Consider the following 144179-nt stretch of genomic DNA (forward strand, 5'->3'; position numbering starts at 1 on the left):
AGTATCGACATTATAATACTGATAAATCCCATACGTCAAACAAGCCTTTGAATTAGGTAAATTTTAATCACATAAATTAGGTTAGGATAGAATTGCGACTTTTGATTTCTGCGAGCGAGCGAAGCGAGCGAGCAAGACGTTTCGGAGCAGAAGCGACTCGGATAGGTTAGGTTAAGAAGGTTATGTTAGGATTTTTTTTATAACAGCCCAGATAATAAAGATAAGATAGATTAGTAATAGAAAAAAGCAATTTTAATCAACCATAATCAAAATAAACACTATTTAGTATGGCGTTTGAATATTCTATTAAATAATATTATTGCACTTAATAATATGGAAAACAATACGTATTGCATTCGTATCATTATGGCATCTAATTTTCGGGAAAATAAGAATATATCAAATATTTTTTTTAGTAAACGAAACATTCGGGCAAATGAAATTATGGCATATAACTTTCGGGCAAACAATAGATAACCATTTTCGATCAAATTTTTGCTCACAAGTTTATGAACTCGACTGTACTAAAATAAAAGTAGTCACGTGACTGACTGACTAACAGACGTCACACAGCCTAACCCAATGGTGTTAGAGACTCCATATTAGATAGACCAATTTTTCATCAAGACCATAGAGGAGATTTTACTAGATTCCCACGGGATAGAACCCAGCCGTTTAAACCATAACTTTCTTTAGGCGCTTTTCACTTGTTTAATGGAATTTCGGATCGGATAGTCTCGGAAATCGATTCTAACGCGATGGTAAGTCCCGTATAATAGGATGTTACCAATGACAGAATATTTAATACCATACCATTATCAAAAAAAAAATAGATAAAATATTTCTAAATACATTAGGATATTTCGCATTTACAGGTGAAGAAACTGAAAGTTGTACGAATGCACTGACATCTATTGAGATCTAGAGGAATCTTTTGTTTATGATCATCAAACGTACGAGCTTCAGTCGCGCCATCGACATCGCGACATCGTCGAGTGCCATCTACTAATACTTCAGCAAAGCGACATCCTAACCACAACACTTCAATCCCGAAACGCGAATACGTACTAGATACTACCAATAGATGGCGCTGTTTTAAAAATGTGAAGATAATGAGTTGAGCAGAGAATTCTATTGTTTCTTTGTCGAAGTTTGTTAATCAACTGATCAATATAAGCAATACTGAACACCGTAATCTGTAATTGAAACAAAACATGTAGAAAAAAATTGGCACCGCTTTATTGGATTCAGATTTATGATTATAGCAGACGGATGCCAAAGGTCGTAACCCAGCAACAACCGTTAATGAAAAGGCATCGATCAAACAGATCAAGATCGCATCCGGGCGCTCGCGCAGAGTTATTCCCAGCGCGCGGCGGAGAGGCGGAGGCGGGGAGTCGCGCCCGCGCTCAGTGTGTCGGCGCGCGCCCGCCGCCATGGGCAACCAACATTCTGCCTCACACCCCGCTTTCAAGCCCCGAAAAAACGTCCACTGGAAGTCCGCAGGTACTCCAACACGACCCCCCCGGCGGCCGGGCTCCGCCGCCGCGCCACCACGCGCACTCAGCAGCCCCTACCCACATTTCTATTTTTATAAACTCTGCGCGCTGCGATTCCTAAAGCGTGGCACAACAAAACAAATCGTAATCGCACCGTCCGGGTTCATGTAACGATTATCACGCGTCTAATTTTGTTGGGAGTTTTATGCCAAACGGGCATGCGCTGATGCGCTGACTGCTCGCCGTGATCTATAGAGAGTTAATCGAGTTTGCGTTGTGGTTTCAGGACGGCCGGCGGCGCCGGGCAAGCCGGATATCATCCCGATACTGTCGGACGATGAGCCGAACGCGATCACGCTGCGCTGGGCGCCGGCGCCGCACGACGGCGGCGCGCCGCTGCAGGGCTACCAAGTGGAGTGCAACCGGCTGGGCTCGCCCGAGTGGGTGCGCACGGCGCCACCCGTCGTACTACGCCCCGAGCTCGTCCTCAGCGGGCTCGACCCGCCGCACCGCTACCAATTCCGCGTCGCCTCTGTCAACGCCGTCGGTCGCTCCGACTACAGCGAACTCTCCGACGTGCTCAACGTCGGCTCTGACCGCGTCCACAACGAACCGCCCTTATTCTACCAACACCTGAGCGACGTAACGACGCTCGAAAACGATAAAACCGAATTCCGCGTCAGCTTCGCAGGCGTACCTGCGCCGACCATATCTTGGTTTAAGGATGACTATGAAATATTTAGCAGCAGGAGAACGGCAATCACGACTAATGAGTCCTCGAGCGTGCTCATCTTCCATCAGACTCTGCCGAGCGACGAGGGCGAGATTAAGTGCACGGCGACAAACCGCGCGGGGCACGCGGTCAGCCGGGCGCGGCTGGCGCTAGAGGCGGCGCCGAAACTGCGCTACCCCCGCCAGTACGAGGATGGATTACTTTACGAAATAAACGAAACTGTATTTCTGAAAACTTCAATAGTCGGCAAGCCGACACCGACCGTGGAGTGGCGTCACGACGGCCAGCCGATCGCGACCGACGATCGGGTGGAGATCACGAACACGCCCAAGTTTTCGATGCTGAAGATACATACCGCGCGGCGGAGCGACCGCGGCGAGTACCAAGTGCACGCGAGTAATAGTATCGGCGAGGACACGGCCGCCTTTCTGGTGACCATCACGGCGCCGCCCGACCCGCCGCGCCGCGTGGCGGTGACACGCCAGGTCGACAAGTCCGTCACGCTCGACTGGGAGCCGCCGGAGGACGACGGCGGCTGCCGAATCGGCAACTACGTCGTTGAATACTACCGCGGCGGTTGGAATGTGTGGCTGAAAGCGACGACGAGCCGCAAAACTAGTGTCACTCTCTTCGACTTGATCGAAGGAAGCGAGTACCGGTTCCGTGTGAAAGCGGAGAGTCCGTACGGCATGAGCGCGCCGAGCGTGGAATCAGCGCCGGTGCGGATCCCAGGTCGGTCTGTGGACATGGAGTTCCTCGCTGTGGAGTCGAGGATCATCAACGAGGCTCTGACGCGGGAGGACGGCGAGCCGGCGTCAGTGTCGCCCGCGCCGCGCCGCAAACGCGCCCAGCCCGCGGCGCCATCACCAGTCCCCAAGCGACGAGCAATGACACCCGAAAAAGACCCCACCGGCAGCAACGAATTTATGCTCGTACTGTACCCCGACAAGAAAGAAAACGACAAAGCAGGTGAGCATAGTTGCAGCTTAATTTCAATAGTTATATATGAAAGCGTTGGCTTTGTGTATACCCTGTTGTACTTGTGAGGACAATGGGAGCATATAACGGGCCACTTGATACGCCCCACGGGTGCACTTACCTTGTTATTTGCTGCCTCCTTCACTGGCGCCCTTAGCTCTCTAGAAAACAGGGTACAGACTCGCACTTCTCCAATATTGAACAAGGTTTATTAACTTGACGTATTATGGAGCAAAGCAATATCCTGCTGAGCGTCGATTTAATATGTCAGGCTAGTTCAGTTTCAAGTTTCATACATCATATTTCGCTCCACTTTGCCAATATTATTGAAAACTAGTGTAAAATGTAAGTTGCCATATTTGTATCGTTAGAACCTAACGCTTTAAGCTGTGTCTATTTTCTCGTTTACTGTCACTTGCTGAACATAATAAATCTCGATTTAGTGTTAAACTTAGTTTAGTAGTGATAAAATGGATAAAACTCAGTTTAACAACGAATGGCTGCTTACTGGAAAAAAACATTTCGATTTAGTTGTCAAACAATGTGTAGGTAAGCTTGGCTGTTCCGGCCTGTCCATACATTTTGACACTAATAAACAAACTTTACCCTAAATCGATTTATATTTTCCAAAGCGGCCATTAAATTTTTTCCTAAGTACTTTTATAATGGAATAAGTTAATCGAACGAAGGGAAACTTAACCAACTAAGTTTATCCCATTGAATACTTTTTTACCTCTACTAGCATTACAAATGAGAAAGTTTCTAAAGACGTCTGTTATTCAATCATGCTATAGCATCTTAACCGATTTAGCTCAAATTTGGTATGGAGATAGTTTAAGTCCCGGGGAAGAACAGAGGATAAATTTTTATCCCGAAAAATTGCACAGATAAACGAATTATTCGCAAAAGTTCGTTTTTATAATTCGTAACTTTCGTAAAGTGTTGCAATAAATAAATACTGAAATAGCGGTCAACACCTAGTAAAATAAAATAATTAAGTAAGGTAATTAATAAACACATCTCAAGTTTATTTAACTTCAGTCAGTCAATGCGAAATCTAATAAGCTTCAGCGAATTAACAATGTCAAATACACTTACCGCTCTATGTATTCTTTTCTTAGTAACATTTATATTATTATTAAAGCTTTATATATCCATACAGTACAATAAGTTTATATATAAATTTTTAAGTGATAAGTAGTTTACTGCGATGGCCCCTATTGGGTAAAAGCCTCCATCTTATTCCACTTTTGTTTGTTATGAGCAGTGCTCATCCAGTTATTTCCAGCTGTTTTTACAATTTCATCAACCCATCTTTTCTTTTGCCGTCCTCTTTGTCTTTTTCCAGCAGGACCAAGCCACTCCGTTGTTTGTAATGTCCATCTATTCTAGTATCTAGCTACATGACCTGCCCACTTCCACTTCAGTTTCAAGGCATGTTGCAATGCGTCTGTTAATTTTGTTTTCCTGCGCATACGTATTTTATCAATTCTTTTCAGTTTCAGGATACTTCTTTCCATAGCATGTTGGCATGAGAGTATTTTGTTTTTTTAATCTTGTTTGTGAATGTCCAAGTCTGGCTAGCATATGTTAAGCAGGGCAAAATACATGAATTCATTATTATCTTCTTTAGACTCAGACTATAGTTTCCTTTTAAGACTTCTTTCTGTGCCCAATACTTTTTCCAAGTCGTATTAATCCTTTCTGTCTACCTACTTCATTTTCGTTTCTGTTGATGTCAAATTGTATTAATTTTCCAAGGTATATATATTCTTAGTCTTTCCGTCTATGTTAATTGTACTCTGGATACTATTGATCATTATTTTAGTTTTGTCAGTATTCATTTTTAATCCTACTTTTTGGCTTTCATCAGTGAGGTTTTGAAGCATTTCTTCTAATTCTGTGGCTGTTTCACTAAAAAGAGCAAATACTATACTGTAGTTTTTTTATTTCTTTAAGTATGAAGGCTTATTACTCTTAGTAGCTCGTCTGCCATTACCGCCGCATATACAAAAAAAACCACCAAACGATAGGGAATAAAAATTAAAGAGCTGCCTTTTCTCGCTCGTTAGGATCAGAACTATCGAAGAATAATGAAATCTACACCTGTTCAAAAAACTTCACTTAGCCAATTGTACAATGTACTGCATCGAGACTGAAACAAAAATTGTGACATAAAAACTGCTACAAAACTTTATAACGTTTAAAGCGTCAGTATAACTCCGATGCTACAAATAAGTTTTATAGCAGTTAGCTAACTGAATAAGGTGCAGTGCGGGCTATAAATACGCAAAGTTAACTCTAGCTCTCTTATATATATTGTAGTCGCTCATAAACCACGTTATTGCTTCGGCGAATTTTACGAAATTTGAGTTGCAGTATAAGTTTACTGCTGTCGGGTCGCTATTAAATGCACGTAGTTTCAGGCAGGTTTTCTAAATTTACTTAGAAGACAAAATATTAAGATGATTTTGCTGGATAAAAAATGATAGTAGGTCGGTTACATTATTAGACAATATCAGACATGTATTTTGTCGTATGATTGTATTTTTGTTTTGTCAATAAAACAAAAAATTATAAAAACGAATCGCGTCAAAGTACGAGAGTGGGGTCCCGCGACGCGCGCTTTGCTGAAAAAATTTGTTGGTTTTTATAATATGGAGAAAACCCGGGTTCCGGTTTTTCTCCATGAAGAAAAAACCGGTTTTAGACTCTTCGGTTCTGGTTGTACTAAGACTCTTAAATATCGATATCTCTGGGAAAACGCCTGACTGTTGTGAAACAGGCCTAAATTCGAGCACCGCTTTTAACTGTCATTTCGATGAAATGCTTGAACATGACCGAAGTTTTGTACAAAACAGTGAAGTTCCTTTTCTGTTTTTATCTACTCGTTATTGTACCTAGCAGTCAGTAGAAGCGAAAGCTCAGAATGATCTAAACGCGATTCTAATGCCAATGTAATAAGAGGATAATGTCGATCATTTTAAGCACTAACCACACCGCTTCTGTTGCTTTCTGTACTCTAACATAAACCATGATGTTTATGCAAAAAACACCTACAACATTAGTGATATAATTTCGCCAGCGGCGTGTAAGTAGTGTTTATGCAAATATGCTTCTTGTTTAATGTCCGTAGTAGCCATGCAAAGCGAATTAGTTAAGGCTACCCAGCTAAATGAAACCTCAAGTGTAGCTGCTATAGTTAACATTGAACGCACTCAAGTAGCTTCTTGAGTATCAGCATTTTCTGTCTAGACACGTCACTGAAACGGCCCTTGAAATTCATTCAAACGTGCCAAAAAAACGGCTTACTACATATCAAGTCACAATTTATTGCAACTGTTTTCGGTACTCAATCATAATGAAAAAGTATTAATCAAACAATCAGGCAGCGAGCCAAAAAAGAAACAGAGCCACATTATGCTTAGTAGGGCCTATATTTACAAGAACCCTTTGGAGCGCTAACACACCCCTTTAAGTTTTCATACTTGCTAAAAACGTCAACCAGCATTGCGATCATCATTCAACCATGATCTTTATTATATCAATGGAATAAATGCTAAGCAAGTACCTAATCTGAAGGAGCCCTGTGTTCAACAGTGGACGTGAATGGTGATGATGATGAAGTACCTAATCATACTTTTGTATATTTCAGAAAAGAGGAAATCTTTCCAACTGGATTTGGAGGACGCACTGTCGCCACCGCCGCTGTCCTTGTCGGCTCCTGAGCTGAGTGCGCGAACCATCCTGCCCTTCAGAGCCCTCCGCAACGCCGTCAGCTCGACAGAACTCCTACACGAGCGGGCTATGGCACGCTTCTACAAGGCAGTCGCCATGAAGGAAGAACAAAACAAGGCCCAGCCCAAACAAAATCACATTCCGTACGACACAAGCGAACCTATCGAAGAAACTACACGCAAACCCCCAGAGATATTCATAAAAACAGACTCCGTAGAAAACAAAGAGTATAAATTCAACTCGCGCCAAGCTTCCAACGACTCCGATGCGTCGACCAATAAATGGAACGCGTCGTTCGATGAAGACTACACGGCCAGTACTGTCTCCTCCGAAGAAGAGTTCTCCGACGAAGTTAGCCTCGATGACGACAGAAGGAACCAATTCTTCGAGGAGGAAGACACGTACAACCCACGGGACAAATTGGCGCGCCCGTCACCGTCCAAGGAATACCTAGAAGAAGAAGAGGAGGAAGAATCGGAAAGAGAAGTGTTAAAACCACTTCCTCCCGTTGATCCAAATTTTGTTCCCAAACCTATACTAAAGCGTAGAGAACCTGAACCAAACCCGAAACCCATAGGAAGGTGGCTTAAACCAGAAGAAAAACATAAGTTTGGGCCACAAACCAGAACCGAAGAAAAACATATCTTCGGCCCACAAGTTAAAACTGAGGAGAAGCACACGTTTGGTCCACAAGTAAAGGTAGATGAAAAACGTATTTTTGGACCACACCCGACTGAACAAGTAGTAAAACCTGAAACCGAAGAAATAGCTAAACCTGTTGAAAAGCCTTTAACCCCGGAACCTAAACCCGAAAAAAAAACAAAACTTGATGAGAAAAACAAAAAAATTAAAGAAAAAATAAACACTGAAACAAAGCCAGACCTCTTCGAAAAGCCAAAACAAGAGGAGAAGATGACTATATTTAAGAAAATTACAAAGATGCCTGTTCAAAAACCTTCCTTTTCTTTCCCAAAAATTTTGCAAAAGAAAGAGCCTGAAAAACCAAAAGATGAAAACCAGCCAAACGAAAAACCCAAAGCACCTAAAGTTGAAAAGGTTAAAGATAAAATAACAGAAGAAGGTAGAACAGTCATTGAATACTACGATAATATAGTTAGAGAACATAAAAGCAATAAAAAACCTGCTATCCAACTTTACCTCAATACAGACGACCTTAAACATGTAGCCGAAGAGCAACAAGAAAAGAGTGAACAAGAAGCTGAGCAAAAGAAACCTGTGAAAAAGAATAAAACTGCGGCAAACAAAAACACTGCAAATAAACAGACAGACAAAAGCAAAACTGGTAACTCTATCTCTAAACAGACTAAACCAAAGCAAGCAAATCTCATTAAACAAAAACCAATAAAGAGAGAAAAAGCAACCCCCAAAACGCAAGAGAAAGAAAGAGATACTGCAGAGAAATACACGCAGCAGATAGTTCTAAAAACTACTGAACGCGCTACTATAGTAATACCTATAGATTACCAGGAATTGGAAGAAAAAGCGAAGGAGAACGTAAGATCCGCGATTCATTACATGGTCGACGTTTGCCTACTAATGCTCGCTTTCTGGGTGTATTTCTTTAAGGACGAGAGATTGGCCATCCCCTTCCTCATACTGATTATCTACAGGCAGCTGCAGGAAACGATCTTGTGCAATATTCCCGAGTGGGTCAGAACTCATACTCCCAGCTGGCTCAAGAAGAAAGCTTCTTGACCGTTTCCAAAAGACATTTCGGTGCGACAATCTGATTGTATTGTGAATACTGTGTGTTGTGTGATGTTGTGATTTACTTATTTAAATGTAATATATAAACTAATTAAAAGTTAAATTACCTATTCTTAAAAAAAAATGTGAAAACTATCAAAAACCAGCTGGCGATGCGTGTCAGACGTCTGCTATTGTAAAATTTTAACATAATTTTTCGAATCAATTTTCAAAATTTACAATGTTAAAACAAACTCAAATCCCCTCTGCTATTTCTAAATATATACGTTCAATATCGCAGTTCAGGATACCGAGAAACGACTGCACTATAGATGGGCCACCGCGCAAAGTTATCGACCCGAAGGCGTGCACCAAGCGGGACACAGGGCTCGTGCTGGGAGTGTACTTCAACGAGCACGTGGAAGGCCAGCAAGCCATCCTCACCGCCTCTGCAGAGAAGTACAACAAGGACAACGGAGGCAAGTTATGGAAGCTGTTACAGCTGTCCCCGATACCAAAGCTTGGCGAGGCTAGAGTATTCTTTGATGTAGACCCCAAATATGGCTACATAGCGGTCGCCGGTCTCGGCACTGAATGCTTAGCATATAACAAAATCGAGGTGCTTGATGAAAGCAAGGAGGCCATACGCATCGCCGCAGGAGTGGGAGCCAAGGCGCTTCACCAGCTGAGTCCTTCTAAAATAGAAGTGGAGTCATTCGGGAACGCCGAAGCTGCAGCCGAGGGAGCCGAGCTAGCCGTCTGGCAGTTTACCGAGTACAGGAGCCCAGCCCACTACATAGTCAAACCTATTCCTAAACTAAGCCTTTACGATGACTGCGACCAACAGGGCTGGCACATAGGCCGAGTCAAAGCGGAATCTCAAAACTTGGCTAGATTCTTGCAAGAAATGCCAGCAAATTTCCTCAATCCCACGTCATTTGCTAAATTGGCCGTTGATCTACTGTGCGAGTTGGATATAAACGTGGAAGTGAAGACGCAAGGTTGGGCGGGAGCGCACGAGATGGGCGGTTTTGTAGCGATAGGACGGTCATCGATACAACCTCCGTTGTACGTCGAAATCGGTTACCACGGCGGACCGCCGTGCGCACGCCCGATAGTCCTAATCGGAAAAGGAATAACCTTTGACAGCGGCAGCTTAGATATAAAATCACCAGAGGATCTCCGATACATGAAAGGAGACATGGCAGGAGCAGCATGCGTGGTCGCCATAACCCGAGCAGCTGCTATCTTGAAACTGCCAATCAACATCAGGGGAATACTCCCTCTTTGCGAAATGATGCCAAACTGTAGAAGTCCGAAGTTCGGTGACGTAACATGCAATGCGAATGGCAAATCGGTCGTTATACGTCTGCCATCACGAGAGGGGCGGCTGTTGATCGCGGACAGTTTGGTATACGCGAGAAATTACTGGCCGAAATTCATAGTCGATATCGGCACAATGTCGCAAGAACTGGAGCACAGTATAGGTCGCGCGGCTTGCGGCTGCTATACTAATTCGGAAGAGCTATTCTGCTTCCTGGAGTCAGCTAGCGGCTCGACTGGCGACAGGATTTGGCGTATGCCGCTGTGGAAGTTCTATGAGAACAGCGTGAAGAATTGCGAGGTTGCCGACGTGGCGAATGTAGCACGTCATAAGTACGGCGACTCACCTAACTGCGCCGCCTTCCTTCGCCAGTTTGTCTGCGATAGCCAGTGGATCCACCTCGATACCTACAACGTGGCTTATACCAAAGGCCGGGATTTCCAGTACCTCCAGCGCGGCATGACCGGCCGCCCCACTCGCACCATCATTGAACTAATTCATCAGCTGCTGGCTAACTCGAAATTCCCCTAACTTAAGAACTAATTTTAAACGTCCCCAAATTTGTGCGTAAGGAAACATTGAAATGTTTTTTTTCTTGTTAATAAAACATAATCATGAAGTTTAGTTTTATTGATACTAAAGTAAAAATGCATATGCAATTAATATCATTAAAAACGTATTTAATTTAGATAAGTACATTTCTGTTGTTTTGCAAGAACATGTTCAATCATGACCCTCTAAAACATTTCACATGGTTGAACTCCATTTTAACGTTGCTATGCACGTAAGCGGGTCGGCACTGTCTGTTCAGCAGCACTAGTTGATCAACAAAGCCTTACCCAAAGCTATTTCACACTTCTTCGGCTTATCCGAGAACCTTTTCCCACGAACAATCATCCACATACTTTATATCCGATTTTACCGCTCAACTGTGCCGCTTTATCGGCCCGCTTCTGCACAGCAACCTTAACTACTACGGGTATATCATTAAAAAAAATCAACACTGTGGGTTGACTCGATGGTAAAGATGTTCCCGAACGCATTCCGTGAATTCTCTAACAGCCTCCGAGCAATTCAGTGAATGGCCTTCCTGGCAATAGTAACAGCACTCCACTGCATCTCTTAAGTCTTCGCAAGCAATGACAGGTCTAGGGTAATCTTGTAAGACAACATCTAACATTGAATTGACAGAATTGATACATTTAGTCAACTCTTGGTAGTGTTCTTTGAACATTACACTAATCTCGCTGACCATAGCGTCGCCATTATTTTCACTACTCGCCCTCTTAAGTACTTTCTCAGAAACAAGAATCTTCCCTTCTTCATAGTTACACATACTCCGAATTTTGAGGGTGTTAAAAAAATTACAAAAAATACCCGATGGCGTGTGTGTCATGTTTGGTAAAATCTCTGTGGTCGCAAATGAAAAGACTATGTCGCTCATTAGATATGTATATTTGCATCTCATAAAGGAACATGATTTACTTAGACCTAGTATGGCACTTAAAATAATTAATATATTTATATTATAAACAATTTAAGAGCTGGAATACATTTAATGACAAGATTAATAACTAGTAAAATTAATTTATAATAATTAGGTAACTTTCTAATAAATGCAGAAAGAATATTATATAAGGTTTGACCAGAACAACATGGCAAACGTTCATACAAAAATAAAATATTATTTTTATAAATATGGCAACTTCATAAAACTTATCAGGTGTAATTCTTTTGTTCACAGTTAGTAATATTATTCACTACAATTATATAACTACTTTACTGTGGCCTTGTATCTACCCGTTGCCCTTTGCATTTGACGCAGACCTGAGGCCTTATTGCCTAACGTTTCTGACCCTCGCGATCGCAATCAAATGACAGTTGCAAACGTCCAAAACGTTAGGTAAAGGAGCGGCCATACCGCTGCTTAAGAAACGGTGACGGTACGGAATCGCAGTGACGCATCGTATGCGCACCGTTTTTTTTTTTGCATTCTTTCCACACCGCTGCTTAAAATACGCAAACGGTGCGGAATCACAGTGACGTGCCGTAAACGTCACGAGTTTTGTTCGGTAAAGTCCTGGCGTTTACGGCACGTCACTGCGATTCCGTATTTTGAGCAGCGGTGTGGAGAGCATGCCAAAAAAACGATGAAAGAAAGAAAGAAAATAATTTATTTATAACAGCAATGACACATTAAGGTTAGGAAAAATAACAATAACAAGTATTGCCGCTATAAAAAGGTCCCGGCTCAGCATATCGGTGCGCATACGATGCGTCATTGCGATTCCGTACCGTCACCGTTTTCTAAGCAGCGGTGTGGCCGCTCCATAACACGGCCTCTGGCTTGCACCAATCATTGTATACAAAAGAACAGGCCCGATATCGTAGTCAGGTGTTCTTAAAGTTCGTTTTTAACGTTTGTTATACCTTGGTCATCTAGGACGTCCGAATCCTCGGTGTCGCTGATGTAGCCTGCCTGGCCGGTGTAGTGGGTCGGGTGGACCAAGAGGGGTGCCGCGGAATACGCCTTTATATTACGATTCGGGAAATAAGACTTCCATGTTGCACTGCCAAATAAAAAGCTTATAATTAGTTTCCCCAATATAAAAATGTGAATTTAAAAAACATACTTTTTAATGGTTAACTAAAAAAAAACGTTTTTTTTTTAATTGACAAAAGAAAAATACACAAGTCGTTGAAGTAAAACTACGGATTTTTTTTATTGTATGAGTGATACTCCAGCGACAAATTTTTCCGAGTAGTACAGTACCCGGCTATAAATATTGCACATCGGTCTTCGGAAAAAGAAATTGGCTGTTCACAAGGATTTCCGAACACTGGCCAACGTCTATCAATCATCGTATTATTAAGTGACGTTTTATATCAAATAAATAGTGCACCTTTATGGACTTAATTAGTTTACGTCAAATTAACTACATGTAAACTTCGGATATCTATAGAGAGCTGTTGCAACTACTAAAAAAAGGATAGTTCGTTCTTTTTCCTAAAGATGCCATCGTACAATTTAAAGTTTTGGGGGGTTTCAACAACTTTTTATCATATATTTTCATCAAAATGCGTCCGTACTCTATTGCACCTGTACAACGACTGACAAACGTCACATAAGTAGCGTGTGACAACGCTCTACGAAGCCGAACTTAGCCGAGTCTCTTTCCAAAGACCGACGTGCAATCTTTATGGCCGGGTACTGTATAACCTTTTCTGAATAGTACCTATATTTTTTGTAGCGTGAATTATCCCCTAATATTATTATTTAATAAAACTTACTTCGGGTGTTGGTCGAACATGATCGGCAGGTATTCGTCAACTGGTAGCATCTTGGTCAGTGGCTCAGCATCTAGAAGCTTCTGCGCGCCTCTCTCACTCAGTAGATACCCCAGGGTCCAGTACGAATAGAGCGGCTTGGTCGTATGCTTGGTTGCATATTTTTCCTCGCCGTCCTGAAGGATCTTGCGTCCAATATACCTGTAAGTTTTAAATTAAGGTTCCTGTGGGGTACCCCTCATCTGGCATAATCTTGTTTGCCGGAGGTTCACTTAGCATAACAACTTATCGCATAAACTTTTTTCGCAGAATAATTACTTCGCATAAAATTTACTTGACATAAAAGTCATTTCGCATAATGAAAACATCGCACTATTTTCTCAAGAAAAGCCCGATCAGGCACGAATTGCCAACAGAAAAGTAAGTAAGGTTAAAACTGCGACCCAGAACTTACACTCTTATTCACACCACGCAAGGTGTTAGGCCAGACAAGTTATGCGATATTTTCATTCGGAAGTAGATGTGTTCTGAATTTCCAATAGGGAATATTATTGAACATTTCTCCCGTCAGAGTGCAGCGCTAGCACAAAACCATAAACAGTTTTTTGAGTATCTTAAATGCCATAATGTCGTATTATTTCAATTATTTTTTTGGAAAAATAGCTCTATCGTAACTATCGATGTAAAATATTATATTATTTTGATACTAATAAATATAGGTATATCATGATTTCTATAGGTACTTTATACTCTTTGGTCATGATAGTTCTCTTTAAACTGACGTTGTCATGGGTTTGCGCTAGTGTCGCCCCCTGCGCAGAGCTTTGCCTAATGTGCCCTATTAGTACAATTTCAACTCACACAAGGTCCCAATCGAGCTGTTTAATTTCTTGAAACAATTCCAGGAATCGATGGCGAAAATACGGCACAAAGTGTATGTCGTCTTCTAAGACTAGCGTTATCGCGTGGTGTTCCTTCACAATCTAGAAAAAACGACAGAAGTAGAGCGATAGATTTTGTTATGAAAACTTAAAAAAACACAGAAGGCAAAGGGAACTGGTCCATGAAGCCATGCATAAAATAAATAAATTACCTTCTCCCAGATATAATAATGGCTTAGAAAACATCCAACCTCACCCGCCTTCATTGGCCTAAAATAAAGCATAAGCCTTATTTTAATATACAGGTACGGTCAAGGAGTTTAATTCATTGGCCACCATGGAACCATTTCACAGTAAACGTCACACGTGACATCGCATTAATTAACAAGGAAAATCGTAATGACTTTTCCTTTGAAAGGGTTCCATGGTGGCTCATGAACCGTACAGTCAACAGCACCAATATCTGACACAACAGCGTTATATCTGATATTCTATTTCCGGGGCCGGTAGGACGCGGTAGATATTTTTGCACACTCCGCTACTGTATCAGATACAAAAACTGTGTCAAATATTTAGTTAGAGACTGAAAACCAGCTACCTTTTTGGAACGCTTAATCTTATCTGTCTGTATATTGTAATTATTATTATTATATTAATACAGGTGACTGTACCTACTAGTATCGTACCACAAGTTTAAGGGATAAAGTCAAATTCTAAATTACACATTGTTCATGCATTGTTATATCTTCGAATCATATATTTACAGCTTTTATCGCACACTTAAAACTTAAACAGGTCTACAAGTTAAATTGACATTCCGGGATTTGGCAATAAATCCCAGCGGGAATTTCCAAAGATTACATCGTTAATTTAATGAACGTCGCATTAAAAAGCACAATAAACTCCGACGCTTAATATCGCAATTTTATTTTTAAAAAAAAAGCTTGTGTGTTATATATGTACTTATATGGCTGAGACGTCCAGCTATCTACATACCAAATTTCATCCACCATCCAGCCTATTAAGCGTGATAGAATAACAAACACACTCACGCACGCACAAACTTTTGTTTTTATAATATTGGTAGTAATTACCTGTTGTGATACGGATCCCTATAGTTAGGCATTAAGGTGGCCGAGTATTCCCTCAGATCATTTAGATCCAAATTCCTGAAAAAAATACCAAATCATGTACATATATCCTCCTGGGTTCTGACATTTTTTAACAAACTTAGCGTTTAAGACCTAGACGTGGTTGCCCTGCTTTGTTATTTGGGATCATCATCATCCCAGCCTATATACGTCCCACTGCTGGGCACAGGCCTCCTCTCAGAACAAGAGGGCTTGGGCCATAGTTCCCACGCGGGCACAGTGCGGATTGGGAACTTCACACGCACCATTGAATTGCTTCGCAGGTTTGTGCAGGTTTCCTCACGATGTTTTCCTTCACCGCAAAGCTCGTGGTAAATTTCAAATGTAATTCCGCACATGAATTTCGAAAAACTCAGAGGTGCGAGCCGGGGACCCTCTGTTTGAGAGGCGATAGGTCAAACCACTAGGCCACCACGGCTTTTTGGGATATTATTTCAAAATTCTTAGAATTCTTTATTCAATGAACAATTTGTACTTTATAAAGTACATTCGGCCGTTATTCTTAGTTTTAATTAGTCCTTTATAAAGTACGCGAGGACTTAGGAGGTTAAAACATAAAATAAAATGCGAGTGAACAGTTGAATCTTCCAAAATAATGGTTTTTTTTTTATCAAATAGCTGGTTAACGAGCATGCGGGTCACCTGATGGTAAGCGATCACCGCCACCCATGGACACCTACAGCATTATTAGGACTGCGGGTGCGTTGCCGGCCTAAAGGGAAGGGGGATAGAGAAGGGAAAAGGGGGAGGGGAGTAAAAGGGGGAGGGGAGTTGGGCCTCCGGATCTCCCCCTCACCGTACGAAACACAGTAGCAAAACTACTATTTCACGCCGGTATTCTGTGGGAGTGTGGTACTAACCCGGTAGAGCCGGCCCATTCGTACTGCAGCCAGCAAGTGATTATTAGACCCCACTATCGGAGGTGCAAATTGGCAGCTGTCAAGTCTTAGGGATGGGTAAAAAAAATATTTTAAAATACTAACAAAATGACGATATTTTTTATTTACCATAATGAGATAACGAACTTTTTAAATATATTAAGTACTATATTTTTAATAAAAAAAAATAGTGATAATATTACGAGACATATTTCTAAAAATGAATAGAGCTAAGATATATTGGGCTTAATTAAAGTTTTTTTATGTACAATTTTTTTTTTAAGTAGCCTGTTTAGTGTCACACTGCTGGGCAAAAGCCTCCCCTCTTGACCTCCACAACTCTCGTTCTGACGCAAAATGTTAATACGTTATTAATTTTCTAATTATTCCTGTTTTACAAAATAAACACGTTTAATTAAAGTCTTAGGGGATGTTTCACCATCCATTGATTAGCGTTAACCGACGGTTAAATTTGATGCCGTCTCCGTCTATTCGAACAAAACAAATAGAGACGGCATCACACCTAACCGCCAGTTAACACTAATCAATGGATGGTGAAACAGCCCCTTAGACTGTCATTATTGTAAAGAAAAATTATTGACATTTAGTTAGTATTATAAAGTATTTCGTACCCATCCCTAAGACTTGACAGCTACCAAATTGCACCTCCGATAGCGGGCCTAGTAATTATAGTAAGGCTCTACCACATGTATTATACTACTGTACCACGTGGTATTATAGTATTCATAATAAGAACTGGTTATGGCTACGTTCTACAAGAGGAGAACACATCCTCAAACGGTATGCCGTGGTGGCCTAGTGGTTTGACCTATCGCCTCTCAAGCAGAGGGTCGTAGGTTCAAACCCCGGCTCGCACCACTGAGTTTTTCAAAATTCATGTGCGGAATAACATTTGAAATTTACCACGAGCTTTGCGGTGAAGGAAAAACATCGTGAGAAAACCTGCACAAAACTGCGAAGCAATTCAATGGTGCGTGTGAAGTTCCCAATCCGCACTGGGCCCGCGTGGGAACTACGGCCCAAGCCTGTTCTGAGAGGAGGCCTGTGCCCAGCAGTGGGACGTATATAGGCTGGGATGATGATGATGATGATGACATCCTCAAACATCTCTAGTGGAATAACCATAAACATTTAACACACCTGCCATCCACAGCTTTGACCAGGGTAGCATCTATACCTAGTTCATCAAAGCTCAACTCCATAAGCTCTCGCCTCTGCTTCCGTCTCTCCAAGTTAATCATAAATATCTCGTCGCAATTGAACTTCCATTTATCAGGGTATTCCACGTACTGTTCCAGTGAGGGCAGTAAAGGTAACGGGTGGTGCCGACTTATGGCCTCCAGTTTAACGTTGAGGACCTGTTCGTAGTCGTTCTGGGGATCGTCGCCTTCTTCTAATGGCACTGGCACGAAACCGTAAAAATCGTCGTTGCAAATGTTAAGAGTTATGCCTGAAAATAAACAAGTGGAATACAGTGTATTTACTATGGTGGATAGGTAAATGAAGTGTTTCTATTGGTTCATGAAAAACAGATTCCTAGCACATCTCTGGTGGAAACGCAGCCTTAAAGGGGTGTTTAATTTTATCTTATATCTTTAAACGACCAATTTTTAATTCCCCCCCTGTAACTTCTAAAATAAGAGAATGATAAAACTAAAAAAAATATATGATGTACATTACCATGCAAACATTCAGTGAAAATTGGTTTGAACGAGATCTAGTAAGTAGTTTTTTTTTAATACGTCATAAATCGTAAAGTACCTAAAGGAAACTTTTATATTATGTTACTTGCTGCTACGGAACCCTTCATGGGCGAGTCCGACTTGCACTTGGCCGCTTTTTGTATATTTATTTATATGTGGGATCCGGAGATCCCACATATAAATAAATATCGGAGCGGAGCGGCTGGAGCTATATCGGAATATAGCTCCAACCATTACGACGAAGTTTGCTATGTCGGAGTTTTCGGGGGCGAAATCGATCTAGTTTGGTCCCATCTCTAGAAAAGCGCGTGTTTTCGAATTATAATGTTTTTAGTATTATCAGCGGCCCCGTTAGGTATTCGTTTGGGATATTGCTGTCTTTATCGCTCGCAGCCGTCCCCCCCATGCCTTCCGCAACGACGTCGGTAATTTATATCGAGATAGCTGTAGGCTTTTTCAATATTTGGACGGTTGAATTTTGGGTTTCGTTGTCCTCATATTATACGAAAAATACAGCACAGAAATCAATGATATTTTACAATCAAGATATTCATTATATTTTCTATGCCTGTGTTTTTTTCGATTTTTGTAAAAATGCTTCATTAGTCTGTAATTCTCGTGCAAAGTTAACATCTTTTTTTGTCGACTTTTGAGCTCCTGTAATTCTAATTTTACACATTTATATGACAATCTGAAAAACCACAGGCATAGATAATTACGTCTAGTCCATACTTACAAAATTTCATCTATTTCTGTTGCCTAGTTTTCAAATGAGACCGGGACTACGTTTGTATGGAGAATGGAAAGAAGAGACTTCTCTTAATACTGTGTCATATTTGACTTGTGATACAACCACAGGGTCAAAATTCTTTTCACTGTCTTGTTTTGTCCCCGAAAAATTGTGACAGAGTGTGGACGGAGTAAAGTTTTTTTGTATGGGACATAGCGGCATTTTTAATTTTTCAACAGTTAATTAGTTACACCGAAAAAGAAAAACAATGGACCACTTTTTTTATTCGTTAGTTAGAAGACATAAATAATTTCGTGACAGAGTGGTCAAAAACAATGCAACGTAGATAATTTTGACCCCACATATACAATAATTAGAACAGCCAACTTACCATTGCTCTTGGCGTTAACTGCAAAAGTTATGATGTCATCCTCAGGACCGTCGTAGCCCCTGGTTTTGGCGGGGTCGTAGGTCAACAGATCGGACTCTGGACGTCTTAAGGACACTAACACAGCTGTGTGGACCATCGGCACGTCGAAGCAACCGACCTCCTTTCTTTTCAGAATAGGTTTGTAGTTATCCGTCCTCTTGTAATAGTAGTTCTCGGTCATTCCACACCTGGGATTTTAATTAAAAGTAGAGCCCATCAAAATTGAGGAGGTAGGGATCTATACTCTCCGCGGTAGCGAGTTAGTATAGCAGTCCCTCTTTTGCATGCGAATGAAAGAGACAAAGTGAGTGGGACGACCGGGCTCGACACGCATGCCGTCGCTTGGAATATTTATTATGATCTAATCATATTCCTTGTGAGTTTTGCTTGCCGGTTTATTTGACATATTAAATGAACTATATGAAATGCATGAAATATGCCATTTAAAAACAATAATAATAATAATAGATGCTTAATCACTTAATGCTTGTTTTGTTATTATTATTATTGTATAGGCTGCTATTCTATTGGTATAAAATCTTTTTGAATAACAACATAAAATTTGGACTAACATCATACATACTCGTAATATGTTTAGCATAGCAATAAAAATAAAATGTATAACTTTAGAAAAACATAAAGTTTAAATAATAAGTCCCTATTAATTAAATAACTAGCAATAAAATAAGCACTGAAATGAAGAGAACACTGTGGTGGATTAATGTATGGGCAAGAAACTTAACCAAAAGTATCACATTTTTTTCTCAAATTATCATTTGGCAAGAAATGATAGCCAAAAAACTTATTGCTATTTTACAGTTATCATATTTTTTTCGTCAAATTATTTTTTTTTGATTAATTATTAGGTCATATTTCATTTTCTCATGTGTCATCCAGTCAAATATGTCGTTTGAGATAATGTACTCTTCCCAAAATATTGCATGGCATAAGATTTTATTCTAAGTGAAAGTAAGTAAAAAAAGTAAAAGTAGTAAGTGAAAGTAATTGTTTTAGTTCACTGATATGGACCTCCGCAAAGTAACGCCTGATGCAATAAATAACCTAATTGAAATTTCACTGTGATAGTGAAATCCATTTATACATGTTTATGCACACCAAAACGAGGTGCGGACTTTACATTGAATTTTCTACCAATCCAGGAAATTTAGACTGGAATATCAAACTTCATACACTTTATTACCTCTAACTTTTGCAGGTGGTAGGACCTTGTACAAGGTACGCCCGGATTGCTACCACCATCTTGCTCGCTAATCCTGCCATGAAGCAGCAGTGCTTGCACTGGTGTGTTTCGGCGTGGAGAGTAAGACAGCCGGTGAAATTACTGGCACTTGAGGTATCCCATCTTAGGCCTTTAGGTTGGCAATGCATCCCCTTGCATGCATACCCTTGGTGTTGCAGATATTTATGGGCGGTGGTGATCTCTTACCATCAGGAGACCCACTTGCTCATTTGCCATCCAATCGAATAATAAAAAAAAAAAACTGCAGACTGGTTGTCTATTAAATAAAATAAATCGCATTTTTGCCAAGTCGTAATGCATCATATTATATTTAAATTTTATACATGTACAGTACAGTCACCTGCATTAATATCTGCCACAGCGGAGCATGCAAAAATATCTGACACATCCTCCGGCCCTCGAAATATTTATTCACCCTATGTTGTGTCATATCAGTGCTGGTGGCTGTACCAAATTTTAAGCCCATACGAACACAGACCATAGACAACATAACATAATTATTTCTATTTACGAAGTTTGCAAGTTAAACAAAAGCTTGGAAAAATAAGCACCACATTTGGACACGGTAGAGCATGCTTCATGCGCATAATAAGTTTTAGGTTCCAACCAAAAGTTAGAATAGAGGCCGTCCGAGATGAGCATCGGAGATACAACTGTGACATTCTTCCTCACAAGCTGTTTGAGCGTCTGTTTGTTCGTAAGGAACACATCGGCGTCCAACATCTGGAATTAGAAAAAAAAAAAGTTTAAAACTTTTAAGATTTATTTGGGTAGTTTCATCATATTCTATTTAGTCCGTTAGTAAATATTGTTTTTTTTTTCAATCAAACAAAAAATGGCAAAGATGAAGCTCATCTAAGTTCAGGAGCGGGGGACCATGACCTCACACCATTCTAAACAGTGTCACACGGCATGATATCACGCAGAACAAAACTTGCAGACATACTCACCCATATTGACCATCTAAAATGAGGCTTAACGGGCAATGCCAAAAGAAATTTTAAAATGATTGTATAATGTGTTATTTTAGAAATATAATTAACTTACAAAGAAAAAATCTGCCCATTTCTTCCTAGCAAAAGTCAACGCCTCTTCCCGCAATTTTATCACGTGTTTAAAATGCTTAGGGCTCCAGTGGGTCACATTGTTTTCATCGCTGTGGTAGGGCTCACTGTTTTTAAGAGCTGTGAGGTAAATATCATTGTATTGCTTCTTGTATCTCTCTGACCAGTTTTCTAATATTTCTATGCTGTTGTCTTGATTGAAATCGCTGTATATCCTGAAAAAGTTTTTATCATAATTAAAATAGACTAGTATCCAACGACAATCGAATTAAGGCCTGTTTCGCCTTCTATTGATTAATTTTATTTGACGGATAAATGTGATGCTGTCTCTGTCTATTTCAACAAAACAAACAAAGACGGCATCACATTTATCCATCAAATAAATTAAATCAATGGATGGTGAACCAGGGGTTAATCTGTTAGTTAGATGATTAGAAAATATTGGACACATTTTTTCTTTTGACAATTAAACAAAAAATTAAGATGCAGCCAGGTAAAGTTCCACAAGACATCTAATGCGTAGCATCTTTCTAGGTCTGTAGTACTATCGTATTCATCGCATCATCCTAGCCTAGCCTATTAAACGTCCCACTGCTGGGCACAGGCCTCCTCTTAGAATGAAAGGACTTGGGCCGTAGTTCCCACGCGGGCCCAATGCGGATTGGGAACTTCACACACCATTGAATTGAATTACGCGCTCATAGTTACTAGTATTATTATTACGTGGCCCCATTTAAAAGGTTGACCCAATTCAGATAGAAAAGATAAAAACGTTAGCGATTAATTTATGGAAACTTACCAAATATACAGTCTGTCTTTTGGATAATCTAATTGCACGAGACTGCTTAGAAAATAAGGTAAGGTGTGTGCCTTATTGCGAACAAGTACTGATATTCCTACTGTAGGCCATTTGTACGTATCGGAAGCATCACTGCAAAACGTGGCGGAAAACTCAGAAAATAATTTAAGTAAAAAGAAAAATATTAACAGTCGCATTTTCTAACGGTAATACAAAACATTTACAATGAAAACATTTATAATTTGTATTCGCGATGTTACTATTCAATTATTTCCCGGCAGGCCGGCACAGCAAGTAAGTCGAAATCAGCTGTCATCTGTCAGACGCTGACAGATCCAAATCGATGCACAGATAGCACTTGGAAAGCACAAAGGCTTACAGCGTTGTTACCAAACGCTCAAACAAGTTTATTTTCTTTTTTCTAGTAAATAGAGACAGAAGATACTGTGCCCATACAGCAAAATAGGTTTAGAAAAAACTTTCGCAAAAAGTCATTTTACACTTAAAATAGGCTTTGCTACTTCTAGTTCTATACTGTTAGTTCCCCGAGCCTTCTGTAGAATGATGATAGCATACAACGGGGAGCAGCCAGCGACTTACAGCAGGTAACAAAACGGTATACGAATTCTCATTTCAATACTTTATTTACTGGGCACTGTCGAGTAAATTTATTGTATTCAGTAAATTTGTTATCCACCTAACCTACTGGACACTGGCAAAATTGGCCTCCAATGGAGAGCTATACTTTAAAAAAAATCACCTGACAAGAAAAAAAATCTATTGGATTCACTAGCAAATTTCTCGCTAAGACCATTCATAATAATCCAGTGTAGGCATAAACATAGTATCCAAGCAGTTTTTAATAAAAACTTTAATTGACAATTAACGTCACAATATGTTTTATAATATAAGCTTGGGGAACAAGCAAGAAACAGGATGCCTGGGGTAGTTTGCCCAAAATAAGAATGTAGTTCCACTAAATAAATATTGAATCATTTGGCACAACCTTTATTTTTAAATTACAACCATTTCAACGACTACATCTAATACAATAGACAACAATAACACGAAGTGATATACAAATAGGTCTGCAGATAATTTACATACCTTCATTCTAACTTTTTATTCTATCTTACAAAACTACGCAATCAAACCTAATCAACATACCCATTATAATAACATGAATGACACATTCTTTAGTGCTCCTTATTTATAATTCACACCTAACAACTACCCGATTTACCAGAGTAGAGACATTCACTAATTTATCTATTACAAAAGGAATAAAATCTTTGGCTTACTTGAGTATTTTTTTTTATAATACAGTTTTACATCCCTTTTGCTTTAAAGCCTGCCAGTTACATTAACATTTATTTTTTTATGACAGCTAAAACAACCGAGAATTCGTTTGGAATTGGAATGCTATAGCATAGCAGTTTGAATATTTTTAAAATTCACTTTTAAAAATCGAACAGACAAATCCACTTGAAAAAATAAGATGTTCTTACAAAATATTTAAATCTCGCACACAACACCGATTTGTACATAGCTTAGAACTGAAATGTAGCCAATAAAACTACTCTTCGACGTGAACAAGAGTAGTATTATCTATATAAATCGTGTCGGTCTTCCTTATTTCCGATGGGGGTAAACAGAAAGGGGGAGGATGCGACCAGAACCCGTTTTCGGTGCACACTATGGATGATTCCCCTACGATCTCGTTGCCTTCGTCGCATGAGTATATGACGAGGTCGCCGACTGGGTACTTGCCGTGTTTCGCCGATGGTTCAGTTAATAGGCGACCGTGCTCGGGTATTATTGGGTCCGGGCAGTATATAGCTGAAAAAAAAGTTAGAATCAAAAGTTTATTGGGATATTGTAGACTCATCAATCGGTGCGATGTTTCTGTGAAGTCGGTCGAGGCTTAAAAATAAGTTAAATAGTAACAGACGTGACATGTCATAGTGAAATTGATTGTTAAAAGGTTCCACCCTGGGTCATGATTAAATTTGTTCGACTGTCGACTGTACAGTACGACAAAGATCTTTGAACATGGCAAAAAAAGACACTAACACGGCTATCTTGCAAAACTTCACTTTCGAATATCGGCTGTTTGTATCTTTGTTCATCATTTTTGTTTTTAATTAAAGCATAATAATGTAAAATTAACAATAAAAATGTTTTAACCTAATATACAAAATTATCGGGCCAAAATGTTTGTGACCAAACCCCTTCGAAACGGCTTGACCGATTTTTATCTTTTTTTTTTGTGTATATTCGGTAGGTCTGCGAATAGGATGTAAACTATTTTTCATACTTCCACGCGGGCGGAGTCGCGGGCAACAGCTAGTAATCTATAAATTAAAGCGCCCTCGTGCAGACGTCAACCACATTACATTCATTAAGATCTTAGAATGTTTAGAAAAGGAAACAAATAAATTACGTCAATATATTAAAAGCCTTTAAAAAGAACGTAATGCATAAAACCGATTAGAAATAGGTTCCGTAGTTTTTGACAACTCATAAAAAATGTTGCCATATTCAGAACTTTGAAAAAAAAAGTCAAATAGGTACTTTTACTTGTTATCTGAACGGTAGCAGACTTTCTTACTGTAGACTAACACATCCTTGTAAAAGCGATTCTTACGCACACCGAAATTCCAAACTAGCTTTACTACTCTGATAATTTCAAGCCGGACAAGACAGAACACAGTGGCTCTCACTCACGCGTGCACAGCGGCGCGTCCCCGCTCCACGCGCCGTCCTGCTCGCACTCGAGCCCCGGCGCGCCAACGAGCCTATATCCCCACGCGCATTGGAACACCGCGCGGCCGCCGTATGAAGAGTTGTACTCCACCACGCTTAGATGCGGGCCCAGGGTTGTCAGCATAGGGCAGAATGTTTCCACGCACGTGGGAGGCAGGGAGGACCAGTTGCCTGGACAAAATAGTTATTTGTGTCACAAGGGAGCAAAATGATGTATTACGGCGAGGACGGTATATTGTATCCAGAATGTAGCGAAGGATTCTACGATAGAATTCTGAGCGTAGCGAGGGATTCAAGTGTTAACGCCCAAGATGAAAATAATTTTGCTCCCGACTGGCTCATACAACTTTTCACACCAACCATTAATAACTTGGAAAAAAAAACAATTCTAAATATAATTAAAGAGCAACCAGCATAGAAAATGGCGTGGCTTTATTATCAACTTACAAAAAATTCAAGAAATTGCAAAAAACAGTCAAAAATGATTTCTACTCCCTTGAGAATAGATTGCATGCTCCGATATTTTTGATCACCTTGGCTGTTCCGAAATATATTAAGCGGAAAAAAATCTGGCCCTCAAATGAATGCAGAAATAGGCTATTTTGTATGTAGAGTGGGCCAAATTTTGTGCCGCTCAATATATTTGATGGCGACTGTAGGTACTTGTTTTACAAAATGCGTATTTTCTACTGGCAAAGAAGAACCGTGTACAATGATCAGTTGTCTGTTTACCGTCCGCACAGCAGGTCAGAACAGCAGAGCCGTTCAGGTGGTACCCGGGCTGGCAGCTGAAGTGCACCGAGTGGCCGAGCCGGGTGCCCTGCGCGAACTGGCGGACCTTGGACGAGGTTATCTTCAGAGGGGGGCAGTTCACGCCTGAAAACAAAGAAGTATAATCTTTTTAAAATACGCCTTTTAGCCTGAAATTAAGTTATTTTTTTTTTGTTTTTTTAATCCGTCCCTGCCCCAGAGCCAGATGAAATATGCATGCACTCCCCTGAGAATTCCGCCATTTTTAATATACTAGCCTATACCGCGTAATTAGTAATTTGCGTATACCGCTGACTACACTCTTGGCAGCGCCAGCCTCCACGCCGCAGCAGCATGTGCCCGACGTGCGCGCGCCGCGCTCCTGCACGCCATGCAGTATCACACTCATTTACCGACCTCGAGCTTCATGACAAGAAAATTAGTACGGGCAATGACTCATTTACCGACCACGGGTTTCATGAGAAGCACATTAAGGTCGAGAGTTTTATTTGGGGGGTTGCAACCAAGGTAGCCTGCATGTTTCGACACTGTTTACGAGCAAGTGTGATGAAAAATATGTTAACCTAATATACGGTCTAAAGCAAGCAAACTCACTAACAACTTTAATGTGCATAGTGTTCGTGTGGCCAGCAGGCGACGCGCAAATGTACTGGTCGCTGTGGCGCGCCGACATCTTGGTTAGAGTGAGACGGTAGTGCGAGTCGCGCTCGCCGTCCTCCTCTGACCAGCCTGAAACCAATCACAAGGCTAGATCTGAGGCTGTATTCTGACGCGTAGCATGGGTTGGCGCCCGTGGCGGATTACTACAGGACCCCCCCCCCACGTGAGCGCGCGCGCGGCCATCACGCCATTGTCTTGTTAGTTGACAGATGCGCAAACGTATCCCCTCCACTAGCCACCCAGAGTTCTTTTTACGTGCGTTGACTTGTAGCACGTCACCCCCTTGGTGCTGATACCCGGGGCGGACCACCCCACTCCGCCCCCCTATTACGCCGCCAATGCTCTCGTCTTATGCCGTGTGACGGAAAGAAGTGGTGAAATGAAAACAATTGTGATTCCACTCCACATGTGTTAGACCAGGCTTACTCAAACTGGGGTACGCGAACCCCTAGGGGTTCGCTATTCGACGGTAGGGGGTTCGCCACAAGGTTTACGTGACTCCAAAAACCACCTGGCTGCAAGACTAGCAAGATGATTAAGATTGGTTTTAGGAGTCTTTTTGTATTTTTCATTTTTAGTTTCTCCATCAGTCAAGTTTATTACTTTCTTTGGGGGGGTTCGCTATCGTCTAGAAACTTTAACTGGGGTACGTGGAGCCATAAGTTTGAGAAACCCTGTGTTAGACAATAAGGCTGAAATGTAATGTAACGTTTACGCAAGCAGTTTTGGGTTTGGCAAATGGCAGTCAGCAATAACCAACAAAAAGTTCTTCAAAGTTAAATATGTCAAAAACGGCTAAACCGATTTGATGACACATGTCTATGAACCATCGCTAGAAAACCTGATTTCAAATAAAGAAACCGCATTCAAATCGGTCCACCCGTTTTAGAGCTACGATGCCACAGACAGACACACAGCGGTCAAACTTATAACACCCCTCTTTTTGCGTCGGGGGTTAAAAAGCTTGTAACAACAAGTCTTTCATTAGTCTGAACTCTGTTAAGTATAACTCAAGTCGGGCCCCATTCGAAATCATAATCAGCTCAAAAATTCCTAATACCTAATGGCCTAATGAGTCTCGACAGGGACCGGAAGACCCAGCGTTGGCAGGCAGATTTTTGCTTGGGGGGTTAAAAAACGTGTATTAAAAATAACTTGTTTCCTACCAGCATTATGCTGTCCCAGGGCCTGGGTCCAGCTCCACTCAGGGTCCCCGAGGGCCCGCCGGGACACGCAGTCCAGCCGCAGGGTGCTCTCAGGGTACACGAAGAGTTCGCCAGACGGAGACACCACAGCTGATCCGCTCACCACCGTGTACAGAATAGTGGGGGGCGCGTCACCTAAAGAAATAGATTGTACAAAAGCCCACGCTGCGTTGCAACTAGCGGTGAGCGAGGGTGTGTGTTTTTCAAGAACCAATAGAAACGCTTCATTTACCTGTCCACGCACAGCACATGGCGAGGTAAATGAATCGTTTCTATTGGTCATGAAAAACACGGGTCTCCTTCGTAATCCATAATATCGTATGTCCTAAACTCAAATGCCATAACACTGTTGCCATAATGATCATTTGCCATAATGATCTTATGTCCTAATAATCATAAGCCATAATATCACATGTCCTAATACTCTAAATCCCTAATATGTTTTGTACTAATATAGTAAGAGAGAGAGAGACATTTATTTACACATATTCGATACACAGATAAACACTTTAGAAAGAAACCCCACACAGAAACGAACCGCAGCCACAGAATATATAATAGTACTAACGTACAGAATGGCCACGCTCCGCCCCGCATCGATTCCACCCCACCCCTCCCCCTCAAGCGCAGATTGCAGGAAAACCGCAGGAAAGCAGTCGGGTGCGCAACGCGATGTATGTCGGCCGCACGGGACTAAGTTCGGGAGCAATAATTTCGCGAAATGGTACCTACTTTCTTTTATAAGTAAAAAATGATTTCTGAGATTATCGCGGTTAATACATAAAATAACTACATACCGAATAATTCGTTTAAGTTTGTAGTCGTATATCTATTGTAATTGAAAATAATAATGCTTACCTAAATACACAGACACATTTTAAAATAAAAAGGGTAAGATTAACGATAACATTAATTTGCACATATCTAAAGCCATACCTACTTATAGTACTAGGGTTTTGCGATAGTCAGCCCTGTGTATCTTACGCACACATTGACGCGTGTACAGACGTCGACGTGCTTATGTAGATTCATGAACGCGTATTTTGTACGTCGTGGCCGCCGTGTGCATTTAGTTAATTACCTAAACGTTTAAAATATAGCCTGTCAATAAACCCTCCTTACCTGTGAAATTAGTAATGACAGTGGTGGGCACGCATTCGGGCAGCTTCGGCACCCACTCCCCGTTCTCGCACCGAAGCACTCCGTCTCCCTTCATCTTGTAGAGACCGAAGTTCCGGCAACGTGCCACGATCGTAGCGCCGTGGGAGAAGTGCGTCTCTTTCTAGAAACAAGTATATTTAGACCACGTACGCACTATGCGAGTAACCGCGCGGTTTTGGCGTTATTTTCCAAACTGTATTTTATAAATCTTACACCCAACATAAATTTTATAAAAAAAACCGGCCAAGTGCGTGTCGGACTCGCGCACCCAGGGTTCCGTACAAACCTGTAGGTAGTAACTTTAAAATTATTTTTTTTATATGATGTAACTAAAAATTGACGGTTTTCGCAATTTTTCCTTGTAGCTGTGTTATAAGACGTTGCTTCGTACCAAATTTCAATATTCTGATTTCACGGGAAGTACCCTGTAGTATTTGATTCCCTTGCGAAATTCGAAAATTTGCGGCATAAACGGCTGTATCTTTAGAACTTTGATTTTTTCACAGCTCCAAGAGACAGTAGACCTGAGTATTCGATATAAATTTCAGCTTGATGCCTCCACGCGTTCCTGAGAAAAAGGGTCTTGACAGACGGACGGACGGACCAACAACAAAGTGATCCTATAAGGGTTCCGTTTTTTCCTATCGAGGTACGGAACCCTAAAAAAAGGATACTTACTTCCACGGATGCATTTCTAAAAGAGATAGCCAATAGCGGATGGTTGTTGCGATACACACACTCTCGGAGGATCGGTTGAAATCTGCCATCTGTAAGAAACAAGAAAATACGATGCAATGCTACTACAATAGTTGCTAAGGCAAACAACATAGTATTGAACACAGCTGTATTAAAAATCTATTTATTTAATTTTTAAATTTAACCTTGGATTAACGGGAGGATCCGGACCTACAGAGGGGTCGCTGGTGCCCCTTAGCTGGGGTCGCAGTAACTATAAATACTCTCAAATTGAGCATGATTATTCAAGGTTAATTTGTATTATCAACGTAAAATAATACCAATAACTGTAAGTGGATGCAAAGCGAGGGGTTGCCAAATATTTTCTAACTGAGGGGGGTTGCGTCATGAAAAAGCTTGACGAACACAGTCTACGGTAATAGCATTTCTTTTGAAGCGGAACCAAGCAACCAATCACATTCTCGTATTATGCGGCAAGATGTGAAATGCGGCTAATGTAATGCGGTTCTTGCAGATATCGCACCTGGTGTACTAGAGCAGAGTGGCCCCACCCAGTTGCCATCGATGCACTTAATTTTGCATATCAATCTCTCATTCAGTGGACCAATCAGACCTGGAAATTTAACCTAAAACAGTATTTAAACATATAAATCGCTGAAACTGTCAGTTTTAACAAAAACACTCTTTATTAAATGATATGGCTTATCCATACTATCATATTATAAATGCGAAAGTGTGTGTGTTTGTATGTTTGTCCGTCTTTCACGTCGAACGAAACGGAGCGATGGATCGACGTGATTTTTGTCATAGACATAGTTTATGGGCCAGAGAGTGACATAGGCTACTTTTTATCCCCGAAAAATGCATGTTTCCCAAGGGAACAGCGCGCTATAACCGAATTCCACGCGGGCAAAGCCGCGGGCAATAGCTAGGTATATTAGGACTTACTTAGAAAGGACTTACCTCAGATATTTTGGAGAAGTCTGATCTGAATCTTGTTACATCTAGCTTCTCATCCTCACTCTTAACATCCGGTAGTGAGCATTTGAAATCATCTAAAACATCATGTAACATTGGAAACAAAAAATATCTACTTTTACTTGACTCTGTTCCAATGGCAAACGAAAAAACGAACATAAGAAGTACCTATTTTGTCTGATGCACTTGTTTATCATTTGCTCTTAGTACAAACTTTCAAAGTATGCTCTGTTAGTGGTCACTCAAGACAGTATAACTTGTTGTATCATGTTTTAGAATGACATTGAGAGACACATGCGAAAGGTTGTCCGTAGTAAGTTTTTTTGCCTGCTGTTGGAAGAGGTATACATAGTCTAAAGTAAGACTACTAAAATAAAGAAGGGTGAACTGTACTGTATACTATTTGTTTACAGTTTATTTCTTTTTACTAAAACTACAACGAGACAGACATTTATATTGAAAGGAATGAGTCCATGTTATAGATAGATTGGCTGAAACAAGTTTTTGGTAAAAAAAAAATTTTTAATGCAAACTTTTTTGCTCTCTGTACTTTTTGTCGACTTTACTTGTACTGCCGCCCAAACTACATTTGCATACCAAATTTCAAGTCGATGCCATTAACGGTTGAAGAGTTCTGTCCTGTGGAGACGATCCTGGCCAGACTACCAAGATGTCACTACCAGATTATAGTATTGTCACGCAATTTACATAAGTATGCCCAATTTTAAGTCAATCCGACTCCTGGAAGTTGGTCGAATTGTACTTGCAAGATTTGACTACAGACAGACAATGGGACATGTGAATGAAACTAAATAAAAGCTTGTAATTTTTTGTGATGGTATGCAATGTAACTAAGCTTTCAAATCCAAACTAAACAACAGAACTTTATAGTCAAAAGTATGTTCCTTTTTCACTTTTTAAGAGCGCAAATTACCTCCCACACTGAAATTCGTTAAGCTTCATCTGCCGTTGAGCAACTAAGCGACATCGAATCTATTTATTGCCCCTGGCCCTTTTATTCATTTGAAACGTGCATAAACGCATCATCGTCCTTGCTTCAATTTAAAATTGCACTGTAGCGCGCCAGCAAAACATATACATGTAAGGAATGTTGGGTATTGATTTGGTCGTGTTTACCTTCAGAGAACTCAATCTGATCCTCGCAAAACACCTTACTGCAATATAGTAACACCACTAACATGGACCCTAGCATTTTGGTGTCTTATTTATCACAATTAGAAGTTATATCGACTTCATTTTGTCAGATAAAATGATAACAAGTGTAATGAGATGATTAAATTCAAGAAGGAAGGAAGGAATTTAGACTTCGAGTGACAGTGACAGGGCGTTTGACAATTGCACCGTGACAGCACATGATTTTGAATCGTTTTAACAGTGGCTCCAACAGTTTTTAACACAATAACGCAAGAAAATTATCGATAGATGTCGCATTCGCGTCGCAAGTGAACTCAAGCAACCACGAAGGCACAATACACCTGAAGATACCTATGTTTTGAAACCAAATTGTACAGTTAGCAACAATGATATGAATACAGCCAAAGTGCAAAAATTAATGCCGAGGCCATAAAGTCCTATATACATATTTCTATTAGCACTTCAAATGTATGTATATTTTTGTTGCTGGCAGTACTTAATTTATTCGGCTTGCATTTGCATAACTGCAAATAGTTTACTCAAATGTTTTCTAAATAGGTATTTAAATATTCCGGCATATGACATGTTCAGATAAAAGCCTAAAAGAAAAATCTAGGAATGATATTGGGCTTAGTTAAAGGGTCAATGGGGCAATCAACTTTCTCTTGTCACTCATTGCTATAGTTACGGTCTCCTGGGTCACTCTTTAAACCGTATGTTTATAGGATTAAATTTGCCAAACATACATTTTTGTGGTAGTTTTAAGCCCCATCCATAATTGATCACCGTAATAAGCATATTAGTAGGTATAGGTATGTGACAAAATTTCTTCTTAATGTAGGTACTTACCTACTTATTTGTCCCCTCGCTCACGGGACGGAATAACAACAAGAAATAGTTAATCCACCCTAAAATTAACTTATTCGTAAATGCCTAAAGGATTCAGTTAACCACAGTCAACCTACTACTTTGTGTGAAAATCACGTTTGCGTGGGCCACCCAAGACTCGTTTCGTTGCTACTTAAGTTAACGCCTAGATTCAGGGCAGGGATCCGAGACTACAACCCCAGGGCTTATACAAGGGAAGACTAGGACGACACCGTGAGAATTGCGGAGTTGTCTTATCTTGTACTTAGTTCATTGTGGCGTTCTATGGGAAAATGATAGGATAATAGGAGGATCTAAGAAAGAAAACTAAACATTTTAAAGGCAGCGATTTTTATTATCAAATAAAGGCACTAAATTGGAATCAAAGATGCACATCCATAGTTAGGTACAGATAACAAGTCTTACATTTACTAATCTATCTATGGCATAGTAGCAGCCGGAGATCGTTTAACACCTCGGTGACTTAATTAAAAGAACACAACCAATACCAACTGGTTCGAGAAATAAATAGTATTTGCTCTTATAGATTTCGCTTAACCACTTTTAATGAGAATGAAATGAAATTTTATGAAAACAGACAAATAAAAGTAAAGACAGATAGTGGCGGCACGCCAGGAGGGCAACTACGAAATTCGTAAATCGAAGTTCGTATCGTACCGTCTCTCTCAATCTCGTATTATAATATTAGCGCCTTGGGATGGCAAGAATGCAAAAATTCGAATTCAAAATTCAAATCATTTATTCAGTAAATAGGCTGCAATGGGCACTTTTACGTCATTTTTTAAACTACCAGCGCTTTCGGAAAAAATGCAAGATACGAAGTTCGAATTTTACACTTCGTAATATAGGGCAATAAATGAGCGTCCGCGACATCAACTTTGCGAGGCCCATTAAATTTTTCAGTCAGGAAGCAAAACGTCATCTAAGGGTCTATGCACACCGCGTTTTTTGAACGCGTTATCGACGCGCGCTGTATCGATACAAAGGTGAGGTGGCTGCTCTATGGAAAGAAAAACGCGCTATCAACGCGCGTTTCTAAAATGCGCATCGGCGGCGTGTTTAAAAAACACGGCGTGCGGTGTGCTCAATGTGACCGGAGCTTTCAGGGTCGGTCTTTTGTGGCAACAAATGTCTCGAACGCTGATTACCAAAAAAATAGGTACTATGTAAACGGTTTGCTCCCGATCGGTGCCGTTAGAGGCACTTCCGATTGGCCTAACAATAATGAGGACTTCTCTGATAAGCTAGTTGACGCTAGTACTATGAACGGACCTCACCTTCTTTGACACTTGCGTCACATTTGTGATAATTTGATAAAATAACTAAATAAGCCAATCACGAGCAAGACTACTGTAGCGGCAAACGGACCTCTCGATACGAACGCCATCTAGTAATCGTTTTTTATTTTTATTTGTTAATATAATAGTTGAATAAACTTTATGGTAAAACATATCAAAAGATGTTAAGCTTGACAACAACAGCGACAATAATAATAAAATATATGATCTGTTCGCAGATTTTTACGTTCAATCAGAAAATAAAATATGTTATACTAATCAGTCTTACATTAGGCACCGCATTTTCACAAACAGAATTATTCTTAATTTAAATATTTAGTAAAAAAATGCGTATTCAACCACAGAAAAAGTACAATGTTCATTGTTCATAAACCATAGAAATAAATACCTATATATTTTAACACTTGTCCAAAGCACGCATAAGATAATATGTTATCAAATGTAAAGCTAAATTTTTATTACATATTCCTTTTTTCTCTTTTGTTGGCTCAAATTGCAACACATAGAACAATCTAATAAGTTTAGATTTTTTTTTTCTTTTATTCGCGTACCGAGTGTTACGAGATTTATGTTTTTTTTTTTGCATTAAATCGGATGCTCCTACAACCAGCCAGCCTACAAGAATAAAAGCAAACGAGCATAATTCATATGTGATGTGGTAGCGAACGCGCAAACAAAACTTCTCATACATCCTAACGCCTTATTCAGAAAAAAAGTATAAAAATGCCTACTAACGTAAAAAAAACGTTCGTAAATGTAATCAGATAAAATACGTCAAAAAGCTGCTTATATACCTTTAAAATAACATTCAGCTTAGATCTACTTATATATCCACACAAAAACATAGAAAAAGTCATCCTTAGCTGCTATTTCATAAGAAACATTCACTGGTTACTATAAATTACTTTCACACTGGAACAACGACAGAACTGAAAATAAGAGGAATACACACCAGCCCCCCGTACCACAAAAGTGCCTGTACCACAAAAAAAAAAGTAAGAGAAACTGAACAATTTTGTCGAATGGGGGCTAAAAGCATAGTAAAAGAGGACAAGTAGGTTCACTCCGAACAAAAGTACATCGCGCGGCTTAAATGCACCCGCCGCACGCAAACTGATAATTTAAGGAGGATTAAGTTTTCTTTAGTCAAGGCTGCGCTGGCTGCCGTCGGTGCCGTACGTTTCTATTTCAGATCGCTCGTCTTGCGCTTGCATCGCGAGATGATCACCTTTTACGTTCGCGTACTCGTACTTACGTATTTTTTGTATTAGGTATAGTTGTAAAAAGCCTCCTAAAGGGTCGGAGTGGACTTACTTCTCCTCTTTTACTATGCTAAAAGACCCAAGACCATCAAATCCCAAAGTAAGATAAGCTAAGTTTGTGTTATGGGTACTAGGCAACAGATTAACCCGTCGCGCGACCAACGACTTTTTTGGTTAATTTTGGTCTAGTACCCTATGTTAAAGGGTGATCGAAACTAGTAACAAAAATTGACAAATAACGAGTACTTAGATATGCGCCACTGTGGCACGCAAGGCGTCAGACGGGTTAACATTCTTAAATAGTTAAATTATAAAACACCCAAGACTCGAAAAGAAACATTCTAATTTTCCATACATCATATCTAGCCCCGACTGGGGGTCGATCCCAGGACCTTAGCTTCATAGTGGTCTGCCTACTTGTTATAGTTAATGTTGTAACGAATATTCTCCTTTTTGCTTCGCATTCCCAAATAACTGTACGAATATTTCACGAATGTAGGTACTTGACATTGAAAAGCGAGAATTATTTATAAATTAAACATACTAAATTAATAGTGTCATGACTTCGTGACTATTTCAGTCTGGCCAGAAACTGATTTAAATTGGAAGTAGGTGAAATTTTACAAAAAACTAAAATATATTTAAGTTACTTATATATGTTTAAGGATGATTTCGATAGGTCTTGAGTCTTGATTACTGGTCTTTAATTACGAGCATCTCCACGGCTACTACGAAACCCGAAACTCGAAGTTCGTGTCGTGCGGTCCCTCGTGACACTTATACTATTTAATACGAGAGCGAGAGGGACGGTACGACACGAACTTCGAACTTCTTTTAGTCTATACTACGGCCATTACAAACGTGCGAACTGAGTGATAATAGTACATTGTGTCTTAAGGGCGGTAAATAAGGAATTACGAACAAGAGTCTATTAGAAGCCCGAAGTTGAAGACTGAGGGCTTTAATGAGTCGATGTTCGTAATTCTAGTACCGCCCGTGCGACATACAATGTTTTTCATCACTAAATATTTTTTTATATTTCTAAAAGAAAAAAAATAGAATTGTTCCAAATATTGGCGATACCTTATGCTGCGCTCTTGGCAGCGCCGCCCTCCCCCTCCTACAGCATGCGACGCAGCGTGCGTGTGCATGTGGTCCTGCAGCAGCGCGCGCAGCACCATCAGTACGGGCACTGACTCATTTAACGACCTTGGGCTTCATGACAAGTAAATTTATACGAGCAATGACTAATTTACTGACCACGGGTTTCATGACAAGCACATTAAGGTCGAGGGTTTTATTTGGGGGGTTGCAACCAAGGTAGCCTGCATGTTACGACACTGTTTACGAGCAAGTGTGATGAAAATAATTTTAAAGGTACCTCTCACACGCTCTCACAGGCCTTATGGGTGGGACTGGCCTAGTGTTGCGTGTAGTGTGACACTAGGGCAGTCCCCTGAGGTCTGTGAGTGCGAGCGAGAGGTACCTTTAAAATTATCTATGACTCAGTTCGCACGTTTGTAATGGCCGAAGTACAGTTTTTTTTCCACTTTTATAAAAAAAAGCATAATAGTGAGAAATAGAACATACGTTACGTCACTAGTATCAAGTACGGTACCGGGGACCATCACCTCATCTGCAAGGATAACTAAAAAATAATGTGCGCATGACTGTTAAAACTAGAGATGCTGATAAATAATAATTGTTCGTTGAAAGTAGCCTCATTACGTGTGTTTGCTAAGTATTAAAACTAATGGAAGAAGTGACATTGAAAGTAATCCATGAGAATACGTCAGCACCTGTTGAAACAGTTCGTCAGATCAAATAGTTTAAACAGAGCGGACGACAGTGACATAGTCGTCTCGTACAGTCAACAGCACTAATATCTGACACAACAAAGATTGCATTGTATAAATATCTGATACGACTCCATTTCTAGGGCCGGTTGGAAGTGTCAGATATTTTTGCACGCTCCGCTGTGGCAGATATTAACGCATACACTGCCACCGACGCACGTGTGCGTTCAAAATGTATGAATAATTACGACTGGGCGAAGTTCCGAAAACGCATATTATTATGTGCGTCAATGGCAGTGAATGCGTTAATGCAGGTGAGGTCCAGACGTCAGAAGTCACAAGTATAATATTAGTTACCTTGTACAGACGGCTCATTAATTGGTAGAAACTAACCGGTAACAAATTTTTTGGTCAAATCGTTTTTTTTTTAGAACTACATATGTAATTACATGAATGAATGAATTTAAGACGCTCTTGTTTACCACAAGATAAATCTTACTACACCCTACCTATATGCAAATTATCAAAATAAAAAAAAATTTAGCCAGTACGCCCAAAGTACGCTGAGCTGACGCACCGTAAACGCAAATATATCTCACGCGTCTCGTATTTAAAGCAACCGTCCACACAGTTGTGCTCTTAAAAAATTTTAGAATTCCAAAGCTTTTTAGACTTCCAAGCCAGTGCTTAAAATTTGCATTGATTTATCGCGCATCAGCGTATTTTGAGCACACGAACAACGCAAGGTTAATTTAAAAATGTACCAAGACATTTGGATCTATGTAAATCACGTATAAATAGTCAATATTATTCACAAGTGCGATTTGCTGGTACCATCAGCCATATATGTAGTCTACCACCCTAAAGTTGAAAATCGTTTGCATGTCATAAATCTATAATGCCAATAGACGTGTCTGTCAACTTGAAAGTTCGACTTTAGCAACATATTCATTTGATAGGAACTTGTTTAGAAATTGATAGACCACTTATTTGGCTGATGGTACCTGACATTTCACTAAATACATTGTCATTTTGACTTAAAATAGTTAATTTCTCAATTAATATTAATTCTAATTCCATTAAGCATATAATTATAATATTATAATATATTTATAAAACACAGTAAATCTGAGATTGGCACTTGCTATATATAACATATCAGAACTATTTTTATTTAATTTTAAATAAATGCAGTATGTGACAAAAATGTGTTGAATTTAGAGTCTTTGTACATCGTGTTTTTTAAACGCACCGCCGACGCGCTAAAAACGCGCGTTCCTGAAATTCGCGTCGACGGCGCGTTTTAAACACATGGTGTGTAAAGACCCTTATAAGGCACGCACAGGTACCTCGTCCACATTACAATCACATTACAATATTTAAATATTACGAATAGGTACATCATACCTAACACTTTCCCGTTTCTGAGATAGTGGAATGTATCAGAGATAGTAAAAACCAAGCAAATCTCAACTTAACGTGACATTTGGCCCAGCGAAGTTATTCAATGCGATCTTACATGCTTAAAAATAAGTAGATACAGTCGCCTGCATGAATATCTGCTACAGCGGATCGCGCAAAAATATCTGACATAACAGGTATCCTAGCGTCCCTAGAAATAGAGTCGTATCAGATATTTATGCACGCTGGCGTGCTGCTGAATGTAACTGTTTAATTACAACTAAAAATTGCACCTAAAATTGACCTTCAATAATCAAAATTACAACAAGAGCGCGGATTTTCGTGATCGCACGTTTCTTTCTATCCTCAATCTCTACCGTTCGATAGAAAGAAGTGGTGAAAGCGATTGTTGGTAAAATTACCTATTTTCATTAATACATTCAGTGATTTAAACGCATACACAAGGTGTCTTCAACTTGTTTATACGTTTTCCTATTTGTTGAGTATAAGGCTGTGTTTTCACCAGAGATGTGCGAGGATGTGTTGCGTACGAGGAATGTCTTTTTCATGAACCAATAGCAACAGCTAATTTACCTTATTCTCGCACAGCACAGTTATATTAGAAACAGCTGAGCGGAGCGAGGCTAGGTAAATGAAGCGTTTCTATTGGTTCGTGGAAAACAGATTCCTCGTCTCACCGATAACCGCGGGGGCAAACGAGTTCTTAAGTGGAGACCGCGAATCGGCAAGCGTGGCGTGTGACGCCCTCAGACTAGGTGGAGCGATGATCTTCGCAGGGTAGCTGGCAAGAACTGGATGAGACTGGCCGAGGATCGTGCTCAGTGGCGTGCAACTGGAGAGGCCTATGTCCAGCAGTGGACTAAGATAGGCCGATGATGATAAAATAAATAAATAAATAAATATCACGGGACAATTCACACCAATTGACCTAGTCCCAAAGTAAGCTTAGCAAAGCTTGTGTTATGGGTACTAAGCAACGGATAAATATAATTATATAGATAGATACATACTTTAATACATATTAAACACCCAAGACCCGAGAACAAACATTCGTATTTTTCATACAAATATCTGGTCCGACACGGGAATCAAACCCGGGACCTCAAGCTTGATGATGATGATGACATTCCTCGCGCATCTCTGGTGGAAACGCAGCCTTACGCTGCTATATCACTATTCACTAATGATTAATAAAGTACTATGAATATATTGGGTGAAAGTGTTGAGTAAACGCTTCTATGCGTTTGAGGCACTGAGCAATGTGCAAGTGCTTGAGGATATTCGAAAATAAATGGCGGTAGTGAACGCGTTGACGTAATTTTCAATTTTCCTCAATGGCGCGTTCTACCACCCTGCGTCTATAAGTAGTAAAATCATGCCATCACTGTCTTATTTGCCTAGCCTGACCTCAAGTGTCTCATCATACTCGCACAGCTACTGAATACACATACATGCTACAGCAGAAAACAAAGACATTACATCATTCAATACAAGAGTCAATTTAGATTCACTGGTAAAGAAAAATTTCGGCCTTTGAATCATATCCTTAAACTAGTTTGCTAATGTTCTTCGGCACTCGAATAACAAAAGATTAGTTGTCTTTTTTTCTCTCATTTAAATCTTTAGGAAAACGTAGAACAAAGATGAGCCCAGAGTGACATTCTAGTTTTACTGTACATATAATTAAACAACTGTATTATTAAATCTATTAAAGCATAGTTATTGGAATCATACAACTTTATGGTTATGACACAATTAGGTTATCAGATCTAACAAAAGTTCACTGCCAAATGGCATTACACAAACAAGGCTGACATTGTCAAGGATCTTAATAATTAATGTGAGATATTAATTACAGCAGTAAATGCAATCAGTACCATATGTACCTTATTCTGAACTTTAAACTTACAACTAGACATATTGACGCATGATGCAATAAATGTAATTTACAGCATTCGCTTTTTGCATAGGCATGTTCGATTTTCAGAAGCACAGTACAATTACGACCCATTCATAATAAATGTTCAAATTTCAATGCAATACAAGGGCGGATCCACCGTTGTGGGCACGATGGGCATGCCCACAACCCTAATAGACTTGTGACAATACACTTTCACAGTCTATTGAGAACGATAGGCCAATAGATCTTGATGCGCGGCCAAAATAAAATAATCATTGTTGATGTGTGAGTTCGTATTCTGACTCACACTTGGCCGATGTTCGGGTGGCTGTAACCCGGGAAAAACTTTTTTGAGGACTGGATCCGCCCCTGATGCAATATGGGGATGCAGGAATCATTGACATTTACTGATGATATTTCATAATTCCAAGGCCTTACCTGTACTTTTCCTACATGTCTATTTCATGTGTGCAGACACATGAATACACATGTACCTAACCTATCAAAACCCACTGTTAATTTAATATATAACAATTTCTAATTTTATAAGCTGTCATAAATATTAATTGTCAACATGTCTCCTTAGGTTTTGAACCATTAGAGAATTGTATTTGGTAATGCAGAATCTGGCACTAATAAATATCCCACTTTATAGAATAATTAATTTATCTGAAAGATAAAAATGTTCAAATGGTTTTAGCACTTGAGAAACAATGACTTCAGGGCACTGGTAATTGGGCTGCTGAGTCTTTAGTAAAAACAGATTGAACTAAGATATATTGACACACCTTAACAACTGCAATTATCTGTTATGTTTATCTGCTTCAGCAGTTATACACATTACAGACGACCAGCTACTTGCACACTTTTATGGAGGTATTCTTAATGACCCAGAATCCAATGGAATAAGGCGGCATTGAAATATGATTCCCATACTTTATGTGATTTGGCTCGAGATCAGGTAATGATGATTCAAAGTACAACGGCCATCCATTTAGCAGAACTGTCTTAGTATATCTATTGTTTGACCGAGCACTGATGATGTACTCGTCTATGGACAGATTGTCTCCATGCAAAGCCGTGCCGTTTAGAAGGAACTTTGCCTTAGCCATCTCCAAGTTTATGGCGAAAATAGTTATGGCTGTTGTATCGTTGGTGTATTTTCTACTAGCACAGTGAGCGTACATTCTTTGGAAGCGAGAACACTGGCAGTTTACATACAACACTTTGTTGCCAACAAGTTTTTTGTAAATCACACTTACCCACCAATCTGGAAGAGGATTCAAGTTAGAATCAATCAGGCTGTAGTTTCCACCAAAGAAGCTCTGTCTGATGACCGTAGTGACATTGTACCTCGCTGCCAATCCCAGCTTATCCAACCACAGGGGACTGGCAGCAAAAGAGTTGGAAAGTCCTGGAGCACCCCCGCCATAAGAACTACTAGTCTCACTCAACCACATCGGTATGTTAGCATATTTGGATGTATGATCATGCATTGTTTCCAATTGTGTCTTGAGCAAATCAAAAGTTTCTGGCTTCCAAAAGTCTTCCAACTTAGCTGTCCTACTATTGAGGTAATACTGATGCCATGACCTAGCATTTATGTAGTGTGATCCATTTGATAAGAAATCAATCATGTAGCGTAAGCACTCTGGACGTTCCTCCTGAGGCCTCGTTGTATCAGGGCCAACCAACAAAGAGTGTTTGTAACCATGCCGGTTCAGTATTTGCCGTAGATGCTTGAAATCATGTGCTAGAGTATGTGGACTGATACTAACATTGAAAACATGCCTGAAGGAATTAGGTTCGTTGCCTAATTGCCAGTCTACATGGAATTTCCTATGCTTAGAGTACTGGATTAGTTCGATAGCATTCTGGTCGTTCCAGCCGGCGGCGTCTCGTAGCATCACATTTATGCTGAATAACAGCTTCATTTTAGTGGCTTTGCAGAACTCGTTGATTTCTGTCCATTTTTTACCCGTCATTAGGAAGAATGGGAGGAATTTAGAGTTGTTTTTAGGGCACGCCTCGCAGGTCGCGGTCGGCTGGTCTTCTTTAGTAAATATAAGTCGCTCGGACATCGTGCCGCCTATACGCAGTCGCGCGGGGGCCAGCGCAGCCGCTAGCTTCCTAAATCTTGATTTCGTGAAGTCAATCTTTCGATAGTTTTCTATCTCCGAAGTATCAATGCCTATACTCAGGAACTCGTTGGATACAATCGCGCTCACCTCCTGATCCTCGTTGATGGTGACGACACAACGCTCGTGAGCGTTGAACTTGAAGAACAGGACCAACGCAGCCACGTTGCAAAATGTTATAAAAACACAAACAGTCACTAAGCGCTTGTTCGACATCATCTTTGCGTTTATAAAACTACAGCGACATATGGAACTTTACTGAGCGTTTTTAATAATTAGGCGTTTTAAAGATGAAAAATGTGGATTTTAACTCGCGACTGGCTGGCGCCAGTTATGATCACTGGTAGAGCCAAACCAAAGCTCCGAAAGATTCAAATAGAGAGCTTCCTTCCGATACGACGCGGTGAGAGAATTGTGTGTGATTATGATAGTGATGGATGACAGTGACAGTGACAGATGACAGGAGCAGGGATACCAGATTAAACTAAACCAGACACCGTATTTTATTAATTTTTCAAGTCTGTTAAGCGTGCATTTATAAAGCTACTAGCTTTTGCCCGCGGCTACAACCGCGTAGAATTCGGTTATCGCACGCTGTTCTCTCAGGAACTGTGCATTTCTTCGGGATAAAAACTAGCCTATGTCACTCTCAGGTCCATAAACTATCTCTATGCCAAAAATCACGTCGATCTGCCGCTTCGTTTCGATGTGAAAGACGGACAAACATACACGCAAACACACACACTTTCGCATTTATAATATTATATAAGTATGGCCCTCTTGTTCTGAGAGGAGGCCTGTGCCCAGCAGTGGGACGTATATAGGCTGGGATGATGATGATGATGATGATGATGATAAGTATGCATTTCTGACACAGGAAACTACTATAATGTAATTTTTGCGATTTGACGACCGCATGGCCAAGTTGTTAGACATCCCTGACTACGAAGCTTGAGGTACCGGGTTCGATTCCCGGCCGGGGCAGATATTTGTATGGATAATACGAATGTTTGTTCTCGGGTCTTGGATGTTTAATATGTATTTATCTAATTAAGTATGTTTATCCGTTGCCTAGTATCCATAGTACAAGCTTTGCTTAGTTTGGGACTAGATAATTGGTGTCAAGTGTCCCATGATATTTATTATTTATTTTCATTAGATTTATACTGAGGCACACTTGCAATTAGAATAAGGATTTTAATGTCTTGTGTCAGTAAAGTTACTCTACAGATAGAATTGCATTTCTTCCAGATTGTTATAAAAAGAGAATCACACAGGATGCGTTCTTTATATTTGGGTCCGGGCAGCACATAAGTTTTTTATCACAGTTTAGGTATAACTAAAAGACGCGGAATGCATCTTGTGGAAAGCCACAGAAGATGTAATATGGTAGAGCCGGCGTCCCACGGTCCGTTGACTGACAGACCGCGCCAAACGTTCCACGGACATGCCTAGCCTAGTCACAGACTACTTAGAGAACTAACGAAGTGTGTCAGCCTGATGCGGCCAGTTGGGTGCTAATTCAGGAATTAGCGCATGTTGCAAATACGCTTTAATGAGTCGATGTTCGTAATTCTAGTACCGCCCGTGCGACATACAATGTTTTTCATCACATTTGCGAGTAAAATTGTAAAGGAAAAACTAATCTTTTTTCAAAAATTGCCGGTACCGATGACTGCGTTCTTGGTAATGCCAGCTCCCCGCCACTCTCCTCCGCAGCATGTGCCCGACGTGCGCGCGCTCCTGCAGAAGCGCGCAGCAGTATCAAACTCATTTACCGACCTTGGGTTTTATGACAATCACATTAAGGTCGAGGGTTTTATTTGGGGGGTTGCAACCAAGGTAGCCTGCATGTTATGACACTGTTTACGAGCAAGTGTGATGAAAAACATATTTGAGGGTTGTCTGGCAGGGGGTTACACCCTACAAAGTGTCTGGCAATAAAGGAAATAATTTCTAATATCATTCAGAACAAATTACCTATATAAAAATTTAATATGAGGTATTTGAGGTGAAATTTTATGACGATTGATACGTGATTTTTCCAAAGCGCTCAATATCTAAATTTCATTTCGTTCTCACCTGTGTTGGAGCTACATGTAAAAAAAACTTTCATCCTTTAGGTACAGACACTATAGGTATCGAAGGTTATAGTATAGGAAGTTCATAGCATTTAATGTCAAACTTCAGCAGATAACTTCAACCTTTGAATGAATTTTAATTGTGCTAATCCTAATTCATGAAATCTTGTTAACTTTATACGGCCAGACAAAAAGAGCAAGAAAAGGGTAAAAAATACCTAAGAATTTGTTGTCAAGCACTTCAAATATCTGGCATTCCGCAAAAAGAGACAACCATTTTAATTTCTTTTTTGATTGCTTAAACTTATTGTATCTAAAGAAAGTCAGAAAATCAGTCTCAGTAGGCGAATTCAAAAATTAGAATTTTTCCTCACAAACAAAAAAAAATATTGACTACAGACTTAAAAGCTACCTCTGAAAGAATTATAATAATGATATACTTAAGTGACAGGAAATAGACGAAAAAAAAAACAAAATTAGGTTAAATTACTTTATTGACTCATAAAATGTACCTTAAGATTATTACAACAAAGTCGACATTCTAACAACATAAACTAAGTACAAAATGATTAACAAACTACGAAATGACTCGCTTGCATCGCTCAACATCGCTTTTAAAACCAATACAATAAAAATGCAAAGAATATAACCTTTAACTATGATAGATATATTATTTATACATAAAAAGATTAATAAAAAGATTGTATATACTTTGTAAGGTTTAAGTTGGGCCCCATTAACACTGGAAAAGAAGTGCAACATAATTTAAAAAATGTGCCAGTCTTATTTCTACCATCCTTAAAAAAACAATCATTCAAAATTACATTTGATAAATAAGATAAAATACAGGTTCATCAATTTCAGGAATGTATAAATACGACAAATATAAATATACTTAAGTATACTGAAAAATCAGCGGAGAGCTATTTGAGTCTAACGGATTTGAATGAACTAGACGGAAAGTGTGGAACTTTATGACAGAGTTACTGTATAGTGAATAGAAAGAGGAAAATATGTAGCTCCGTGTAACTTCTGCTATGGCCAAGACTTAGATCACTCTCGGTACTTTACTCATTTGCTTAATGTGTGTGCGGAACAATATCTACCGCTTTAAATATGTAAACTAAACGTAAGAGATAATGAGAGAAAATAAGTGAAAGTAACGTATGAAATAATGAAGTCATGACGGTGAGCAGCCACAAAAGCAAACAAACCATTCTAGTAATATGTAAACAGTACGGTAAAACCGCTGTCGACTCATCGTGAATGCTTTCATTTTACACTATGTTCAGGAAATTATTGGGTGTGGCAACATTTTCATGAGGCGTTTTCCACGTTTAAGCTCTATTACAAAGTCATCCACATTTTCAGTCAACATTCTTCGCGACACACGGTTTAGAGTTCGTCGTGCTTGGGGCCAGAGAACTCTTCATGGCTGATAAAACCATTTTTGTCCTTGTCCTCATGCTGGAAGATCTCTTCGACCAACTTGTCGTGGCTTTCGAGCATGTTCTTGATATCTTCGCTCATTTCACCGTTCTCGGGCGCTGTCATCTGTTTCTTTAGATACTCGCTGACCTGAAGAAATAAACGGAAAACGGTTGTCATTTGATGAAAAGTTCGGTTTAATTAGTATGGACTATGGACTCGCACCAACACGATTTCTGTGCCAAATTACGTAACTCAAACTCCATCGGTTGAGATTTTATCCCGATCCCGAGGATATTATGTATACGGATAAAAAGCAGCCTATGTGTTGTTCCAGATGTCAGTTATCTGCGTATCAAATTTCATGCAAAACCGGTCCAGCTGTTTTAGCGTGAATGAGAAACAATCATACACACACACGCACTCACGTACATTCGCCAACAGTTTTTCATATTGTTTATTGTACTGAGACGACATTCCTTATACCACGAAGTTCGATTGTACTGTCCCGCTCAAGCTAACAGTATTTAATAGGTGTGAAAGGGACGACGACACGATACGAACTTCAAATTTTTGAGTAGCCTTCCTGGGTTACCTCTACAAAATTCGAAAATCGGAGTTCGTGTCGTACCGTCCCTTTCACTCGCGTATTAAATGACATAAGCGTCAGCGGGACGGCAACATACGGAGTTCGAGTTTTGCACTTCGTGGTATGGGGCCTGGCCCTAAGTTCAATGGGACGGTCACGCTAATAGTATTTATTGGAAGAGTAAGAGGGACGGTATGATACGAACTTCAAATTTCGAACTAGCCAAGGTTTCAAAACTTCAGTTGCACGGAGAAAAATGAATCAGGTAAGACGAAACTGAATCGCCAACAGAATGGAACCTTTTCTTACTCAATTTCACTTCTTTTTTTTTATTCGACTGTATAGCAAACGAGCAAGTGGGTCTGCTGATGGTAAGATCACTACCGCCCAAAAACATCTGCAACAACAGGGGTATTGCAGATTTTGTTGCCAACCTAGAGGCCTAAGATGGGATACCTCAAGTGCCAGTAATTTCACCGGCTGTCTTACTCTCCACGTCGAAACACAACAGTGCAAGCAAGATGGTGGTAGCAATCCGGGCAGACCTTGCAAAAGGTCCTAATACCTGCAAAATGTTGGAAGTACGGAATGTCAGCATGACTTTTGCAGCGAAATGGTTCCGAGGCTACGGTTCAGTTTCTTCGATACCTTTCACAAAGGAATACGCAGCGACATTACATCCCAAAAAAACTGTTCAGTAATTTTCCGATAAGAGTACGACTTCATAAATGGATTTTACTGCAATTCTAAATCCCAAAGGGTGTTAAATGAACTCAATACAGATTACAGTCGTTCTGGGGATACGTAATGTAAATGCACGTTATATTTACACAGCATTTATTCGGGTATTTTCACTTTAAGAGCGTTTATACGTGCTGAGCTGGCAACGTTGCATTTTTCTTAGATGTTCTCGATTATTCCAATCGATTATTCGAATATTGAATGAAAATTAAAATTGTGGTCTGATAGAACTGTTCTTAACATATAAGTTAATGTGTCTACTGCAATAATTATGCGTGATAGACGACTTTTATTTTCTTTAAAAATCGTTAATAACATGATAACATGAATTCGTTTTTAAAGAACTTATCTATTAAGAAGAATTCTATCAGACCACATTTTTAATTTTCATTCAATTTTTATGGAATAATCGAGGAAAACTAACAAAAATGCAACGTTGCCAGCTCAGCAGGTATAAACACTCCTACCTACCTGTACCTATTACACCGTATCATACATGACCGTAACAGCAGGGCTACTACGAAACTCGAAACTCGGAGTTCGTGTCGTGCGGTCCCTCTGACAGTTATACTATTTAATACGAGAGCGAGATATATTATATATATGCAATAAGTCACATAAATGACAAAAAGTTACTCTTTTTTATTAATCAATAGTGCTAATGATTCTGAATAAGAAGAACCCACAGTTACCTAATTCTGGAAAGGTATTTAAAGTAAAAATTCCCATTTTATTAAAAGTAAAATATTAATAGTGGTTTGTTTTGTTAATAGAGGACTGAAAATTAAATTACTGAAGAGAATCATGCCATGCGTCTGAAAAATTAGAAAATATTTTCAAGCAAAAATAAAGTTTTTCCAAAAGGATTTTTAATGTTATGTAAACGTCGACATATCCGACTGATTCTGGCGTTTACTTAACAGAAGAGCTATATAGCTACGACTGTGCGACACATGTGTTTACATGCAGAATGAGCCCTCACCTTCAATCGCGAAGTTAATGCTAAAGCATTTTGCGTATGTTGGTTGGTGCTAGTAGGATTTACGTAGAAATGGATGAGGGCTGGTTCTGTACGAACACATACGTGTTGCACAAACGTAGCTATATTGCATGAGTGGTAGCGGAGGATCAAGATAAAAAAAAGTTTAAGGCGATGTCGCTAGGGCGTCCCAGTGACGTATATAATATTGCTTTCCGTATTCAGTACGTCCCCCTATGGCGGGACGACTATAAACGTACGTACTATATAAGGTTAGCCACACGGTTTACGCACTTAAGGCCCAACACACACGGTGTAACGCAACGCAAAGTTTCAAACCGGTTGCGCCATGTGCGGTCTCTCATATGGAGTCATGGCATAAACTCAAAAGTAACTAGAACTAATTGATCGGAGAGAACTAAAATAATTTCTTTGCTCACCCGCGACCTTATGAATCTTATGGTATCTGAGTCTATGCAAGATATGCGTGTTCATGCAGTTCCTCCACCTCCACACTGTAAGAAGTAAGACTGTGAGCTCTGACTGAGCTCTGGTTGAGATCGAAACGCGTCAGTGTATTGTGGTGGTGGTGATAGATGGGTTTGTGTGATTTGTGTGTGTTCTGACAGTGTGGTGGTGGAGGACCTGCATGAACACGCATATCTTGCATAAACTTAGCTATCATAAGGTCGCGGGTGAGCAAAGAAATTCTTTGAGTTCATTGATATGATCCTCCGCAAAGTAACGCCTGATTCAATAAATTAAGTAACTAGAAGTTGCAGTTTCGTTGCAGTTGCGTTTCACCGTGTGTCGTCCCAGCCAATATACGTCCCACTGCTGGGCACAGGCCTCCTCTCAGAACAAGAGGGCTTGGGCCATAGTTCCCACGCGGGCCCAGTGCGGATTGGGAACTTCGCACGCACCATTGAATCGCTTCGCAGGTTTGTGCAGGTTTCCTCACGATGTTTTCCTTCACCGCAAAGCTCGTGGTAAATTTCAAATGTAATTCCGCACATGAATTTCGAAAAACTCAGAGGTGCGAGCCGGGGTTCGAACCCACGACCCTCTGCTTGAGAGGCGATAGGTCAAACCACTAGGCCACCACGGTTTTCCCGTGTGTGCTGAGCCTAAAACATATCGACGAATTCAAACACATGACGCTCCCCGGACGTTGAGTATACTAAATTAACCTAACTCGTCCCAACAAGGGAACGTAGAATACGGAATGCAATATACGCGTCCCGGTGGGTTATATACCGTGATATTTTTGAGTTCCGTTAACTTTCAGAGAACAGTCAACAAGTCTAACGAAGTTAATTTCCTTAAGATACCAGTGGCCTAACAGTTACTGTTTTAAATATACCTAATCAAGAATCAAGATGATTTTTTTATGCGCAGTAAAACAGTGGAAAGGTACTTATTTTGTGATTTTTTAATGTCCGTAACTAATACACTCATATTATTTGAAGCAAACGAAGGTTAAAAAGTTTCGCGTCAATATCGCTTGTCAGTTTGTAAACAATGACTGTGAAACTATTTATTATGTGTACGAAAAAAAAAACAAATATTTTTACAAGCTTTTATTGTTTCACCTGTCCCGTTGTCTGTCTGTCTGTAGTCAAATCTTGTAAGTTAAATTTGACCAACTTCCATTACTCGGATTGACTTAAAAGTTGGCATACTTACTTATGTAAATTGCGTGACAATAAATAATCTGGTAGTGACATCCTGGTAGTCCGGCCAGGATCGTCTCCGCAGGACGGAATTCTTCAACGGTTAATGGCATCGACTTGAAATTTGGTATGCAAATGTAGTTACGGTGACCATGCAAGTAAAGCCGACAAAAAGTACAGTCCGCAAAAAAAGCTAGTAACATATTAAAAATGAAATTTTTACCAAAAACTTTTTTTTGTTTGACCGTTAGGTTAATAACCAGGTTGTTTCTATCAATGAACTCAGCCGAAGTTAACGGAAATAAAAAACACAGTGTATAAAGCCTTAAAGTGTAGGACCACCTCTAAGCCCAGACCAATCACCATCCAACTGGACCTGCACCGGTCACTGACCTCCTCTCTGGACAGTTCCTGGTCACCATCTGTGTCCATGGTTTGGAAGGCTAACTCGATACTCACTTCTTCGCGCGACAGCAACTTGTCCTGATCAGCGTCGATTTCTTTGAAGACGTTGGTGGTTGGTGGAGAGTCACCAATGTTGATGAGTTCCACCTCAAAGTGGAGGGTGGCGCCACCGGGGATTACATTGCCGGCACCACGGTCTCCGTAACCCAGGGAAGCAGGGATGGTCAACTTGCGCTTCTCACCTGGAACAGGAAGGTGGAACAGATGAATAAGTATAACCTAACCTAACTAACGCTGCGTTTCCACCAAAGATGTGTGAGGGATGTGTTTTTGAACCAATAGAAACGCTTCATTTACCTATCCTCGCACAGCATATCTCTGGTGGAAACAGCTGAGCGGAGCGAGGCGAGGTAGATGAAACGTTTCATTGGTTCATGAAAAACAGGTTTTGCAGGTGGTAGGAGCTTGTGCAAGGTCCGCCCGGATTGCTACCACCATCTTGCTCGCTTATCCTGCCGTGAAGCAGCAGTGCTTGCACTGTTGTGTTTCGGCGTGGAGAGTAAGACAGCCGGTGAAATTACTGGCACTTGAGGTATCCCATCTTAGGCTTCTAGGTTGGCAACGCGTCTGCAATACCCCTGGTGTTGCAGATATTTATGGGCGGTGGTTATCTCTTACCATCAGGAGACCCACTTGCTCGTTTGCCATCCAGTCGAATAAAATAAAATAAAAACTCGCAACACACCCTCGCACATCTCTGGTGGAATCGCTGTTTAACCAAAATTCTATCAATCATATATTCAATTCTAGCACTGAAAGAACTAATACTTATATTACAAATCGTTACTACTTTTGAAAAGTTTGTACCTCAAAATCGATAATATTCTGATGTTGCCATATTGAATTGAGATACGAGTTTTTTCAAAGCATCGACGAAATGGTCCCCATTATGGGGGAATCTATAGAATTCATTCACTCACCCACACACATGTCGAGCAGACCCTGGTCCCAGCCCTTGATTACTTGTCCGACACCAATCTGGAAGGTGAAAGGCTGGTCGCGGTCGAAGCTGAAAACAAAAATACGATTAATTATAACACTATGTCAATAAAGGTCGCTGGATTGACATAAATCAACGAGAATCCTTCAGGCGTAAAGGATTCCACCAATGGAGAGTGGTACCTAATTACCTACATATTCCCACCGGCTTACCCAATATTTACTAAATAGGACAACAGGATATTCAGGATTTGAATGATGTAATGTAAGCAAACCGTGGTGGCCTAGTGGTTTGAAATCCGTGCTGGCCTAGTGGTTTGACCTATCGCCTCTCAAGCAGAGGGTCGTAGGTTCAAACCCCGGCTCGCACCTCTGAGTTTTTCGAAATTACATTTGATATTTACCACGAGCTTTGCGGTGAAGGAAAACATCGTGAGGAAACCTGCACAAACCTGCGAAGCAATTTAATGGTGCGTGTGAAGTTCCCAATCCGCACTGGGCCCGCGTGGGAACTATGGCCCAAGCCCTCTTGTTCTGAGAGGAGGCCTGTGCCCAGCAGTGGGACGTATATAGGCTGGGATGGAATGTAAGCAATCTTGTCTTCGGCTTTACCACGGAAATATATTTACATCTGACGCTACGCCATTGATACTACGTAATAAGTTTCTGGTAAAATAAGTTTTTGGTAAAAAAATCATTTTTATACAAGCTTTTTTTGCTAACTGTACTTTTTGTTGACTGTACTTGTATTGTCACTCAAACAACATTTGCATAGCAAATTTCAAGTCGATGCTAATAACCGTTGAAGAGTTTCGTCCTGCGACGACGATCCTGGCCGGACTACCAGGATGTCACTACCAGATTATTGTGTATTCACGCAATTTACATAAGTATACCAAATTTCAAGTTAATCCAACTACTAGAAGTTGGTCTTATTTAACTTGCAAGATTTGATTACAGACAGACAGACAACGGGACGGGTGAAACTAAATAAAAGCTTGTAATAATAAATAGTAGATTGTACAACAAGAGCATAAAACGAGCCATTTTACCCAAGTCGTTCGTTCGAGCCGGTACGGCAAGGGTGGATAGACACGTCGAGGGGAGAATGGGTTAAATGCTCGAGTTTTACAGTTCTTTTCACTTAGTTTGCGAGTATTTGCGAGGAAATGAAATAGCAAAAATGGAAACAATTTTTCACTTTCTATGTACCTACCTTTTATTTTTCATGCATTGTTATTTAATTGTTTATTTTTTAGTTTTATGATTTATTTTGATTGATATGATTGATCTTTGGTTTCATGTAAATTAAAAATTATTAAAAAAATATGTTTTTTTTTTCTTTGTTGCTGTTGACACCTGATTACCTCGGTATTAGACGAAGATTTTACTTGCACTAGAGCATAAAAGTCATTTTATGTCGCCTAGATCTTGCATAAATACCAAGTTTCCGAGTATGAGAAGTGAAAAACCTTTTTCCGCACTAGGTGCGCGTGGGTAACTATGCCCAAGCCCTCATTCTGAAGTGAGGCCTGTGTCAGGGCACATTCTCTACCTCACTAAACATCCTGAACAGTTTCACATAAATATTTTATTCATAACCATACCACCTTCAATGATTAATGTTCCTAAACTTCCTAAATGTGACCAGTACGATGCTCTCGCCTAAATAATTGTACCCATACCTACCCACGAAGCAAAACTAACGATGAATGACGGAGATAATCAATACATTAAATGAACTTAACAATTCTGCAGACTGGAAATAGCCATAGATGTATGGACTTTAGTGCAGAGCCGGAGAACGAGAACAGGATGGTAGTAAGTATATCAAACTTACAAGGAAAATTATAACGACTAATTTTGCTTTTTCTTAGACTAATAGCAGCCTAAGGTATAAAATATACCTAAACTTAGAAGATTGCGAACAAAATACAAAATTCATACAAAAATATTACTACATTTTATCGTAATCGCTACGGAACCCTATCTTGGGAGTGTTCGACACGCTCTTGACCGTTTTTTATTATTTTTCCTCTTGTTGAAGATAATATCCAGTTATAATTCCATGACGTTTATGTTGTGTGACACTTTTTAGGAGGGAGCGTGACGTCACTGCCCCCGCTCCCGAACTTTGACGAGCTTTTTTCTTCTGCATTAAATCTGAATATCGAAAATTGAAATATTGATAGTTAAAATATCGACGGTCAAAATATCGAACCAGGAACCTAACCTACTTTCGATATTTTGACCTTCGACTTTTTAACTTTAGATATATTAATTGTCGATATTCAGATACGTCCCCGTCAGACAGACGGATGGAAAGTGTAGCGATATTAATAGGGTTCCATCAATTATCCTTTGGTCCATGCCCAAACCCTGAAAACATGATAATATGTCAGTAAATTTACCAACTATGCCACGCGCCATATAAATCTGCCCAAAAGTTCATTACTTAATACTCAGTTTTGACGCGTTTTTGAGATACATTTTTATGCGACGTCTTTACGTTACTCCCGGATTGTGTTCGAATTCGAATCGCTTAACGGTATAGTGCCTATTTAATTATTGGAATTATGCCTTTATAGTTTTTGTGGTACTAGTCGTGGCAATGAACTTTTAGGCAAAGTTAGGCGGCGGAAGGTATATCAATATATTTCACTGTAACACAGTCGCGTAACGTCACGTAAATATGGGAAAGTGCTTCCCTGTAACAAGATTATCTATCCGTTGTCCGCACAACTACATCAAACCAGAACATAAACATTAATGGGTGCACCAAACACTGCGCGAACAATGGCTTATGTAATAGAGTTATTCTACGTGCCGATTTATCTGATGCGACGGTCACTGGCGGAGATATACGACTAGTGACCATTATGGAGCTAACCTAAGCTAAATTTATCGGTTCGCCGAATAAGTTTTGTCAGAGATAACGCTTGCTCGAAGTGACTATTGGCAGACACTGATTTTTACCAAAAAACGTACGAAATAAGTAAGGTGTTGCTTAAAAATCAACTTTCATAAAGTCATTGTCTCACCCCGCCATTGGGTTCTAGGTAGTTTTTTTAAAACTAATTTTAGGGGTCGCTACCAGCTATGAAAGTTTTGAAAACACAAAGTTCACAGGAACATTTTTTTTTATTAATCTATACTAATATTATAAATACGAAACGGAGCGACGGATCGACGTGATTTTTGGCATAGAGATTAGTTTATGGGCCAACGTTTCAGGTTCTATTTCTATTGGCTACGAAATTTAACCAAACATTCATGTACCTAACTTTGTTCTATCCCTGAGATTCATTAAGTAGGACGTAGGTACACAAAAAAGGCGAAGCCGATGTGTGAAAATGAAACCTAGGTACGAGTATATGAAAAAAATTAGCAGATGGTAGGACCTTGTGTAAGGTCCGTCCAGATTGCTACTACCATCTTGCTCGCTAATCCTGCCGTGAAGCAGCAGTGCTTACACTGTTGTGTTTCGGCGTGGAGAGTAAGACAGCCGGTGAAATTACTGGCACTTGAGGTATCCCATCTTAGGCCTCTAGGTTGGCAACGCATCTGCAATATCCCTGGTGTTGCAGATGTTTATGAGCGGTGGTGATCCCTTACCATCAGGAGACCCACTTGCTCGTTCCAGTCGAATAAAAAAAAACTCATTCCAATAAATCCGACTTCCTTCCTATTGAAGAGTTTCAGCATTATCTTATGATTATGAATTCTATCCTATCCAGCTATTAATAAAATGAAATAATTGAAATTCGAACAGCAAAATTCAAACGAAATAACAAAAGACGTAGCAAGAATAAAATGTCATTTAAAAAGCGCAGTTCGCCTAACAATTATGTCAATGGCTGTTTCAGCCAGGACTTTATTTTCCATGAAACATAATCATAAGTTGCAGCCTCATGCATTAGGGAATCGTGTACAGTGCAGTAGCACTCAAGCTTAGGAGTCTTGGCACCTTTGCGGGCTTTGCTCGCAACATTAATTTAGCTTCTTCATTCCTAGTACCTATTCAAAATGTAGGAACATTACAGAATTCATAATTCGTACAATCTAATGAAGAGTCGTAAAGGTAGCTTTCAGAAGGACCTCCGAACAAAGTACCTATCTGTAACTAAAAGCTACAGGTAACTAGAAAAAAGTCACTAATTTATCTTTAGAAATAAGCCTACAAATAAAATGTTTCTTTTAAATCCAAATGTTGGTAAATTGTGGAAAACTGACAAAAAAAAACGTAGAAGGTATAGTAGTCTCTGACGTAATCCCAATAGTCGCTAATTTGGCAACACTGGCTTCATATATAGATGAAAAACTTAAGTAAATGACCTGTTGTATGTATTAGTGCACAAAATTAATTATAGAGCTTAAATCAATTTTAAACGAAAATATAATTTGGAACGTCAATTTGTTTATACTGTTAATTTGTCCGTACACGCTACTACTATGCATTAACTTATGTTTTTCCCCTAAAGTTGTTTAACAGCATTGATACTTTGAAGAGAGACTTAGACTGAAGCGCACCGACCGACCGACACGACCTATTACGAAACCAAGTTGTTTGTTAAATTACGAGAGTACATTTGCGCAATCGCAGTGATTCATTGGAACGAGGATTTGTAACGGTGTTTTTCATCACACTTGCTCGTAAACAGTGTCGTAACATGCAGGCTACCTTAGTTGCAACCCCCCAAATAAAACCCTCGACCTTAATGTGCTTGTCATGAAACCCGTGGTCGGTAAATGAGTCATTGCGCGTACACATTTTCTTGTCATGAAGCCCAAGGTCGGTAAATGAGTTGGTGCCCGTACTGATGGCGCTGCGCCGTGCCCGGCGCGCGCTCCTGCAGCAGTACTACATGGTCTACAACATGCACATGCACGTTGCGGCGCATGCCGAGGGAGGTAGAGGGCGGCGCTGCCAAGAGCACAGCCTAAGGTATCGCCAATATTTGGAACAATAATATTTTTTCTTTTACAAATATAAAATTTTACTTGCAAATGTGATGAAAAACATTGTATGTCTGCGACTTCGGGCTTCTAATAGACTCTCGTTCGTAATTCCTTATTTACCGCCCTTAAGACACAATGTACTATTACGTAACGTAAATAAAATATTGATAGTTTACAATACAACTTACACGTAGAAATACGCACAATAAGTAAGAAGGGCATCAAATGGGGATCTGTTAATACAATACAATGAATCTTAACTGTAGACCAACACAAAGTAAGCAGTAGGTACTTACAGGAAACACAAGTACCCATATATTGAGATTTTCCAACGTAAGCAATAGTCGGCTTTATAGCTTCAGAGCGATCTCTTCCAGACAACCCTTACAAGAGACAGAAGTAAAAAATAGATGTTAATACATTTGAATACACAAACTGATATGTGATTAATAGTTAATAATGATTAGACACATTTGACATAGTTGTATACAAGTGATTATGACGCATGACACTGCGTCGAAAATAATCACGGTCTACGAGTACCTGTATCCCGTAACAAATGTGTGTCCAAACAATCAGATAAAGAAGAACATGCTGGAACAAGATCTAACATTGTGTCAAGCCCTTACGTTAGAAACAAAGGGTGTTATAAAATTAATGCGGAATATTTCGGCAGATGATCGATTTATTTCGGCTAAACACCGATAGGTTTTTGTTGGAATTATCGGTGCAAAATGTATTCACGCTTATCACACGGTACAATTTGAACATCGAGTATAAAACACACTTGTCACATAAATCAAAAATCCCGAAAAATATTTACACTGGTGTCTAGTCAAACTAATCCAACCACCTGCTGATATATTCTCGAATATAAATCTGTTCCACCCATCAAAACGCTCAGGCGCACGCCGCGGGTAACACGCATTCACATCAAATACAAGCGCTACTGCAATAGGGTAGGGACCAGTTCATTCAAAGAACAGGGACTATTCATATCTATTGCGGAAATATTGAGTATTCAAGGCAATTCATAGACAATTTAATGTTTTGTTTCCCGCTGAAACGTTTCTAAAAAGAGGTTTACAATAAGGATTAATGTCTTCTAGGTTAAATAGTATCAAAACATCATAAAAAACCTCTTATTTATTTTTAAGAATCAGGTCTGTCGTATGTCGTCGATTTTGTAATCTTAAACAACTTTCTTAACAGAATTCCTCCCGATCCCGAACTAAGTGCTCTCTGTTTACGGGTAATTCATAACCATAACATAACCCCCTGTATGCTCCCTTCGTGAATCAACTATTGGCTCTGTGCACGACATCAGAGCCACCTAGCGTCCGCAACTTTTATGGCTCTGATGCTCTGACGTTTTGAAATTTCATGGCGACCTATCACGTAACAAACCTATAACGTATTAATTTATAATACAAAATTACTGTTATACCGTGATTTAGGTGGACAAAAGGTTGTGAATTCATTTTTGGTCATTAAAATTAAATGAGGTAAGTAAAATTTATTCAAAAAGTGTTTTATTTTTGTTATGTCAGGGTTTGTTTACTTCATGTTTAGTTGTACTTTTACTGTAAACGAAAAGATAAAGCTATCTTATTGGTTTCTTTGAATACTAGTAAAATTATATAATTGTTCTTATATCGCTAGTAATAAATTAAATATCGTTTTCAGATCAAAATGAGTATCATTTTGAAGACCGGTTTTGCGAGTATCACTTAATATAAAATTTCAACCACAAACCGTTTCATAAGGAAAATTGTTGCTGGACATGTCCGAGATGTAGAGGAATTAAGAACAAAACAGGGACAGTGTTCAATAATTCAAGCTCGCATCATAACACAAACATCTATTACTAAAATTAGGTAGTTAAAGTCTATTTCTTCTTCTCTTTTAAAATATGGCTTTTCTGTCCTAATTAATAGGACAATTTCGCCAGTGTCAAAGTAAACTCCCTTTGAGAGGGACGTTGTACGGTGGTTGTTGTAGTTTTTGCAACTTGATAGTAAAATCCCAGAAACCACGTGGACACAACTTGCGCATTAAAAAATGTCAGACACGAGAGAAATGTTAGAAATGTTCACTGTTAAGGTTAATCGTCGCATAAAACACTATCAAAATTATAATTCAACTAGCCAAAGAAACAGAAATAGCAAAATTAGATATTGTCTACATCCGCCATGTTCGAATGCTACAAATCGAATCTACAAATTGCTTTGTTAATGACAGATTCATATGATTATGATAGATGACAGATGACAGAGCCAGAACTATTTCTACTCTTGGCCACCATGAGCGCTGCAATAGATTTCATTACCACTACTCACTAGTACTTCGCACCCTCCCAATAGGAATAAAAGCACAGAATAAGTAATAGGACAAGTGCAGAAGCTTCTCTGCCGTAAAAAATCTACTTTTAGGCATAGGAAGTAAGAACTTTATGTTTCCCTGTGAGTATGACAGATGGCACAGCCAGAACTATTTCTACTTTTGGCCACCATGAGCGCTGCGATAGTACTTCGCACCGTCCCAATAGGTATAACCTAACCAACAGAAATATGGAAATGTTGATGACGATTAAATACTTGCAACCATTAAACTCCACGGGGCAATAACAGCAACAAGAATTTACACATTTAAGGCCACAGGTCACAATCGAAAGCGGCAGGTGACGCCGGTGGTGACGCAAGAGTGCATGGGATTGCATAAGCCGCATCTTAGTGAAAGTTGCAGACGTTGCAGTCGTATGCATGGTAGCTAGGTGTAAATGCGCAAGTTCGAATACACTGATGACCTTAGAACCACTTTCCGTTCAAACTTGAACGAAGAATTAGCCAGTATTTTTGTTAGCCGACTTCCCGAAGGAGGGTTATGTTTTTGCTGGTCAGTAGCTATAGCTGTGAAACGTATGATTGGTAAAGCTAGCAGAAATTTTTATAAAACAAATTGAACCGACTACAAAAAACCATGAAAATAATTTTCTACCAGTCTGAAGTCGGTCGGTGCGAGCCAGCAGGAGTGGACCTATAGTCATCTACCTCACCTACGCACTTTTATTGGGCTTCAATCACTCCTGCTGGCTCGTGCTGAGGCACCGACCGACTTCAGATTGGTAGGAAATAATTTTTATGGTTTTTTTGTAGTCGGTTCTATTTGTTTTATATTTTTTTCACGCTTTTTAGTGTAAATAATCTAAGATACAATAGTTAAATATCAACTGCTCGTCACCATTTACGAAAGATTGCTTTTTCCGATGCTGAGACGTTCATTATTAAGGAGTCCTGGTGCTTCATCTCACACTATTTCAAAAAGTTCACTTTTCTTAAATGCACACTTTCCCAAAAGGTACACTTTCCCAACTGGGGCACTTTTTCGAAAGTGCACTATTTCAAAAAGAGCCTAGAGAAAGTGTACGTTTCGGGAAAGTGGGTTTTTCAAGCCTGACCCAACTCATTTACCATCCTCAAGTCAATACGGTGGAGCGTATCAACCAGACTAGAAATGTTCAGTTCACCCATTTATATTGCAATACGCTATTTGACTATTTTGTATATGTTTTATAAATTAAAACTGCACAATGCCTGTTATCGAATAGAAAAACAATTTTTAAGCTACCTTTCCAAATAACAAAGTTATAAAGGTTTGAAATTCAAGATTAGACAGAGAAAGACATACTGGCATGTGACGTCACACGCCAGTACCGCCATACTTGCTGCATAGAGAAAAACGTTTGAGAAAGAGACAGGTATATAGATTTTTCAAAAAATCACTATTAATCTAATTTTCAACCGATTTAAATTTTCTCTTCGCTCAACACTATCTGCATATCTATATTTGCATAATAATATTAAGATATGGCAAAATCAGGAGTTGTCAAATACCGTATTGTCATGTCGGCGCCGCAGTTCTTGGAGTTGAGTTACCAAGACATTGGCAAGAACGCAATCCCCGAGGCGCGGGCCGGCAGTAAACCCGCTCTGCAGCGTTGACGTTCCTATCTCCACAAATTAAATATACATGGCATCGGAAAAGACACTCGGCATAAACGGGACCGTTACAGCGCCGTTTTAAACTCCAGGCTTTTGTTGCTGTTCGGAGTCAATGTGTCGGTAGGTTAGGTATGATTAACTTCTCTTTGACAAAACCGCTTAGAAACAGGCGGGCGAATATTCAGCGTTTTTGCAGCGTTTTTTTGTCATAAATGTTTTCGCAGGTGTTATAAAAAGAGGTAACGCCTGACCAGAAATATATAACTATTCGCCATGTTGCGGAATTTCATTGGAACTAATTTCTTACACTGGCAATAATTTTAATGATTGTCAGTGTCACTGCGGCGGTTTCTTTGAACAATAACAAAAATGTCCCAAAACGATTAGTAGTCATCAACGGATCATTGTAAATAATGTTTAAGCTGAAAAAAAAAAACGCTTGGGGCACTACGAAACCTTTCCAAATTAACATCAGAGCTAGCGTTGTAGTTGTAGAGATTTTCCAATTTTGGAATAGGCCCTCTGAACTGTTGCCATATAAATAAGAACAATAGCGCCCTCTTGACAATAGTCATATATTTTTGGTTTACCTTTAATAATGCCCAGGGTTAATTTTTTATGAAAAATTAAGACAATATCGATGATGAATTTAGCGTGATTAAATCTTGTTACTCGTCTTTCCGTGATGTGCCAATAAAAGAGGGACGCTAATGACGTTTGACAGAGCGGCCAAAACGCTCGAATATTCGCCCAGGCACTCTTAATAACCCAACCAGCTTAGAATAGTCAGAAAACCCCTGTCATTGTCATTTCTAACTTCAATATCTCAAAAACGGTGTATCGATTTTTATCAAATGAAAAAAAAAAATGAAAAAATTATTTATTACCAAAAACAGAGACAATTATAAACATTAATTCGGCGACACCCACACTAGGCAGAGCCTGTATCGTGGGAGTCAAAACATACAGGGTTACCGTTAAAAGTGCGCACACAGAACTCCCGCAAGAAACTAGCTTTCACGAAAAAACCGCATCGAAATCGGTCCATTCATGTGAGAGCTACGCTGCTACGGAAAGCGTCAAAATTAAAACACTCCTCTTTTTGCGTCGGAGGTTAAAAACAAGCTTCCTACCTACCATGGATATCTAGTTTTTACCTGTTTTCCGGTTACCATCTTACTTCTGAAAATGGTCCTCGTTTCTTACCTGTAAGAAAAGACAAAGTTTTAGGAAACATAAAGGGTATGCACATAAAGTAAAATAGCCGGTGGGAATTTGTAAAATTTTTGATTCTTTATACCTTATCTAAACTTAAATAATAAGACGTATTTCCTATAATACCTGTAAATATTTTAATCCGTCATTGATCTATCACGTTGTCCAATGGAAATTAATCTAATCCTAAAATCCTACTTTCATCCTTTTCCTACAATACTAGTGAAAAGAAGACGCACTGCTACCACGAAGATGGTATACCAAATTCATACCTCAATTGGCGAAGTAATTTTTATCTAGAGTGCGTCTCTTTTATTCGGCATATCTTTAGAAAGGGAGAGGGACTCGCCGATCGACAAATAATAAAAACGCAGGGCTATGCGTACAGCGGCGCGCCATGATTGAAATTTATGGTATAAGGATAATACAGAGATTATTTCGCTCAAACGCCGAGTTAATATAGCTTGGCTACTATAAACAATGAATTATTTTTGCTTTATACAAAAAAAATAACCGTTACAAATATGACGCGGTTTTGACGTTACAGTGCATGTTAATTTTCAGTCTTGTTCGTATAGTCTAAACAGACAACTAAGAAAAAAAATCAAAGAGATGTTTGTAGTTTGTGTGTAATATTGAACATTATATGGTTATCATAAAATTATTATTACCATCCCTAGGGATAATATCACGTTAATCACAATATATCTGATGAGAATGTCATACTCGTACCTTATTTTTGACAGGCTTAATAAATGAGTAGGCTCTCAATTCGTCAGACAATAACAAAAGTCTGAAATATTTTTTCACACCTCTCGTTAACAGAAAAGTTACTTTTTCTCTCTGACGAGAGGGATCAAAGTGTTACTTTTCTGTTCAAGGCTTTTCTAAGTGTTTATGTGCAGGTTTTTAATGACCGCTTTTCGTATTGGGTTCTTAATAGTCTACTCTCGGGCTCCGTGACAATGTCTCGAACTAGGTTAGCATCGGTAGAAAGTCCTGTCGTCACGACGCGATTGAAAGTGCGATGATAAGTGACCTTTATTATACCGGTTGTGCCGAAACAGGTAACGGTATTGGTGCTTTCTTACTCCGCATATTAGGGAAGGTTTAATGCATAGTGGACAGCACGTAGAATCTAAAATCATGTTTCCCTCTTGCTCGTTTGAGACAAATGTGAGCAGGAGAGTAATATGGTTTTGGGCTCTACTTTCGAGCTGTTTACTATACCTACAATAGCTGGATTTCATTTATTTGTCAAACGGCGTGTTAGTAAATGTTATGTTGAATTGCCTTTTTTTTCCTTTTACCTACTCTTCTTGGTAGTTTTAAATAGTAAGGCCAGATATAGGACAAGCCTTTAGCCAATTCTTCAAATTATAATATAAGTACCTACCTGGGCGACCGAGCTCCGCTAGGGCTAAAACTCTGTAACAACAGTTTTCCCAGAGATAAGACCAAGTTGGATCGATTTTTCATCCCCAAAAAGCCCTACATACCAAATTTCATCGATTACCCAATTTTCAGTCGTTTCTGAGATTCTGATTATATATATAATATAAGTATATACAAGAATTGCTCGTTTAAAGGTGTTAGATGTCACAGCGTAATTGCTTTTATCTTGTATTCTTGTTGTTGTAAAAAAGTGGTAGGCACAGCATTACTCGTGGATTATTCATACTTCTGCTAACTTTATATTTTAAATTTATGTCATATCTGTATATTTATTTAGCTTTTAATAACCATGCTATACTTACAAATAAGCAACAAACATGCCAAACAAATAGCAATCCTTAAAGTCCTTGGAAAGTATATGAAAAACAGTTAATATATTGAAACAAACCGGCACGTTGGACTTATTTAAACTTGCATTTCATAGCGAATTCTATTTCAGAATTGTAATTAAATATACGGCCGCGTTTCGAGCGCAGACTGTGAAATGCCTTTCCTCATTTAAGCCGGTTTAATTTGGATTTTCATATGGGTATAAATGGTAAATTAAAAAAAAAAACAAAACGCTATCGAGTTCAGAACACAAAGACACAAAGATAACGCCCGTTGAATTTTTAACACAGTGGTTAGTGCTGGAACCAGATGCTACCGTATAGTCGCAGAACGCAGATATATACCGCAAAATTTAATATTTATAGCTGGCAACACACCTTGTTTTTGCTACGATGAGACATTGCGCGGGCAACATTTTCCCGGACGTCTATTTGATAACCTTCGGTTTGTTTCGAGTGTAATTGAATTCTTTATTTGTTTCTCTAAAGTCGTTCCAGCGAATGGACTTGCTGCGTTTCCCACGAAATAGTTTCTCAAAGGTCCCATGCAGCTCTTTGTCTTCTATTTCACCTTTATTTGTGTGTTACTTTTATTTACATATCTGTGCCAAAAATTTGCTTCACCAAACAGTTATTCACTGTTACCTTAAATGAGCTCCCAATATTTCGACGCATTAGCGTCATGGGCCCTCTTATTGGCAATTTAACAATTGACTATTATTTGGTAATGACGAAATATCGACAACACTAACAATTAATAGGTAAATAAAAAAAAAAAATGTTTATTAAAGGTAACCTTATTAACATTCAATGAATATCCAGCGGCCCCACACTAGGCAATGCCTGTCACGTGGCGGCCTGATTCGGTTTTAAAATAAATAAACAATTGGGAAAAATTACTTAGTATTAGCCGATTACATAAAGTGAAATATAAGGCTTTTAAACATATATATAAGAACTTAGCTATCAGTTTAAAGAAGAAGAGATAAAGCAAAAATGCATGTATTGTGTGTGTGTGTGTGTGTGTGTGTGTGTGTGTGCGTGTGTGTGTGTGTGTGTGTGTGTATGTGTGTGTGAGTGTGTGTGTGTGTGTGTGTGGTTGAGAGGTAAGTCAGGCTACAGAATTAGAAGACATCAGAGAAGCTATGTTACGATCTTTAGGTAATACTAGTATGCATGGGAGGACAGGAAAAAAGAATATAGACACAGACAGGTGGATTGAGTTAGATTGAGTGTCTTTCTCTTAACATATTATTTGAGATGGTTAATACTTTCTTCTGTTCAAGGTGGTTCAAGCTTCATTATCGAACACACTACGAGTAACCGACTGTCAACGAATGGTCAATGAGTGGCTGATCCACGATTGAAACCGCTGCATTTCTTTAGTTTAAAAACAACGCACAAACTTGAAACAAAAGCTGTCGTAAGACTATAATCACTGCGTGGTCAAACCCGATTAGTCAAAATAATTGACTGTCGATAAAAGAATAATGTAAAAGTTTAAAATCGAAGTTTTTACGAATGATTAGATCGAGTTATTGGGCTTAACCACACAACCCCTACCTGCCAGCATCCATCAGACAAAGCGGTGTGCCCACGGTGTGCCGGACTGAACGAGGTCCAAATTGCAGACATGAACAGCAAATAGCCGTGAAATGAGGTTGTCTTTCGAAAATTGAAATCAGCTTCTGACGAATTTTCAAATGGAATAGTATTTCCCGTTTGACGTTTAGCGACAATCTTGACAAAGAGCTGCATTTACGATTGGTGCTAAAATATAAAGCCAGAAGGGAATGAGATTAAAGAGTCAACTATTTACAGATATATCTCGTTATGAATAACGTGTTTCCATCGGGATAAGTCAGACCTCAATCGAAGTAAGACGGCACCCGTATTGTCAATCAATTATTGTGTTAAATGAGGACATTTTCATATCCATTTAATATGGAACTTTATTATTTGGTGCCAAATGTAAAACGGTTGTACGATGGGTACTGAAGCTAATGAGGGCTAAAAGACAGGTGAAATATCGCTAGATGGCGTTAGTATCGTGAGGTTTTTTTGGACGTTACGGTCTTGCTTGCGATTGGCTCATTTGGTTATTAGCCAATTGAAAGCAAGAGAAGTAACGTCAAATATAAAAAACCCAGTTCTAGAACACTCGTCGTCACACGTCTTGTTTATTTTTTATTTCATACTTTTTGGATACTTATTTCTGTGAAAACGGTAAATAAAAAAACATGACTTGTTATATAGAAAAAATGCTTTTTCTCAAAAATGTCCGTAAATGTTGTCATTATTCTTTACATATCAGAAGGTGAAGTGCATAGTTTATGGTCAGCGAAAAATTAAAAAGTTAAAAAGATTGCAGGCGCGCTAGCTCGACAATAATGAATTAGCGCGCCTGCAATCAGTCACAAATTTTTTTAAAAGTTAAAAAGGCCATGGAAATGTTGGCACAAGTCGTATACAGCCAAATTTAATGGGCGGTATCAGATATTTTGTTGGAACTTCGGACTTTTTTTATTGGGTCTGAAACAGCTTGTAGTGTTTTTCGGTGGAAAATACACCTGTAGTTTATTTTTAATGAAAAAAGGTGGGAAAGCATAAGAAAAATAATTTAAATAAAATTAAATGTTATGATATATTTTGAGAAAAAGTTTAGTCTATTTCAGAATTATTCATCATTTTTGAGAAAAGCTTTATATTAGTCTCGGCTGGAATAGCAATTGCTGGCTTCGTATTAGTTAAACGGACTCGCAAGCTCGTCCGTTTAATACTCATACTCAGCCAGCAATTGCCTACTTCCAGGCCACGACAATAATCTACTATTATTATACGATCTATGTAATCTGTTTTTAAATCCATTAATTTTGATACCCTACCTACTCGATAGGTTTGAATAAAAAAATTTTTTTGAAGACTCAATTTGGCGCCAAAAATCCGCCATTTTAACTATTTAAGAATTTCATGTACCCTATACCCAGTGTCATTCGCATCATTTAGACGAATCCAATGACGTATCATTTATCAAACTCGGTTCAGCCGTTGAGTAGTTACGAGAGGACATAGGAATAGAGTTGAATAGACATACTTACATACATACGGGTGAAACATATAACTCTCCTTCGCAGCCGGGTAAAAAAACTCATGATACTAACGCCATCTAGCGATATTTCGCCTGTCTTTTAGCCCTCATTAAGATAGCACTATAAATACGAACTTTTCCGATAAAATACGATAGAAAACCATTACGCACTACATCTGTAACATTTAAAGATTAACCCCCTTATTCATAAACGACAATCAAACCTATTTTAGTTAAAATGCCGCTAAAATTCGTTTGTCCTTATCTGTCACTTCGACATTTGTATTTGTTAGAAAGGGACAAAGCATAACATAGGCTTGTTAAGTTTTATGAATAAGGGGGTTAATTTTTAATACAATCTACTTTTTATTTTTTATTGCTAGTTGACCTTGCGATTGGCTTATCGTTCTTTAACCAATCACGAGCAAACGTCAAACGGTGCTCACGATACTAACGCCATCTAGCGATATTTCGCCTCAGTGAAAACCCTCATTGTATAAAATTCGACTTGAAAGATTTGATTTCATATACATCCATAGATACCTGCCTCGACAGGTGAAACTAAACATGAGCTTGTTAAAGTGTTCCCGTCCCGTTTCAGCCATAAAAAGACTAATGCCTGGTGACAGAAGCCATCAGACGCTCTGGCGGCATTGTAAATCGTCAAATTACGTAAAATTCAGCTCTCCGCTTGTTAAAACACACAATAAACTCGGACGACACTTGTATAAGTTGTGTAATATGTAAATATTTTTAAGTAAATACCAATCAGCCACAATTGTATTCATGTGATGTAATGCATAAAATAGCACTAGTAAACGGTTACCTATGACGTAAATTGTGATATGAAGTGACGCAAGAGTTTGAATCAATTGTTCCATTAATGTAGCTTGATTTTTAATGTTTTTCATTTTGAGAAACGCACGTTTTAAATATTCAATTTTTTTACAGCGAGTGTCGCGCATTTTGATAAAACGGATAAAACAAGGTAGAACTAATTAAGTAGCCAACAATATACTCGTACTTACAATGAATAATAGTGTAACTTGTAAATAAACTATTAGACACAAATAGTGAAGAAATAATATAAATGCTTATTAAAATGAAAACGAAAGACTATATTTTCTACATTAGATACATAAACAATGGTTAAAAAATACACTTTAATAATGTTTTCACCTCAGCACCTCAAACAGGCCGGTTTTGCTATGAGAAATCAGTGAGCAAAATCGCATTTTGATGAAAATTTGTATGTGTCACACGATACCAAAGTTTTTTTGCATCTCGTGTGTTTCAATCCCTTGCTGTTCTCAGGATTCTAAACTAGAATCACTCGCTGACGTTCGTGATTCAATTATGGAATCCTTCGCTTACTCGTGATTCAAAATCAGTACTCGCAACAAAAAACAACTTTGCTCTCTTGTTGCACAAATAACTATTGTGCTGTGCATTTGTAGCATTTTCAATTTACACGTGTTCGACTGTGTATTGTGTAAGAGTTGAAATTATAGAAATACTGCAGCGCCACCTATTTAACATCTTTCGAGGGACACTTTTGAATAGACACCCTTCCTTGTACACTTCATACCAAAGCCTAGCTTAGCATGCACGTTTAAAGAGTTCCATAAAAGAAAATAGGTGGGTAGGTATATGATATGGTACACTTTGTCATAGCGCCGTATAAATATTTTCTACCATACATTGTACGTCGTTTGCCGGGGCATGTCCTTTTTGTCAATAACAGCGTTACCAACGAAGACAGGACAAAGCTCCTTGTACATGGACAATCCATTTTATAAATAGTTTGAAAAATTCTAACGTGCTTTGATAGTCTTTAGTGTTTTAAGGCTATTGTGTACTTTGTGAAAGAAACTACGACAAATAGAGATAAGTCTTATCCTACTAAGACCCTTATTCTAGTAGCATGCAAGCAGAGAGGGGCATTAGTCGAAAATGTTTTTATCAGTATTCCAATAAACAATGACTCAAAACAATATTCGCGAATATAAATCATTTGTCATTTAAGGGTATTTCTCCACTAATTGGAAAATTTGAACACCATAAATACAGTATTGTGCAGGTAGACCTATACAAATGTATGCACGAATGTCAATCTTGGGGAGGGCTATATTTTTGCGCCGTTTGGTGTTAAGACCCTAGGGCCGTGGGGGCCAGCGCACGCGATATCGCGAAAGAGATCCGTGCGCCTCATTGATGTTTCAGGTGACTAGAGGGCTGGCAGCTATTTTGGGCAAAGGATTAGCCTTGCGATACAACGCGGGAATGCTGCCAGCCTTCTGGGCACAATGAACAGCGACGGTGACCTAGGAGGGATTTTTTATTTATAGGTTAGGCTAGGTTATATTATATATTTTTTGTACATAGTCATATTTTTAAATGTTTAATGTATTGTGTTTTATTGCTTTTTGTTATAAATAAATAAAGGAAAGTAAAAAAATAAATCTTATCAATTACTTTTATAATATCAGGCAACAGGGTAGACTAATGTTTTTGTATTCTTGGGAGAATGATTGATTAAAAATATTAATAAAATGACATGCATACTACTGAAATACTACTTTATTATCATCAATGGTGTAATCATCTTTTTAAGTTCAATAGAGAAATCATGCTAAATTGTAAAACATGGCTAATATTATCTGATACTTATCAAATTCTGGGTTGGGGATATGTCAGGGGACTGTTTTTTGGGGTGTTTTATACGGTTGTTATTTATTTATTATTTAATTCGGTACACAGATACAGAGTTTATAGCGGAAAATTGCGTTCCCGCGAGATAGCGATAAACAAATTCTACGCGAACGAAGTCGCGGGTAACGGCTAGTCCATATCCATACTAATATTATATATGCGAAAGTGAGTGTGTTTGTATTTTTGTCCGTCTTTCACGTCGAAACGGAGCGACGGATCGACGTGATTTTTGGCATAGAGATAGTTTATGGGCCAGAGAGTGACATAGGCTACTTTTTATCCCGGAAAATGCACAGTTCCCGAGGGAACAGCGCGCGATAACCGAATTCCACGCGGGCGAAGCCGAGAGCAAAAGCTAGTAAAATATAAAGATAAACTTGAAAAATAACAGTCAAATACTTCAATAGAGAGTAGGGCTCACACAATGCGATTAAACAGCTAGAATTTAATCGTAATACGTGTTTAGCCTGTTTCCTTAAAGTGGATTAAATCTTGCTATGTGTCGCGGAGCCGCGAGCGGTGGAATTCGAAAATAGTTATTACTTAATGCGTATGTTTTACTTAGGAGAGGGCGTTTGCTAACAATGTATATTCAAAGATACCGAACTTGGTGTCCGCTGTCCGTCTGTCCGTCAGTTACTAGGCTGTATCTCATGAGCCGTGATAGCTAGACAGTTTAAATTTTCACAGATTATGTATTTCAATTGTCGATATAACAACAAATAGGTATAAAAAATGAATATCTAAGGGGGGCTCCAATACAACAGACGTGATTATTTGCCGTTTTATGCTGGATATCAATAACGGCAACAGGTAGACGCTTAAAATATTCATAGAATATTTAGTCGTATATTCACTTTAAACAGAAATAATTAAATTAAAAAAAAAACTTGTTTGAGGAGGGCTCCCATACAACAAACGTGTTTTTTTTGCTAATGTCTAATGTTGTACCTATAGATAATGGTACGGAACCCTTCGTTCGCGAGTCCGACTCGCACTTGACCGGTTTTTTAAATAATAACTCAGTAAAACCGAAGTCGCAAGTAAAACATATTATAACTTATTCTGTGGTAAAACTAAAACTAGTATCATTCTCTATACTTGTTTTGATGTCTGACGGGATTCACAAATTGACACTAGTTTTATTTAGTTGAATTCCAGGACTGAACAGTACCTAACACGAGGATATTTGGATAGCGGCCTTTTAAAGTTTAAAACATTTTAAGCACGCGCTATCTCTAAATATATATCAGGCGGAAACTGAAATTTGAACATAAATAATTGAAACATCAGCCGGTTGTGACCCTATTCCGAGTTGGAAGAAAAGTTCGATGATCAAGCAAAATTATTTTATCCGCTTGGAATAAAGCTGTTGATAAGTTAGATTGACCAAAACATGGCGGAAAAGATACATAGGTAGAAAAAAGGGTTAGTACCTATTTATCGAAATAATGAAAAAAATGTACTTAAATAAAATCGAAAGAATTGCTACATTTGCTGTGACTACTAAGTGTTTTGCAATAAAAAGACCTTCTTTCTGATGGATAAATAAATGAAGTATAGTGTAGTAGCTCAGTCTGGTAAAACAGAGCAAGTATCTAAGGCAAAAAAGATCATAACAGTGCCCTTAGTGTAAGTTATCGGTTACAAAATACGTCTCGATCGCGTTCGCGTTAAAATCTCAATTTGTATGGAAACACGAACATCTCAAACGTTCCGCTAGAGGCGCTGTTCGTGTTTCCATATAAATTGAGACTTTAACGCGAACGCGATCGAGACGTATTTTGTAACCGAAAACTTACACTAAGGGCACAGAACATTTTTCAAGCTCACAACGTTTATGCTTTAAGGTGGACTCGCAACTCAAATCCAATTGCAATTGCATTGACAATTTAACTTGAGCGATACACAATACGAAACTTTGTTTGCCCGGCCCGGCCTTAGCACTTGGTTGGACTATGTTAAAGATATGGAAATATATAAATACCTAAAAGGAATGATAAAAGGTACTTATGCCAACATATTACAAAAAGGTAGTAGCAACACCACCTATTAAGTCTTTACGAGCTGTCAAATTCAGCTATCAGATAATCAGAATTCCCACAGATTTGACACGGAAATAGTGAGCTGTGGAGTCACTTTTGTGCTGCAAAATGGGATACCATAATTGTTCCCAATTATAACAGTTTACTAGGCTATACGTATAATATTTTTAATAGAAATACATTGGAATTATTTTCAATAATTAAAATACGGTATCATATTATTAGGAAAACATAAGTACAGCCAGAGTACAGCCGATGTTGCCGATGCCGATTTCTTGCTAAGACGCTTGTCTGTTTGCAATAATAGCTATACCTTGCGTGTAACGTTACAAAAACGTTTTTGTACATGGTAGTATTTTTTTCTCCATCTTATCTTGAATTTCAAACCTTTATAACTATTTCATGTAAAAATAGCTTAAATCTCGTTTTTTCTTGGAGTTTTAATTACAAAATAAGTAATAAATTGATTGTATTTCTTTCTTTCAAAACACGGGCTTGTTTTTACTATTAATAAACTTACAAATCACTCGTTCAGAGTTAAAGAAAAAAAAAACCATGTTCTTTATGTTTGACATTTCGAACGATCATAGCCTCTGTAAAAATTATACCGGTAAGAACCAGTCAACTCTATCGGAACTTCAACAGAACTCTAACCTCATCGAATACCGGTTTCAAGAGCAGCAGACATCGTCACGTACGCTGCTGAGGACCGATGCATCTTCGTATTAATATATCATTTCATCGTAACTAAGTGGATCGGACAAATTGCTTACTAGTTCATTTAATATTTATTGGAGTGAAGGGTATAGCGATCAATCAACATAGAGCATTGTAACTAGGTAGGTTGTGCTCAGATTTTTCTTTAGGAAAAGCTTGATTGCTCTTTAGTAGAACCGAATGTAGAAAGGAGTCGCGAATAATAATATGTATATTTGTTTTATATTTTACTAGACTTTTCCCGCGGCTTCGCGCGCGTTTTCATTAGATCCGGCAGTTGAATAGAAATTTCGGAATTTTAATTATATTCGCGTGGAAATTCCCAAAAACTATGGATTTTATTCACGTTGTATGTACACCGGCGCCATACTCCATGTCTCTAATCCTAGTGGTTGAGATTTAGGTATTGTATTTAGATCGCGTGGGAATATCAGGACAAAAGTAGCCTAGCTTGGACTGTAGTTCCTAAGCGTGCCGGTGCGGCAGTGTGGAAGTTCCCAGTTCACACATGCCATCTTTCCTTCCTACACCGTAAAATTCACGGTGAATTCCAAATATAAATAAAGGTACGTACGTACGTAGGTATGTACGTAAAGGTGAGCCCGGGCTCGAACCCAAGAACTTCTGCTTGAGAGGCCATTTTTGTTATACCCAAGCCTGAGCTATGCTTGAGCATAGAAAGCGACAAAAGTCCATTCTACACAAGATTCTGCACGTGTCGAGCTACACGTAAGATACGCGTCATACATTTCATTTAAACGAAAACACAGGTAAGTCGGCCGGGACATGATAAACCGACAGTCATTCCGCAACAGCTTACGCCGTGTCATATATCTTTTTATCCGAAACCTCGCATAAGAGGTAACATTTTTTCATGTAAAAAAAAACACAGCATAAACAGTGTGCGGAATAACCGTTCATCTTAAACATTTGTCAAGAGCGGCTTATGTTAACTTAGTAGGGCGAGGCCCGAGCGATTGTAAGGCGGTCGTCACACTGTTTTATCTCTAGATAGGTTAAGATCAGGGGGGCTACTACGAAATTCGAAAATAGAAGTTCGTATCGTACCGTCCCTCTCACTCTCATATTAAATAATATAAGCATCAGCGGGAAGGTACGAGTAGATACGAAGTTCAAATTTTGCACTTGGTAGTATAGGTAAGATCCAACCGCCAAAAGACTTCTAATAAAGTCGTATATCGAAAAAAATAGAACTAGTAAGCCCAAAAATTTAATATCTGGGCTTAAATCAATCATGTGCTGAGATAGCTGTGTTTGTGCGACATATTAAAACGTGTAAAGCAACCGTCTGCTTTCACTTGACTTTCTCTTTGAACGTTACTAATTCGTCATTGCAATTTGTTCATGTAGAGTTAAAAGAACTATTAATAACAATAGATCATTAAGATTCTTTTTGTGTGAGACGGATGGAAAGAAATAAAAGGCCTAAGTACTAGGATAAAAGATGTGATTTTGAAATTTTGTCTCCACAAGAAATGGTAGAAGATACGAACTTGAAAAGATCTTCACCGGTCTGATAATAGAATGAATTTAGTAAGTTTTTATAATAAATTTAGTATTTTAGAAAATATATTAGAAATGATTTTGGTAAAAAATCCTGGAAAGGCAATTTTTTGTAAATACATTTCATTCTAATATCGGACCGGTGAAGATCTTTTCAAGTTCGGATCTTAGACTAAAACACAATTTCTAGCCACAAAATGTTAATTAATGATCCAGTTCCCAAAAATATACAACAGCGTCGTCTGTTGTAGCAACCACAGCAAAATATAGTTCTTAACATAATAAAACTCTGAAACTATAGAGGAGTTCTGACCCAGTTTCTTTATAGTGCAAATTTTATAATGAGGCAAGTAGTTCTAATTGGGAAACACGAAAGGAGTAACTAAAACTGCAAGTGCTGTTTGGGAGTGCATACCGGGTGTGGTCTGTAATACGAGCAAAAAATTAAAACATAGATCGTCCCAGAGATTTTCCTTTTTTTCATACAAATTAAATAATTCTATCAATGTACGCCATCCTAGAACACAAGTGACGTCGCCTGTCACGCTAGAAACATCAAGCATTTTGCTTTACATTGCTTCTTCGAATAAACTTAGTGTAATAAAAATTAAAAAAAACTAATTACTTTTAAAAGCCGCTGAACTAATGTTGTTCAGTTTGAGGAGTATGTTCTATGTTTTAATTATTTGCCATATTACAGGCCACACCCGGTGTACTGCACATGGAGAGATCTATGCTTGGATTTTCTTTGCCCGATAGAATCCGGAATACTCAAATTCGTCGAAGAACTAAAGTCATCGACATAGCTGGAAAAATATGCCAGTTGGAGTGGTAACGGGCGGGCCACATCGCTCGAAGAACATACCGTTGGGGGAGAAAAGCCCTCGAATCGCGAGTAACCGGAAGACGAAGCGTTGGCCTCTAGGTGGACTGACATCTTGAGAGTTGCAGGCGGTGGATGTAAGTGGCCAATTGTCGTTCATTGTGGGTGGAGTTCCAAGAGGGTGGCCTTTGTCCAGCTGTGGACGCCTTGCGGCTGGTGATGACCACGTGGCACAAGCCGTATTAGAACACGGCATTGGATTCGATCCGCACTGGACCGGCGTGGGACTACGGGCCAAGACCTCTACTTTTAAGTTTTCTAGGATGGTCCATCCATATTATATTTTGTATCGATAGTAGAATTATAATGTAGCTCACTCCTGTAGATAGATTTTTTCCCACTTTCCGTTTTTTTTCTAAACTAAATTGAAACTTAATTTCGGCAAACCACACGTTCCGTGAAATTAAATAAGTAGGTTTTGTGCCTTGGTCTGTTTGATTTTAAACAGAGGTTGGATTGACAACTCTCAGTTGTCAAATCTGTTGCCGTCCGTACGTACGTAAGTGTAGACAGGTGTGTGTGTGTACGTAAGTCTCGTTTCGTTGTACGGTTGTACGGCAACATTTGAGAACTGACAGCTGTCAATCTGACCTCTTTTTTTTTAATTATACAGACCAAGGCACAAAACCTATTAATCTCGCGGAACGTGTAGTTGTCCAAATAAAGTTTCAATTTATTTTAACAAAAAAAACGGCAAAAAAATCCTATCTACAGCTAATGGATCGTCTTGCTAGATTGCAGAGCGCAATGGAGACCTTATGATATTGCACTTAGCAAGCGTCTAATCGGCCCATAAAGCACGTTATACTCAACCTGCGGCCCGCGGCCCGCCAAGCTTCTACGGCCCACCTGGCATAGTAATCATATACATTTTCAACCATTTTGACTTGCGATAACTTGCTACAGTCTAGTCTTACGTTTTAAAGCGTGTTACATTACAACCTCCCTTTAGAAGCTTTTACCTTGTCAAATGGTGTGGGTCAAATCTCAGAACACAAATATAAAACTTAACCCTCTTCTAGATATTGGTTGGTTAGATTGACTTGAAAGATGGTATACCTATGTATATGTACTTACTTATATATTATTATGCGTATTGGATGACAACAAAAGTACCTACAGTCAATAAAATTAAAGTCGGCAAGAAAATCTTGTACAAAAAAGACATATTTATTTATCTCGCAGTTAAAATTGAACACGGTAATGGTGGCAGAATTTGCCTTTCTCGGACTAGTAAATATGTTTAAAAACAGGGTATCAATTGACAGGCAGTTTAAAAAGCTCTCTGTTTAATTTTTAAATGTAGGGGAATAAAAATAGTCTTTTGTGTTCAACCCAATTGGGTATTCTATGCACTCGCGCTTTACCGGTGGACGTAGGGTTGCCACTCGCTCTATAATTATACAGTGTCAATTTTTGTTACAAGCACAAACTTTAAGGGCAGAGTAACAGTCGTAATAAACACACTTTAATATGTGTTATACGATTTTATTTCCTTATAAAAAAAATTACCACGCAAATTGATCTCACAACATGATCACTACTTTTTAACCCCCGACGCAAAAAGAGGGGTGTTATAAGTTTGCCCGCTGTGTGTCTGTCTGTGGCACCTTAGCTCTTAAACAGGTCAACCGATTTGAATGCGGTTTTTTTATTTAAAAGCAGGTTTTCTAGCGATGGTTCTTAGTCATATTTTACTAAAATCGGTTCAGCCGTTTTTGAGATATTGAACTTTGAAGTCACAACGTCGGTTGTTTTCCTACTTTTGTTCAAAACGTTGTTAAAAACGGTGACAACCCTAGGTGGACATGACGTGCCACTACAAGTGTATGTTAATACAGCGTGAGCACCAGGGTTTACTCGTTGCATATTTGTGTTAGGCCCGAGTGAACCTAGCTTCGCGTTGCAAGGCTGGACATGAATTGCTTAAGAGCGCGGCGTTTATACCTGCTGAGCTGGCAACGTTGCATTTTTGATAGTTTTTTCTCGATTATTCCATAAAAATTGAATGAAAATTAAAAATGTGATCTGATAGAACTCTTTTTAATATATACATCAGTTAATGTGTCTACTCCAATAATTATTCGTGATAGACTTTTATATTTAAAAACGAATTAATGTTTATTAACGGTTTTTAAAGAAAACAAAAGTCTATAACGAATAATTATTGGAGTAGACACCATAGCTTATATATTAAGCCACGTTACGTTGCCAGCTCAGCTCAGCAGGTATAAACGCTCTTAATTTTATCTTGAACAAAGATATGAATGAATGAGCCAAAATGGCAAAAACGGAACCCTTATAGTTTCGCCATGTCTGTCTGTCTGTCTGTCAGTCTGTCTGTCTTTTTTCTCATCCAACCCTATAGTGTGGGGTATCGTTAGATAAGTCTTTTAAAACCATTAGGGGTTTGGTAAGACGATTTTTCGATTTAGTGATTTGTTTGCGAAATATCCAACTTTAAAGTGCAAATTTTCATTAAAATCGAGGAAAAATTTTAAAAAAATCAGGATGAAAGTAAGTAAGTATATCAAATTTTCAAGGAAAACTATAGCCTAAGATTACTAGAGAATTATTAATGGCTACGAAACCCTATTTCGGGTGTGCCTGACACGCTCATGGCCGGTTTTTTTTACGAAAATGACAGATGCATAACATTTTTACATTTGTGTGAATTGTATTCAAATAGCAGCTCTTGTGAATCGATCTGTAGGTACTTTATGATTGGCCTGTAACAGCTAATTCGTCTAATTGGGGTTTTCCGATTCCGACTTAGAAAAGTTCAATGTTTCAAAAATGGTGGCACCGATTCTAATAAAACATATACCTAGTGCTATCCACGAAGACGCGTGATTTTGTCAAAATTAGACATTAATGACATTGTAATAAGAATCACGGCACGCGTCATCGTGAATGACTCTATACCTATAGCTAAGAACCACCGCAACAAAACTCGCTTTCATGCACAGATCTGTTCACTCACGAAGGCGCGCCCCTCCACAGCTAATTATCAAAGTGCACGAGTAAACCTCGTACTTACATGTTGTCTTAGTCTCAGTGTGCGTGACTGACGGTACGCTTGCGACTGAGGACACGTTCAAGCTGCGCACACAGACTTGTCGTACGGGTACGTTTACAACTACAATTATAAAATGTGGAGGGGCACGCCTTCGTGAACAGATCTGTAAAAAAAGCCGCACCTAAAGTCCATCCATTCGAGAGCTACGATGCCACAGACAGTGACATTGGTGTCATAAACACCCCTCTTGTTACTTCGGGGGTTAAAAACATGGTACCTACCATGAACATCTAGTTTTTACCTGTTTTCCGTTCACCACCTTACTTCCGTAAACTGTCCTCATATCTTACCTGTAAGAAAAGATCAAGTTTTAGAAAACATAATATAAGGTATCTAGATCGGGTCTGTCGACTGGTCGATACTTGTTAGTCATAATGTAATGCTTGACATAACAATAGTTATTTGTGTCACAAGGGAGCAAAATGGTGTATTTACGGCGAGGGCGTACATTGAATCCAGAATGTAGCGAAGGATTCTGCAATTGAATCCAGAGCGTAGCGAGGGATTCTAAAGTAGAATCCTGAGCGTAATGAGGGATTCAAGTGTTAACGCCCAAGATGAAAATGATTTTGCTCCCGAGTGGCTCGTACAACTTTTCACACCGAGCACTAAGAAACTTGAAAAAATAATACTAGATATTATTAAAAAACAACCAGCATAGAAAATGGCATAGCTTTACAATTATCAATTTCAAAAAATGCCATTTGCAATAAAACACTTAGAAAAGCCTTGAACAGAAAAGTTGCACTTTGCTCCCTCTCGTCAGGGAAGAAAAGTTACTTTTCTGAAGGAGAGGTGTGAAAAATGTATTCTCTGAATCAATTTATTATTCAGAATTATTATAAAACAAACCTAAACTATACAGATGACCATTTAAAAATTTATCAGCATAACGATCCAGCGGGGAAATGCTGCCAGCATCTTTAGCATATTTAATTTTAATGTAGTTTTGTAGGGTGAATGAAGCGCCAGGAAGACAGTTCAGAAAGTTTATTCAGGAAAACTTACAAAACAGGTTTAGGGCTTACTTTTACTTAAATAACCTAGCTAAAGTATAGGCATACAACTGTGAGTTTATGGAATGGACAGCAGAGGCCGTCTCACCCCGTACCCACTTGTTGGTTTTACTTGAGGATAGCAGAGGCCGTCTCTCAAGCTAGACCACTAGCTGAATGATCCACTCTCGTCCGCGCAGCGCCTTTTATCAGTTCCGAATGCAGCCTTCGTAGGCGCTCGGGTGTATCGGGCCGCCGAGCGAGATAGGTTACTGTGCGAGCGGGAAAGTATTCGAGCCCGCGCGCATGTTGTACAGATGTCTTAGTTTATGGTTCTACAGTTTTAGTTTTTTTTTTATTGTACCTTTTATACTATTCTATCAATAAAAAATATAGTTAGTGTGTAACATATTTTTGGACTGTATGGTGTTTCTAAGTTTATGGTTTAATAAATGAGGACATATTATTGAAAAATGTATGTTTTCAGCGGGGAAAAAAATTATGACTAAGTAAAAATAATCATGACAAACATTATTTATGACTTATAAAATTATGGCAGTAGAAAGGATCCCATCTAGATCACTAACATTACAAACGGTAAAGTAGCTAATGGAAGATTGTAAAATGTTTCCAAATCGATCCATTCGTTTGAAAGCTACAATCCCACAGACAGACAGACAGACATTGACCATTGGCGTCAAACTTATAGTAACATCCCTCTTTTTGCGTCGGCGGTTAAAAGTAAAGTTATAGATGAGATATGATAACCTAACTCTGGTAATAAAGTACCTACCAAGGTACTAAATTTAATATAGAAGTGTTTTTCAGAGTGTGGGTCGCGAGCCCCTGTGGCGACGCGAAGCCTCTTTAGGGGAGGGGCGAGGGTCGCGAAGCCCCTATTAGTTCCTGGGAAAACTACTTCAGTAAAAAAAAGCTTAAAATATTTATTAAGAAAATGTTACTTAGCTTATTATTAGTCCCAAAATATGAAACAAGGGGTAGGGGTATTTCTTCATACCAAAGGGGTCGTGTCATGAAAAAGGTGGTTGAAAAACACTGATAAAGAAGATAGTTTGAGACTCTGGAAATCACATAATGATAGTTTTTGTTTCGGAAAATTGCGGTTCCCGCGGGATAGCGATAAACGAATTCTTCACCGACGTAATTGCGAGCAACAGCTAGTTAGAAATATTTTTTAACGGGAGTATTAATTTTGATAAAAATATACTATTGTAAAATGCTTTAAATATCAAAAAACGAGTCGCACGAGCAAGTACCTACTTACTATCAACCTCGTAGGTGCCTGTATTAGTAACAAATGTACCTACTTCCTTCTTATGTTAACTCTTACCGACGAACGGATTTTTGTTATTTATATTTTATAATAATTCAAACTATTATTTTTGTTCTCATGGAAGTTAATAAGTATACAATACTTATAATTATAAATGTCTTTAAACCTAAACCTACTTTAAATAAGTTTCAATTCGATCAGTTAACGAATAAAATATGTATAAAAATGGTAGGGATCCTTTTACACCAAACAAACTGGCCACAGACAGAAATAAACATCCAGGCAGGATTCTACATTCAGGAAATTCTAAAATCGAAGTTCGTATCGTAGCGTCCCTCTCACTCTCGTATTAAATAATATAAGCGTCAGCGAGACGGCAATTCGAATTTTGCACTTCGTAGTAGGGCGAGGTTCACGTGCGTTCACGGAGCTTGCTTGTCGCGCTGCGGCGAGAGGATTCTCAGACCAAGCGCGTGGAAAAGTATCCTTAATTATTTACGTACAGTGCGCTTCGTAAATGCGACTTGCGAACCGGATCACGCTACGAAGGGCGTTTACATTTTTATTTTTTACAAAGTAATCTTTGCCGTTGGGACAGCGGAAAATTCTCACGCGGCAAAGACGCGCTCGTTTTCTCGGTGATTTACTTAAGTTTGCGCGGGTATGTATTTTTTAAAATGCCGCGCGTTTGAAAAATGCCTCAATTGCTTCGGATTGAAGTGTGTCTCGTAACGTACTTGAGTGCTAGCGCGGTAAATAAATGAGAAAGTGTAAAAGCATCCCTTCTATCGTTTTGAAAAGGATGGATTGTCGGCTATTAAACCGCTATACTAAACTTCTCACCAATGTTAATAATATCTGACATATACGTAGATGATATCATCTATGGGATTAGGAAGCGTAATTAATAGTGCAAAAACATCGATAGTTTGTGTTTGTGTGTCTTTCTTGCTAAAGTGGCTGGACGGATTTGGATGAAATTTGGTATACAGATAGCGGGATATCTGAAATATCACACTTACTTTTCACCACTTTCCCGCGTGATCTGAATGTTGTCATATCATGGGGGAGGCCTATGTAGACGATAACAGTTAACGTCCTACAACTTATGATTATGGTGATGATCTGGATATTCGTATATAAAACCTCGATATCCCAACTCAGGTTAAGAGCAGTGAAATTTTGCTTGGCTGTTCTTCTTAAAACGTAAATACAGACCACGATGTATTTTTTAAGAATTCCCATGGATTTTTTGTGAAATCCTCGAAATTTAGTACCTACCAGAAGACAGCCAAAATGGCAAAAACGGAACCCTTATAGTTTCGCCATGTCTGTCTGTCTGTCTGTCCGGCCGCGGCTTTCTTCAGGGACTATCAATGCTAGAAAGCCGTAATTTTGCACGAATATATATATAAAGTATACCGACAAAATGGAAGGACTAAACTTTGAATATTCCGTACAAAATACGAAATCCTTAGAAAAATATTACTTAGTGAAATTTGGCGCAAAATATTTTGCCGAAACGGCAGTACACTCCGTAATGTATATATAGGTCTTGAACGATTTCTTTAACAGTTCTCTGGGCTATACTCATTACAAAACGAAAGGCAGCAGAAAAAACTTGCGTGTTCGCTTTCAACACATAAATAATAGTAAAAAATATATAGTATTTGAATTATGTAGTGCCGGCCGCGGCGCGGTCACATGTGCCTCGTGAATAATGAACGCCCGGGCCGCGACCCGTTGTTTTATTGCCACGATTGGCTCCGGGCTTCGGCACCCACGTCCCCAGCGGCCCTTCCAAGATATTGGTTAAATAACACCGCAAATTTGTTGAGGTTATAGAAACATCAGGGCAAAACTTTACAAGGCGTTAATTAAACAACTGGAAACCTCAAGCCCTAAAAATATTTTTTTAATTTTAAGTTAGTTGAAAGATACTATATGCGCTTATTTTCGAATTTCCAAGTTCTTCATTATTTCAAAAATATTGTTGTGTTTTGCTTAGTTCGTAATTCTACTTGATTTCTAGGGTTCGAGGATATATATCAATGGATATATATCATCATATATATCCGATATATATCAAATTATTTTTTATGATATAGGTACTTATATCAATACAAAAATTGTTTTAAAAATTTGATATTATTACGTAATTTTTGGCTAGTTTTTGGCCTTTGTTACTGTATTTCTACTTCCCAAATGTAGATGGCGTTGGAGAAGTTAAAAGATACTCCCTAATAGTAGGTTCTAATCCATTAATGGCAACACTTCTGCCGGCGTTAATGGCGACAGTCGTGTCAGAAAAATGTCATTACGAAAGATTAAGTTTTTGTTGTGTTTATTCTTTTATTTTTTACAGAGAAAGTAATTAATAAAGTGCAGAAACAATTTTACTTAATTCATTTTACAAATAATAATATGGCTTTTGATATATATCGTAAATATATCATAAATATCCGATATTTTGATATTTATAATAAATATCGGATATTTTCGAACCCTGATTTCTAACTCTACACTCGTACTTTGTAATTGTCAGTTGCGCTTCTCCTTTTTTAGAAGAAAGTCAAACTGACAGCAAAACAACCAGTATTAAATTATTTAACGTATGCAATCTGCACGTAAAATTTAGATCGGACCCAGTAAAAGTATAAAAAAAAATAAACGCAACCTGATTTAAATAATCTACCAACAAAAAGTTGAAAACCCCCGACTTTGTCACTTCAAAGTTCAATATCACAAAAACGGCTGAACCGATTTTGGTGAAACATGTCTAAGAACCATCGCTACAGACCCTGATTTTAAATAAAAAAAAAACGCATTCAAATCGGTCCACCCGTTTAAGAGCTACACTGCCACAGACAGACTGACAAACACACATAGCGGTCAAACTTATAACACCCCTATTTTTGCGTCGGAGGTTAAAAATAATGTAGATAATCGATTCTACTTACCTACTCGCGATTACGAGACAACTACTTTCAAATTTTCAGTTATTGAATTAATACCTATCTGCATATTTTTTTATTTATTATTGTTGTACAATGCAATACATATTGTACATAAAACAGGTGAAATTTAAATTTACACCTTGTATTAATACAGAATCAATAAGAATAGATATTTCTTGTGAGCTAAAATGACGGATTAATTTTCCATAAGTATTCCATTGAAGAGATCAGGGTAACTTAAAGTAATAATAATTACTATTATTAACTTGCTAGAAAGCGACTGCAGAAAACTGCAATGTATTATTATCGAATCAGCCCAACTACTGCCGGCCAAAGGCTTCGCGCCTATACAACTCTTCCCTCGGTCGAAGCCTCGTCTTCCTCTTAATGTACGTTTTAAATATCGATATTCATGAATATGACGAATACCCGCATATTTCACATAAAGTGTAATGTTGGGCACGAAGTTCCATGCATTACGTATCGAAGCGTAAAATATCAAAACGCGCTGCGCATTCTGAGAGCGTTGCTACACGAATTTTCTATTTAAGTACGACCCCAGCGGGATGATTCTGGCTGTAAACTCGTGAAGAAATTTATATTAGTTGGAAAAGAACTTTAGTGGTCAATCTTGGGTGTTTGATGGCTCAGTTTGTCTGCGATGTTGGTCGAAACTATTAAAAATACAACACACTTAAAACTCTTTAAGCATTTTTTTAATTTCTTTGCTAGTCGATAATAAGAATTTATAATCCGACGAACGTATTGAAAAAAATATATATAAAAAAAGGAAGCTCAACTTATACTAATCGTAGTCCCTCATAGAATGGCATTAGCGGGAAAAAACCCGCGCGTTATAGGGCCCAAATACTATGAACACCTACCCTCACACCTAAAAAGCGAAAAGAACGATGAAACGTTTAGCCGTCGACTAAAAGACCTTTTGTTGGAAAAAGCGTTTTATTCCGTAAATGAATTTATGAATCTGACATTTTAATTTTATTGTTTAAATTGTTATTATTATTTCTTGTTTTTATTTTATTGTTTTTACATTGACATTTAAATTGTTACTCAATTATTGCCTAATGTATTAATCTTTACATATCCTTGACATTTATTCTTTATATACATTTCAATGTGTTTTCAGTCTGACGATCCCTTGAGGAGAACCAGTCTAATTTTAATTGTTTACATTCACATGACATGCTTAGAGTTTTATTTTTTATAATTATTACTAATCATATTACCTTTGACGATTTCAATACAAATTCTTATAACTGACATTTATGTAAATTATAATGTAATGATGTATTGAATGAATAAATAAACTAAACTAACAAGCGGACGTAGGTACGTAGTAAATCTGCGAGTATCTCGAATGGCTGAAACTAATGCAAGTAAAAAATTCAATATCTCAAAAACGGCTGAACCGATTACAAATTAAAAAACGCATTCAAATCGGTCCACCCGTTTAAGAGTTACGGTGCGCCAGACAGACACACCCCTTTTTTGCGCCTTTTTTGCGTCGGAGGTTAAAAATAGTTCACATCTCATAACTTTTCATAAATTAGCGACGCGAATCAGCGAATTAGCTTTGACTTAACTGCGACTTTCGATCCAATTGCATAAATTAGTTATATTTCAATAAAATCTCACAATCGTTCATATTTAATGTTGCAAAAAAACTGTTTCGCTTTTCATGGAGACAATACTCCTAAAATAACAAATTTCCAACTGTCTATTAGAGCAATATACTAAATCCTCGTATGCCACAGTGCCCCTTGGTCAGCTTTTACCATTCCACGTCACTTCCCAACTTTTATTTCACGTAGGTAACTTCGCAATCAAAAAAACTGTAGACGAAACACAAAAAGTAACAACTCGAGACAGGTAAAATCTTTTATCTAGCTCTGAAAGCGTCATAGTGTGTAGTGTACATACTAAAGTATTTATCACCGTTAAGGTCACCGCCAGCCATAGAGAAACAAAATTAAGTGAAATATAGAAGTACTGTAAGTTTTAATTCTGTCGATGCAACTTCAGGGATCGCAGGGTTTAATAATTCAGATGAGGAGGGAGACCGCACCGTTACGGGCACGCTACAGTAACGTCTTCGATGACGTAGGACGCTGGAAGGAACATTCTCCTTGTTTTTACTGATCCCCGACAGTTAAAATAGCTTGACAAGCACGCGTAACAAACACGTGGCCATATTGTGCCGTGTTGTTTTGTTGTATAATTGTGTTTTCGTGACCGTGATACGTAATATTTATGGGGTCCCTTAGTTACAAAACTAAACACTACCTCTACCTTCAGTGGAAGTGTAGAATGCTTCCACCATCATAATATGCATTGTTGAGATTTAATTTATAAAATGAATAAAAAATTGTCAAATACCGTATTGACGTAGTGTCAAAGTAAGCAAAGCTTGTGTTATGGGTATCAGGCAATGGGTAAAAAAGCTAAGGTGAATTACACCGGGCGATTAATTTGGATACGTACTTAAATGCAATCAAACATCCAAGACGCGAGAGCAAACATTTGAATTTTTCATGTATCACGACCGGGGATTGAACCCAGGACCTCAAGCTTTGTGGTGTTTCTCTAACTAATGTGTTATCCGGTGGTGTAATCGTATGGTACAGTCACCTGCAATCATATCTGCCACAGCGGAGGTACAAAAAAAATCTGACACGGCCTACCGGCTTTAGAAATAGAATCGTATCAGATATTTATACACGCTTTGTTTTGTCAGTATTATTATTAGTGCTCGTATGTCAGAATGTTCTTGCATTTTCTTCGGGTGTCGCTTCCCCAGTTTTATATCTTTGTATCAGTTGATATTACCGGCGCTTTACGACTGTTGGCCGCGAGTTCTCGGGTGTGATCGCAAGCCTCCGCCAATTACCCGTTTTTCCACAGTCGGTTAAGGGGAATCGTTTCGTACATACATTTTTAAGGAGACCTTATACGGCAGAATATTTAGATGCCCATTCAAATACATTTATTTGATTTTTTAAACAAAATAAAATGGTTAAAAAAACACGTGAATTAACTGCAATCTAATGGTCCGCGCAACCAGGGCCCTTTTTCACCACGCTGATAGGTGCGACTACTGTCATTATGCGATATGGCATTATGCGACTACTGACTATCTGTCATTTTAAAAATACGTACAATTGTAACGCTAACCTGACGCAGCTTTAATCTCATGTCAAGATTCGCTGACATATCTACAAATTAATGTCGACGGAAATAGTTATTTGTGCAACAAGAGAGATTTCGTTAATTTACCTACGTTCGTTTTGTTATAGTATTTTATGCAACAGTTGTATAACAGGGTTAAAAAAGGTGAGTGGCGTGACTTAAGTAAGAAAAAGACGCCACGAGCTTTTTATGACTTACTTATACAGCGTTGCATACAATACTTTTTCTTCGACTGGGTACTTATTAATTACAATACAAAATTAGACAAAAAGTTAACTTTAAATATTTTCATACTTTAGCAAAAAGTATGAAAAACGCAAAGAGAAGGTAAACACAATAAACAAGTGAGAAATACGAAAATATCAAAATTTGTCTAAGTTAAATTTTGTTTTTTATTAACGTTTACTTGCCTGTGACGATGTTAAAATTAAAAATATGCGTCACTTATGTTCGGAAAGTTTTTATTCTGTATAAAAACCATATAAAATATGTAATCGAGTTTCGTAGTAGCCCTGCTGTATCTACACGGTTTAAACATCGGATGCATCTGAGATGATACCAGCTAGCTTGTGATATAACGGTGTCAATAACCAATTTATGTTAATGGGTCAATCAACATTTAAGTGTTTGTTATTCTGTCCTGAACTTTCGCATTTATAAAATCGGTTGGGTACCTAGCAATAACAATTTTAAGTGTGAAAGTGCATAAGCAATAAAGAAACGTAGTCACGTGTCTGAGACATTAATTAGTTATTTTTTAGGTGTCGGGTACATGGAGTAATCGCCGGATGTTGAGTGTTGTCTGTCGTGTGATAGAGTGCCAAGCCGACACAAAACAACAAGACCCTGTGTTATTAAAACTGACGAGGTGCAACAAATGTGATACTTCAGACTAGATTTTTTTTTAATGCCAAATGAAGGTAAACGAGCATATGGCTCACTGCCATGGACACCCGCAACACCAGAGGGATTGCAGGTGCGTTACCAACCTAGAGGGCTAAGATAAAGCTACTGACCCTCCCCACACAGCAGCGCAATCATTGCTGGCAGTAGAACTAGCAGGCATTCCCAGCCATCTGTGCACCCGTCTAATTACCATTTCATTTATTTTCCTTAAAAAGCGACACGGTAATTAGACCAAGTGCACAGATCTGGAAAAAAGATGGCAGCCATTCTTAATCATCTGTACACTCAAGTCTAATTACCGTGTCACTAGTGCGAAAAGAGCGGCACGGTAAGTAGACTGGTGCACAGATTAATGATGGTAGCGCTTAGGTATATGACTAAACCGCCCGTTTAGTCGCTAATATTCGATTCAATCCGGGCGAGTGTATTCCAATGCCATAAACAAGCCCCGTTTCACGATAGCGATGGGTGTATTTTTTTCAATATTAAATATTAAAGAGCGGGAAACCTCGCACAGGCTATAAACTTGGCCCGCCATGCATCACCTGTACCCACCGACAATCTTATTTTATTGGTTAGTGGAAAAACGTATCGATGGAAGGACTAAAATATGTTATCGGTTTGATTTGACTCGATTCTTCTTGATTTAAGCGCGTGTTTAAATGTCTCAAGTTGATTTAACTGTATGTAATTACACTAATTTTAATACTAAACATAAACGAATGCTGACAGATTTGGGCGTATGACAAAACACACGGAAATCAACTGACGCTACGTTGCTGTGATCATTGCCGTGTACCTACTAAAATTGTGATCATATGGTGTTGGCAATGATTTATCTTAGAATATAGAATTAACCAATAGCCATGTCAGAAAAGCCCGCATAATGTGTATAAAAGTTTCTTGTAGAACTATGGTACTCTAATGGTGCTCCCACACTGGCTTTTATAAGTGTTATATAAAGTTATAAAACATTTGAAAATACGCCGAGACGAATCGAAAAAAGATGAGTAGTGCCCCGCCTTTTTTTCGTCTTGGCAACAAAAGAAAAAAAGAAGTTGGTGCACTAGGCGGTCTGAGCTACCTTTTCTCGAACAGTTTCGTCGTATTTTCAAATTTTATGTAAAAGCAAGAAGGAAAGAAAATACATTTATTCACAACACAAGCCAACAATAGCAAAGTCTAAGAACTTTTTACATTTCCTTACACTGTTACAATAGTAGGTATTCAGTAGGTACAAATAGACAACACGAAGGAAAGTATGTGTCATTGGCCATTGCGATTGTGAATCGGACACTGGCTCAGCACAATGCTATATAATATAACAGCCAGTGTGTGGGAGCACCAGAACGAGCTCATTATTGTCTTCGAGAGTAACTTTACCTTCAGTAACAGCGCGCGATTTCCAGTTTATTCAATATTCTAAAGCATTTTATTAACAAAACACAAGCGGGACCTTTCAACCGGTTCCAATTTGGTACGTCCGTAAGACCCTCTCTATGAGCCTCTATTGCCAACAATCAGGTGTCACTATTGTCTTGTTTTCCTTATAAGGTACCCAAAGCGCAATCTTTATACCGGTAGGCTCGTTTACATGGGTCAGTTTGGGTAACTCTGAAATTCAAAGATGTATAAAAATATCTGTTCTAAGAATCTATATGTCAATGATATTAGTGACAATAAAAACAATATTAAATGATATTAAAAATAAACAATCATACCTACTCTGTTTGGGAAATTCGGTCAAATTTTAGAAGAAAATTAAGATATAAAACGTTCGTACGAGTATATTATATGTATAGAATACGACTGGGTATGATATCCGAATATCATCATCGTCATCCCAGCCTATATACGTCCCACTGTTGGGCACAGGTCTCCTCTCAGAACAAGAGGGCTTGGGCCGTAGTTCCCATGCGGGCGCCGTGCGGATTGGGAACTTCACACGCACCATTGAATTGCTTCGCAGGTTTGTGCAGGTTTCCTCACGATGTTTTTCCTTCACCGCAAAGCTCGTGGTAAATTTCAAATGTAATTCCGCACATGAATAGGGTAGGCAACACTAGAGCTGTCACGAAGGAAGGCACTCACTGCACTACACTGGCCGTTTTCATTCGAAAATATAAATCCTATTTATTCCCTGCGTAGCGTACCTCAAGGAGTGTGTTAGCCTGATGTCAAGTCTCTATATCTATAGTTTAAGCTGTGCGTTGTCTGTCAGTCAGTCACCTTGCTATTTAAGGCGCCTCGTGCACTAGACGGCCACGACCACGACCAGTGGCCGCAATGATCAGATTAACTAAAGAAACGGCCGGTTGGCCGTTACGGTCAGTTGGCCGTTGCGACCAAGTGCGCTACGTTCATGTGGTTTCTTTGGTAAATGAAGAGGCCTTATTGTCTCACACACTTGGAATAACAATCGTTTTCCCCACTTTTTATTCACACGGTCGTTGCGGCCATTAGTCGTGGTCGTAGCCGTCTAGTGCCTATAGATATCCTTAGATTAATACTGCGATTACCTTTCAGCCGCCGCGCAGCCCGTTCCGCCATCTAGCAAGAAGCATACATGTGAGTGTCTTTCATTACAAACGCACAGCCATTCAAATCGCTTTGCAGTAGCATTTGCCTTTCGCAGAGCAGTACATGTATGCTTTTTGATAGAGGCGTAAAGGTTACAAAGGTTATAAAAGGTCTAGATTATGCACGTGGCAAAAAACGTCAGTTTAAGCCGCTTGAGCAAAAAGGGGTTCGGGCAGTATCTTGTACGATCAATCTAGGATTAGCCAGCTGCTTTCAAGGACCTTAGCTTTTCCGGACTTGTTTTCTCTTTTTATTGCCATATATACTTCATCGAAAGTGTCTTGAGAAAAATTAGAAGAAGCAAGAAAAATCGTGTATGTTGCATTATTTACGGCCTCGCAATGTAATGCAACTTCCAAGATTTTTCTTGCAGCTCTAAACTGGGCGTTACATCATTAAAAGCAATTCTTGTATGCGTATGTGCCTAAATATCCATCCACGTCACGACGATCACGCGGACAGCTGTTAGGAAGGCGGTGGCACCGTAGCTCATAAACGAGTGGACCGATTTGAATTGAAAGCAGGTTTTCTAGAAATGGTTCTTGGACATGTTTTATCGAAATCGGTTCAGCCGTTTTTGAGATATTGAACTTTGAAGTGACAAAGTGTGAAGTTTTCCAACTTTTCGTTGGTTAGGTTAGGTTAGATACCCTCTCGCCAATCGGTTGAGCGCAAAGCAGGATCGTCGATGTGATAAATTATACACTTTTCATTAATTAGTATAGATAATAGTTCTGGACTGTTCTAAACGCCAATATATTAACATGCGGCAAAATCTTACTAGATGATTGTACAAAAAAACACCTGTGACGATAGGAATTACGGCTATCGTTTTTTGTCTCACTAGATGGCGCACTGTTGCGTGAGGGTTTTAAGTATGGCTTTTAAAGTCTGTTATTACGGGCGTGAAAACAAAGTTTAGATTAAAATCATATTTAATACACATTAAAACCGTACCATAAAAATATCGAGCGTGCCACAGTGTTGCATAGTCCCCGTTTTGTTCGGAAAAAAGGGAGGACGAAGGTTTCCGAAAGACAAAACTGTCTCAAAACACAGACATTCATTGCCCCAGAACGCATATTTGCCATAATTAATTTCAGATATTGCAAAATATTCACAAAATTTATTCTAATTATAAATAAACCCGCGTAGCTCACCCAAAAACTATGAGATTTGACATTTCGGAGACCTCACGCTACACTAGCGCCTCTAGTGGCGAATTCATACGCGATAGCCCTCATTGGCGTTAGACGCGTTGATGAACCGACTTTGGGTCATTATTCAAGCTCGAGCGTTTCAACCGCCTCATTCCCCTGGCCACATTTTTTATAATGAGGGTTTTCACAGACGCGAAATATCGCTAGATGGCGTTAGTATCGTGAGGTCAGTTTGACATTTGACGTTTGCTTGCGATTGGCTCATTTAGTTATTTAACGCCATCTAGTGATATTTCGCATCTGTGAAAACCCTCATTGGCTGTATGATTTTGATGTTGTTTTCGATTATTTGTTAGCGTTCCTGTATTTCTATCAGATAGCTAAAAGACTATCAGAATCTTAGGCCATTTTTACAGACAAGTAGGGAGAGGGACCTGTCCAGAGAAATGAGATGGTTCAAACGCTCGAATAATGAAAACGGGGCATTCTACTTCACAGTTCCCGCTTGGCATGTCTTTTGCCAGTTGGGCGAAAAGCGGCGGATACTTTGTCAATTTCTGCTATAATTGGAGCGGGTACTCTAGCATACGAGTATGCTCCTATAATCTCCTCCTCCTCCAGGCTATAATAGCAGGCGAAGTTATCACCAAACTAATGTTAACCCGCGGCTTCGCACGCGTAAACCATTAGCAGTTCATCTAGCAGTTGAATTGAAATTCGGGGTTTTTACTAAATTCCCATGAGAATTCCCAGAAATGACTCCGTGGTCTTCATTGACGTTATATTTAAAACAACCGGTGCCAAATTTCATGACCTTGAACCAAAGGTTTATATTTCCAGTTTTTTTCCCGATCCCGTCGAAACATCTGGATAAAAAGTAGCCTGTGTGTTATTCCAGATCTCCAGTTATCTACTGACCATATTTCATTGAAATCCATCAAGTCATTTTACAGTGAAGGAGTGACGAACATACACGCACACATATAAACTTTCGCATTTATAATATTAATACCTACGATTCTCCACTCGTACCAGGCTCATAAATCAAGCCGGCAAAACTTAGAAAACATCGCAGTGCGCTTAATAAAATAAAAAAAGCAGACACACTCAAAGTACAGAAGAGTACTATAACTCATTATGACCGCTGCAAGAGAAAACATCAACTCTAAAGCAGGTTAGGTTATCAACACGTTCACGTTATCAAAAGCAGATACCAAGAAACATGTTGAAAAGTATGTAACAGCTTACATAACACCGTTAAATATGAGTTATTACTTCTAAATTCATAGACCGATCACAATTAAATAGGTATTTACTCGTACATTCGACTAACGCCGAATAAATGATGCAATTCGATTCTCGTGTTCAATTCAACATTATTTTACACGCAATTTGTACCTATTCGAAATTTCAAGCGCGTTGAAAAATTTCACAGCCCGTAAGCGTGTTTCATGAAATCTGCGTAATAATTAAAGCCTCCTATTTTCAATTAAAAATTAATTAATCGTTTAGTTGATATCGCACGTCGTTTTATGCAAACGCTTAGAGGGAACCAATTTTCTTATCTCGCACTCTTATGAATCCAACACGATAATAATATAATCGATTAGTTACAAGATACTTAATCAACTCGTCGATTTACCATATCGAAAATAAATCGACTTTTCAAAACTGACGTGTTACCAACGCTTAGCAAATTGAATTGGATGTTGAGTACAACGGCATACACTCTAGGATTTAAGTTAATCAGAAGGCCGATAAGACTTTTTTAAACAAAGTAGAAACCATCCAGTAAGTGACCACCACGTTGGGTACACGTCGATAAGCTGTTATCAAATTGTGTAAACAATTTGCGTGAATTTGTGAAGTACAATCAGAGGTCGCTTTCAACTTTATTTCAACTTCAAAATTCGTTAATTAGGGTTTCTGACAGCAGGGCTACGAAATTCGAAAATCGAAGTTCATATCGTACTGTCCCGCCGACACTTATATTGTTAATAAGAGAGAGAGGGACGGTACGGTACGAACTTCGATTTTCGATTTCCGTAGCAGCCCTTCAGCCAAGTGGTATCGTGAGATCCGTTTACAACTTTAATTAAGATTGGTTTTTTGGAATCTTTTTGTATTTTTTATTTTAATTCCAAATTTTTACTTTTACGGTCATCCCGTAAAACCTAAATTGAAAATACAAACTGAAATATAGATGCACAGAAAAACCAGAAAAATAAGACCATCACTGGGAATCGAACCCAGGTCCTCGGTATTCCGTACCGCGTGCTATACCGCTACACCACTGATAGTCAACGGTACCGACACGAATTTTCCCTATGCACCTCATATCTCAGCTTGTTTGTTTCTTATTTAGCCACTTAAGCAGTGACGCTAGCGACATCTATGCCGTAGCCCTCATCGAGAAACTTTATACTTTTACTTTTTTTTTATTGCCTGAGTGATGGTCTTATTTTTCTGGTTTTTCTGTGCATCTATATTTCAGTTTGTATTTTCAATTTACAACTTTAATATTTGTGCCACGTTTGTGATTGGTATAATAACAAAATGAGCCCACCGAAAGCAAGACTGTAAAACGTCACCTCACGATACTGTCGCCATCTAGCGATATTTATATTTAAACCCTCATTAATGTCGTCAGTTACCTAACTACGATGGACCGCGGAGCTCCAACGTAGGGTTATGTTTTTCATCATCTAAAATACCATGCAACAAACTGCAGCAGCATAAACTGTTGGGATATTTTAGAGGGCTAGATTTTTGAATAAACCCGGCCAAATGCGAGTCGGACTTACACTGCACTGGTTCAAAATAAAAACTAAGCAAAAACTAAGCTTGTACCTATTTCACAGTATTTCCATATACAGTTATTTAAACGAGCAACCCTTGTATATATATAAATATTTATTTCGGGGATCTCGGAAACGGCTCCAACGATTTCGATGAAATTTGGTATGTAGGGGTTTTCGGGGATGGCAAATCGATCTAGCTTGGTCTTATTTCTGGGAAAACGCTGGTTACCGAGTTTTAACCTCGCCCAGGTACTTTCCATATAGTTATAAAGTGATTGATTTCTGACTTTTCCCTGTGCTTGTGTAATTGATGTCTGACTTATTATCTCATAATTCTACGTCAACAAGTATCCTATAGAAATTGATTCCCACGGATTGTGAACCAAAATACACTTCCTAAAATGATCCTTTGACTGCGCGTAAACCGAATATGAATACTTTCACAGTTATTACAATTAATTTCAGAAATCTGAGTTTTAAAAATAGTATTCTTTATTTCTTTTGAAGCAGGGTTGAAGCCAACAAAGGCTTTCTTATCAAAGGCAGAGGGCGTATGCAGAGGGGCAAAGCTTCGCCTCCGTGGAAGCGGATTAGCGGAGGTTAACGGAGGTGAAAGTGGCACAAATATATATTTAATATTTTAAAAATGCTGTAACAGGAAGTCATTTTTTTTAAGTCATGAGTACATACTAATAGAGTTGAGCAATACCTACTACTTATTTAATATATTTAGCTGGTTACTTGACATTACTCGATCCTAGATGCGTGTAATCCGATTTTGCACAATGCCAGGTGTGGATAGCGAAATTTTTGCTTTTTTTCAGTTTTTTGGTTGTTACTTAAAAGGTAGGTCGGACGGAAAATGTCATTCCGTTCAATAATAAAAGGGTCAAAAGTAGATTCAAAGCAATTTAATCATGTATGAAGTTCCCAATACTGCCCTCCTAAGCCATAAGGCGCTATCTCAAAAAAACACTTTTGAGTTATTAATACTATAAAACATTCTAAAACATTTTAAAACATTCTGCATCACATGGTGTAAATGACAGAAAAGCGGTTTTTTTTGAGATAGCGCCTTTTGGCTTAGAAGGGCAGAATATGTATTGGCTCGCAAGAGAACTGCTCAGTCTTCTCCCATCCTAAGAGGCCTTTGTCCAGAGCGACATAGCTTTAGACCGGTATTCCATGAGTTGATTGGAAATTGGTTGAATCTGCGCTCATATTTTTTAAATGAAAGACTGTTTTTGGCAAACAAGAATTTTCACTTGGCGTGTTGCACGCCGATTTCCTGCACTGATTGTTTGTGTGAAATATTGGAGGCATGTTTGGAACAACAATCCGTGGCAATCACGGTAACGTGTGAAAAATGCTATTCACATCGCCAATTGACGTACTTTTCTTTTATGAACGATCAAAATGCATAACTCCATAGATTTTGTACTGTATTTATTACTGTACTGCGAGCGACGTAACTTTAGCCAACCCAATACGGTATTTGACAACTCCTGATTTTGCCATATCTTAATATTATTATGAAAATATAGATATACAGATAGTGTTTAGCGAAGATAAAATTTAAATCGGTTGAAAATTGGAATTAAAGTGATTTTTGAAAAATCTATATACCTATCTCTTTCTCAAACGCTTTTCTCTATGCAGCAAAAGTATGGCGGTACTGGCGTGTGACGTCACATGCCAGTATGTCTTTCTCTGTCCAATCTTGAATTTCAAACCTTTATAACTTTGTTATTTGTAAGGGTAGCTTAAAAATTGTTTTTCTATTCGATAACAGGCATTGTGTAGTTTTAATTTATAAAACATATACAAAATAGTCAAATACCGTATTGACCAACTGCGTGAACACATTTATTGTATAGATCAGGGTTTCCCAACCTTTCTTTCGCTGAGCCTCCCCGAACCAATTTATTAATTAAATTATAATTAATAGTTATTAAGTTTAAATCTTTGTAATGTTTGTAATCATTTGTGTTTGTGTTTCAATGTTTGTAATTTACAATTCCGTAGACAAGGTACATAGTTACTTAAAAAAAATGTCATTCTTCTGACAAAAAATATTAGTTATTCGGCTTCTGACTTGAATGTTTGAACGTGCTCGCTACTTTTTTACTCGATATTCTCACGGGATCGAGATAAAATCTTGAAATCTTAGCAGTTGATTATGGAGTCATAAAATTTGGTACTGTTGTTTATAATGCAATGTCAGTAAAGACCACGATGTAATTCCCACGGGAATTTTGTAAAATCCCGGAATTTCAAATCAACTGCTGTATCTAATGATTTACGCGTGCGAAGCCGTGGGTAGTCTAGTAATAAAGAGATTTAAAACAAAAAATGTTTCTTATCTCTGAAACGTCAAAATTTGACATTTGTCAGAATTCCACGGAATAAAAAAATAGGGTGTAAAGCCGTATTGTCTAACGTGTTGACATTCGTAATCGCATTCACCATCTCCTTCTACCCTCGTGTTACACCGTGTGACAGCAAGAAGTGGTAAAAAGAATTGTGATCCCGAGTGCGTTAGAAAATAAGGCCTGATTTTTTTTTATCAGCTGTCTTGGTTCAATGGTGTCGAATACTCTTTGAAAGCTCATAAAAAGTATCTCTATTGATTGGTGGTGTTAAATAGCCTATACTGACCTCCTAAGCCAAAAAGCACTGTCTAAAACAAAAAACACTTTCGAGTTATACCATATGAGGTAGAATGTCTATAACTACAAAATAGTATTATTTAATAACTCAATAGTAGATTGTACAACAAGAGCATAAAACGAGCCATTTTACCCGAGACGGTCATATAGCCACCCGAACCGGTATGGAGAGGGTGGACAGACACGTCGAGGGAAAATGAGTTTAATGCTCGAGTTTTACACCGCTTTTCACTTCGATGGCGAGGAAATGAAATATCAACGGTGGAAACAATTGTTCACTTACTATAAATTATAATTATACATTTTTAGTTTTACTGATCTATTTTGATTGATTTTTAATTGTATATAAATTAAAAACTATTAAAAAATATATGTAGAAACTGTTTTGTTTGTGGCAGTTTACACCTGATGGCCTTGGTCTTAGACGAATACTTTATGTACAAGAGCATAAAAAGTAATTTTATTGTCGCCTAGATCCAGCATAAATACGAACTTTACGAGCATGAGAAGTGTGTTTTTTTTTAGATAGCGCCTTTTGGCTTGGAAGGGCAGTATTGGACATATGAACTCTCCACTAACAATCATTATATGCTGGACCTTACGGTTAAGCCTCGCGTAGGGTTTAATTAGTGCCGGATAATGCACGAGTGCGCCGAATGGATTCATTGCTCGCATGTCGGACGACATCATGCAACAGATAGCCAAGGGATTCATTTTTGAAACTACCCAAAAATAAAAAATATGAAAATAGCCAAAATGTCAAATAGCACATTTGATAATAACTATAAAATTGATCTTGTTAACTAGCCGAGAATTTAATAGTAAATAAATAAATATCAAGGGCCCAATTGACACCACAATTGAATTAGTCCCAAACTAAGCAAAGCTTGTACTATAATATGGATACTAGGCAACGGATAAACATACTTATTTAGATAAATACATACTTAAATACGTACTAAACATGCAAGTCCCGAGAACAAACATTCGTATATTCATAAAATATCTGCCCGGCCGGGAATCGAACCCGGGACCTCAAGCTTCGTAGTCAGGTTCTCTAACCACTTGGCCATTCGGTCGTCAAAACAAACAAACAAATAATAAGTTTATACTCGTGGTTAAGCATTTTTTTTTTCAATTGACAATGATATCTTTGACACTTTGAATGATGTATTATTGGGACTTTGAATAACATGATTTACCTGTATTGTCCAGTATCCAATATATCATACTCATACTCTTTTATTGGTAATATCATTATTACATGTCATTTTGTTAAATTATTCTAATATATTCTAAGAACTAATTAATTAAATAATTTCAGTAAATAATAGCCGTTGGCTGAAATTTAAGGAACTCATCAAAAGTATAGAATGTGTGCTCGACAAGCCAGTTTTTCAGTCTTTTTAAAAAAATGTCTAACGACGGAGCCGAAGTAATTGACTCGGGCAACTTGTTGTACACCGTCGGGCCTACAACATGAGTCACTTTGCCGGACTTAGCGAGCCGTCGTTTGACTGGACGGAGCCTTTGAGGGTTACGCAGCGAGTGGGTTGCCATATCAGCGCGCCTACCATACTTGCACAGATTACTATATACATATACACCAGTTTGGAATATTACAAGCGAGGGCAATGTGAGTATTCCTATGGTTGTTGGAAAACAAACTTTGATTTAGTGATGTCGCAAAAATTAAAATATCAATTAAACTATGAACTAAACAGTAGTTTTATGACGTTGATAATGGTTGATTTATTAGGAGGCTTCATTATTAAATTATGCCTCCGGTGCCATACAATCCGAGTCTAATCCGAAGCTAATCGATATGACGCGCGGCACAGTACGAGTAGTATAAGTTACTCATATCGTTATCGCATCCCACTGCTGAATGCATATTCAGCAAATAAATGGTGACACACGCAACCCAAAACTCAATTCTTTTGAGCTAGTGATGTCACAATCTATATCGTTGACAACTGTCATGCACCTGTACTTCAAATGCCTAAGATAAAAAAAGTTGAGAACAATGATTCGCCGTCCCTTTCTACACTTATCTTATTCCTATACTGGTTGATACAAAGAAGGTGAAAGCGATTGTGCTTCAGAGCGCTGTCTTGTCTTCTTTCTTTCCTTTCTATGAATGTTGCTTCACATTACAAGTGTAAAAAAAAAATGAATTCTGAATTTTTTATTTAATAAATTAAACACAATTTCTTGTCATGCTTCCTTTGCATAGCACTATCCACCATTAGGTAGGTACCCCATAGAGAAAGAGCAGTGATTGAGCTGCATTGCAATGTTTGCGATAATGTTCGCCCAATATTTAAGGGGGTTTATTTCATAAATAGGAAATATTTTTTTATTAAAAGTACGTGTGACCCGAAAACAAACATTCGTATTATTCATACGAATATCTGCCCCGGCCGGAAATCGAACCCGGGACCTCAAGCTTCGTAGTCAGGTTCTATAACCACTTGGCGATCCGGTCGTCAAATATGCGTGGTTGTCGACTTCGCCGACAAGACTTGAGATCTAATTGTGTGCTAAGTTCTGTATATCCTGAAAAGATAAAGGAAATACCCAGGATGGATTAAAGCTCAATTTTGACTTGGCTAATTTTTATCATCAATTTTATTTTACAAAGTGATATTTTCTTAGATTTTAAATACAGTAACTTGCGTATAATTTATAGAAGTAAAGGTCAATCGATCAAATAGCAACTCAAAGATTTTTAAAATTTCGGAGCAGTGTTTTAGCAAAACTGATTTCAAAAATGGGTCTCAACTCAACAGACAACTTGACAAGGCAGACAGTTCCGTGAGACCTAAAATTTGAAGTCCAGAATCATAAGTGCACCTGTCAGCCTTCGGTCGGCTTTTGTTTTATTTAACAATGCCCCGGCAGCGGAGAATGCATTATTCTGGTCGCACATTAAAATAACAGTGGCTTAAATGTTATCTAGATTCTGTGAGATCCCATTCACGAGGATTCGAAAGGCCTAAAGGTCAACCAAGACGAGTGGAGCTGCTTGAAATTATACGCGTTTTTAATAAGGTATTGTAAGTAAGTCAGAGACAATCTAGTTTTTTTTTTAATTGCATTAAATCGAGGCAAACGCAATTTCGCATACACTATGTATATGTCGGCGGCCGATCGTAAAATCCGCCAGATCACGAAATTCCTAGGCATATCGTGAAACGCCACCATTTAATGATATGCCTAAACGTTGACCAGTGCCTGAGAAATATTACGGCAGATCGATTAGAGCAACGCATTCGACGATATTCCTAGCTCTATACCGGGCACATCGTAAAATAGTTTCTTTTTTGGCCACTGGTGGCGCTGTGTATGCAATGGCGGCCGTGACCAGCTGACCGGCCGTGTTTGTTTAGCGCGTGAAAAATGTCGGCGTCGCAACAAAATGATCCTTAAACCGAAACTAGTGATTGAAAATAGAAGTGCAAAAGAAGCTTTTGAACATCAGCTCCGTTCTTTTTATGTGAATCAAACGGATTCTGTGCACAATATGAAAAAACCATGGACGTCTGCCCGTATTTTAGAGGTTAGTATTTTGTTGATAAATAAAGTATTCACGAGTTGTTATTTATTTATATAGAAAAATTTAGGTACGACGAGCGAAGCGAGGAGTGGTTAGTATTAATTGTGATCACGACGCACGAGCCGAGCGAGCGAAGCGAGCGTGCCGCGGCAGCGGCCGGCGAAGTGCCAGAACCGATATGGCGGCGTTTCATGATATGCCTAGGAATTTCGTGATCTGGCGGATTTTACGATCGGCCGCCGACATATACACAGAAAAATGCAAACTGTTTAGTATTAACAGTTTTTTTTTTAATAATTCACGGTTAATAAAACGCGAACTTATTTGCTACGAGAGATCGTGATTATCTATGATGAGAGACCGTATTGCCTAACGTTTCTGTCTGACGCTCGCGATCGCATTCAATGACAGATTTCGCATACAAAAACTGTCATTTGATTGCGATCGCGAACGTCACAAACGGCCTCAACTCCCGATATTTCAAATCAGTTGCATGTTGTTTTTGTTTTATTAGTCAATTTATATGTATAGATTTTACATCCTACTGCTGAGCACAGGCCTCTCCTTCTTCACTTTACTCTGGTTTCGTTATGATTTACCCTTTCCGCTTGATAATCATCTAGCAAGATCGTCCCTCCTTCGTTTCAGTCTGCCGCTATTTCTACGAGTATATCCTCCGCTAGGTAACCTAACTCTTTAGTCACGTCAGTTAAATTTGAACGTTTGTTCAGTGAAAATCCCGAATTGATGGCGCAGAGGGCGGCCAGACAAAGCGAGCCCGTCATCCGCATTAAGTCCGTGTCTATTCCTGTTTACTTAATTAATTACTTGCTCCGTACATTTATCCGGCCACATTCGAACTTAATTTTCTTTTAGGCGATTGGGAACTTTCTCATTAAATTTCTATCGGTGTCCGGACAACACAAATACAAAGTAATCAAAATTGTTAATGAAACCGCTTGCGGACGGCGGGTGATTGAAACGGGCACGGTATCTGGCTCGAGCCAAGCTCATACAGAAAATGGCGCAGCGATAAGTGCTTCTATAGCTCCTACGATAGTCACCGACAGCTCGAACAATATGTAGGTAAGTTGAAGTAGCAGTGAGTATGCTTATTAACAGGTTCCCTGTCCCGAAGCAATGTACTGCGTTCTTTTGACACGTCCTCATAGTTGAAGTAGCAGTGAGTAGAATGCTTATTAACAGGTTCCCTGTCCCGAAGCAATGTACTGCGTTCTTTTGACACGTCCTCATAGTTGAAGTAGCAGTGAGTAGAATGCTTATTAACAGGTTCCCTGTCCCGAAGCAATGTACTGCGTTCTTTTGACACGTCCTCATAGTTGAAGTAGCAATGAGTAGAATGTTTATTAACAGGTTCCCTGTACCGAAGCAATGTACTGCGTTCTTTTGACACGTCCTCATAGTTGAAGTAGCAGTGAGTAGAATGCTTATTAACAGGTTCCCTGTCCCGAAGCAATGTACTGCGTTCTTTTGACACGTCCTCATAGTAATGACAAAGTAATGTAAATGTATCTAATATCCCCAATGTAATGTCCCCATAGTCATTTTCATTGGTTATCTAAATGTGGTTCAAGAATAAAAATAATGATTATTTATAATACTTAATATTTTTTTTATTATTTATCGAAAGAACAACTAACTACAGTATTTATATCACTGGCCATGAGGCGCATGTGCCTCATAGACATTCCAGTAAAGTCACGCATGAGGCACATGTGCCTCATGTGACAGGGAACCTGTTAATATGAAGAAGCGTTAACTTCCCCTTAGACCTATTGGGCCATGGGCGACCATAATAAATGGAGTATACAATAAAGTCTACATTATTTTTACAGCTATTAGGGGACCCCAACGTCCGTGGGTCCCTCCCTGGGCACTTGTCCATAGTGCCTGCGTGGGAATTACGGCCCAAGCCTTCCCATTCTGAGAAATCTTTGCCCTGCATTGGGACGTATATCGGCCGAGATGAGATTTTGATGATGGATAATCGTTTTGATTTGTAGCTAAATGTTAAAACGGGTATTTAATAAAGCTGATTTAATTTTAGTACGCATTACGCTGTGCTCTTTACATATTGGCCTATCTAATATTAACGATGTGAAAGTTCGGTGATTGTTACTGTTTCACATTACCATGATGGTAATGTGAGAAGCCGTGGTGGCCTAGTGGTTTGACCTGTCGCCTCTCAAGCAGAGGGTCGTGGGTTCAAACCCCGGCTCGCACCTCTGAGTTTTTCGAAACTCATGTGCGGAATTACATTTGAAATTTACCACGAGCTATGCGGTAAAATATCGTGAGGAAACCTTTGTGCAGGCGAAGCGATTCAATGGTGCGTGTGAAGTTCCCAATCCGCACTGGGCCCTCGTGGGAACTATGGCCCAAGCCCTCTTGTTCTGAGAGGAGGCCTGTGCCCAGCAGTGGGACGCATATAGGCTGGGATGATGATGGGATGAATGTGAGAGAGCGTTACATTTGTTATCTCACTGCATCACTGCCATTTTGACGAGACCTGTTCAAAATATCAAGATAAGTAGTTTGATATGTTGCAACTTCGAAAATTAGTTACAACTAAGCACCTCACTTACAGCGTTGACGGTGTGATAATCGGCGTGCCATCAAAGTTATGGCGGCGATGTAAACTCGGCTTAAACTTGTTTAGTTCAGTGATACTATTACCATTAAACCCAGGTACAGGCAGCAGATAACTACTTACGTCAAGTTTTACCCATGAATGAATCCAAAATCATTAAGAGAATCGTATCAACTTTACAAGTCAGGAATGATCGGTCTTCAGCTTAACTCCGTAAATGAAAACATATTTACATTTATAACTTTAACACACTAGTTGTCAAGAAGACATTAATACCTAAGGCGTATTATAAAATTAATGATTATATCATGGACAGGGATATTTGGAAAGAATTTCGATCTCCATTGGCGATCCCTTACTTCAAATAGCGAATCTACTGTGTTAAAAATGAAATTGTGTTAAATACTTGTGATGTATACTCGTAAATACCTATCAATTTTAATAATATTGTAAATCTGTTTACAATATCATTAAATATATATATACGTCCTACGGCTGATATGATGATACGAGTATTGATGACGATGATTGCAGGGACTGGGAATCGAACCCAGTATACTCGTCATTCTGCGATCCGTGCACGCCGCAACATCCGAGCAGTTGGCATTTAAAGCGAAATTTGAAAATGATGGGCAAAAACTTGAAAAGTTGGCAAGCTTCCGTAGTGTTACTCTATCAAATATTTATTTTAGTTTATGTGTCTTAGAAGCCAAGTTTAGTAAAAGTTGTTTCAGTCGGCCGTATTCTGTGATATAACACTATATTATAGACTGATATGTTGACTATTATCTTCTTTATTTCTAATATATAAAATTCTCGTGTAACCAAACTCCTCCGAAATGGCTTGACAGATTTTTATTACATTTTTGCGTGTATTCGGTAGGTCTGAGAATAGGACGTAAACAATTTTTCATACTTCTACGCGGGCAACAGCTAGTAACATATATATAATAAAAGAGTTAGATATTTAGATTAGCGCGCAGCATAACCCACCGACTTAGAAAAGTTGAAAAGCCACCGACATCGACATATAACGGCTAAACCGATTCTGATGAAAATAAGCTACGAGTAAGAAGCGCCGCAAGATAATTCGCTATCACGTAAAAAAGCCGCATCGAAATCGGCTCATCCGTTTGAAAGCTTCGATACCGCAGACGGACGGACAGACAGGCGTCATATTTATAACACCCTTTCTTTATACGTCGGTGGTTAATAAAAGAAATAGATATGTTATTATTAGCGCGCAGAATGTGCGGCTATAGGGGCCTCACGTGACGTCGGAAATAAGGACAATCGTATATGCTTTTCTTAACGGGAGCAAAAAGGACATATAAAGCGTATATATACGTGTGCTTCCTTTGCGTTTGGACCATATTTTTCGTTTGTTCGAGGGCATATGACATATCTCCACTTACGAACTTTAATACTTGAGCCACCATGGAACCTTTTCACAGTGAACGTCATAGTCCCATCGCATTAATTAACAATGAAAATCGTATGACTTTTCCTTTGGAAAGTTTCCATGGTGGCTCATAAATTAAAGTCCTTGACCGTACTGCATTCCATTTTTACAGTAAACTCAACAATCAAGTGATACAATATCTATGTAACCGTTAAAACAGTTTTATATGCGTTGCTTTGATTATATGATAATTGATATGCCAATCCGACCCTCAAGGATGGACTACGCATGTTTAAACGTTCTCGCCTTTCGAATAGAAACTTTTAAGGCATCATTAACTATCGTATTTAAACCCGTTTTAGCTCTGCAATCGCGAATAAATTGAGTTTTTATCCTGTATAACAGTGTTTTTCAAGTCTCTTTAGGGGGGTCGCGGATTCCCTATTAGATGCTGGAAACACTACTTCAGAAAAAAAAAGTTTAATAATATTTATTAAGTAAATGCGTTAAACAATTATATTTGTCGCAAAATAAAATACACAAAAAAACAGCGGGTAGGGGGTCGCCAAATATTTATTCATACTAAAGGGGTCGTGTCATGAAAAAGGTTGCTACTTAGACCATGCTAATTATACCAGCTGCTTTTAGACGAAATAATATTAACCCGAGCTACTACCACTGTGTGGAAGAAAACCAGCGTAATTTTAATGTCTATAGGCTGTGTGTGTTGCATCTTTGTTATTATAACAATAACTAACATCAAATTAGCCGACAAATTTCCCGTGGAATTAATTTCTGCTAGCCGAAATTTACTTAAAATTCATAATTTATTAAAACGCATAGGTATAAATAAACTTAAGTATGTTCCATATTCGAAATTAATCAAGTCCTGACTTCACGATACCAGTCTGTATCAATAACCCTCTTTGTAACTCGAAAGGTAGCGGCTGTCAAAGGTTCTACTACACTATCATGTAATCTGAACTTATATTGTACGTCTGGGACGTCAAACTCGTACCATGGTTTTAGCTTCCCGGGAAAGTGGTTTTATTGAGAACAATGGCAGTGAAAGGCAGTTTTTAAAAACAACTAATTACGCCACGGTTTCTCACTATTTAACCGACCGTACAATAAAACAATGTGTTCGAGTGGAGTGGAGATAAGGCGGATGTGAGTTTAATAATGTAAATTAAAGTAAGGTTAGTTTTATGTGCGAATTGAAAAGTAATGTTCCAACTATGGGGTACCTGGTACCTACAAGAGGCGAGATGCCGCAACAACTTAAGTCATAATGCGTCGTCTAATTTTTTAATTAAATGTCAGGGATGAAAAGTAAATATGGCAAAGGTCGTTGGGTTACTCTAATTGTGACGTCTTATATCCGATGACAAACGTAAACATACGCTTCTATCACTTTTTAGGGTTCCGGAGTCAAAATGGCAAAAACGGAACCCTTATAGTTTCGCCATGTCTGTCTGTCCGTCCGCGGCTTTGCTCAGGGACTATCAATGCTAGAAAGCTGTTATTTTGCTCGGATATATAGGCAAACTATGCCGACAAAATGGTACAATTAAAAACTCAAAAAAAATACCTCCCACAGACGTAAAGTGGGGGTGACTTTTTTTTCTCATCCAACCCTATAGTGTGGGCTATCGTTGGATAGGTCTTTTCAACCATTAGGGGTTTGCTAAGACGATTTTTCGATTCAGTGATTTGTTTGCGAAATATTCAACTTTAAAAGTGCAAATTTTCATTAAAATCGAGCGTCCCTCCCCCCTCTAAAATCTAAACCGGTGGGTGGAAAAATTTGAAAAAATTCTGGATGATAGTACTTACTTAAGTATATCAAACTTTCAAGGAAAACTATAACGGCTAAGTTTGCTTGAGAATTATTAGTAGTTTATGAGTAAATAGCAGCCTAAAGTATAAAATATACCTAAACTTGGAAGATTCCGTATAAAATACGAAATCCTTAGAAAAATATTACTTAATTTTTTCGTCATGGCTACGGAACCCTATTTTGGGCGTGTCCGACACGCTCTTGGCCGGTTTTTTCACATAAAACAGGCCGTGACTTACCCCATCTCACCTGATGCAAAGTGCAGGTGACGCCAAAGGAGTATCTCACTTTTTAAGTGACCCTATTCCCTATAGCCTTGCAGAGCCCTAGGTAGTATTTATCCGGAAATAAAGACAATGGGAGCGAATTCCATTCCTTAGCATTTCGCATTATGAAAGATGAAACAATACCGCTTCGTGCGAACCATTGGAACACTACATAAGGATGAAGACGCTCCCCCCGCCCGGAAGTACGTTGGCAAAATGGAGATGGAGTAATACGGTATTTGACAACTCCTGATTTTGCCATATCTTAATATTATTATGAAAATATAGATATACAGATAGTGTTTAGCGAAGAGAAAATTTAAATCGGTTGAAAATTGGATTTATAGTGATTTTTTGAAAAATCTACATACCTGTCTCTTTCTCGAACGCTTTTCTCTATGCAGCAAGTATGGCGGTACTGGTGTGTGACGTCACATGCCAGTATGTCTTTCTCTGTCTAATCTTGAATTTCAAACCTTTATAACTTTGTTATTTGTAAAGGTAGCTTAAAAATTGTTTTTCTATTAAATAACAGGCATTGTGTAGTTTTAATTTATAAAACATATACAAAATAGTCAAATACCGTATTAGATATGTAATTCCTGTTGGGATTCTTAAGGAAGAAAATCAAGCTAGTGGTATCCATTAGAAATCCTAAAATATTAACCAATCAGTCTACAGTCACGAAATTTAGCGCGAGTGTTCTCCATACAATGTTGATAAATGAAGACAGATATAATTTTTGGAAATTTCCATTTGACTTTAGTAAAACCCGGGTATTTCATTTCGACTGCTAAATCTAATGAAACGCGAGCGAAGCCGCGGGTTAACGTATAGTACATAACACAAGCACGCGTGAAGCAATTTCTCGTATTATCATACCTTGAAAGAATATCTAAAATATATTTTTGCAAGCAATACAGCTTGTTAGAAAGCATCATTACACAGGTTTATAAAAGTCGAAGGCCTGTACTCTAGCATCGACGCACACCCACTCAGTTCCGATGAATGAAAACAAGAAATATCACAGACTAAACTCTGCCCACGACGTCGCGTGGAATCTTCTAATTTCATTTGCATATGCATTTGTGAACTTTGCACTTTAAAAGAGATAAAAAAAACAACGTTGTATAAAGTATAGTGTAATCGTACCTTTTCTTGAATCTGAACGAACTCATTTCAGGTTTTCAATTGTTTAATAACCCTTGTCTTTGTGCTGTTTTGTTATTAAAAACAAACAATTCGCTCTTATTTAGTTGTAGTATGTTAAAGCTGGTTAATGATACTTGTACGCAGAAGAAATTCTTCTTTTTATTAGCAAGAGTAATAAACTTCAAGTCTAAATTCAGAGAAGTCTTTGATAGGTATTTATAAAAGATGAAACGCTTTGCTTTTACAATTTTGTTCGTTTCATACTCAAGTCAAGAATGTTCTGGAAAATCCTGCATTTTATATGACAAACTGGATAGTAACCTAGCTTTCACGTAAAAAAAGTCCCTCTCACTCTCGTATTAAATGGTATAAGTGTCAGAGGGACGGAACGTAGAACTACACACCCGTTTGAGAGCCACGCTACCACAGATAGCCATTGGCGTTAACTTTATAACCTTCTCTTTGCATCGGTGGTCAAAAATAATATGACGGTAGGTTCAGTGAAGAAGAATTGGAATAAAGGGCTCTACCCACCACACCGTATGACGCCATAACCGTAATAGGAACGCGTTAAGGTAGCATTCCGTTCTTAGCGGTCGCGGACACGCGTTGCGGTCGCGGTCGCTAAGAACGGAATGCTACCTTTAGATACGGAATGTCAAGCGCATAGATGGCACGCGACGGCGACGGTTGGTTAGGAAACGAGCTAGTGATAGTCTCATACTTTTCAATACGAAGAATATATTTTTCACTTCTCATGCTCGTAAAGTTCGTGTTTATGCTGGATCAGGCCGACATAAAATCTAAGATAAAGCCTAAGACCAAGGCGATCAGGTGTAAACAGCCACAAACAAAAAAGTTTCTACATAGTTTTTAATATTTTTTTATTTATATAAAACTAAAAATCAATCAAAATAGACCAATAAAACTAAATATTTATAATAGTATGCGTGAACAATAAAAGGTGCTATTTCATGTTCTCACCATCGAAGTGAAAAGCAGAGTGTAAAACTCGAGCATTTAAGCCATTTTCCCCTCGGGTGGCTATATGAACGGCTCGGGTAAAATGACTCGTTTTATGCTCTTGTTGTACAATCTACTATTTGCCTGACATGGTCATGCACGTAACCTGATTGCTGGAAATTGAAAGGCGGATGTTAACGAAGCGAGCTTATTTAATTACGTAAATAACAGCAATAACAAAACTTTCCGTATGTTTAGAGCGTATGACCAATAGAGCGGGTCATCAAATTCCGAAACCCGCCTCGAAAGTTCAGTCATTTAGAATAATATTTCAATAATTAAAGTTCTCGCTTTTGTTGAACATTTGTTCATCACATAGTGGGTAAATTCGGAAGTTATTCTTGCAATTGTTTTGTATTTTTAAATGTTCGTGAATAGCTAACAAAGCATAGCATAAGCATATTTACTGATATCATATAGATTCATTTTCATTTTTAGGGTTCCTTAGTCAACTAGGAACCCTTATAGTTTCACCATGTCTGTCCGTCTGTCTGTCTGTCTGTCCGCGGGTAAGCTCAGAGACCGTTAGTACTAGAAAGCTGTAATTTGACATGAATATACATATCAGTCGCGCTGACAGTGGTAGAATAAAAAAAAAGTAAAAAAAAGTGGGGGTGATTTTTTTTATCGACACTCAGTGATCGACACCCTGTATTGTGGGGTACCATTGGGGGGTTGTTAAGACAATTTTTCTATTCAGTGATCTGTTTGCGAAATATTCAACTTAAGTGCAATTTTTCATTGAAATCGAGCGTCCTCCCCCCCCCTCTAAAATCTAAACTGTTGAGTGGAAAAATTTGAAAAAAATCAGAATGGTAGTAAATATATCAAAATTATAGCGGCTAAGACTTCTTGAGAATTTTTAGTAGTTTAAGAGTAATAAGCGGCCTTAGGTATAAAATATACCTAAACTTGTAAGATTCAGTATACAATACGAAATGCTTAGAAAAATACTATTTGATTTTTTCGTAATGGCCACGGAACCCTATCCTGGGCGTGTACGACACGCTCTTGGCCGGTTTTTTAAAATGCCTTGCCACCCTTGTTAAATGCCATGCGCAGATTTTTATTCACAAAATTAAACATAACCCTCCATCGGGCAGTCAGTTAAAAAAGGTGTAAGTTACAAAAATGTTACTAACTAAACTAGCAATATTTTACACTGACAGATAATGAATTCAGCAAATCTCCTTAATGTTCATCGAAACGCATGGTAGGTACATTACGCAACGCAAATAAAATTTTAATGTAAAAGCTTTTAAAACGTCTATCACACACAGTTTACCTTACAAGCGCAAATCCGTCGTAACAAGGCGACAGTTATTTTTTCTAAACAATAGACACAAGCCACTTGAGATTTAATGAAAGAACCATGTACTGGATTAAAGAGAAATCAATTATTCAGACGCCCGCCTTTGACTTTCTTAATGTTTTGAGGACAAACATCTCTATTTAATCACTTATGGTCTGTCTGAGATTTATACAAATAAATAAAATATTCTATTCTGTACTTGAATAGCAGATAGTAAGTAGAAATAAAGGAAGACAACAAAGTTCCCACTACAGGATATTAACATCATTTTTTTTTTGGTTTAGTCACCTTAGGGACTAAAGACACTATCTAGGTCCTTGCTTTCATTTACTTGATTTTAATTATACATTGTAATTTAATTGCGGTTTACGTACATTAAATTATGTAACATTACCATATGATTGTTTTGAACTGATTGCCAACGTTTATGTTTTTAATAGCTCATATGGTTTTCATATGGGCCAAAACACAAAGTATCCCAACCTTTACGGTAGCGAGGAACAAGTGCTATTGTGGTCTAAGTTAAAATCAGCAGCATTGTTTTAGCCCGTATATTATCACGCTATTGAATAATTCCTCTGGATTTTACTAAATTAAATTATCATGGAAATTCCAAAAAATCTTCTTCGAAAAAGTCTTCTTTAACTTGTTTCATGGAATTATCAAAATGTTACATCTACACTTATCTTGAGATGCCTACTTATATGGATTTTATATTCGTACATCCCAATCCCGTACAGTCCATTCGGCATTTCCGAGATCTAATTGTCTAGTCCAGTCGATTTAACGAAAAAGTCACAAACACTTTTTTTATAACTACGTTCGAGTGTAGCGTGTGGTTTCTTACCACAAAAAAGTCTTAGCACATCGAACTCGTCACAAACTTAAATCCAATTTGTTTTTATTAAAATCTCCATCAACTTGGTATGGGTGTAGAATAAAGGCCGCGTACAGTTAAATATATTAGCTTATATAATTAAATAAATTAAACCGTGTGTTGTGTTCCACGTCGGTACAAGAGTTGAGAGTTTGAAACTTTTAGCTAATCACAGTCCCGCTTCTTAAATTGAAGCAATTCCGGTTTATATTCGACGTGTTAAAGTGATATGGCAGGCAATACGCAAGCGAGAGCGAGACTTATCTTACTCATCCGGCCGGTTTACATCATGGCAGTGAAATCGAGCTGCGGAAATTACGGAATGAACTACACTATCCTCCTGAGCCCGGACTTTTTCTAACTGGTGTAGTGTTTAAGACCTAGATGATGATTTATACTTTTATATTCATTTGGCAGTTATTCTTAAAATTGATTGGTTCTTTATAATGTATTTATGCCTTCTCCGCAACAAACCGTGCCCACAGTTCCGCCTATGTGAGACATAGTCATCAAATTTTTCCAGAATATTTCAGTGGGTTGATTCTTGATTTGACTGAACATCCCCTGGCAAAGGTTTTTGTCGGATTTTTTGACTCAAAGTATAATGGTAATGGCAATGGTACCTTTGATGCGGTACGCTTTGAACATCAATCAATGTACGGAAGCATTTGTCAACCTCCAAAATTAAAAAAAAAAACCAACAAACATTCAAAGGCTGTTCAAACTAACTTATCCTACCGGCTGAAATATTAAGAAAGAATTTATAGACACCTTTTAATAGTTTTAATATTTCCACAGATTATAGGTGGTGCCACGAGAGTTGAAGTGAATGATTGCGCACACATCTACATGAAGTACTGTTTGCATAAAAGGAGAATGAATGAAATTAATGAGTGAATTTCAAAATCCCACTGTCATTACACATGACAAGTTCTTGTGAGCGTGACCTCCTCTCTGGTGGCACTACCTATGTACCTACCTTACAAACAAACACACAAAGTGAAACATATATATTAGTTTATTGTTTACTTAGCCCCCCACACGAATTCGTTCCAGTTTCAAGACTTCATATCCCGGGAGAATTGCCTATAAACCGTCCTTATTTCGCGTAAACAATAATTCGGACATCTGTGTTAAAGGTTCCTACGTAGTTCGGAGACATGAGTTGGGACTGGGAGTTGATGAATCACTCCATTAAACGTTATTTAATATTTATACATATTAACAACGTAAAGCAGCTCACAATAAATAATTCTCGCACAAAAATTGCTTACCACCGACCCTGACCACTTGCTGCTTCTCTCTCAGTCGCTACGGAAGAACATCCCTTGCGCACAAATTTCGAAGGTCATACAAGTAATACCTTCGAGCCATATCTATACAATACATATACTCGTATAACGTGTCGCTCTGGTATCGCTTGGGCGCAGTCGAATAAAGCCCCTTTATGGTGTTGCACTGGCGAAATTGGTCTTAAACGTTGGAACTTTGAAATAAATTGTGTCAATTCAGGAGGGGTCTTTTGAAATAGGCATAAGAAGTATATTTAACCTACCATGCATAGAGAGTACACGGATATAACTTTTTTAAGGTTAACAAAGGTAACAAATCCGTATTGATAAATTGACGTTCCAAATTGGAATAAAGTACTTACCTATTTAAAAAAAACCACTCGAGCTTTCCTCATACACGAAAACACGAATTTTCAAACGTTTTCGCGTTTCAAATAAAACTCGAAACAAAAATTTACAAACTCATTGTGCATTTATGACTTATGATTACATACGAGTAGGTACCTTGCTAGACCTACTACAAAATAAATTGGGTATGGTATTCAAAATTATGCAAGGCGTTCTAAACAAACCGTACAAGTATTTCTGTCAAAATTCAGTAATTTTTGCGCTTGGAAAAACGCCAAAATTAAAGAAAAAAGTGGGTGTATTCGTTAGGTGAAAAAAGTAATGTGGCCAGTAGAAATTAAAAAGTTGATTGTAGGTACGAAATGTTCTTTCCTAAGCAGTGTTTTCTCAATCTGAAAAGAAACTGATCTTTCGGTAGCGTGGGTTAGGTTAACTATATTGACAGCTTAGGTTGGTTGGTTACTAGCGTCAAATTCAGCACAATTTTTGTGGTCTCTAGCTCCGACGGTACTTTCATAGATGTAATTTTACACGAGATAATAATTGTTCATCGTGTTACATCTAAATTCAATAGCTTCATTTATTAAATGTCGGTATTAACAATTATTACCACCAATCAGCTCGCCATCGCCATCGCCAAGCCAACCGAAGAGGCGCGATTTTAATCTTTTTTTTTTCATTTAATTTTGGGCATGGCTGCCGAGCTATTCAGCCGAAGCCTTTTAATCGACAATTACGCTTCGCGATTAGGTGTCGGATACAGTAATTTAAGTGATAATGATCCGATTTATTTTTACAAATAAACGGGTAATAGGTACACTGTCGCTTTAGCGCTTATTTTTAGCTTTAGCATATAGGCAAGTGAAAGTTAAAGAAATTAATCCTAAAGTAATGTATGTGGGATATACCTATCAACCTACTTACAGATAAATGAAGAGATGCACAAATACGTCGGTAGGTATATCTGAATTCTTTTTTTTTTATAACAGCGTCTAGGATCTAGAACAATAACATTGTACCTACGGGCTTAGATTTTTTGGCAAGTCTGTCGGCTAAAACAGTCAAAAAGCTAAACTAACTGGCGTAGACAGACTACAATAAAACCTACCCATCGAATTCTTAATGTTAGTATCATATTGATAGAACGTGTAATTATTCTTAACATTCTTTATTACAGTTTCTTGCACCAAAACAAGTAATGTGGGTCAACGTTTTTTCGGCGATAGTCGCGCATAGTTAGAGTTAGTTAAACTTATGTATAGATGCCGTTCAATGACTTATCTCGACCGGAATTTCACGTTCTATATTTATCCCTAACATTGTTACTGGCCGCTAATAAAGTTTAAACACATGACGAGCTGTCAATACTAGTAACGGTATCTTCGAAATTTGATTTGACAGCAACATTTTAGCAGGCCGCAAGTGCTAAGCAGTACGTATCGTCGCATTACTGATTGTAGGTATAGTAAGTACTTAAAAAACTGGTTTTACAGTGACTTGAGAATATTTTAGTGACGCAAACGTACCTGGAGTCGAACTTATGTCCGTCATCGAGTGTGCCAGTATAGTGCATGGTCAGCATGTCGCCGTTTTTCGACTTGGTCGTGCATCCCTCAGGCACGCTGATTGTGTCAACCTTGAGTTCGGTGACCTCCGGGCCAGCGAGCGTGGCCCCAGCCAGAGCTAATACCGCAAACACGTAGCGCAAAGACATGGCGAAACTTACGAAAAGTTTGTTAGTGTTTAAAATGCGTGCGCTCCCTCAGATTGCCGCGGAACAACTGAAGGCGGCTGCACGGATAACTTGAGTAAAGTTTGCAGTTTGCTTTGCCGCTGCGTAGACAGTTCTTGCTCTGTCACGCTCGCACATGTTTCCTTCGCCATGTGTGAGCGAGATGGTCCTGTTTCAGTCGATTCTGACGAAAAGTAGTTATATTATATGTCCGTTCCGACTTCGCCACGCGAACGGTGACGCGTACCACCAACGCGTCCCACTTTCCAACGTGGTAAACTCTGCCATCATTGTCATTGTCAAATTTAGGCTTATTATCAACAGGTTTTGATTGATCCGATAAATTACATTGCCACATTAATAATATTTTTGTTTTTAATTAAGTATATACCTACTTCATTTTGTGCTAAGTAAATGGAAATTTCAGATGTGGTTCTGCCAATGATATTATCTGGGTTCAGCATGGACCGGCCGACTGTCGCATTATGAAGAAAATAAACTTTATCTAGCTTAGCTTAACCTAGTTAGTACCCAAGATGCGTTATTTATTATTGAAATACAAGTGTAACGACTTCGAATTTCATATTATTGTTCATCTCTCCTGTTCGGAAAGTTTAATTTACATGGGTAGATGCCGGGTGGAAAATTGCGTTTTCATCTCTAGGGTGGAAAGTATTTTTTTCTTAATTTTTTGATTAGCCACGGAGTCGAAGATAATTGAGTAACGTCGAACGCCGAACATCCGCTTGAAACAAGAAATTTGATCTTTATTACTTAAGTCACGAACATATTCCATCTTTTTCTGTAGTTAGGTTAAGAAAGAGAGGGAAGTCATTTGTGAAATGTGAAAGAAAGAGATGGAATATATAAATAAGTAATAAAGGTCAAACTTCTTCGTTCGGTGATCAATCTCCAGTTTTGTATATAAGCTCCTTGGTCGTGACCGTGACCAACTCGTTTTTTTTATTATTATTCTATTTTTTTGTAGTATTTTACTTTCCTCACAGTCGAAATGAAAAGTAGTGTCTAACTCGGGTGAAATTACCCATTTCTCCTCGAATACCTCGAGTGAAATGGGTCACTTTCCACCCTTGGTTATCAATCTACTATTACTGCATAGCATAAGTAAATAAACAAATATCAAAAAACTTAAGAGAAACAACTAAACAAGTTGAGCAACCATGTGGGAATAGAGTTGTTTCTGCGCTATGGCACTGGAACCCCTGGAGCCCCTAATGAGCCCTTTCGCCATTTCTTTTTTTTTGGCTATGCCTTTCGATTGAGCCAGCATCATGTCTATTATTTGACATTTTATGATGACCTACGAACACCTACGAACGTTCTTTGTCTGATTTTTGTTCTAGATTAAACTGAGACGACATCAACTCTAAATCGAATCCAATGCCACGGTAAGTTCACAAGAGCTTAGAAGATTCATCTCATTCATTTTAATCTACTATGAGAATAGTCTGACCGACTGACCAACACTCAGGGTTCGACTGTAATGCACTAATGTCAGTTTTTCTTGACATTTCTCCCTCTAGAAAATAAAAGTGTCTGGGACCTGGCAGACAGTAGCACCGGCTGAGTGCATATCGGATGACCGTCGTATTGCAGTTCTTACACTTTCAACCACGAAATGACTTTTTCAATGTTGGTTTAATTATCCTACTAATCGTACTAAAATTATAAATGTGAAACTGTATTGTATGTGTGTGTGTTTGTTACTCGTTCACGTTCAAACGGCTGGACGGATTTGGATGAAATTTGGTATGTAGATAGCTGCAGATCTGGAGTAGGTACCTAACACTTAGCCTACTTTTATCCCAATATTACATCGGATTGGGATAAAATCTTTAAATATCAACCGCTGTGTTTAGGGTCATGTAATTTGGTACCATTGAAGACCACGATATAATTTACAGACAGACATAAAAAATCAAGATTATCAGACTTTTCTAGTTAGGTGTGTTATAATAGTTACCTTCATACCAAATTTCAAGATTCTGAGTTCACGGGAAGTACCTACCCTGTAGGTTTTGATTCCATTGCGAGTTTCGAAAATTTGCGGAAATTTGCTGCATAAACGGCTGCATTTTTTGATTGCGTTGGCTTAGAAGTTTGATTTTTCCACGGCTCCAAGGGACAGTAGACTTCAGTATTTGATATAAATTTCAGCTTGATACCTTCACGCATTCCCGAGAAAAAGGACAGAGAAGCAGACAGACAGACAGACGGATATAAAGTGATCCTATAAGGGTTCCGTTTTTTCCTTTTGAGGTACGGAACCCTAAAAAAGAGAAAATCGTTAGAGAGCTATGGTGCCACAGGCCACAGACGTGCCGGACGTTGGCGTCAAATTCTTAACACCCCTCTTTTTACGGTGGGGGATACCAAGACGTACTCACCTATAAACAGTTTTTCGCCTCTCCTACTATAAAAGCGGCTTTTCTGTCTTTGCTTTGGGTTCAATCTCTACGATATCCTACTGCCCGGAGGAGGGTTATGTATTTCGAACGGATGTAAGTATGTAGGATGTGTATTTATGTATGTACGATTTGTACGACTATGTGTCCATTTTTTTTATCCTCTCAGGTAGCCTAATCGGATGGGCGGTTTCCAACCAATGAATAGGTAATTAGGATCGTCAAAACTATCGGAATGACATAGAGTAGGTTGACCTAGGTCATTCCAAAATGGCGTTTGCGAAAAAAGATAAAAAGCAGGAGCGATAGAAGCTCAATACATATTATGTGGGTGAGGTAGACGACTAATAGGCCCACCTCTGCTGGCACGTGCAGAGGCACCGATATAAAAAAAAAACAATAATAAACACATTAAAAAATACATATTGTTAAGCCATCCATCGGCTTCTAACCTGGCCCTTACAGGTTTTAGGGTAACCACTGTTTTAGGGTAACGAAACGCTGTGGCAACGCCGCCGAACCAGAGAACCTGGGTGGCTAACGAAATTCGAAAATTAAAGTTCGTATCGTACCGTCCCTCTCACTCTCTTCTTAAATAATATAAGCGTCAGCGGGATGGCAAGATACAAAGTTCGAATTTCGCACTTCGTAGTATAAGGGCCTGTTGGCTTTACAAAAGTTATATTACAAACCCTTACCACAGAACCGATGAACAACTTACAGGAACTTTGGAGCAGACTGTAATAAAAAGTTCTCGAAATGACGAGCGGGAGAGGTGATGAAAGCGTGGTATAAAATAAAGCTGTGCCACAAGACTAATATTTGAATAATAGAGGAGACTCCGCTATGTCCTCACAGCTGCCACTGGCAAGTCGAGGGAGCCGAGTGCCAGCGGGGCGGCTAGCGGGGCGGAGAGCGGAGCGATTTAGTACCGCCATGTGGAAGTGCCGTGCCCGGTATCGAAATAGGATGGACGTGCTTCCCGTGGATGTAAAGGCGACTAAGTGACCTGAGAGTGGGCAACAGCGCTCTCTATTTTGAACATGAACCTACCGTGAGACTCACTCATATTAATTGATACTGTTCCGGAAAACTCGCGTCTTATAGCGAATTTAGCTCGACATGTTTCGGGCTAATCCGTAGCCCTTCTAGAACACGACACGCGCACTGAAGCAAACTGAAGCGCAAATTGAAGCTGCGGTACTTGTACTATTACTTATTATGTGGCTGCGGTTAACATTGACGGCCGGTTTTCAGAATTCACATGGCTGAGAACTGTTTTTCAGGTCCTTAAAAAAGGCATGACAAAATCTGGGCTCACTTTTCTAAAACGAGCAATTCTAATGATTTTGTCAATTTGAAGAAAATACTTACTTGGTTTTGTGCTTGTATTTGTATTTATCTAACGACCCAAATCGTTACCCTCGAATTGTCCCGGAAATGTCTGGCAACCCTAGATGGAAGGCAAGATAGTAACCACCACACCACACTACTTTCCCGGGAAAGTTGACATGAAGGTTCATTACATTACCGATCCTCAACCGACAAACACGATCACTTTTTCGAGAATGTAGCGACTTAGAAGATGTGGCAAGTAAGTAGCGCCACCAACCATAGTCAACTTTTTTATAGGCCACAAATGTGTGCTACAACATGTACGTGTGTACCTAAGAAGCCTACCTACCTAAACCTGTGTAAAATGACAATAAAAAACATCTGAAAACTGTTACACTTTATTTGATGAACACAAAACGCGAATACCTACTGAAAAAAAAAACAAAAAAATAACATTTGAAATATTTCCTACTAAGTAAAGTATATTCTAGATATAGTTCCGAGGAGGCAGGCCATTTCCTGTGAATATATTTAAGCATAGGATTTGACTACAATAGAGTTAAGAGTCTTTTACACAATGTCCGAAACAGATGATCGTGATTTCGATCAAATGTCGTCATCATAGGTACCTATATAAACAATACTGTTACACAATGCCGTGTTTAAATTTTGTCACATTTATTCTTTCGCCCGCCCACCTACTAAAACAAATGACAACTGAATCAATAATCATCCGCTGCATTGTTTCAAAAAGGTTTCAAACTGCCAATTGCAATTGTCATCATTGTTTCAGCCAAAATTCTAATAATCGCTATTTCTAGACGTTATTATGGCTGAGCTTAGCCGTGCAGTGTTTGGTTTTAGAAGGAATAGAATGGATATCGTTTCCCGTGGCTATCGTAAAAGATGACTATGGCAGGTGATACGACATTATTTAGATAACTAGGATCCATCATTTGTTAGTATTAAGCCGCATGTATTGCGTGCGTGCGTGCGTGGAACTCTATCCAGTACGCTTAGTGTATTTTCCCGTTCACAAAATACGTCTCGATTGCGTTAAAATCTCAATTTGTATGGAAACACGGACAGCGCCTCTAGCGGAAAGTTTGCGCAAGAACTTTTGTGAGTGTAGGTTTGCTACGTAAACTATTTCGTCCGCGTATCGTAACGAAAACGGGTGACGACGCCGCACCGTGGGCATGTGGCGGCTACGTATCGACGATCGAACGCTCGATTTACGTCTTCGAAAAGTAAACGAATGTTTTGTACAGTATGGAACTACGCACTGCGGTGTCGAAAGCAAAAGGAAACCCTTTCACTATTTTATTTTCTCAAGAAAATAGTCGCGAAAATCTTCTACCAATCCTCAACCAGCAGTCATGACTACTCTGTCAAGAGTGTAGAAACTTATAACAATTTGATACAGTTATGAAGTTTTATAACGTAGTAATTCAGATTAGGTATAAAAATCATAAAAAGTTAGATGATTAGTCGCATTTTTTAAGTTTAACACTGCTGACAGTGTAACCTAAAACAACGTTTGTCTTCTATTAAAGTCTCTTTCCATTTGAGACAAAAATACATTTAATAGCGATATTTTGCTCCAACCCTCCTACGCCATCAGTGGCGCCCCACTACCCCCACTCTAAAAGCAGGTCCATGAAATTACAGGCACTAACGCCTCCCCCACTTATAACAACTTTTATGGAATCGTAAATTGTTTAGAAGTAGGTTGTATAAGTCTCCAACACCAGAACTGAACTCCTTAAATTTTCTTTAAAAGCCCTGTCTGCGTACGGAATGGTTAAAGAAGACCCCAGAGTCTTTAGTACGCTTTTGAGACGAAAAAATCTGTATTTTAGTCTGACATTTGTAGATAAAAAAAAGTAGAAGCCTTGGTGGATTAGTGGTTTGACCTATAGCCTCTCAAGCAGAGGATCGTGGGTTCAAACCCTGGCTCGCACCTAAGTTTTTCGAAATTAATGTGCGAAATTACATTTTGAAATTTACCACGACCTTGGAAACCTGCGCAATCCTGCGAAGCAATTCAATGGGTATGTGAAGTTCCCAATCCGCTCTGGGCCCGCGTGGGAACTGCGACCCAAGCCCTCACATTCTGAGAGGACCTGTGCAGCAGTGGGACGTATGTATATTGGGATGATGATGATTTGTAGATGTACCATCAGCCAAATATGTTTACCACCCTAAAGTTGATAATCGTTTGCATGATAAAACAATAATGCCAATAGACGTGTCTGTCAACTTGAAACCTAAGCTGTTTAAAAATTGATAGACCACTTATTTGGCTGATGGTACCAACACTAGTTAGAATGTTGATGTCGCTCGGAACTCGTCGATTGTCTTCGTTTTCCTGAAGATACATAATGAGAAGGAAAAAGAAAACCGATCTTTTGTTACGAATTCCAAACGATATTAAAAAAAAAAAAATATCATGGGACATTTGACACCAATTGACCTAGTCCCAAACTAAGCAAAGCTTGTACTATGGATACTACTTAGGCAACGGATAAACATACTTATATAGATAAATACATACTTAAATACATATTAAACATCCAAGACCCGAGAACAACCATTCGTGTTATTCACACAAATATCTGCCCCGGCCGGGATTCGAACCCAGGACCTCAAACTTCGTAGTCAGGTTCTCTAACCACTTAGCCATCCGGTCGTCAAAATTATAATATAAGCAATTATAATATTAGCAAACTAGTTTATATATTGTATCATAATAAGCCTGAATAGTTTAGGCTAGCTGATGGTTCGGTAAACTTGATTGAATTCCTTGCATATGTTTTTCATCGAAGTTTACGGTTCATATTTTTTTTATTACATTTACTTATAAACTCGTATTATAATAACTTACAGCCAGGTCCTATCGACCCGTGGTCCTACTGCTAACTAACCTAACCTACCTATTTTTGTATTAAAATATAATATTTATACAAATAAATATAAATATAATATTTCCGGATAATACAAATTAGTTAGACCACGGCTGCACGGGTACGTCACTCAGCCAGCCAGCAGGGCTACTACGAACCTCGAAACTCGAAGCTCGTGTCGTGCGGTCCTTCTGACACTTAGGTAGGTACGAGAGCGAGAGGGACGGTATGATACGAACTACGAGTTTCAATGTAGTAACCCTGCAGGATCGTATTCACAATACCCTAGTTCGGGTTCTGAATAATGTTTAAAATATCAGGTATTAGATTAATCATAATTATTGTTAAATATTAATTGTTGTTACCTACCAACTTAAAAATAGTAAGTACCTACTACTACTAAGATGCCCGTACAGATGTACATGTTGCAGAAAGTTTCCGAAAACTTGGAAAAGTTCTCGGAATTTTCTGGATTTTTTTACAAGAAATATAGGAAATTTAAATTTAAGAAACGGAAAGTTTCAATCCCCATACAAAATTGTGAGAAGTTTCCGAAATTTTCCTTTCTGAAAAATTCTGCAATTTTGGAGTTTCCTTTGACACATCAGTAGATGTCCGACGTAGCTCTTGCGGCGCGCAGTAAAAAAAACCGGCCAAGAGCGTGTCGGACACGCCCGAAATAGGGTTCCGTAGCCATTACGAAAAAAATAAGTAATATTTTTCTATGGATTTCGTATTTTGTACGGAATATTCCAAGTTTAGGTATATATTATACCTTGGGCTGCTATTTACTCTGAAACTCTAATAATTCTCAAGAAAACTTAACCGTTATAGTTTTCCTTGTAAGTTTGATATAAGTACTTACTACCATCCTGATTTTTTTCAAATTTTTCCGCCCACCGGTTTAGATTTTAGAGGTGGGGGAGGACGCTCGATTTTAATGAAAATTTGCACTTTAAAGTTGAATATTTTGCAAACACATCACTAAATCGAAAAATCGTTTTAGCAACCCCCTAATGATCCCTAATAATCCAACGATACCCCACACTACAAGATTGGATGAGAAAAAAAAATCACCCCCACTTTATGTCTATGGCAGGTACTCTAAAAAAAATTATTTTTGAATTTTTTATTGTACCATTTTGTCGGCATAGTTTACATATACATTCGTGCAAAATTACAACTTTCTAGCATTGATAGTCCCTGAGCAAAGCCGCGGACGGACAGACAGACAGACAGACAGACATGGCGAAACTATAAGAGTTCCGTTTTTGCCATTTTGGCTACGGAACCCTAAAAAAGACACTGGTCAGCCGGAGTCTAGTGGTTTGACGGTTTGACCTATGGCCGCGCCACTATACGAATCATAATTCGTAGCTGCTCAAGCAGTTCGTGATCGCATCTCTGAGTGTTTCGAAATTCATTCAGTCGCCTTAGAGATTTTTAAAACACTGACTTTATAATCCTTAACCTATATCCTCAGTCGCCTCTTACGACATCCACGGAAGAGATGGAGAGGTGTAATTCTCACCCGACACCACACGGGTATAGGTTAAGGTATACCGTAGGCGACAGGCTAGCAACCTGTCACTATTGTACCTTTTTTGTCAAACTTTAAACCTAAAATTGCTAAAAGTGGCTCCGAAGCGGTAACGTTTCGTATGCTCTGCCTACCCCATTTGGGAATACAGGCGTGATTTTTATGTGTGTGTGTGTGACTTTATAATTCATCAGAATAAGCCGTAATATTCAAAATTTTCGCGTCTCCTTGATGCGATGTCAAGGGGATTAGAGATCCCTGAACAATGCGTGGTTGTTGCTTAATGCGATTATAAACGTTGGTACCCTACGCTGCGATGAGAAAATAGTCTCAGGTAGGCAAGAGCTTCTCAAAGTTTTGTTACAAGGTGACATGGCGCAGCCAGCACCGGGTTAAAATAGTGATAAAAAGATAAAAAATAGCGGATGAGAGTTCTATACTTTCTGCCAACAAACTGCTATGCAGTTTGACAGAGGTTTATAGATATAATTATTTCTGTACTTCTTTTGTTTTGAATTTAGGTAAATAAATATTTTTTTAAAAAGGGCGGATCCACCGTTGTAGGCACGATGGGCATGCCCACAACCCTAATAGACTTGTGACTTGTGGCGCGGAAAAGGGGAAATAATCAAATTCAAAAGTCGTTTATGCATAGTCATGATTGTTCATGGGCGAGCTCATGCTCCGACTCGCACTTGACCGATTTTCGGGTGGCTGTAACCACAACCTTTTTCGAGGCCTGGATATGCGCCTGCAAGGTGAGGTTGTTCGGAAAGCATTTTTTGGGTGGCACTATTTACCGGACGTACAATACCGACATGATATTTTGTGACACGCACATATAGAAACTCTTGTCAGTTTGACACCAGTTTGTATGGGAGTATAGGTACACGAAATATCGGGTCGGTATTTCCATGTCGGTATTGTCCGTGCCGGTAAATAGTGTCACCCCATTTTTTTATTACAATTGTAACAGTTACGCAGTTGACAGAATACTGTCAGTAGAATTGCATTTTAATTGTGATTAACAGAAAATATTGGACACGTAGGTATTTTTATTTTATCAATTAAACAAAAAAATATGGACATACGGCCAGGTAAAGTTCCGAGTCACGTCACACGTCACACACACATAGTAGTGTACACTTTTTACTGGTGCGCTTCGTCTTTGTTAGGTACTTTTCGTTTGATTAACAAAACAAAAAAATACGTATCATATATTTTCAAATATTTTTAATGACGAACTAAGTTGATTTTTTTATGACACCACTGCCATATTTTCTACGCAAAAGACAAACACCATTTCCTGCGGGGCTATTACGAAATTCGGAATTCCATCCCTCAGACGCTTATACTATTTAATATGAGAGTGAGAGCAAGCGATTTTCGGAGTAGGCGTTCTGCTCTGCTTTGCTATCCTTGCTTGTGACCCCGCGTAGTTCACGCATCACAGTTTGAGAATCGATGACTCCGAGAAAAATTCTTCCCAGTAGGGAATCGTAATGTTTGTAGCAACCCCAGTAACAGACGTCAGTCGCGAAGCAAATCGAGTCACGAAATACGAAGCTCCAAATTTCTGAATAACTTTATTTTCAAAAACCTTCGTACGTATTGAGATAATCTTTGCCTTTATTCTTACACCATCGTCATCATCAGCCGTTCGCGTAGGACGTCCACTAATGAACATAGGCCATATACCTCCAGTTGCTTCGGTTGAAAGAAAACTCATTTGTCCTACGCTGCGCTTGCCGATCCGCGGTCTCCGTGAATTTTTGTTCTTATATTAGTACTTAGTACCTGGGCGACCGAGCTTTGCTCGGGCTAAAACTCGATAATAAGCGCTTTTCCAGAGATAAGACCAAGATCGATTTGTCATCCCCGATAATTCCCACATACCAAATTTCATCGAAATCGTTGGAGCCGTATTCCGAGATCCCCGAAATATATATATAGAAGAATTGCTCCTTTAAAGGTATTAGATAGATAGATAGATAGATAAAAGACTCACTCCCGCTGTATGTTCTATGAACAGTCAAGATTCCAAAATACATGAACTTTATCGCGGCAAAATATATCTACTTATACACTTTAATGCCACTAACATAAGTTCGATGTAAGTAGGTACATATCCATACTAATATTATAAATGCGAAAGTGTGTTTGTCCGTCTTTCACGCCGTAACGGAGCGACGGATCGACGTGATTTTTGGCATAGAGATAGTTTATGGGCCCGAGAGTGACATAGGCTACTTTTTATCCCGGAAAATGCACAGTTCCCGAGGGAACAGCGCGCGATAACTGAATACCACGCGACCGGGGCCGCGGGCAAAAGCTAGTACATGACGTTATGCTTTATAAATAAATAAATGTGATGGGACACTTGACACCTATATTGACCTAGTCCCAAGTAGTGGCGGCACTCGTATATATATTCCCTCGACTGTACGATAAGATCTTTTAAACTACAAAATGGATTTTCATTATCAGTTTCAAGATTTTTCACGGAAGGTTTGTATAAAAATATACCAGCAACGTGCCCCAGCTTCATGCTGGTGCAGTTTTAGGGAAAGAAAGCTGAAAAAATGTGAAGTGCCTCTGAAGGAACCTCTTTTTTTGGAAAATAGGTACAAAGGAAGGAGACAATAACTTGGCTGGAAACATTTTAAGTGCTGGCTTAATATTAAGCCTGGCCGGGAGTTGCAGTCAAAACCTTGTTTCTTACTACGTAGGCAATTGTCAAAATAGTACAGAGCCAAAGCGCGCAAACAAATTTATGAAATGGATCAAACGACGCTTGGCCCGGAAGTAGTGCTGCTGCATATCTAGTGTGATGCAAGTTACGAGATTCTATCCAAAACAATAGTCATCCATAAGGCAGTTTGTGACACAGGAACAAAGTAAATGCAATACGTATGATAAGGGGGGGCTGAATATGGTCGAAATTGGTGTGACGTACATATTTTATGGATGGCCACTAAAATACAACACAATACAAGCCTGTATATTGTTGTTTGTATTACTTTGTATTGTAATTTGTAACTGATCTGTCTACACTTGAATTAGTTTACTAATGCCGTTCGGAACTCGAAACGAAAAATCGGTTTTCTTTTTCTTTCTCTGAATCTTTAGAAAACGAGAAAAAGCGACGAGTCTCGAGTGACATTAACATTCTAGTTGTACAACTAGTCGAGCCGTTAAGAATATAGTCGTGTTTATATATTTTTGATCAAATGTTTGCTCAGAAGTTTAAGGCCTCGACTGTACCAACTGTAATACTTTGTTACATTTATTTTTTGTTTCAAGGAATCTTGGAAACGGCATGTGAGGGGGTATATTTGGACAGCGAACAATCAATGTAACTTGGTATTTTCTTTGGGAAAACGCGTGATTTCTAATTTTACATGTACTTTCTATACTGATAACCACATATCAGTACTGCGAGTTCACAAAAAATAAAAAGTTTAGATCCCAGCGATACTTTGTATTTCTGCGTAACATATTCGACGCCAAAAGAACCAGACAGCTTGGTTCTCTGTTCGTTGACTTTTTCGCTACAAACCGGAAAAAGGCTGCCACTGACGAGCGTAGCGTGTAACGATATTATACGGTCGCGAATGTGCACCGCTAGACTTGCATACCGTGGGTGGTTAAGTAGTAAAAAGTTAATCGCTGCGTCTCGTGACTCGTACCGGACCCGTACCCTACGCGTCTCGGCTGAACTTCAATCACTTTGCCCGGACCGTACAAATCGTCACCGTACCCTTCCCGTAAGAGAAGCAACAAACGAAATGCCGCAAATAGCAACAGCGGTTGCAGAAAAAAATAAACCTTTTTCGGCCGAACGGCTAGCTGAATCTAATCTAAGTATGGCCAGAAATAGTTCAAAAAACAATACTTATATGCGGAAAATATTCAATACTAGCTGTTCCCCGCGGCTTCGCCCCCTTTGTATTTTTTCTGTATTTTCTTCCATAAAAACCTTCTCCTGACAGTAACAAACACAACAAAAAAAGAATTAGCAAATCGGACCAGTCGTTCCCAGTTTTGCGCTTAACAACACATTTTACGATTCATTTTTATATAAGGTATATTTTTTATCTCTACTATGTGTATTATTCATACAAACACAAAAAGTAACCAGAGGTTGGTCTAAATGCTATGAAGCGGTATAGGACATAAGCAAAGGTTGGCCTGTGCGGACAATACAATACGTACCTACAGAAAAAATACAACAAACATTTTCACACACGACTGCTTATCATTGTAGGCAAAGCATTTATACCACTCCTTGATCAATCTGTTTCAGTATAATACGGACCGCGAAGCCGGTGTGGCACCATTCAAACTTCGAATAAAATCTGTATTTTTTTTTCGATAGCCAGTACGGGCGTTCCAGATTAGCGCAAATTGTTTTCTAAAACCATGGACAATAGGAGTTTCGTCGTTGACGAAGCGTTGCCAGTTGTGGGGGGTGTAAAAATGGAGCATGGACCAAAGTGCGTCGCGATATATAGAAGTGGCAGGAATGGAGGTTGTTCCGAGGACTGTAATGCTGGCACCGTCGTACCTGTCTTTGGATAGTAAGTATTAAGTACAGACTATCTAAACGAAATATATGAAAATATGCGAACAAAGTCCTTTGAGGACAATTTTTTTATATCTCAGCACCTACGAACAGCACTCAAAAATACTATTCGTAATGGTGAAAAATTAAACTGAATTTGAAATACCTACATGGGTAGTAGTATAAAATTACAACACCTCTACTTAATCTCATCAACTGGCCGAAAATTTTATATGACCTACATATTTACAAATTTTTTTAATCTTTCTTTTTATGAAATCAGTTATTTGTTTAGACTATCCCCCATATTCATAAACGACAATCAAACCTATTTTAGTTAAAATGCCGCTAAAATTCGTTTGTCTTTATCTGTCACTTCGACATTTGTATTTGTTAGAAAGGGACAAAGCATTTGTTAGTTAACATAGGCTTGTTAAGTTTTATGAATAAGGGGGTAAATCTTTAGGCTTTCCTAAAAGCAGGCAACTGTGAACTGAGATGTAAACCAACTCACTAGGCCTCAAGATACAGGCTCAGCCTAATTTGGGGGTACCTAGGAGGTACTTCTAAAATGTAATATTGATTTGTGTGTAATAATAATTTTTCATATAATTTTTTTTCATGACGAAAATTACAACAAAAAAAACACCTACAGTTACTGCAAAAATGGTCGATACAAGCACTTTAATATAATGTTACCTTGATAAAACCTTACCTTGTCAATTTATTGTAGTAAATTTCCTTTTTGTGTTTAGTTTAACTGCATGCCTAATTTTTCACTTAATTACTACCTGACATCAGATTTTTTTCTTTGCTGCGTCACTCGGTTTTATCGGTTAATTCGTAGATATACCTACTAGCGAGGGCTTCTTAAAAATTACAATCTGAGGCATTGTTGAAACTATTTTGTTTTGGTCTACTTGCCTTCTACTTATTTATTCAATTTCCGTGCAATAATTACAGTATAAATAAAATTATCTTCAAATTTTACTGAATACTCAAAGTAGACTCAAACACTATCAAAGTATAGTCAACCATTTTGATTCCCCCACCGCAGAACCATATGTTATCATCATCATCATCCCTCCCCCAAGGCTCTCCACTCAGACCGGACTTGTGCTAGTGACCATATGTTATAGAAAAACAAAATAATTTACTATGATAAGGTTCCACGATGGCCCAGGAATCAAATTGGCTGACTGTACAGATTATCTGAAAAATGCGACAGACATTGTAGAATTGTAGGTTTAGATCACCTTTTACCCGTACTTGTAAAACCCAGCAGCTGTTATATTTTTCTTTGAATTCGTTTTAATATGGACGTTTTCACAAAAACGTGTACTTACCTTTTCTTTCAAAATGTATTTAATTTTTTCATACTAATTTTATGAGTTATCTAGATAAATATTCAAAGTTGCTGACCCATTGACTCTTATATTTAGAGCGTTTATACCTGCTGAGCTCGCAACGTTGCATTTTTGTTAGTTTTTCTCGATTATTCCGTAAAATTTGAATGAAAATTAAAAATGTTTGTCTACTCCAATAATTATTCGTGATAGACTTTAATATTCCTTAAAAACGAATTAATGTTTATGGCCGGTTTTTAAAAGAAGTAGAAGTAGACACATTAACTTATATTAAGAAGTGTTCTATCAGACAACATTATTAATTTTCATTCAATTTTTATGGAATAATCGAGAAAAACTAACAAAATTGTAACGTTGCCAGCTCAGAAGGAATAAACGCTCTTAATTAATACGAGAGTGAGAGAGACGGTACGATACGAACTTCGATTTTCGAATTTCGTAGTAGCCCCTCAGCAGTCAGCATCGGGTTATATATCCGTCGATGGCGTTCATTGCATAGATAATAAAGATAGGCCTTCGAACGTTGAGGTTAAATTAGGCATGGCTATTTTAAACCACATGACAATGAGACATTAGCTTTAGGCTACGCGCTACGTGATAGTGTAATGACTTCTGGCCTCTTAATGGTTTTGACTTTGACTTACCTTCACTTATATAATGTCCAGTTTTTAGGGTTCCGGAGCCAAAATGGCAAAAACGGGACTTATAGTTTCGCCATGTCTGTCTGTCTGTCTGTCCGTCCGTCCGCGGCTTTGCTCAGGGACTATCAATGCTAGAAAGTACCTCCCATAGACGTAAAGTGGGGGTTTTTTTTCTCATCCAACCCTATAGTGTGAGGTATCGTTGGATAGGGCTTTTAAAACCATCAGGGGTTTGCTACGACTCAGTTATTTGTTTGCGAAATATTCAACTTTAATGTGCAAATTTTCATGAAAATCGAGCCCCCCCTCTAAAATCTAAACCGGTGGGTGGAAAAGTTTGAATAAATTCAGGATGGTAGTAAGTATATCAAACTTTCGAGGAAAACTATAACGGCTAAGTTTGCTTGAGAATTATTCGTAGTTTAAGAGTAAATAGCAGCCTAAGGTATAAAATATACCTAAACTTGGAAGATTCCGTATAAAATACGAAATCCTTAGAAAAATATTACTTATTTTTTTCGTAATGGCTACGGAACCCTATTTTGGGCGCGTCCGACATGCTCTTGGCCGTTTTTTTTTTACATAAAACTGACCCGTGATTAACTCCTATCCTCCTATCGCAACTGAAACGTGCAGATGAGGCGTAGGTATTTAGAGTAAATCAATGAGATGAGGTCAATGGTATAATTGGTGTATCTTGCACTGGTTCATCTGGCCTATTCACTCCAGCCTCATAAATCGCTCTCTCTAACTCGTCCCTAACCAGGAACGTAAAAGGTAGGTACCTACAGTGGAGTTCATAAACATGTGAGCAAAAATTCAATCAAAAATATCTGAACACGCTTCTACGCCGTTAACAATAGAGTCGTGTTCAGATATATTTTTTTGATCAAATTTTGCTCACTAGTTTATGAGCTCGACTACGTAATACCTACAGTATGAGAGCATTAGGGTAGAAAGATACGCAGACACTACTTTTTACGTAACTACCTGCAGTTGAGGAAACTGAATCACAATACCAAGGTGGAACCTGTTCATAATTAATTTAACTAGGATTTTTTTTCAATTGTCAATATGGGATTAGTGACACAAAGGCTCCACCCTGGTACGTGATTCAGTTTCCTCAAATGTACTTAGCGTGATATTGGGTGCTTTGAACATTCCTTTTTATTTTTTAAAGTCCCATGGCCGAAAAAGTGACAAACGGAACCCTGTTATAGTCGCTAAGCTGTCCATCCTCCACTTGTTTGTGTGCCTGTGTCCGTATGTCTGCCCGACGGGGCTCTATCTCAAGAAAGCTATATTTAAAACAGTAAATTTAATAATAAAAATAAAATGAAACTGATAAGTCGATATGCCAAAGGCTACTAGAAACACAGGGAAGCTTAAAGTTCCATCTTACAGACTGGCTGAAACCAAATAATCGTTTCTGGGAAATTGCATACGTTTTTATAATAAAATTCAAAAAAAGATTACCAATGAAACGGATACAAAATACAGATTTATTGTCAAAAATACATTATCTAAGGCGTATTAGAAAGTTAATGAATAATTTATTATATCATGGACAGGGATATATTTGGAAATAATTCCGATCCGCAATGGTGATCCCTTTCTTCAAATAGCGAACCTCATCATCCACTGCTGAACAAAAGCCTTCCCCTTAGAACGCCACAATGAACGACAACTGGCCACTTGCATCCACCGGTTTCCCGCAACTCTCACGATGTCGTCAGTCCACCTGGTGGGAGGCCTGCCAACGCTTCGTCTTCCGGTTCGTGGTCGCCACTCGAGGACTTTTCTCCCCCAGCGGTTATCTGTTATTCGAGCGATGTGGCCCGCCCATTAATCTGTCATCTCCCAGGATAACAGGATCAAAGGAATTTGGGCACAAATTTGTGCCTCTGGGAGAGGACAGGTTAATTGTCACTTCAACTTGCATATTTTCCAGCTATATAAAGTTGTGTTAAATACATTGTGATGTATAGATTATATCATTTAAGAATAATGTAAACCTGTTCAAAAAAATATATACCTCGTTGAGTTTCTATCCGGATTCTTCTCAACAGAGGTTTTTCCGAACCGGTGGTAGATTTTTTTTGACGTTCATAAGTATGTGCTTGTGTTATAGCTTGGTATTGTATAAAGATATTTTGACTTTGACTTTGACTTTGAAAATAATAATACCAGAAAAGTACCTAAGTATTAAACTTTTGTTTTCGTCGTCGCACGATTTATTGGCCGATTTTTTTTATTCCTTGAATTGAAAGTGATTAAGGAAGTTCACTTTTTTGCAGGATTCAGATGAAATATTTGGGGGCTGTTTCACCATCCATTGATTAGTGTTAACTGACGGTTAAATGTGATGCCGTCTCTATTTGTTTAGTTTGAATAGACGGAGACGGCATCACATTTAACGGTCGGTTAACGCTAATCTATGGATGGTGAAACAGCCCCTTAGTATTCAATTCGAAAAGTTCGAGGGTTAAATAAATTGCTCGCAAAAAAGAACCTACTTAATGTGACTGGTCAATTTTATACATAACATACTCGTAATGATATAGCCAGCTCTGGTAAAACCATCAGAAAGGACAAACAAGGTCTTATTGTCAACGCTTTTACCCGACTTCCAAAAAAGGAAGAGGTTATCAATTCGGTTTTTTTTTTCTTTTTTATTCGACTGGATGGCAAACGAGCAAGAGGGTTGTTTTATTATTTAACAAATGCATTGAGTACTGAAAGTGCCACCTGTCACACTGTTTTAGTACTAGTTAGGAACCGTAGACTTAAAACAAAAGAAGTGCGAATCAGCGTCATCTATGCTTTAATCAACAAAACTATGTCTCCGAAAAGGAGAGATTGTTGTATTTCATTCGCCGTAAGAGGGCGTCATGAGATGTATACTCAATCTGTGGTCGGTGTGCTGTGCACACACTTCATTCTTTGGATTTAGACGAGGTCGTACTAAAAAATTCTTTATATAAATTCTAAATTATGTAAAATAAATGAAAGGTAATTAACAGTCATAAACTTCTGTAGTTTTCTTAAAATAATACGTATCACGTTGTTTTTTTGTCAGCCTCCTACATGAACTGAGCATAACTTTGTCTATGGTTTGGCTTGTCACATTCAGTGTTACCAAAGTTAAAATTTTTAGTCAAAATAAGCTAATTCTAGCCACAAACCTAACGTTATATTCGTATTATTTCTCATTACAGATAGATGTTTACGTTTTAAATAAGTAATTTTAAGGTTTCCGTTTTATCACTAGTTGTTTAACCTTTTCGCCGCCACGTCAAATACAAAAGACATCCATACGCCAGGCTTCTATATTGCAATGCTTAAAATTGAACCCTAACACAATTGTACGCAGATTTGTTTTTGCATTGAAGCAATGGATGTATATATATATAGGCCGTTGGCGTCGAAAAGGTCAAATGGGTACTTAATAAGACAAGTTATTTTTATATTATTCCATACTTAGGTACACTTTCCTGTTTAATTCTGCTGCGTTCTACACATTAGGTACATGGCTGTACCTACAGTATTGGCAAACGTTTTGCGAAGTAGTTATCCACATCTGCTGGCAGTATAGGATATACAATACAATACAATAAATCTTTATTGCACACCAACACATAGTAAGCAGTACATAAAACACAGGCATATACGTAGAGATTTTCTAAGGTAAGCAATGACGGCCTTATCGCTTCAGAGCGATCTCTTCCAGGCAACCTTTACTATACAAATAAATATATCTCGCATATTATATCTGGCTCATTTAGGTTTACCTTTATTTTGTTTTTCGTCTATTTCGGGACAAAACAAATCAAGTTTTAGAACTACCGAATTAAACAACGCAATATCTGGTTTTAGTAGGCCTCTTTTCTAAAATATTTGGCTACTTTTTCTTTCAGTTTCCTGCCAACACCAATCGAACTGTCATTTAGGGATTCGATTCGCATCTCATTCATGGTGTGTACCTATGTAATGTCCTGCAGCAGTTATTCGATGGTTGTTCGTTTGGTGTTCTCACTAGTTGTATAGTCTATGGTTTTCAAAGAAAGTTTTGAATTGAAGAAAATTGTCTGACACTCGTTTGTTTTGCAAAGGTAAAGTAAATAAACAGAAACGTATCGTGTTTGGTTTGTTCTTTTGACATTTTGTAAAGAATATGGTTTTAAAGATATAAATGAGAGTAAGAAGGTTAAAATCGATTTTTAGATTCAATCGTGGAGTGAAACGTTAACCGCGACGTGCAAATTAAGTTTAAAAAATACACATTTCAGTGTAAATTATCATCATTGAAGATAATACTCGCTTTAAGTAACTACTTCCCGGGTTCTAAATTGAAAAATTGACGTATTAAAGCACGCATGCGCTTTCAGTACGCTACGAAGTCATCGTTCAGTCGGTTGTGAAGAGAAGTACACATAGACAGCTACAGCTATTTAGTCGTTGGCTCGAGCCTGGACGGTGCATAGTTACTTGCAAGGTGGTCGGCTGTGGACCTCGCCCGTAAACAACTGTCCAACAAAAGTACCTACTTACTCCAAGTGAGTTTGAATTCCGTATTTTCTAAATCCCATTTGCACATTTTCGCATGTCAGCTGTTCACATGTTTGTCTAACCCCCACTAAATTCTAAGTTTAACAAGGGACTAGTGTGTCTGGTTTACAAGCTAGTGTTTTAGTTCTTAATTCAAATTCAAATTTGTTATGATTCTTTGATTAAGGGTTTGATTGCCAGCGGTGATGTTCATCTGATTTTTTCCTAGTACTAACTTTTTAACAGCATACTTTGGCAACTAATTATTGGGGTCTACTGTGTACATATTATTTTATACTAATGGCAAACCTGCACACATAACTATCCTCACAAACTGATTTAACCCTTAATGCTCACTTATAACTTTAATTATCTAAAATGATTTTATTTTATATTACTTCTTACTTAATTGGTTGCCTACATGAAAGGGTTAAGCAGTTATTGTTTCGAATTTATTTGTGTAAGTATTGGATTTTATCAAATTTAAAGTATCAAGTAATGCAAGTATCTTTTATAGCTCTAATACAATTTATTCATTACACATAAACAGACTAGTTGACTGTCCATGAAACACTGTTTCATGGACAGTCAACTACAATGAGATTGATTCGGTCAAAGTTCACTTAACCTTAAGGTTGTGTGTACATCTTTTAGTAACTTTGACTGTGTCAATCTTTTTGTAGTTGACTGGACTAACATACCCAGCAGAATGCTGAATCTTAAATCTTTGATAAAATCTATACTTACATAACAATACTACAGCAAGCATGAGCTTTGCATGGTGTTATTTTGCATCACTTTTTAAGGCTTACGTTTTCTTTTGGGTGTATGTAGCATGCCTCGTGGTCTGCTGAACGATGGCACTTACACATGCCTGGAGCAGGTGTATCAGGGCACGACCGTGCCTAACGTAAAGGATGGTAGGATAAAAAAAGCTCTCAGATTCTCTAAGGCCAAAAGGAGAATAAACTTTAACGAGTTATTGTTCAGTCAGTTTAAAAAGACGAAAGAAGAATCGGAGTGAGTATGTAGTTTGTGCCTGGGGCATGGCCGGTGTTAAACCATATGCATGGCTTTTATCATTTATATCAACAAGCATAGACAGTTCCATCTTTACCGTGAGAAGTAGGGCATTGGCTCAGGGCCAGTTTTTGGAGTTCCGAAATTCAATTTTTTTTGCAAACCAAAAGGTCCTGAACTTTAAAGTGTCCTTGGGCCTCTGCCTGGTCTTAGAAAGTGCTGTATAGGACTTGGTTGTATTACATTGTAAAACTGTGAAACATTGTGAAACAATTGTTTTGGAAATTGCTACTTAAGTATTACAGATGATTTAGTAGCATCTTACTGATTTAGGATATATAATTTAATGGTCCATTGTGTTAACATCACTATTTAATACCTAACTAAAAGCTACTGTGCAGTAACATAAAATAATATAATACATCCAAGATCAAAATAGGACTACACTTGCTGATTGTTTAATTTCTTTGTGTGCACTTCACTGAAATTGATAACATTTGTTTTGTTTTGAGTTGTCAATTATGTTGTTCTTAATACAAGTGATGTCATGATGGTGACTACAATTAAGGCAGTTAGTGACAAAAAAAAATACAAATAGTGTTTAGAGTCAGCAAGTGTAAAATCTATTTTAATTGAAATTAGAATAGTTGTGTACATTACAGAACAGTACATAATTGTACATATATGTAGTCAACTGGTGATCTAAAGTTTTTTTAGAATTCATATGTAATTGTAATTGATCATTTTAGTTAAATACATTTTAACTAAAGGTTCCTTATAATCAGTTATAATATTTTGGCTTAAAATAAGCCTGCAATTTTAAAATTTTCTTTGTAATATATGATAGTGGCTAGTGGCGTCCGCGGACCGGGACACGAGCTGTTGGTAAGCCTCCAACAAGATGGAGCGACGACCTGGTTAAGATCGCGGGATCGCGGTGGATGCGGAAAGCGCAAGACCGGTCTGAGAGGAGAGCTTTGGGGAGGCCTATGTCCAGCAGTGGACGTCTTTCGGCTGACATGATGATGATGATGATCATATGATAAAGATTAAATAAATAAATAAATGGAAGTTCAAGCCAACTTCTTTACCAAGAAATTCAACATTAGTATTTACATTTTTTTTTTTATTCAACTGGGTGGCAAACGAGCAAGTGGGTTTCCCGATGGTAAGAGATCACCACCGCCCATAAACATCTGCAACACCAGGCATATATTTTGCATATAAATTTTAAATTGTGTGGCAACATCAATAATGATGTACATATATGTATAGATAAATAGCAGTAAGGGACCTTTAGCTATGTGTACCTACATAGTTACCAAGTTGCGTTATTATGTAAAGAGGAAATAGTAATTGCTGACTTATCCATAGCTTACGTAACTCTTATTCTTGTACTGAAACTATTTGTTACTTCGATTAAATATTACTTTATTGAAAACAGAAGATTTAGGGGCTGTTTCACCATCCATTGATTAGTGTTAACCGACGGTTAAATATGATGCCGTCTTCGTCTATTCGAACAAAACAAATAGAGACTGCATCACACCTAACCGCCAGTTAACACTAATCAATGGATGGTGAAACAGCCCCTAAGTAGAATTAATAGAAGATAAAATTAAAAGGAGCTGAAACAAACATTGGTACGGGAATAAAACGAGAGTACATCCAAACCCGTAAAAAAAACAAGTATCAATAAAAACTGGTTAATTTACCATTTATTCATTTTCCAATAATTTTCGTTATGTCTGATTCCTTTTTAGCGAGCTGAATTACATAATAGGTCTTACCTTATTTCAGTAGTTCTCAAACTTTTTCTGCGACAGAACCCTATTTTAAAAGTAAATTTTTACTGTTGCCATAAAATAGTCAAAAACCACTAATTATATTGGAGGTTTGACTGCAACTTTACAGGACATCACAAGTACTTTTTTTTAAAATTTCGTCATTATTTCGGCAAATGCCTCGCAAAAGCTTTGCGAAACCCCAAGCTCTGGGGCACTTTGAGAATATGCTTTAGCTGGCCCTTTCAAAAACATACCAAGTAATTTGTGCCCTAAAATATCGGGTGCTACTACGAAATTCGAAAATAAAAGTTCGTATTACTATCGTATTGTCCCTCTCACTCCCGTATATTATATAATAACTGTAAATACCAGTTAAATATAAGCGTCAGCGGGGCGGCAATATATCGTCACTACTTTGAAAAAAGCTCGTATCTCAAAATTGATACTTTTCTAATTGAACTTTACGAACATTATTTCAAAGGTCAATTTTGTTGACGTATTGATCTGAGATACGAGATTTTTTCAAAGTAGTGACGATATGAAGTTCGGATTTTTCACTTCGTAGTATCCTCGTATCCTCGTATCCTTCAGTATCAGTTCCGTAAGATATAACTAGTATCTTTGTTACGTAAGCAATGGACATCTGTAGTGAACCATAGTGTCACCACGCTACACCGAGTAAGCTATCATACAACGCACTATTTCAGAGTGAGTATACTGAAAGAGGAAAGCAAGGAAGACAAAATGCCGACCACCAATGCGGAAGAAGCCGCCTTACTTGGGTAAGTTTAATTTAGATAGTAGTTTAATAGTATCCATCCCTTTCCCACTAGCTTTTAAGGTCGGCTACACATTATCAGAAATTTCTGTCAGAAAATCAGTGGCGTGGCTGTATTTCTGTCAGAAAACCAGTGGTGGGGCGCAAGAAAATTTTACCGCCCTCTTACGTATGTATTTAAATTTAAAAGACAGGTAGGGTGACGGCACGAATCATGGACATGGTTAACCACGGTAGTACCCAGTAATCGACAACAAGGATTCAATTCCTTATAGTTCACCGTTCATGAATTTTACTAGTTATGATTGTGATAGTCAGTTATCTGAACATTAGTGTTTTTTAGGTGACCAGATGGCCTAGTGGTTAGAGAACCTGACTACGAAGCTTGAGGTCCCGCGTTCGATTCCCGTGTCGGGGCAGATATTTGTATGAAAAACACGAATGTTTGTTCTCGGGTCTTGGGTGTTTACTATGTATTTAAGTATGTATCTATCTATATAATTATATTTATCCGTTGCTTAGTACCCATAACACAAGCTTTGCTAAGCTTACTTTGGGACTAGGTCAATTGGTGTGAATTGTCCCGTAATATTTATTTATTTATTTAATAGTTCAAAAAACTAGAACCGTTTCTTAAAATTTGGATTAACGAAAAAAAAAACCATTATTGGTTCTTGTCCATGACTGGTGCCATCACCCTAATATACAGTAATTCTTTAGAATCTTTAAGATCAGGGTTTCTGGTGCGTAACGAAGTATACTCGTATTACATGACGACGTGATTGTTAACATGTTTTTAATCAAAAACGTGTATAGAGCCATGTTATTTTGTTATGAGGATTAAAGTTTCTATCTATCTACCTACCTATCTAACAACAATTGATATAATGCAATAATTGATATAATTTTCATTTGATATAATTCAATTTATCTGTAAAACCAAACATTTCTATTGATATTAATTCGATTTGCTGTACTTTGGGTTGGGTTAGGACGTTAGGTTAACTTAGGTTTCCTATCCTTTGAAAGTCAAATGTTGGTATATCCAGTGAAATTATATCAAATGTTGTTATACCGATCACTCCAGCCCAGGGTTTCTTAAACTTTTTGCAGCCACGGACCACTTTCACAATTTAATTCCACGGACCCCTGACAAAAAAAATATTTAGGAAATATCCTTATAAATATTTTTACAGATTGACCTACAACGGACCACTGATACACATGCTACGGACCCCCAAGTCCCCCACTTTAAGAAACCCTGTTTTAGATGGTTGGTTTAGGTGGCTGGTTGTAAGAATAAGCTCGAATATTTACAAGATATAATCGTTTATTTATTGAAAAATTTCACCGCCCCTAATTCCGCTACGCTACTGCTGACACGAGGAGTAGCACTAATATTTATAGCGAAATAGCTTCTTCCAGTAACTTCGTCCACGTAATATGTACGGGTATATTATAATTATAATTACGTACCTGCTGTTTTAGAGCTGCGAATGGTAGAATGTCGTTGTAGCCAGCGAAAGACTTCTAAATTTAAAATCTAGTAAGAAATGTTTCTCTTCGACATTTTAGCTATACTATTTGCGTTATGAACTGAATGTGACTCAGACTATAAATGCCCGTGGCAACTGTTTAACCGACTTCAAAAAAAGAGATGGTTAATGTTTTTGTTTGTTACCTCAGTTGTCCGTCATTTATGAACCGTATTTTTTAAGCATTAAGATTTAGATCGTCATCCTACTAAAAGTTTGACATTTGAGAACTTAGACAAAATAAAATTATGAATTTATCAAATATTAGCTGAAAATTAACGTACACTTTGAAATCATTAATTTAACAGCTTACCATTATGATATTCATCTAATCTCCACTAAGATTGGGCGCGTGTAATATTTAGTTACCCTAATAAGGTGTATTGTACAGTATAACCCTCCCACCAACTCAAAACTATTTGACTGACGCGGGCTCAACCCGGTTAGACTAAATATACCCGCCTAATTGCTCTGCCATTATTTGTAATTACAGAATAGTTTATTAGATTGACTTTAGTTTCACTAAAATAACCATAGTCAACAGGCCAGTATATGAATTAGTTACATTTTCAACTAGGTCTTCAACTTTTAATAATGAGTTACCTACCTGTAGATTGCAGATTTCATTTTGAAAATTGACAGGGTTGAATGAAGGGCCTAGGTAAATAACAGTCCCAAAATGTTCTAAATTCATCTTAAGTTAACAAGACGTAATTTTTGAGATTATAGAACTAGTAGGAACCTGGGCGACTGAGCTTCCCTCGGGCTAAAACTCGATAACAAGCGTTTACCCAGAGATAAGACCAAGCTAAATCGATTTTTTATCCCTGAACACCCTACATACCAAATTTCATCGCAATCGTTGGAGCCATTTCCGAGATCCCCGAAATATATATACCTACATATATACAATTCTCGTTTCAAGTTATTAGGTGGACCTTATAACCCGAGGCGATCGGGAGTACCTTAAGGGCCATCTATACTATCGTCACACATTTGGGGCACACATTTTGCAATTAATAGCTATACGTGTGACAAGGAGGGGGGAGGGTCTATGAATGGTCAAAATTGGGTGCCCCCTTACACCTTACCAGCATCCTTCATTATACTCTAATACCTCATTCCTTTGTTATTTTTTCGAACCGACTCTTGTTTATTCTTTTGTTTAACATCTTGAAGCTAAGGTCACCGAATGCGCTGGCAAGGTAACCCTATATTCTCTAACACCGTGTCCGCTGGAGTCTATTACTAATGGTCTAGCGTTACACCTTGACAAGTTTCTACCTTATTCCTTTTAGTTAGGGCGGCAGTTGGTGTGATGTTGGCAATCACAATGCCGTACACGTTTACGGCGCGAGTTGTTACGTATAGGTATCGATTTTAAAGTGTTCGAGAATGTGCTTGTGAATTTCGGACCAAGATTTTTAATGGTGTCTATCGAAACGTATTCCAATTATGTGTCAAAACTATAAACGAAAATCAGTTCAATATACCAATTCCTAGCGACTTCGCGATTCTGAGGTCGAAATAGCGAAGAGCAATGTTGGTTTCACTTTCACTTCAAAAAAAATCTTGGCGGTCTCCATACGAAGTATAATCATCTAAGCCATGACTGCAAATCGTCAATTTATTCCAAAAGCAACATCGAATAGACATATTATACGTACCACATTTTAATAGCTGTTACCCTAAAAAATTGTCTATCACCATCCCGCGAAAACTATGCGATTTTACGGGATAAAAACAATCCCATGTCCTTCCCAGGGTCTTAATCTTCATTTTTAGGGTTCCGTACCTCGAAAGGAAAAAACGGAACCCTTATAGGATCACTTTGTTGTCCGTCCGCCCGTCCGTCTGTCAAGACCCTTTTTCTCAGGAACGCGTGGAGGTATCAAGCTGAAATTTATATCAAATACTCAGGTCTACTGTCCCTTGGAGCTGTGAAAAAATCAAACTTCTAAGCCAACGCAATCAAAAGATACAGCCGTTTATGCCGCAAATTTTCGAAACTCGCAAGGGAATCAAAACCTACAGCGTACTTCCCGTGAACTCGGAATATTGAAATTTGGTACGAAGCAACGTCACAGATAAAGGAAAAATTGCGAAAACCGTAAATTTTTAGTTACATCATATACATAAAAATATTTATACGGAACCCTAGGTGCGCGAGTCCGACTCGCACTTGTCCGGTTTTTTTATGTCTTGTCTTTGTTCTATGGTTATGTTAATTGTGATGTTTTTATGGCGTTAAATAAATGCATTTTCTTTCTTTCTTTCAAATTTCATCTAAATCGGTTAATGGATTTAAGCATAAAGAGGAGACAGACAGACAGTTACTTCCGCATTTATAATATTAATAATTAATAAGCATTAGGAAGAATGTAACGTGTTCCAGTAATTTTTAATAATCATTACGTACCCGGGTATGATTTTGAAATGTTGCCCTCACTTCCCTTGTAAATCCCTTTGTAGCTGTCATCTAGTCTTTAAAACAAGTGAAGTGTGATTTTTAAGTCTCCTTGTACCCATTATTTCTGATAGCATCTCGTTTATTACTCACGAAACATAGTTTTACCTTTGGATTTAATTAACCCCGGGTATTTAGTGGTATGGTGGTTGTACATGTGATTCGAGAGTTACAAGTTAGGTTTGCCTTGGAAAGCAGAGTTACTACGTCTGACGTTTTAATTCGAGCACATTGTCAAATTTTCACAATTAAAATCTTTATACAAAGATATATCTTTAGTAGGTAGTTGTTTAGGTTCTGTTTACAAATTTACATTTCTATTTTTTTGCTTATGCCAGGCAAGAAAATACATGTTGATTCAGGTATCTCTGTGATGGACCTCTGCACGTAAAGTAAGACATGAAAAATGTACTATCCATGTTCGCAATTAAAGTTATGAAGAATATCGAAGCGCTGGTAGTATAAAAAAGTGGCATGCAAAAAAGCCCTTTGCGGCCTACTTACAGATTTTGATGTGAGAGCAATGACTTTATTTAGTTTCTAGATTCTTCCAATAGCTAGCCACACATAACTCATGAAAGTCTGCAAGGATCGTCGTCTAACGTACGTTAAAACAGTTTATTAGTACTCCCTGCCGCGTAGCCGGTGACGCTAAACAGTTAATCGTGTTAGCATTTTGTGCCAACATTATACTTTGTATGCTTACCTACTTTAGCCGGACTGAAAGATGTAGACACTTCATGGAAAACCGGTACCATGTGAAGCCAAGATAATGCTTAAACCAAATTTTACTATAGTCCTTTGTAGTTTTGGTCTAAAAAGATAGGTTACCAATAAAGACGTTGAGGATTTTTAGATAGTGAATTAGTCCCGTTTAAAAAGGTAGAGTTGTCGAAAAGAAAAATGTTTAATTTCATTACAAATCCGATAGGCTTGAGAGCTCATTTGTCGCTGTGCAAGTTATGAAAACCCTTGCAAAAATTTGCTCAGAATAAATGCTTACGCACATAAGCGCTCACTTTACGTGTACCCTATGGGTGTGATTGGATACATCTGCACATAAGCATGTAAAGTAACGAGAACCTCGGAGTTCCTCGCTTCAAAAGGAATAAATAAGAATTACAAAATACGATTTTTCCCATACCCGACTCTTTTGTTTGCAATGTGCCTTACACATGTTTTTCGTAAAAAGAATGTGTCGTCACACATTTTGACATCATTAGTCTGAATTGGAGGAATACTTTTTATTTTACGTAACATTTTTAATATAAAAAAACATTAAATTTAAAAAATCAAAAAACCCGACTGCCTTAAAAACAAAAAGGAAGAAAATAAGTCTAGTGGTCTAGAACTCTGTCAAGCAGCTCGCTCATTTAAGGTTCAACACTCGGGACCCATTACCAAGATTTTTTAAGCTGGTTACGATTTGAATGGGTCCCGACTGTTGAACCTTAAATGAGCTGCTTGACAGAGTTCTAGACCACTAGACTTATTTTCTTCCTTTTAGTTTTTAAGGCAGTCGGTTTTTTGATTTTTTTTGAAATTTTTTTTTTTAATACTTTTTGATATTTCTGTGAAAATAGTAGATTAAAAGTATTATAACCCACATATATTTAGAATGGGCTAATTATTAGCTTTCATTTGATTCTTATATTGTTACAAAACAAAATATATTTTTTTATTCCTTCGCCATATTTTTTTTCGCAGACGCCATATTGAAATATTATATACCCTATGCCACCCCGACAGTTATGACGAATCCAATGATACCTCATTTGTTACAATCCGTCCAGCCGTTTAGGCTGCAGCGAGGACCAAAGAAATGGACAAACATACCCACATACATACATACATACGCTCGAAAAACATTACCCTCCTTCGGGCAGTCGGGTAAAAAGAGCCGTTGCAGGCCCTATACCACAAAGTGCCGTCCCGCTGACGCTTATGTCATTTAATGCGCGAGTGAAAGGGACGGTGCGATACGAACTTCGATTTGCGAGTTTCGTAGTAGCCTCTCAGACACGAATAGAAAGACTGGGCGCACCGAGGACGTAAAACAAGGGCGTCAAACCAACTTTCTATCATTTATAAAATCAGAGGAATCGAACGCATACGAGTATAAGCTTCAATTTTAACAGTCCTGGGCGGGTGAATGGGTAGGTTACAAAGTTTAAGGCTAGATAGAGTGAGCCTCGAAATAGGTCAGTAATCTCGTATAGAACTTGTCCTTTGATGGCATGCCCTGTTTCGGATAATTAAGGCGCAAGACAACTTAGGCCTCTCATATCAAGCTCTGCATGTCGCTTCCGACAACAAATACTTACATCCTTATCAAACTCGATGAGAAAAACGTATAAAACTGAAAACATACTCGTAGACAGCATTAGCGAATTGAGCTGCAACGTTTTTGCGAAAAACATTCCTAATATAACGAGGTTCAAACGCCAATCTTAATGGTAAATGTATTTCCCTCTCAATACCGATTCAGGTCGGGACTCTTGTCTAGACAAAATTATTGCTCTTGTGTCGGCGAAAATAACTGGTTACCGGGCGCCCTAGCAATCATCGACCTTTGCAGACTTATACGTTTCTTGCTTATGTGTGTGCGCAATTACTTCTGTCTAGGTAAAGCTGAAGTATTGAAACGAATTTTATAAATGATTGATTTTACGACGCAAAACAGCCCACTCGTGTTATTTCAGTCGAGATTATTCTAGAGTCTAAAACGGAGTATTATTGACAAGCTCTGTCAAGTCTGTATTTTTCCAAAATTTTAGACTAATCATTTAAGAACTGTCATTTTAGGCATGTATAAGACGTCTTTAAGTTTTTTGTAGTGAGACCAAACTTGTGTTCTTTGTTCTAAATAGTCGGGTTTATACCTACTACACCTTTTAGTGACTTGTTAAAACCATGCTTAACACGTGTCGAAAGGGTTACGTGTACACTTGCGCCCAAAGTGGATACGGACGAATGTAGTCGGAATTTAATTATGCAAATATAAGCTTTCCGTCCACCGAGTATTTTTCTCATTTTATTTTACCTTCGGCACAGGAACGCCATTATTTTATACCATTGCATAAGGAAGTTCGTAGCGATTCTTACCTTCGAGTTACGTAGATGATTAAAATTTTCTTTTGAATGCCGGTATATATTTATTTAAATACAGTAAACAGGAACTAACAATTAAATTCATCTTCATCTCGGCCTACATACATACGTCCCACTGCAAAAAGGCACGGTCACAGGAGTCTGAGGAAGACCGCGGTGAGAGCTTCAGTGGCGCTTTCGGCTGAAACGGCAAGCCAGCGCCAAATAAAACCCTCGACCTTAATGTGCTTTCATGAAACCCGTGGTCGGTAAGCGAGTAATTGCCCGTAATAATTTTGCTGTCATGAAGCCCAAAGTCGGTAAATGAGTTTGTTACTGTATGGCGTGCTGGTCGTGCTGGCGTGCGGGTGGGCGGCGCGGAGCTGGCGCTGCCAAGATCGCAGTCAGCGGTATCGGCAATTTTTGAAAAAAAATTAGTTTTTGTTTCACAAATATACAATTTTACTCGCAAATGTGATGAAAAACATTGTATGTCGCACATGCGGTACTAGAATTAAGAACATCGACTCATTAAAGCCCTCAGTCTTCGACTTCGGCCTTCTAATAGACTCTCGTTCGTAATTCCTTATTTACCGCCCTTAAGACACAATGTACTATTAAATACTTAGGAGCTGTTTCACCACCCATTGATTAATTTTATTTGACGGATAAATGTGCTGCCGTCTCCGTCTATTCGAACAAAATTAACAGAGATGCATTAAATTAAAAGTGCATCAAATAAAATTAAAAATAAAATTAGTCGAACAAACTGCATCATATTATGTGATGTTGATATCCCCTACTTTTGTCAAGGAAATCGTAGTGAAATTGATTATTAAAAGGTTCCTCCCTGGTACAATAATCAGTTTGATCGACTATACATCGATGGACCAAAAAAATGTTCAAGGTAAATGGTCCGTCCATTTTTTTAAGTTTATGCAACTTTTCTTGTATAAAATAACTCTGGTAATAGATAATGACATTTATACCTAATAATATTTATTTAACG

General features: G+C 38.4%; 7 protein-coding genes across 11 annotated transcripts in view; 3 read left to right on the top strand and 4 right to left on the bottom strand.

Annotated features, from left to right (window-relative positions):
• Positions 1–1367: 1367 nt before the first annotated feature.
• MnM (myomesin and myosin binding protein) lies at positions 1368–8675 on the top strand. Its single transcript, XM_074099603.1, has 3 exons — positions 1368–1506; positions 1786–3201; positions 6866–8675. The coding sequence occupies exons 1-3, from the start codon at positions 1437–1439 to the stop codon at positions 8662–8664; spliced, it is 3285 nt and encodes a 1094-aa protein (XP_073955704.1). The 5' UTR covers positions 1368–1436; the 3' UTR covers positions 8665–8675.
• A 221-nt stretch (positions 8676–8896) lies between these two features.
• Positions 8897–10598, top strand: LOC141436614 (cytosol aminopeptidase-like). Its single transcript, XM_074099610.1, has one exon. The coding sequence runs from the start codon at positions 8897–8899 to the stop codon at positions 10508–10510; it is 1614 nt and encodes a 537-aa protein (XP_073955711.1). The 3' UTR covers positions 10511–10598.
• Positions 10599–11443: 845 nt separating this feature from the next.
• LOC141436622 (glycosyltransferase 25 family member) lies at positions 11444–22494 on the bottom strand. The gene is made up of 10 exons (XM_074099622.1): positions 22186–22494; positions 21370–21601; positions 20930–21045; positions 19023–19249; positions 17339–17648; positions 15243–15317; positions 14361–14418; positions 14129–14250; positions 13271–13468; positions 11444–12549 (listed from the first exon to the last, which is right to left on the bottom strand). The coding sequence occupies exons 1-10, from the start codon at positions 22380–22382 to the stop codon at positions 12381–12383; spliced, it is 1704 nt and encodes a 567-aa protein (XP_073955723.1). The 5' UTR covers positions 22383–22494; the 3' UTR covers positions 11444–12380.
• Positions 22495–23177: 683 nt separating this feature from the next.
• Positions 23178–31899, bottom strand: hig (locomotion-related protein hikaru genki). Of its 2 annotated transcripts, XM_074099634.1 has the most exons (10): positions 31560–31898; positions 30408–30499; positions 29968–30070; positions 29427–29515; positions 28710–28869; positions 27549–27722; positions 26317–26451; positions 25684–25827; positions 24913–25122; positions 23178–24024 (listed from the first exon to the last, which is right to left on the bottom strand). In XM_074099634.1, exons 1-10 carry the CDS (start codon positions 31633–31635, stop codon positions 23762–23764), a joined length of 1446 nt encoding a protein of 481 aa, XP_073955735.1. In that variant the 5' UTR covers positions 31636–31898; the 3' UTR covers positions 23178–23761. The 2 variants fall into 2 exon arrangements, with proteins under 2 accessions (XP_073955735.1, XP_073955742.1); XM_074099641.1 differs by lacking the exon at positions 26317–26451 and having other exon boundaries at positions 31560–31899.
• Positions 31900–36582: 4683 nt separating this feature from the next.
• Positions 36583–42743, bottom strand: LOC141436645 (heparanase-like). Its single transcript, XM_074099655.1, has one exon. The coding sequence runs from the start codon at positions 42498–42500 to the stop codon at positions 40998–41000; it is 1503 nt and encodes a 500-aa protein (XP_073955756.1). The 5' UTR covers positions 42501–42743; the 3' UTR covers positions 36583–40997.
• Positions 42744–44838: 2095 nt separating this feature from the next.
• Positions 44839–113231, bottom strand: Fkbp14 (peptidyl-prolyl cis-trans isomerase Fkb14). 2 transcript variants are annotated; one of them, XM_074099669.1, is made up of 4 exons: positions 112961–113231; positions 51158–51246; positions 50166–50419; positions 44839–45940 (listed from the first exon to the last, which is right to left on the bottom strand). In XM_074099669.1, the coding sequence occupies exons 1-4, from the start codon at positions 113146–113148 to the stop codon at positions 45758–45760; spliced, it is 714 nt and encodes a 237-aa protein (XP_073955770.1). In that variant the 5' UTR covers positions 113149–113231; the 3' UTR covers positions 44839–45757. The 2 variants fall into 2 exon arrangements, with proteins under 2 accessions (XP_073955770.1, XP_073955779.1); XM_074099678.1 differs by having other exon boundaries at positions 50232–50419; positions 112961–113230.
• An 18696-nt stretch (positions 113232–131927) lies between these two features.
• Positions 131928–144179, top strand: part of MESK2 (misexpression suppressor of KSR 2) — a 92154-nt gene continuing 79902 nt past the window's right edge. For 2 of the 3 annotated variants that reach the window (XM_074099706.1, XM_074099724.1), the window contains exons 1-3: positions 131929–132057; positions 132334–132501; positions 136008–136082. In XM_074099706.1, the coding sequence (XP_073955807.1) occupies positions 136045–136082 (38 nt within the window). In that variant the 5' untranslated portion in view covers positions 131929–132057; positions 132334–132501; positions 136008–136044. Of the gene's footprint in view, positions 132058–132333; positions 132502–136007; positions 136083–144179 lie in introns of all 3 variants that reach the window. The other variant, XM_074099715.1, reaches the window with a different exon arrangement.

The sequence above is a fragment of the Choristoneura fumiferana genome, chromosome Z (assembly GCF_025370935.1).
Source record: "Choristoneura fumiferana chromosome Z, NRCan_CFum_1, whole genome shotgun sequence".
Lineage (NCBI taxonomy): Eukaryota > Metazoa > Arthropoda > Insecta > Lepidoptera > Tortricidae > Choristoneura > Choristoneura fumiferana.

Excerpts from the sequence above, each read along its gene's own strand:
- LOC141436645 (XM_074099655.1), bottom strand. The coding sequence starts at position 42,500 with ATGATGTCGAACAAGCGCTTAGTGACTGTTTGTGTTTTTATAACATTT.
- hig (XM_074099634.1), bottom strand. The coding sequence starts at position 31,635 with ATGCTAGGGTCCATGTTAGTGGTGTTACTATATTGCAGTAAGGTGTTT. Across the intron at positions 26,452-27,548 it reads CCTGGGACAGCATAATGCTG|GCTGGTCAGAGGAGGACGGC; the intron begins GTAGGAAACAAG and ends GATTGGTTTCAG. Across the intron at positions 25,828-26,316 it reads TATGCACATTAAAGTTGTTA|GCGTGAACTGCCCCCCTCTG; the intron begins GTGAGTTTGCTT and ends CTTTGTTTTCAG.
- LOC141436622 (XM_074099622.1), bottom strand. The coding sequence starts at position 22,382 with ATGCGACTGTTAATATTTTTCTTTTTACTTAAATTATTTTCTGAGTTT. Across the intron at positions 19,250-20,929 it reads GGCCTCTATTCTAACTTTTG|GTGTGGAATGACCGAGAACT; the intron begins GTTGGAACCTAA and ends TTAAAATCCCAG. Across the intron at positions 15,318-17,338 it reads GTCAAAGCTGTGGATGGCAG|GAATTTGGATCTAAATGATC; the intron begins GTGTGTTAAATG and ends TATTTTTTTCAG.
- LOC141436614 (XM_074099610.1), top strand. The coding sequence starts at position 8,897 with ATGTTAAAACAAACTCAAATCCCCTCTGCTATTTCTAAATATATACGT.
- MnM (XM_074099603.1), top strand. The coding sequence starts at position 1,437 with ATGGGCAACCAACATTCTGCCTCACACCCCGCTTTCAAGCCCCGAAAA. Across the intron at positions 1,507-1,785 it reads CGTCCACTGGAAGTCCGCAG|GACGGCCGGCGGCGCCGGGC; the intron begins GTACTCCAACAC and ends TTGTGGTTTCAG. Across the intron at positions 3,202-6,865 it reads GAAAGAAAACGACAAAGCAG|AAAAGAGGAAATCTTTCCAA; the intron begins GTGAGCATAGTT and ends TGTATATTTCAG.
- Fkbp14 (XM_074099669.1), bottom strand. The coding sequence starts at position 113,148 with ATGTCTTTGCGCTACGTGTTTGCGGTATTAGCTCTGGCTGGGGCCACG. Across the intron at positions 51,247-112,960 it reads GGACATAAGTTCGACTCCAG|CTTCGACCGCGACCAGCCTT; the intron begins GTACGTTTGCGT and ends TTTTGTTTTCAG. Across the intron at positions 45,941-50,165 it reads AGGAACTGTCCAGAGAGGAG|GTCAGCGAGTATCTAAAGAA; the intron begins GTCAGTGACCGG and ends TTATTTCTTCAG.